The sequence below is a fragment of the Nyctibius grandis genome, chromosome 4, assembly GCF_013368605.1.
Source record: "Nyctibius grandis isolate bNycGra1 chromosome 4, bNycGra1.pri, whole genome shotgun sequence".
In the NCBI taxonomy this organism is placed as follows: domain Eukaryota; kingdom Metazoa; phylum Chordata; class Aves; order Nyctibiiformes; family Nyctibiidae; genus Nyctibius; species Nyctibius grandis.
The window spans coordinates 10,121,446-10,265,624 of NC_090661.1; the positions used below are offsets into that span (position 1 = coordinate 10,121,446).

The 144,179-nt window shown below is 38.7% G+C and overlaps 3 protein-coding genes across 10 annotated transcripts; 2 read left to right on the forward strand and 1 right to left on the reverse strand.

Moving 5' to 3' along the window:
• Nucleotides 1-2,679: 2,679 nt before the first annotated feature.
• Nucleotides 2,680-3,845, forward strand: PTH (parathyroid hormone). Its single transcript, XM_068400086.1, has 2 exons — nucleotides 2,680-2,765; nucleotides 3,572-3,845. Exons 1-2 carry the CDS (start codon nucleotides 2,680-2,682, stop codon nucleotides 3,843-3,845), a joined length of 360 nt encoding a protein of 119 aa, XP_068256187.1.
• A 5,475-nt stretch (nucleotides 3,846-9,320) lies between these two features.
• BTBD10 (BTB domain containing 10) lies at nucleotides 9,321-39,498 on the forward strand. Of its 2 annotated transcripts, none has more exons than XM_068398717.1 (8): nucleotides 9,321-9,410; nucleotides 29,724-29,917; nucleotides 30,584-30,869; nucleotides 33,144-33,246; nucleotides 33,994-34,114; nucleotides 35,235-35,432; nucleotides 36,819-36,929; nucleotides 38,381-39,498. In XM_068398717.1, the coding sequence occupies exons 2-8, from the start codon at nucleotides 29,764-29,766 to the stop codon at nucleotides 38,689-38,691; spliced, it is 1,284 nt and encodes a 427-aa protein (XP_068254818.1). In that variant the 5' UTR covers nucleotides 9,321-9,410; nucleotides 29,724-29,763; the 3' UTR covers nucleotides 38,692-39,498. The 2 variants fall into 2 exon arrangements, with proteins under 2 accessions (XP_068254818.1, XP_068254817.1); XM_068398716.1 differs by lacking the exon at nucleotides 9,321-9,410 and adding an exon at nucleotides 16,805-16,925.
• Nucleotides 39,499-39,805: 307 nt separating this feature from the next.
• On the reverse strand, nucleotides 39,806-94,449 carry BMAL1 (basic helix-loop-helix ARNT like 1). Of its 7 annotated transcripts, none has more exons than XM_068397675.1 (19): nucleotides 94,423-94,449; nucleotides 66,583-66,706; nucleotides 65,700-65,847; nucleotides 62,606-62,626; nucleotides 61,561-61,599; nucleotides 61,174-61,215; nucleotides 60,079-60,236; nucleotides 58,562-58,641; nucleotides 57,455-57,547; nucleotides 56,409-56,526; nucleotides 54,062-54,211; nucleotides 52,432-52,678; nucleotides 47,975-48,081; nucleotides 47,478-47,628; nucleotides 46,789-46,877; nucleotides 44,750-44,858; nucleotides 42,899-42,992; nucleotides 41,129-41,231; nucleotides 39,807-40,518 (listed from the first exon to the last, which is right to left on the reverse strand). In XM_068397675.1, the coding sequence occupies exons 3-19, from the start codon at nucleotides 65,837-65,839 to the stop codon at nucleotides 40,358-40,360; spliced, it is 1,902 nt and encodes a 633-aa protein (XP_068253776.1). In that variant the 5' UTR covers nucleotides 65,840-65,847; nucleotides 66,583-66,706; nucleotides 94,423-94,449; the 3' UTR covers nucleotides 39,807-40,357. The 7 variants fall into 7 exon arrangements, with proteins under 7 accessions (XP_068253777.1, XP_068253778.1, XP_068253776.1 ...); XM_068397673.1 differs by lacking the exon at nucleotides 94,423-94,449 and adding an exon at nucleotides 94,255-94,396; XM_068397674.1 differs by lacking the exon at nucleotides 94,423-94,449 and adding an exon at nucleotides 94,247-94,396.
• Nucleotides 94,450-144,179: the final 49,730 nt, after the last annotated feature.

Here is a 144,179-nt window from a genome sequence, read left to right on the forward strand (position 1 = left end):
CATATGAATGCCAGGCCTTCGTAAAAATACTGCCTTGAGGCTTTGCGTTAAAGGTTTTCCATATGATTGTTACGGTAGAATCTAAAAACTGGAGCCTTTCATTATAAACTGTGTAGAGATTTTTCAAATCCTTTCCTGGCATGCCATGTCTATTGTACATTTTTAGCCACTAAAGCCTTCAGGTTAGTATCTCTACTGGCCACATCAGATATAAATCTCCTCACAAAACATATCATCCCCATAAACCTCTGTATGCTTTCTTGTCGTGTAGGTGGAAGGATACTGACAACTGACAATATAATGGTGGAAGCCATCACTATCCTGCTTTCTTGAACTTGTTTAAGTGGATTACTTCTTCACTTCTCAGTTTCCTATTTACCGAGGGAACCATGAGAACTCTTTAGAGCTTTTTGGAGTTACTGGTTCTTCCCTTCCTTTCCCCATGAGAATACCATCTATGTAAATCAATATTATAAAATATCTTTTCTTTCTCTTTGTGAAATACAACAGGTATATATTGTAACCAAAAAAGCATTCATGGTAAAAGCACTAATAGCTTCCAAATGTTGTGTTAAAATGCGCAGATGTAAACTTTTTTTCCCCCAGAAGAAACATGCTGAAACTCAGAAGAAGCATCTAATGTAGGAAAAATATCTTGCAGCCAAAAAATAATCTTTCTTCATACATATGGGAAAGTATCGCTGATTTACACATTTCACTTCTTAGAAAGTAGGCAAAGAGTTCTATATTTCTTTTCCAAAATTTATAAAGTACTAATTTATATCGCAGCCTCTTCAAATGCCTCTACTTTATCTAGCGCATTAGAGAGATTCAGGGATATTCATAGATATAGGTATAACAGAACAGTGAGGGTCTAACACTGTATTTTAACAACTTTTCAGTACTACCAGCTTCTCATTAAAAACATGATCCTCTATCATCTTGGGGCTTCTGCTCCTCTCCAGTATATTCTTTCACAAAGAAACCTAGTATCTGACCTGAAGTGACTATTCTTGTTTCCCACAGGTGTTACAGATGTTAGCTTTTCAATATTTTGTTTTCATCTTGCATTTGTAGATCACTAACTTCACTGCCTAATTTAAGTTTTACCTGCCTGCATTTAACAACACAAAGTTTTCTTTGCAAATCCTTCCAACAGCTTCAGAGATCACATTCTCTTGGGCACAAATCTATGAGTAATAGGGAACCTGAATTTAAAAGTCAAACTTCTTCACAGCTACCCAGGATACTTCCTTTTTTGCTGAGACCTTTCTTTTCCCTGTAAATGCCAAATTAACAAAAGCATCTGAGGGTGGGTACGTGAGGGTCAGGAGGGTGTGTGTTGAGAGTGACATCAACTGAGACAATAAAAGGGCTTCTAAGTTACTTAGAAGCTCTATTTTAAAGTTACATTTAAGGGGTCCACTAAACCAATTCAGTAGTCTTTAAATACACTTGACATCAAGAGAGAGTCATCTGCCGACATACCCAAACCAGAAATCTGTTTAAGATACTATCTGGTAAGTATACTCTATTTTATTTCCAAGTTCTCTAGAAGACTTATTTAGAAAATTTTGTCATTGATTCTTTATTCATTTTTACATTAGCTTCTTTTCAGACTATCTTAAAAATAAAGTGAATATTAGTAAGATCAAACTGTTTTGTTATCTGAACCAAATTTGTGAAATGAAAAAATGTGAGACAGTGAGTTAGAAATATCTTGAAGTGAATCCAACTCCTGAATTTATAACATTGGGTTAGATAGACAGCTAGGACCACATTCATACTATCATGTAAGATAGCATGTAATAAATGCTTTTCTGACCTAGAGTAAAGCTGCAGAAAATATTGCAAAAATGGCATTGTGGAGTTTTATATTTCTTAAGTTTCAGTTACTCTGTATCAAATTTCTTGAGCTATAAGAAAAAGATGCCTCTTCTGGTTGCCAATACTGAAAATCCAAACTGGAAACTGATACTTGGACTGTGTCATTTCTGCTTGTTGTAGCATCATCAGTAATAAATATTTTTCGAATATATCCCAAGTGGCAGTTTTGCTGATGGTGTGCAAAGCAGAGTGGAATTCATACTGGCAATGCAGGATTATCACTGAAAAAAATGAGGGGCTCAATCCTGATTTCCCTTATGTAATTAAACAGGGAATGATGTAACTCAGTAAAGTTATGCCTCTATGCAAAATGGTCAAGAAAAGTGTCAGCCTCTGCATTCTAAAGAATATGCCAAAGAAATAGATAAAAGAACAAAACTTTTCACTTGCATAGCTATAAACAAGTGTTTCAACATCCTTGGAGCATATAAAGTATAAATGATTTTTAATATTAATAGTAATTATAATAGTATTAGTGGAAAAACATGGTGCTTTTCACCCATTTATCCAAGAGATGGGTACCTATATGACGATGCAGGGCAACTAAGGCTGACCAAAGTTCTTAGACTTGCCTAGGAACTAACAGTAAGTTGCTCACAAAATCAGTATTAGAACTAAATTCTTCATTTGCATTCCTTGCTCTAACCCACTTCTCAAAAAAAAAAATAAAAAATTCAAAATCACTTCTCTGATGTCTTCAACTTTTTTTCTAGACTAAATTTCCTTGGAATTAATAGAAATTACTTGAAATACAGATTTATACATGTACTCATTTGTATCTTTGTAGGCAAAATGACTTCTATAAAAAATCTGGCCAGGACTGCAATCATTTTATATGCCATATGCTTTTTTACAAACTCTGATGGAAGACCAATGATGTAAGTACATTATTATACACTTCCAAAGTTTGGAGGATGACTTTAGCTGTTCTTGAGAACACAGTCAGTTTGTCTGTATCTAAGTTTACACATATGCCAGTCTTTCTGTCCCTGCTTTTGAACCCTTTGGCCAAGCTGGCCAAATTCTGTCCTCTAGATACAGCTGTAGAGGTCTCAGATACTCCAAGTTCTTACACATCTTTTGAAAATAGGCAGCTGAGTAGAGGGAGAAAAATCATGTAAGTGTTCTCTTAGAAATATCATTGGGTAAGCTGCATCTCTTATTAGACGCTTGGGGAGGGTCTACACAGGAGAGCATCTTTTTTACTGTACAAGAATCTAGCTGGAACTCGCACTTAGACACTAACATCAGTCAGCACTGAGGCACAGATCCACAGGAAATCATGCTTCCTTAGCTCTAGTGTTCACAGAAAACTACCATAGATTTATTAATCACTAAATGCCATAGATTTATGAATCAGTCACCTATTATTGTATAAGCCCTAAGCTCATCTACAACAGCTAGAATAAATGATAAATATATAGTCAAACAATATCAGCACAAAACTGGACTACTTCCCATTTTTGATGCCTTCTCACTAATATATCCACTGCCAACAACAAATCACCACCCATCCTCCTCCTCTTCTCCAGATGTCATTCTATCCCTTACAAATTAGAAAGGTAGGTTCTACGACTCTGCATTGCGGTACCTCACAAAAGTTCCCAAACCTGGGTTTTTGAGTGAAGATCTGGAATTCAAGAAGGGCCACTGTGAGTCTCTTTCTTTCTTTTCTTTCATGCAGGAAAAGATCAGTGAGTGAGATGCAATTAATGCATAATCTTGGAGAGCATCGACACACCGTGGAGAGACAGGACTGGCTTCAGATGAAACTGCAGGATGTGCACAGTGCCCTCGAGGATGCTAGGACCCAGAGGCCTCGAAACAAGGATGATATTGTCCTGGGTGAGATACGAAGTCTGAGGCTGCTCCCTGAGCATTTGCAGGCAGCAATGCAAAAGAAATCCATTGATCTGGACAAAGCTTACATGGATGTACTCTTTAAAACAAAGCCATAATGAAAAAAGCCAGAGCATTATGTCTGTACAAGTAAGCACGTGTCTGTATAGCATTGACCAAGTAGGGCATTTTATTATTATTTATTCAAACTGCAATAAGGATTAAAGGCTCCATTCAAGTTTGTAGCCCCATTGAGTTAGACATTTCACAACCAAATAATAAAACGTATTTACAGTCCACCCATGACCATTGCTGCTAATTTCTGGCTATCTTTATCTGGCTAATATATCTTATAAATTTCCAGCATAAAAAGAAAAAGAAACCCAAAACAGTAAGAAAGTTGAAAAATCATTTAAGACCAGTTCTACTACTCTTACATAGGCAGCATTTGTATGTAATCACTAGGCCTACTTGTACTGTTAACCAACAATGAATAAATGCAGTAGAATCTGTCTCCAGAATAGGGCACCATTTTGCCTAGGGTTAAATTTTATTTAACTTTGTACTAATGAGAATATGTAAACTTATATCCACATTTATTTTCAGAAAGTGGCCTAAAATCAGATGAACAATTAATTACATAGCAAAAGCTGCATGATAATAATTTAGGATTAAAGAGTGCAAACATAAAAAATTAAAGTAGGAAGGCAAAGCTTAAGATTAAAGTACAATGGGATAAAATCAAAACAAATTCTGCATGAAATAGAATGAAATTTTGCAAAATACTGAAATGAAGGGAAGGTTTGATTACCTTCCCCTCCTCCAAAATATGATAACCTGTAATTAACTGCAGAAACAGTGGGAGCAGAGATGGTAGCACGTATCTAAGCATGGCCCTAGCCATAGAACTGGGAAATGATTCTATACCAGACAATTACAATTGAAACAAAAATCTTGCAATATATATTTTTTGTTCCTCATTTTCTCTGTAAACTATCTATCTCTGAATTTCTGTATGTTGTGTTAGGCCTCATGTGTAAGTGTTTTTTGTTTGTGAGACCAGTGGCTCTCATAATAAAATTACTCATTTTCATATGCAATTTCTTGTAAAATTGGGATCTCAGTTTGCCAAATCCCCAAAATGAGAACCATTAACATGCAGCAATCAACCTGGGAGAGGAACCATTAGCTGTAATACATTCAAACTCTAAGCAAGACTCAAAAAGAATCAGACATAGATATGGATGGGAAAAATCAATTATTATAACAATAATTTTAAAAAGCAGCAAAGACAAAATTATTTTGAATGGTATATGCACATATGTGCTTAGGACCCTTAATCATTTCTGACTAATAAGAATGTTTTCTCAGTAGGAATAGTGGTGGTTGCCTCCAAATTTGCCATTGCCAGAGCTCCAACCTAGATGAATTGCTGCTCTAAGCCGAAGTGTCTGTATGTATGTCCCCACATCGCTTCTTATTTGTGTGTTTGATGTCTAGCACGCCTTGGGGAACCTATGAAAAAATCACAATTCATTACAAATATAAATGCAATCTGCTGAAGGCTAGAAAGGTACTTGTAACTAGTGAACTGTAGTTCGTAGTCTTGGCTATACTTTTAGTAATGTAAAGGCCCTGATGCTGCAAGCAGATGGTACGCCTGTGCACATCGGTGTGCCCCACACACAGGCAAGGGTTCGATGCCACTTGTCTGTTTGTAGAATCGAGGCCTTAAAGTGCACTTTCTATTTATTCTTTTATCAGACATCTGTGCTAACGTAAAGAAATAAAATTGCATTTTTGTACCTATGTCTCACTTACGTATTACCAAATAAAGTGGACCAAAAGCTCTTGGATGTTATTTTAAAGCATAATAACTGACCGACCTGTAACTATTCTGACATAGTTTAGCATTTGGGGCAAGATTATTAAACCATTTTATTTTATTACAGCAATATAAATACAAAAATAATGATGAAAGCAATTTTTTTTCCTTTTGTCTTGCCTGCACACAAAATCACATTGATGGTTAAAGAAGAGGTGTTTACCTAGCACAAACCTATTTATGTCCCCTTACAATAATGACACACTTGCAGAAACTATATAATCTTCAAGTGCCAGATTCATAAACTGTTTCATTTTGATCTAAACAAAGAATTCTATTATCTAAACAACTTGTTACTCCCAATCTTCAGCTATCCAGTAGACGAAAGATGGTTACACATATATTTAAACTTTCTGTACACTTCAAAAAATACTTGTTGCTTACAAAGGGCTTCAGGGTCAGAAACAGACGATACACCACTGAATATCATTTAGCTAGAAATATGGCCACAGACAACTATTCTCAGCACTGTCTCATTTCTGGCTAAAATCATGTTTGCTTTGCCCACATACAGCATGACCCTTAAGAAGGACTAAAGACAGCACAGTGGCAGATGAATTAGTGCTAGGTAACGCCCATCAGAAAAAAGATGTAATTTGAATGAAATTACTAATGGTAATTATCTGGAAAACAGATTTGTTATGGCTTTTCAGCATAAACCTCTGATCAGTGTAGCAGCAGTCAAAACAGCAAAATGTTCAGAGTGGGGCAGAGGAAGTTATCAAAAATATTTTAATACCATGATATATTGCAAAGGTTCATCTTCACCTGGACTAACGTACAGTTTTGGTCATCTCTCTTTCACAGATTAAGGGGACTAGAAAGAGGATGGTAAGAAATAACAGGGCCACTGAAACCCATATATATGATAATACATACAGCAGTCAGAAAATAAATAAATAAAAAAAGCATGATAAAGATATGATGAATGAACAGTATGGAGAGATAAAGGGTGGTACCTACCTATCTTTCTCAGAGAACAAGGAAAGAGAATTAAGCTTGCACATGGCTGAATATGGAGCTTTTAGCTAGTATGGGCCAAAATGTCATCTCTAGCCAATGTCACTGGAGGAGGCAGTGGCATGACTCTTGGGTATGCTCGAGTTCTTTTCCCATGCATGCACTGAAACATGCCTTAAGTCTATGCCAGGTTGTGTACTTGAGTGTAAACAACGTAAGTACTAAGTGAGCCTGCACTTCACAACAGACTCAGACATGCATGTGGCAGACAGAGGACACTTCCTATATCCCCTGTTTTAGTGAGATAAAGTTAGAAAAGTATTAGGTCCACATCCCTTCACATCCACAGGATCAGCCATCCAAAGATGGAGTGTCTCTAGGCCTCTCTCCTTGCTGAAGAATGTGGTTTCTATGGACATGCTTCCTTTCAAGGCAGAAAACCTTGCTTTATGATCTGACGAGGGCTTTTTGCTAAGACCTATGTCCTCGAAGACCTATTCTGTGCAGATGGATATCTATTATACACACCTGTTTTTTAAAAAAATCTTAGTGAAAAGAAATATATTCATGTCTGTCACTCATGACTCATTGAAACAAGCATTAATATCAATATCCATTGTCAGGGGAAGTAAAACAGCAGGATGTGAAAAAAAAACAAACCCATGAAAAATTAACAAAGCCAGAATCACAAGAACTCTAATAAAAACTAGATACATTCTAAGATCTGTAGGTAAAACCTACTGCTGGTGATTTAACTGTCAGTGATTCGGCTTTCTTAGCTGCTTCTATGCTGTAAATACTGCTGTTTAATATTGCTCAGCTCACTGTTAAACAGCACGTAGCATCTGACTCCTCGCCTAGTTAGCACATTCTAACAGCTTTTGTGCAGGCTGCTTGGCCATCATTGTTCTGCCGGTGGATTTCTAGAACTGTGTGGTTTATCTCTGTGGCTATTGTTAAAAGGACGGAAAAGAGAGCTCATTTAACAGATTCACGTTTTGCTGTATATTGTAGTAAAGCTGCTGTCTTTTATGGGGCATTTTGGTATAGCAAAGACACAAATCCTTGCTCTCTTGCCCCCTCTTTCCCTCCTCTCCCCAATGTGCATAAAGGTGTACAACTTGTCTATCTAATATTCCCTGCCTGAAGCAGTCAGATCTGCTGATGTGTCAGGCAAGCCCAGAGGTGTACACTCACTGAATCTGTAGATTAATACTTAGGTGTCCCTGAAAGAGAAGGATGCTCTGTAAGATATATAAGAAGCACGCAAGAGGCATTGGCTGTACTGTTCCAGTCTCTGGAATCTGACAGCAAATTCGTCAACTTTCATCACCAGAGGTTAAATCAGAACCCCTGCTCAAGCTGAATATACTCATCAGTAGGATATAGATTCATGGTCCCTCTTACCTGCATGTTTTCCGTGGGAGGTCTGGTCCAACAGTGGCTTAGAAAAGCATTTTATGAGACTCTGAGAAGACCCCATACATGGTGGTTGATCCTCGCAGTGAGGCTGTCCCAAAATATCCACTGTGCAACCAGACTGGCTTCCCACAGTGCACAAAGGAGAACAGATAAACATGCAGAAGTTTGGGCAGAGATTTGCTGCTTCCCTTCCTCCTTCCAAACTCTCCACTAATTCAAATTTGCTTCAATATACTTTAGCCTCTAGACAATGTTCTGCAGTCCTTTCACATGATATGGAAGTCAGGCTCTGCCTGTATTTAATAATGATGCTATAGAGAATATCTTAGAAAAGAGACAAATATTGTCTTTAGATCTTTATACAGTTGGGGCTTGGTACTGGTTGATTGTCCCTCCAGGAGGAGTGCAAAGGGCTTAGTGTCACATCAACAACTGTGACACTTCAGTACACTGAAGTTGCCTACGATGTAGAACATGATAGTTCTGCTGGGGTATTATGGAATTAAAGCCACATCCACTAATTATATTCCTAAATACACTGCAGATTACACAGACTCTATATAACCTATAGGGTTGTAGAAACCTAAAAATTATAGATGTAATTTAAGTCAGGAACCAGTTTTAGGATGAAGGCTGAGGTAGCCGAGATGTCAGCTCGTCTAGCTAGACTGCATTATATCCTTCTTTGGCTTTTTCTTCCGTGCCAGGCAGGGACAGACGGATGCCGGTGCCAGAGCACCACGGGGCTGGACTAGAGGCCTGGGTGCTGGGTACGTGCTGCCATGTAACACCGGTAGCGGTTGTTCCTCAGAACACCTGCGTGTAAACGCTGGCAGAGCTCCAGCGGAAAGGCGGCTGCCCAGCTACCATCCCCTCACTGGAGCCCCACAGGGGAAGGTTTGGCTCCTCTGCCTCGTCGTTCCCCGTTACCTTTCGGCGGCGGCCGGCAAGCAGCAGCTCTTCCCGCCGGCGGGCGGCGCCCGCTCTCCAGCACCGCCTCTCAGGCCCTCACACCGGCAGCCTCCACCCTCGGCGGAGGCTCCGCCTGTTTGGCCGCACACCCTGCGGCGGCTCCCGGAGGGATCACGATCTGCCCCCCGCCCGCTGCCTGCGGCGCGGCGCGGCCCCCCGGAGCGGCAGCGGCCCTCAGGCAGCCCCGGGCCCGGCCCGCCGCCGGCCGGCGACCCCGTAGCAGCCATCGCCTCACGGCGCCGGCCCGCCCCTAGCAACGGCGTCGCCTCGCACCCCGCCTCGCCCCGCCCCCTGCTCCGCAAGTCCCGTCAGATCTCGGCCCCGCCGCCTCCTCCTCCTCTGCGCGCAGGGCGGCTCTCGCGAGAGGCGGCGGCGGCGGCTGCCGGGCCTGAGTGCAGCGGCCGGGAGCGGCGGGAGACGGTGGCTCGAACGCGGGGCCGCGCGGGTGAGTGGCGGGAGGAGGCGGCGCGGAGGGGCGACGGAGGGCCCGGCCCGGCCCGGGCTGGACTGCGCGGTTCGCCGCTCCGCGGAGGCTGTGGGCGGGAGCCGCCGGGCCGCTCCCCGGCAGCCAGGGCCGTTGTCGCTGCGGCCGAGCCGGCGGAGAGTGCGGGCGGCGACGTGCCCCTCCGGCTCGGCTCTCGGCCGCGGCTCCTGGGCTGTCCCCCCTCAGGGCTTGCGGAAGGCCGGCCCGTCCGTGGCTCTGCCGTGCTGCCGGCCCGGGCGAGCGGTGGCGGCCCCTGCCCCTGCGAGGGACCGGGGCGGAGCGGTGCCGTAGTCGCCCACGGGCGTTTCAGGGTGCTTTAGCCCGGCCTCCTGAGGCGTCTGTCCGCGGGCCTTGCTTCGGGTCTCCCTGTCGCCTGAGGCAGATCGTGTGCTGAAGCTTTTACACTGTAAAAGCATCGCAGAAAGAGAACCTTCGTCGGGTCACTGTGCCTTGACAACTCTGTTACGTGTGGTGTCATGAGTAGGCTCAACACTACTTAAATTACTGGTTTTAATCATATAATTTTTACCAAAACGGTATTGTTGTTTAGGACTGCCTGACAGCTATCATATGATTCCTGAGCATACGTATTTTACGTGATCCCTGAGCATTGATTTACATACTCAAATGATTTCATAATGAGTTCAATATCTTTATAAAACTTTTTCCCACATAACCTTATTTTATTTGCAGAAAAATATCGATTCCTTGAATGATGAATCTGTCATAGTACAATTATGTGTTGCAGTTGCCTATCATTTTTTTTTCTTTACATTTACTTTTGTTTCTAGCTGTTGCTTCTGTGTATTTTTCCTTTTTATCTCAGATCTGATCAAACGTGTCACTTTTTAGAACTCTTTTCTTTCAGAATTTGGATCCAGCTCCATCATAGACCTTTTCCACGTTTGTTTCTGTCACTTGTCTGGCTTCTTTGTCCAAAGCAGAGGTTGGACATTGAATCTTTTTGTTCTTTACTTTTGGCTGCCTCGTAGAATTCAAGTACATGCTTAAAACCTGCTTCTCAGTAGCCTTTTGCCTGTCATCTCTGTTCTACTTATTTTTGTTTGCCTTTTTTCTTCATGAATCATTTTCAGTGATTCATTTAAACACTACTTATCTCTGTTGTTGCTTCAGCTTTGGTGATCCTTTCCCTGGAAGGCCCTCTCTTTCATCTGAAATTTGCTATTGAATTAGGTGATCCAGAAATACAATTCAAATTATCAACTTCACACTATTTACAGTTCACTTGTTTTCTTTTATCTGAACTAAAAATCTGTCTCTACATCATCTTGTGTAGATTACCTTGAATTCCTATAGCTTGAACACAAGTACAGTCAAGAGGAACTGGCTGATTTATTTTTTTCTCTTTTTTTAACCATTTCTCTGTAGTTAAGGAAAACTGTTCCATTGTATTTCTTTTGCAGGTCTCTCTGTGGATTTGTCTTTGACTAGGTCTCTTTCTTGCAAAACAGCACAGAGGATTTTTTTTTGTCTATTAAGACACACAAATCTCCTGCCAAAAGCCTTTGCATATTACCTCTCAATTTGTACCATTTCTGTCTCAAAAACTCGTTATGGTCTATTACATCCTGCCTGTGGTCATCATTGCCATCTACTGATGATGCTGTTTGAGACTGTTCTGAGTTTTTTCAGCACATTTGTAGTTGTGCTTTTGCCCAGTGTGTTAATGCCAGGGAAACTGGGGGTTAAGAAAAATGACAAGTTAAAGCAGCTCTTGTATCGCACATTAAATTGCTTCTTGAAGCCCAGTTTTCCTTTTAAGTGCCATTATGTTTGAAGATGGTACACAGCTGATGTGTGGATGACACTGCGTATTAAATTAGTCACAAATGTCATCACCGTTGTTTTTTCTGTCACTTTGTTATAAACTGTATGCTTCCGTAGATTGTATGCTTGAGGCTGGAGCTGTTTTATGCTGTATGCATACACAAGAATCAAAATCTCGTTATATGCTAATTTCTTTCAGCGCAGCTTTCCTAGCAGTGTTGCTTAAATCTTGGCCAGGTGCTGTCGCTTATCAATACAAGTGTATCTCTTTATGTATAAAATCAAAAGCTAATTTAGAATTCATTTTAAATGTGAAAAATTATTTGGGCTTTTCTTGCTCACTGTGATGCATTGTTACTGCTGGGTACAACCATGGGTATAGACCCTGCTTGCTTCTTCAAGAAATCTACCTGATACTCTGTTTCATGCTATTCATCCTGTCACTACTGCTGAGCGTTATGAAGTCCAGTGTCTGTCTGCTTTCTGTTTTATGTTGGTGGGCCACAGGGGATGGGGCTAGTAGTAGCAGCAAGGAGTGATATCCTGCAGTGATAACCATGATTCTGCTGTTGTGTGGGAGAAGTTGCTCAATCCACTGAGCTTTTTACAGGTAGACGTAGGCTGGTTTTACGCAATGAATCCTGATACAGAGGGCAAGTTGAGAATCATCTGCCTCTTGCTTTTTAGGCTTCCCATATCAGATAGGTGTTTTATCGTCATGTTCCTTTTAGGAATTATAAAGTTTGCAAGATGGTCACTGGATATCTGTTGCTCATGGTGCTACAGAAATAAGAATATCATCAGCTTCCCGTGACTGCTCAATTTTTATTTTTTTTTTTTTTTTACTGCTTACTCATTAAGAGAAGCTTTAATCCTGACCTGCTATGATAATGTTGAGACTGTATTGCAAAGGGTGTTTCTTAGCTATGCTTTAATCAGCGTCAGTTTGATAACATTTCAGTGATGATCATTTATGAAGCTGCTTTATGTGGCTGAATTAAGGCTGATGTTTGCAACAAACTCACTTGGCAGGTGTGGATTTCCATGATATATGGTGTTTGCGTTATGAGCATGTATACTTTGAACTGTATTTCTTAATTAGAATGTCATGTCACAGTGCTTGCATTCCCAGTAAATCTTACTTGTAAATTAGTTTTTGGTGGTGTTCCTTTTGTGCTTTGATGACTAGAGGCAGCAAACAGCAGACTGCCGTCCCTTACAGGAAGTCTAAATAATCTGAATCTTGGAGTTTCTCCGTCACAACTAATGCCAGGTTTTGTCCTAGCTGGCAACTTGTCTAATGGATTTTTCTGATTATCCTGGTTCACCTTTACAGTGTATTTCACTGATGGAGCAGGTTAGAGCAGATGAGCTTCTGAAACCTGTCCTACTTTAGGAAATGCTTCTGACCAAGGCTTAAAGCTGAGTAGCTGCTTGAAGTATTGTGTTAGTTATCTGAATGGTGTCTTCTGTACTGACAGCTGGAGCAGTTCTTTGTTCCACCTGATGACCTGATGTCCAGAAGATGACATCTGGGGCCTCTGCCTCAAAACTTCAGGCTATTTTAATAATCTTTTTTAGTGAAACTCCAGAGCTTTGCAGCCTTACAAGTATTCTCAATAAATACAGCGTGGCTGGATGGCTTGATATGTATTGATATTGGCTGAGATTAGCTTTACTTCTTTCCTGAAAGATTTCCAAAGAACATTCCCCCCCTGCCCCGCCCCCCAGTTCTTGCAGTACCTTGAAGAGTGCAAGTCCTGTATCTCACGAAAGTGTATGACCACTTCTGTCCAGCATCTGATGTTGTCTAAGTCCTGCTTCATCTGCTGTACATCTTTTATGCATTGTGTTTTGTCATAGCACAGAACTGAATATGCTTTAAGTATTATTTAACATAATCTGTTCTACAGCTGTCACAAGTTAGTGTATGATACATCCTTTCACAAGCTCTTCCAATAGTGGTGTAAACACATTAATAACTGTATTTTGCAATGCCTGGGGTGGCTCTGCCATGTGGACTATTAGCTTCCCAAACCCACTGGGTGTCTGTTTTTTCAATTCCCTTGTATTTCAGTAGCCTATAACTTTCATAAATTAGGATGATTCTGGCTTCAAGTTGATGTTAGCAAATCTGAAGTGTTGTAGCTGTCTGTGTTCAAAGCTTTGAAAGTTAAAGTCTGCTTCCTGATTTCCTCTTTTACACGATTATTCCCTGTGCTAATTCTCTGAAGCATTACTTTCTGCAGAGGGCTAAGAAATCATTCTTTACACCTGGAGGATTGCTTGTTGGGTAATTAGAATCGCAGTCGGTTTGGCCAATATGACAGTGTTTTCTGATCTACAAAGGATATTTGGATTTAGTGGTTTTTTTTTTTCTTCTTTATTTCATGTGCTTCCAGTGCCTTTTTGCTTTTACCAACATTTCAGATGCAGTTCCTTGATTTCATGGGAGTCATTGAATAGTATTTGGGGCCATGTACTCTTGCAGTTTTTTCGTTTTATACGCAAGGCCAGAGTTCCACAAAAATGCTTTCTTTACTGCCCACAGTGTGAATCATGCAAAAAAAAAAAAAAATCACTTGAATCATACTTGAAGCATATTGCAGAAAACAGTGGATTTGCAGAAGTGTTTAAAAATTAATCAGGAGGACTAGTTAGTTACTTTACTGAGTTTATACAGCATTTGCTAATTGAAAAACTTCTGTTTTCAGTAGAGAAAAGCATCAAAAATGTTGCTAATTTATTGCCTTACAGGTTGGTTAAAACCCAAAATAAAATTGATAAATACATTTGTTTATAATTTGCACAAAAGTGCTATCAACAATGGTCAAGAAGAAAAAAAATTGGCTGCATCACAGCAAATTGTTTCTTAGAGAAGTGTTATTTGTTAAGATCCTACTGAGTGGAGGATGGAGGGAAGACTGTTTCTTGTTCGCAAGTTCATAGAGTGACACACTTGGAACTGTATTAGAAGCTTCACAAGATGTGGCTTTGGACACTTGCAGATTGTTTACCTTCTTTTCATAACTGTGCTCTAGTTCTGAGTTGTGTGCCAGTCTGGTACTTCATCAGTGACACTGCTGGGGTTCCTCACATGCTTTAAGCTGGGAAAAGGGAATACTGTTGTTCATGAGGAGCAGTCCCGTTTGGTTGTTTCTGTCCTTCTGTGTCATCTATTGTTTGTAATGGTTTAAGCATGTAGCTGCGTAGCAAAGCAGATTGAGGAACTGATCCTACTTAAAACAATCTTTTTCCTTGAAGTGTATGTGAACCTATACCCTCCTGTTGAATCTGTCACTTTCATTAAAGGAAAGATGGGGAGAAGGCAGAAAGTGTGAGGTAATTTAAGGAAGTGACTTTAAATTTGCCTTTCAGCTGCAGTTCTCATAAAAGCAGCAACTTCTACACGTCTTTCCAGTGCAAAAGCTAAATTCAAATACTGACGTCTTACTTCAATGAAATGAATAAGAACTAGCTGCTGGATGACAACCTGTTTCTCATTAAGACACCTGTTGGTCCATACCTGAGAGGGTGAGGTGTTTATAAGTCTGTTAAATGGTTTTAAAGGGAAGAGAGAATTCATGGGAACAAACAAAAGCTTGAAAAGAAGCGTGTGGTGCTAAATAAGCCCGTCGCTGTGGTGCTTCAGCAAATATGGGGGTCAAAGCAGGACCCTGTGGTAGTGAGTAGCTGGGAGTGTTTGCAAGGTGGGAGCTGTGGTGTTCCGCTGGGAGATGGCTGGTCTTTGCTTTTTGTGCTGAACTATGTTGTTACCGCACCTGTTAAGACTCACTGTGTGTTTTGCTTGACTGACTCAATCTAATGAAGACAATTTGTTTCAATTCAGGATAAAAGGTGTCTTTATTTTTGCATTGCTTGTGTATGGAAAATGGTACATTGTGTTGCATCTGAGTTCGGAATGACTGCTGCTGAAGTAACTTGCGACTGGATTTGTAAACGAGCCTTCCTTCCCCTTATCTCCTTAATAATACTACTTCTGTTCTGAAATAGGTTGTAGGCTTCTCCTTGTTAAGCATCTAAACACACCTGATAAATGTGTGTAAATCCTATAACCTTCTATGTTTGTGTAGTATTGTCACACATTGACCATGCTTTGCTAACTGAATTTCCAGGTTATACATGATGAAATGCTTATTTGGGCTTTTTGTGTTTTTTTGCATGAGAAAGTTGAGTCTTTCCTGTAATTTTAAATAAAATGTTTTTTCCTTTCCTGACTCTATATGGACACCTGACCATACGAGTCTTCCAATCAAAGTGTGTTTAACTATAGAAACGGTAACAGGAAAAAAACCCAACCCTGTGGTGGAGATTGTATACTTGGTATAAAATCTGTTTTCTTTGTTAGAACTGAACATGAAGAAAAAACTCATATGCAACTAACATTTTTAAGAAGCTTGTTCTCTACCATTCCCTTGTAATAAAAATTTTTTGGATCTAAATTTAGCTAAGAGAATCTAAATTTGTCAGAAGAGCTTTTCTATATTCCATGACTAGAGGAACATTTATTTGAGAAGTTACCTTGTTTTAAAGAAGTCTCAATTCCTTTGGGACTTGCTTCCAAAAAGGATAGGTTTCATTTAATGTAATAGAAATATAATAAAGGGGGGGATGTGAGGAAATACATGTTTCTAAAATATTTAGCTTAAAATTTAGAGAAACATAGTAAGCTTGTCTTTCCATTACTTAGTAGGCTTATCTATCTGTAATTCGTTTTTTTTCCAGATGCTGTACAATCATCAAGTGTTCACTTGTGGCCACTTTTTTGTTTTTGTAACCAGGTCATTCTGAACTGTACAACTGTCTTGACACAAGTGTCACTTATAGGTATGACCTGAACACCAGTCATTTAAGATTAGCTATCTTTATGGACAGTCACAAGGTTATTTTATTTATGAGTGAATTTTAGTGGGAGTTGAACATAATATTGGATCCCAGTCAAGGAAGGATGGGCTTATAATGTCTATTTTTCTGTTTCTGTGACTTTTCTGCAAAAGTAAGTGAAGCTGGACTACACTGAGTATTTCTAAGGATTGCTGTTGATTCCGTTTTGGAGTAAGGACTCAGATATAACTGTTTGTTAATCTTAATTCTGTTTTCTTCTTGGGCAGCCATTGAAATTGTAAAACTGTTGGTCTCTCTTCTACAGTTGGGATCTTTCTTTGAATTAACTTTATACATTTGAAAGAAAATGATTATGTATTTGCCTTGTGTTTTATAACCAGTGACTTTTCTCTTTGGACACAGTGAAATTAATTGTGGCAAGATTGAAGTTGTCTGCCAACATGTTGGAACTATATTTTTTTTAACAAAATAATATTTTAGTGCAGGTATCAGCAAAATGTATAGAAGATTATTGTCATGCAATTTAGAAATTGTGCCTCAGTATATCCTGCTTTCTGTAATCTTTATTTAAAAAACCAAAACGTAACAACACTAAATTCTGCATGTCTAATTTTTTTTTCTGTGTGGCATTATTTAAAGGTAAACACTGCTCTCTTAATGTAGGTTGTGAGTGCTGCATGTGTGCTTTTCAGAGCAGTAGTGTGAGGAAGCTGGCAGTGGAATGGCAGGACGGCCTCATCCTTATGACAGTAACTCCAGTGATCCAGAGAATTGGGATCGGAAATTGCATAATAGACCTCGTAAACTTTGTAAACATTCAAGGTAGGTGCTATGTACCATCTATTGCATCTCAAAAACGACACCAAAAGTCCATTCTAAAGGCTACTGTATCTGGTTGTGGCAAGTCCTGTCATAAATTTTGTAGCTATTTTTAAAAGGAATGCTTCTTAATTCTTTTAAAAGATATTTTCTAACCTAACTGATTTGTCAGCTTCCTTAATCTGTGCTTAGATTTGTTTTGCCATGGGTGGGATTTTAGTCTTTTTTAAAAACTAAATACCTTGTGTGCATATCAAGACACCAGTTGAGTAGCTAAACAGATGAATTTTTTGGGGTGCTTACTAGGAGTTACTTCCTGTTCATCACTTTTTAGTTGTTGGTACTCTGTTAAGTAGCATACTTAAAAGAAGTGCAGCTTGTTCACGTGATAACTAATAGTTGCTTGCATGCAAGTATCACGCTCTATAGCACTTTCTTTGTAATGCTGCGTGTCACATCTTGCTTTCACCTGCATGTTTTACTGTAAGAGTGTTTCTTAAATGCTTCTTGATTTGAAGACATGAAGTTAATTAGTGTTTTTCCAGCATATAGTGTTAAAAAATGAACTAAGCAAAGCAGTTAATCACCTTGCAAATGTATGTGAAGAAGCATGTTACTGGAAATATATATAAGCATCCAAATAAGTGTGTATCTTCCAAATACTTTTCCCTTTTAGAAGTGCTAAATATAACTAAAACATCTCTGTGAGCTAGGGAAAATTCTTCGTGATTTAAGCTTTCTCATTTGCAAGATGATGGGAAAAGAATTAAGGAGCACACTCAGTAACAGCAACTTAATTCACATTTTTATTGCATAGATTTAGATAAACTGGACTCAGGTATTGCCTAAAGTATTCTATGGACAATTAATATTGTGGGTTATTTTACTGTCATTAGATCTTGGATAACTGTGAGACATCCAAGAAGGCAGGAAAACAGAATGCACCAATAATTAAAAGGCTTATAGGGAGACCCATGTAATTATAGGCCTGACTGTGATGTGAATAATGGGACGGTTAACACAGAACCAAAGAGAGTGGCTGATGCTACTGGTCAGTATAGGCTTATGGAATATAGCTTTATACAGCTGATTATCTTATTAAGATGATGGTGTCTGGTAGGTTGTTGATCTGTGCTTCTTATTTAGGATCAAAATGTGGTGCAGTATCAGCAAATGAACAAGATAGATATAATAGGGCATTGTATGCGAGTTGAGGACTGTTTGCTGTCAGGTCTCAGAGTGTGATTGTAAATGGGTGATTCATTGCTGAGTACAGTTCATGTAGTTCATCTCTGATCCCATGCTGCCTCCCATGACTGGTGATCTGGAATAAAACCTAAAACTGGTATTGATGCAGATGACCCATGATGGGGAGTGCTAAATAATGACAAGGACTCATTAATAGCTTGTGATCTGAGTTGTTTGATAAACTGGGTACAAATAACCATGCATTCTTCCTGTAACTAAACACAAAGTTAAACATTTAGGAACAAAGAATGTAGGCCATTTTTGTAGACATCAACTTGTGATCATTGGTAGTGTTGGCACTGTAAAGAACATTGTCTCAATGAGTATTAATTGAATGTTAAGTCTTCAGTAGCATCATATGGTCAAAAGGGGTAATGCAGCTGTTGGATATGGAGTTATTGGAAGTCTGATATCAGCAGTTCAGGGAAGATTTTCATTGGAGGGGACTCTGAAGACATAGAAGTTACTAAATATCTTTCAGGACAGGGAAAACTCAAAGGTAAAGTAATGACATTTCCATCAGTCTCTAAAGAGCCTTGCAGAAACAGCATTATGATGATGAGCTTTAGTCAGTAGGCAAATTTGTAATAAAGTGTAGTAGCTAGAAGCTGAAGCTGGGTAAATCCAGTCCAGAGAAACAGTGCACATGTTTTACCACGGGTGGTCTGTTGTGGATTATCTGTTTTGGGGAAATGCTTAAATAAAAAGCTGTGCAGCTTTCTGAAAAGGTTATTTGATACAGATAGGAGTTAACTTAAGGAAGTCTATGGCCTATGCCTTTCAGGAAGGCTGCTGTTGATCACTTTGTATGATCTGAATTCAAGGTTCACACATCAGAAGGTATGAAATCTGTGCCTCTAAAATAATTGCAGCTAAGCTGGACATATTTCTGGCAAAACACAATTTGTGTTTCCAATTAAATGCTGAACACCCTGTGTTTTATGGAAGCTTTAATGTGAATGGTAGGGATATAGTATTTAGGCTAACATCTGATTCCCCCCCCCCCCCCCCACCCCCTCCCAATAATGTAGACCCATTTTGGAAATCTTTGAGAATGAGAATCCAACTAATAGTTTGAAATTGTAATAGAATAAGGAATAAGTTAAGGAGAAATATTTTGTTACCTTGTTCCTTTGAGATACTTGATTACTTTGGAGAATTCAATTATTGGAAAACAGTGTACTTTATTCAAAAGCCTAAACAAAATAATTGGATTTTGGGTAGCTGAATATAGACATATTGCTATCATTTCTGACTTAATTGACACTTCTTTTACAGACAAGTGAAAGTCTGTGTGAAAAATGCAGCGTGAGGGGAGAAACACTTTTGGACTGCTTTGTTAAAAGGTTTGAGTACTGCAGTCTTATTTGTCTTGCACTTTCAAAATATGCCTTGTTATCATAAGGGAAAAAAAAATACTTCAGGTTTGAAAAGTGTAATGGTGAAATAAGAACTTGATAATAAATCTAAACAAGAGGGAAATATTTAAGATAGATGCTTTGTTTGTCACTTCTTGGTGCTTTGGAGTGTTTAATCCTCCAGCCTTAACATTCTTAAAATAGCTTAGATAATTTTCTAGACTCATGGAAAACATAATCTAGGACTGTGAGCTGCCCTTCTGTGTGCAAGGCTTATGCGGCAGCAAGGATAACCACAGGACTCGTCTCCCTTCACTGCTCTGTCTGTTTGAGGCAAAGGACGTGTGGCAAAACTGTCTAAGGGGGTGTATGTACGAAACAGTTACCCAGGTTAGCATTATCTTTTTCTTTCTACTTTGGTGAGTGTCCAATTTTTGAAACCTCTGGCAAGTTGTACTGTTGTTTTCTCTCCTCCTTTTTCTTCCTTGTTCTGAGGTGGGCAATGTAACAGAAAACTCGGAAGGGAGAGATTCAGAAAATAAGGACCAAAAATATAATGCAAATGAACTGGTATAAATCTAAAGAGCCTGACAAGAAGAAATTATATGGTGTTAAAGCTGACCGTAACTAATGATACATCTTGTTTCTCCAAGCTATTACAAAAATCTTTGAGATGCTTTTTATTGAAGTACCAGAGTAAGATGGAAGAAAACTTTCAGGAGCCATATGTTGACTAAATGGTGGCTAAGGTTCAAGTAAATGGTCTCTGGTTCATATTTTCATTATTAGGTATTGCTGTTCTGTATTTTCTATTTAATTTTTCATTGGTTATTAGCTTCCCACATGTAATTTCTCTATAGTGCTGTAGTTTTTGTTGTTGTTGGGAGACTTTAATTCTAATTCTGTTGTACTAAGTGCTTTCTCTGGAGTTGTGGTGAAAAAACTGTGGCTTAAATTTGCCTCTTCCTTAAGATTTGTTCTGGATTTAATTTTCTAAATCTGCTTCTGTTTTGATAGTTCCTTGTTTGTTCATTCTATTTAGATAGTATTAGATTCAAAGTCCTGGCTGCCCTACTGCATTAATGAACAAAACGTGCTGTGCTGTGACTCTGTTGCCATCGCTCTTGAACCTCTTGAATCTTGGAAAATCTTCAATTTCTTTGAAAAATTTTCCATAGATGACAAGTTATTGTGCAGATGCTGAATGCTGAGAATTTTTTTCCCTAATATTATTTTTGCATGCTGGGAGGATGCATTCATGGGTTGTGAATGGAAGTGCCACTTGCCTCAGCATTTTGTAAATAAATGAAGCATCCCCAGAAGGGTCCTTTTCTCATTTCTGGAATGATATCAGAATGTATAATCTGTTTTCCATTGCAAGATGGGTTTTATTTCTCTTCATGTAAATTGGATTTCTTCAGTTGAACATTTTATAGCATGGGGCAGGCCTGCACAATGTACGACATGAAAATAATTAGTCCTGCTTTTGCCATGGGCTCAGGTCACAGTCTATGAATGACCGTGCATCATCTGCTTTAAGTTAACTGCAAACATGCTTGCTCTTAATTGTAATGTGGTATTGGCAGATCAAGATCTCTTCATCTAGATTTTATTGGCACCAGGATGTAAATCCCTCAGAAGAAATTCAGATGGGCTGTGAAGACATGTTCTTGGAATCTAGAAAAATGGGTTGCACTCACTGATGGCTTTCAAAAACATCAGTGTAGCAATCTTTTGTAAGGTATCTAAGGTGTAGTGAGTGGCCTTAAACAGTTAGGGTTTTCGGGGTTTTTTTCTTCCTTTTTGACATCCTTCACTTCTGAAATGGCAGCTTGTGGACACTGCTGAGAAGGAAAAGTTGGTGACTTTCTGTGCAAAAGCACACACTAAATCCTTTTGAACTTACCCAGCAGACAAATGACCTTTTCCAAATATCATCAGATATTATTTGTGGTGAACTTTGGCATCATGCAGAACTTGATCAGACCCTGACTTAATTAATTAAGACATAAAGCACTTTAGAGGTTCAGCGATTATGCTCAGAACTATTATGCCCTAGAATTTTTACAGACAAGTCTTCTGCATTGCTGTCTTCTTTCTGCTCTGAGAGTAAAAACTATAATGGCTAGATACAGGTTCAGTAAGTGTTTGGACCAGTTCTTTTGGATTTGAAATTCTGAAGGTGATTTTTAATAGATGCAGGTACTTTCCAGTTCCAAGGAAAATATGCTTCTGAGTTTCTTAAACTTTGATTTTTACCTAACATCCCATTTTGAAAATGGAGTAGGAATTGGCATATAAATAAGGAATTGGTACATAAAAGACCAGTTTTCTTTTATGGAGGTTGTGTATTTGGGTAGCTTGACAGAAGTCATAAGGTATGAATATATACCTACCTACAGGTTAATTCCTTGCTGCTTGAAAAATCCCTTTGGCAACTTCTGAGATTTTTTTTGTTGTTTCCTTCCTGAAATGGAACTGAATTACTAAGAAATACACTCCTTATGGTTGAGAGAGCCCACTGAAGACCAAAATTATGTGAATATTTAAGAATTTTGGAGACGAAAGTGTTCGCAGAGTGGCTGTGTTGAGCTGAGGGAAGATCCTGTAGCTCTCCCCAAATCAAGCAGAGAATTCTTTCTGAGGGCTTCCTTACTGGAGGTGGACCCCTAAGTGAAGTGTGACTCCTGGATTGTGCTTCTACAAGATTTTGATGGATGCACGTCCTGGCCTGAGGTGTAGTTTCATGGGAATCAGGAGCTAATCCATCCGTGGCATGTTCTTTCTACCTGAAATAAGAATAAATGAGAACAAAACATGTTAATTCTACTACGGAGAAAACACCCTGTCTAGGGAAACGGTGCTGAAAGAACCGGGGTGCACTTGCAGTTTTTCTTACTGCTGGGGGACTGTTCTATTGCAGGCAAAAAAATGCCTGAGGAAGAAGGTTTTTCCAGCATGATTTCTGTATAGCTTATTATAGCCGTGTCTTCCATGACTTATTTTGAAGGGAAGAAAAGGCTTACAAGACTGTGATCGTTATTCTACCCCTGGGGCATGGGAAGGGTGGTTGTGTGAACCCCTCACGAGACCCTAAAAAGAGGAGAAAATTCACTGGCTCAGGTAATTGAAATTGTGTGAGCAGAAATTTTCCTTCTGTGTCTAAAGATCTGACTCTTCAGTCTTGAATGCTGATGCTCTCCTGCCTTTCTAATCACAAGTCTCGTTTTTCTTACTGACATCATCTTTATAACAGCAGTGTTTTGCAGAACAATCCCCCTTATTCCTTCAGCTTTCATCATATTTTAAATTCCACTCTACCACTTATGACATCTTGATTTTTATTTATTGTAAGACTTGCTTTTAAACTATTCCTCCAGTGTATTGTGGCTCCTTAAAACAGCCTACAGACTTTCTAAAAAGAATCATTTAAAAAAAGCTGTAGCATAATGCTTGCTTATCCTCCCCCAAAGAAAAAACCTTTAGAAAATTTTATCCTGACATGTGCATTAATTTGCTTTGTTGCTTTCTGTGCTCGGTGGGCTTGACTTGTCAAGCATTTGATGACCTCTTGATCTGAAGATGCGCTACATCAGGACTTGTTGAACTGATTTCTAATCAGTAAACATACTGATTAGTATAATTATATACTAATATTTAGATTGTCACAAAGTGGAGTACATTTTTTCTGGCTTAGACTTGCTGGAAAAGGGATGTTAGTAGTTAAAAAGTGGAAGCTGTGCTGCCTTGTTCTCAAAAGGCTATTGCTGTACCTGCTTATGAACTCAGTGAAAGGTGAATTAATTTTAAATATTAATCCAGGCAGACTTTACAGGAACAAATTAACCATCCCCTGAAACTTGCTTGGATTTGTCTGTCTTGAGTGATCACGAACACAAATGAGAGACATGACAAGAGAAAGTTAGCAATAACCTTTTCAGATGTGGTGTTTGTGTGCTGAAACCCGACAAGCTGGCAAGACTAGAAATAGCTTCGCAGATGGTACTTGGCACGGTACCGAGCAGCTCTCCTCTCGCACGCTCCCCACCCTGCCTGTCAATCGCGGTACCCAATGGCTGCTTAGAGATGGGGAAACGGCAAGTATGAATTCAGCTCACAGGAGGCTGCGAGGTCAGACGTCAGTATTGCACTACGCATGGCTGAGTCAGTGACTGTGAGAAATTGAATTGAATTAATATCTAGAGGGGTTTGCGTCTTTGAACACTTAATGGACTGTATAGCTACAATCTCTTATCCTTGAGGGGAAGATGATGGAGGAAAAAGTAAGGCTCGCTGATTGTGCGGTGAACTCCTGAAGAAATGATGGAAATATCAAATATGCTGAACTTAACAAGTAATGCCAAAGGATGCTGATCTGGCTTTCAAAGCTGCCTTCTTGGAAGGAACAGAACTCCTTTGTGCTCTGATTTCAAAATTATTTCCATGCTTTTGTGTTTCCTCCCTGATAGATACAAGAGGAAGGTGCGTATCTGTTAACAGGAATAATCTGTGGGCATTGTTCAGGAGAAGAATGAGAAAAAGGAAAAGTACTGTCTTTTGTGTGCACTGGTCAATTGAAATGTCTGCTGACAAAGAACAGACTTCAGGGGGAGGAAGAGGGGCATAAGCATTGTCATTGTGTAACTCCTAGTAATATGAGCAGAGCAGATTTCTTTTCTTCTAAAGCCTTATAGCATTGTATCTGTAACTTGGTGTATAGATAAAGCTCTATATCCCTATTCTACAAGTGTTGATTATGTGAATCATCCTAGGAAGGGATTGGGTCTAAGTTTATATTTTAAGAAGACTTAGTTAATGTAAGTTTTAGAAGATTAAGGGACGGAAAAAGGTAAAAATCTTTGTTAGTATTCCACTGCTGTGTCCTTTTCATTTAGATAAGGTTTTAGGGGTAATAAGTATATTGGTTTAGCACCATAATTCTGTGTAGACAAGAGCTGGTTTTATAAAACAAGTCTGTTTATTGGCAGTATTCAGTAGGATGCACGTGAAGTTTTTGTATTGGAATACAGGCTAATTGTTTTGGCAGTAGAATTAATTCAGTTTAATGACTTCTTTTAATCATTAGTAATATATTCAGAGCAATATGTTCTTGTGTATAAAGACAAACTGAAACTTTCCTTCCACAGATGACTCCAAAGAATCATTAAATTGAAGAGCATTTACTTTTTTTTTAAAAACAGCTCTTCCTTTACTGCAAAAATAGGAAGCATACCACTATGACAATTGTGCCATTTTGATGGTATTATTTTTCCTCCTTTACATCATGTTAAATAGGTTTGCTTCAATAAAGCCTTGAGCTTGTTTGGTTTCTTTGTGAGGCAGCTTCTTTTAAAGAAAATGCCTCTTCCCTTTACAAAGGCAGAGCTTCCTTGGTCCTTGACTGAGGGGGAACGTCAATTCTGTCACTGACTTTAAGTTCTTGAATGGATGCAGTGCTAGTGTCCCAGTGTTCCTTTGGAGCCAGGAAAAACTGTATATTGAATTTGTGAAGATTGTCTAAATATACCAATATTCATAGGAGTTTTGATTGGGTTTTTTTTCCCTCCTGTAGGGAAGTAATTGTTAAAGCACGACTGTCTTATCTTTCCTTTATAAACTTTTGGGTACTAGGTAGTCTACATATATGGGACTTTTTCCACCTTTAGTGAATGAGGAATTGAGGCTGTGGGTTTAAAATGTTGGGGTGGGTTTTTTTCGTCTCTTACAGTTTTAAATTACATGTGATATGTTGTTAAGCACACAGGAGAAACTCTTGCTTATAGGCTGGTGTTGCGCCTCACTCGTCGCCCATGACTTCCGCAGCACAGTGCACAACTAATGGTCATCGGCTGGGAAATTAATTGAAAGTTGACGCTGCAAATACTTCTTTTCAGAGTGAGGTAGAGATCTGAAACTATAATGACTTTCTTGGAGGCTTGAAGTAATGCACTGTGCAGAGCACCATTGACTGTTGTAGGCTGAAATTACAGATTAATATAGTTTGGCAGCCAGGTGCCGCATGAGACCAACGGCTTCCCGGAACTTTTAATTATCAGTGGTTCACTGCTGTTTGAGAAGTACTGGTGTTTTATCTGGTCTGCATAATGCTTCTGTGAGCCACAATACTTCCTAACGGTTTGCGTGTTCTTGCAAATAGGGCAGCTCTGCTTTTGTCAGTCACGTTTCCATCGGTGTAGGTAGGTAGCTGCGTCGACACAACTGTGGAGCTCCCTAGTGAATGCGGTTTGGCTCGCCTGCATCGCTGGGGACAGGCTTGTAGTTAAAGTTCCGCACGTTCCTGGTATAGAGTGAAGGGGTTTTGCATTTCCCTGCACAAACAACCTCCTGTCCCCAATGGCCTCGTTAAGGGGAAAAAACGATATTGTTAACAAGTCTTTCTATCAAAAAAATCAAGAGTATTTTGTAGTTCTAATGTCTTCATTTTTTTGAACACTTGCAACTTCTTCTAAAGCCTCTTTGCAGGAAAACACAAGCCACGGGTCGTCTTTGTTATGTACTGGCCACGAATGTAGCTCCTTTTTCAGACTAACTGATAGAGGAGCTCAGTGACACAGTTTTCCTAGTCAAATATTGCAGGGTAAAGCCAGTGACTGTTTCTTCTGACATACTAGATTCCACTTCTTTATTTTCTCTTTGTCCAGATTTAAGCTCATTTTAGTTGTCTTGTTTATTGTACAGGAAAGTTGTATTTCAGTGGTAGTATTTATTTGAGTACACACGCTGTCGAACAAATGGAACTTCAGATTTTGTCAGGTATATATCCAACAGATCAAAGAAATACTTTTTTTGTGTGTGTGTGTGTACTGTGACTTAACAGTGATGAGGTTTAAGATTGACATTTTAGATGGTTGTCATTAAGGTGAGTGAAGATTCATGATTTAGATGGTGCTGTCTCAAGCCAAACTGCTTGAATTCTCAGAAATCTTGCAATTTTGGCTTGCATCTTCTGGCTAATAGACCATGTGCCATTCTCACAGTTAGCATTAATATGTACATTAAAGGGAGGAAAGTACAGCATAGAAGCAAGCAAATGAATGATGTGACTAGCTGCAACTTAAACAGCTCTTTGAAATTATTTACTAATCTTATCAGTTTCAGAAACAATTGATTTAATATTTAAGGATCTTCTCCAGCTGGCGGCCTCTGCCTCTTTCGTCGTGCGGTGTGCTGAGTCGATGGCTCACGTGTCCACACTGGCAGCGGGAGGCACATTAACCTGCGCACGCTGCCCCTCTCCTCCCAGGCTTGCTGGCTGTACGTGCCACGGCAGAAGTAGTCCCAGTTCCGATACTGGGAAGGTATAGCTGAAACAGTCGTGCCCGGTGTGTTTAGCCCTTTTATTCAGACATGACTAAGGAGGAAGTATGATGCCAGCTGAGTCAGTATTACTTCCTGTAGCACCTGTTTTTCTCAACCTCTTTAAGGAGATTATTAACTAGGGTTTGCCCTACTTCAGTGTGAACTCTGAATCACTGCTTAGAGGGTAATGTAGCTTTAGATGGTTTCTGGATTAAGAACCGCATTTTAATTGGCTTCTCTGTTAAAGGGTAATTCGTGTCTGCTCTGCCAAAATGCGTGATAAGCCTGCATATCCTTACAGTGGTTCAGTTTCATTTTTCATGTTTCCCATATTTAAAGCAACTAGAGAGCTTTAGCTATTGAGAAATAGTGAGTCATACATTTTGATACTATAAAATGTGGCACCTGCAAAACTCTGGTTTCTCACAGCATGGTTAGAAATATTATCAGGGCTAGGATCAAAGTGCTCCTTTAACAAAGGCCTGATCACATGGCGGTTTATTAGGATTTGCTGAGATATTTTGTCACAGGACTGCTATGCATGTGTTTGAGTACTCCACACACACACATGCACATATCCCCACCCATCCCCTTTGTTGGATAGTTGGTTATACCATGATGCGCAAATGCAAACGTGCAGATGAGATACAGAGGTTCTTTCTTTTTTTTTAAAAAAAAAAAAGAAAGTTTGACCATTTCTTGAGAAGTTTAGCTGTAGTAGTAATGAATGTCATCATGTTAAACAGGGGCCAGACTTTGGTTTCAAGTTAGATTTTAATTATAGGCTGTAATCCACACTTCTGATAATTTGTTGGCATATTTTCTACCTGTTAAAATGGTTGTGTTTTGTATGCATATATATGGAAGAAAAGGTGCAAAGGCTTTCCTAAATTGTTGATGTTCTTGAAAGGGAGGTTTGTAGATCTCACTTTTGCGCAATTCACTTTCATAATCAGAATTTACATTCCTCTAACAGAGAAGTTAAACAAGTAGGGAGACACATTAGCCATGCTGAAATGCTGTATATCTTAATATATTCAGCATTGTATTGGAAGTCCTGAGGAAAATTCTGTTTCCTTTTAATGAAAGTGGTTGAATCATCTTTCTTCTTGGGCTGTGAATTTGAGCATTTCCAGCCATAAGCAAGGCTTGCAGTTCTTTTACCTTATTCAATAAACCTTTGGCTGACTTCACATCCTAAAGATGCATGTCTTAGTGCAGCATATTTTAAGCTTGGCAGGAAAACAGTATTGCAGTAGATTCTCTCTGCACCAAACTTCTGCTTTATCGAATATGAGATCCCTCCCTCATTCAAATGGGGTGGGGAGAAGCTTGTGTTCCTTAGCTGAGAGGTATACTTCTTATTCTTTGCATTGTGCTAATACTAATTTTGTGCCAATGTAAACTGCTTAAGATCTATCAGAGCCTTTTTGTTCTGATTTAAGCTCCTCTTATCGGTCACTGAAACCTGAAGCTGAAACATGTCATGCTACATGTTCACGTTTCTGAATAGTCTTGATTTTTTTTTTGTCATTACCTCTGAGCAACTTATAAAGAGGACATTCTGCACAACTTATTTGTACAGTTCATGCTTTTAAAATTTGTTGTGCTTTTCTTAGCTGGGTCATTATTCTTACCTCTTTGTGTTCTTGAGTCCTACAGCATTCCTAGTAGTCATATTTCAGGTCTCTTGGTAAAAGTTGTGGGATTTGCAGGCTGTGAGCAAGTGGGGCATTGAGGCTCCTGCGGGAAATTATGTCCCTTCTTTGTCAGACCTTGTGCAGACGTCTGTCTTGGTTATCCAGTACCTGAGGCTTTTGGAAAGTTCTTCAGTTAAACCCATAAATGAGTGTTGTCATGCTCACACTTGAAAGGCAAATAGCAAAGGAACTGTTTAGGAAGGACACAGGTATGTCTGCTGTCCTGATATAAAAATTTCTGTTTTAAAGAGTACAAATAAAAGGCGTAAGTATTTTTGATAAAATTCAACAATAGCTGTTTCAAGTTGATATTTAATTTTCAGTTAGTTTCTGAGAGTACTGGATCTTGAAACTGACTGGTTTTGTTGGTAGGTTTAATAATTAATTGCAAAATGTAATCAGTATCTTAATTTAAGGAATGTATCATAACTTAATCACAGCCTAAAAATATCTTAAACTGTTACATTAAAACTTGCTAGTTTAGAACAAATGTCCTACTTGTCACTGACAGTGCTGTAGGTCTTGGCTTTAATAATATAGTTCATAAGTTTTGCTGTCTGGGTTGTAGTGACTTACTATTGTTCCTTCTAGGAGTAACTGAAAATTTAAAAAAGAATGCGCAGACAAAAACCGCTTGGCTGCTGTGTCTCGATGTCCATCAACTAGTTTAAGGCTGATCATCTTTGTGAAGGGCAAATTGCAAAAAAAAAGTGAAGTCAGTACTAAAAGCCTGTGCTCGGAGAAGTTTTACAAAACCGGTTCAATGATTGGAAAAAATGATGCCTAATTTTTAATTTCATGGTTTGATTGGAACATTTAATTTAACAGTAAGAATCAAAATAAAACGCTCAGTTGTATTTGACTTGAACAGGACTTACCTGTTCTGGAAGGGATTTCTGTGAATACAGGTTCACAGGCAGGCTCAATTGATCAGGCAGTGTCTCTACATCACACAGCAATAAACAGGTAATTCTTGCTGTCCACTTGATGTTCCAAATCACTGTTCGTGTTTGTAAGTGTAAATCATGTTTATACTTACAAACAACAAAGAAAATGGAGGTGGATAATACTAATCTTCAAAACATGTACTTGGAGTGTGAATGCCTTTAAAATTTCAATGTATAATGTTTCTGGAATTTTGAAATGCTGAACGTTTCTCTTATTTCTGTTTTCAGCACCTCATCTCGTATCGCTAAAGGAATAGACTGCACAAAAATGAGCCTCCATGGTGCAAGTGGTGGACATGAGAGATCAAGGGACAGACGCAGATCAAGTGACAGATCTCGTGACTCATCCCATGAAAGAGCAGAATCTCAGCTCACTCCATGCATCAGGAATGTTACTTCACCAACAAGACAGTATCATTCTGGTGTGTTCAGATCTATAGCATTCCAGGATTAAAATTCTTAAATTTAATTAGTGTTTTGTTAAAAGAACAGAATAAAAAGCATTATTTGTTGATGCCACAACATACAGATTTCTTCCATGTGCCCTGGGCTGGAAGTACCCTTTTTTGATAGGTCATAACTTTTTCTTCAGTCTGCAGTGTGTATTCCTACATGATGCTCTTATTTAGTTCAAATCACAAGAACAATATAATTTTTCTAAGATAATTGACTGAACACTTCCCCTTTACTTGGTAGGGTTTACGTATTTAGAAATACAGGAAACACTTTTTTTTTGTGAGAACTTGATTTGTTTCTTTGAACTACAGCACTAAACACCAACTGTGATGCATAGCTTCTATACTATGTTGAGTTGCTTTTTCAGTACTGCAACGCTAATTTTTTCTTGTAAAGGTTTTGGGGAGGTGAGGTGTCTTTAATGTCTTAAGTGGTAGAAACTTCAGGATCTCCTATGTGGACAGTTATTTTTGAAGGTTTCTTTATCTAGAATAGATGTAATTGAAATAACTTGTACTTAGCTTATCAAGTTGCCATGTTTTGTGCCTGGAAAGACATAAACTACATAGAGCTCATGTAAATCTATAATTCCATTTCCTGTTTTTTCTCATTCCACCTCGTCCACATTTAAGATCGCGAAAAGGATCACAGTTCATCTCGACCAAGCAGCCCTCGTCCTCAGAAGACTTCCCCTAACGGTTCTGTTGTTAGCATGGGGAACAGCAGCAGGAACAGTAGCCAGTCAAGTTCAGATGGGAGCTGCAAGGCTGGTGGGGAAATGGTATTTGTGTATGAAAATGGAAAAGAGGGAGCTCGGAATGTAAGAACTTCTGAACGAGTAACACTGATAGTGGATAACACCAGATTTGTTGTAGATCCTTCTATCTTTACCGCACAGCCTAATACAATGTTGGGCAGGTTTGTATCTTTTTTTTTTTTTTTTGCCTTAATCTCTAACTGTAGAAGAGAGACATAAATGCTTTGTAGATATTAAAACTGTTTAAATAGCTGTTGAACTCATATTGCTACAGCTGATCTGCTATCAGTTTGCAAAGGTCTTTAAGTAAAAATCAGAAGTAAGTTCTCTGTGTTTGGCAGAGATGCCAATAGATGTCTATTACCTAGAGACAAAAGAGTTCGTAAGTAAATTAACATTTCATGATGTACTCATTTCCTTCTGTCTTGCTGAGCATTGCTTCTGTATACAGCCTGTCTCATTCCATCTCTTGTTTTTAAAGCTAGTTGCTTCATAAAACAAAGTAGTGAGTATAGATAGTCTCTTCCAAAATAGCAAGGAGGAAAACCTTGAAGGAATTTATTTTGCTTAATGGGCCTACCCTGACAACACTCAAGCCCAGCACATTTATCTTCTGAAATCCTTTTTGGACAGGGAAATGTCGAATAGTCCATGTAACAGATCAGAGCCTCTCAGCAGAGAGACCTAACACTCCAAATGGTCAGTAGTTGAATGAAAGTCCACAATATGCGTGTAATATTTTCTGTAGAAACTATAATGAGTAACATATTTAACATGTTTACTTGGTGGGAAAAGATTCTGTACTTTACTTTCTCATATACTGGCTGGATTTGCATTGCCCAAATGTAGAGAGCACTGCTTACCAACTTGTGGCGAGAAAGAAATGAAGGTTTATGTCTGTCACTTTGGATTTGGCTTTTTCATTAAAATGCGGCTGTTTCTCAGCCTGTAAGGGTGTAATCATATTTAAAATACGTATATATAAAGCTATTTGCCAAGGTACAGATAATAAATATGATTAAACAATTTCTGCTTTGTTTAAATCACCACTGTGTGGGATAAATAGTACCTTGGTTCCCTATTTTGTGAGAAGTCAGGGAAGAGTTACAGAGAAAGCAAAAAATGCTTCTCTGTGTGAACTGTAAAGGGAAATAAATAGAAGTAATAATTAATAGAATTAAATCATTAATACAAGGCATTTGTATATGTATAATACATGCATACATGTAAATATCTAGACTAACAAACTGGGAGAGTATCGGTGTGAAGTTATGTGGTGAAACATTTCCCTTTTCCATGCCCAGCCTCAGAGTAAGTGGTGCTGGCTAATGCACTGGATTTTTTTTATGTATGTCACTGAGTTATTCTCCCTTTGGGATTAGTTCAAGGAACGAGCTTATTTTATCTTCTGCTAATTCAAAAGTAGGTTAATAAAGATAGGGAAATACTGCTCTAAAATGCAAGTTATTTATAAATCCACTTTCCCCCAATGTCAGTTCACAGGACTTTAAACAGGAGCAGCTTAGCTAGTATGTTCTGGGTGGTAAAAGTAACTGTAATAAGAATGTATTATTTGCCTTAAGCCTATATCCTGTTAGACTGCCTTTTTCCTAAATATTATTTCTTGTGTTGAGTGGTCAGAAAACACGTGTCAAATCATTAAGTGAAAAAAGTTACTTTGTTCTCCATTGTAAACGCACACAGTACACCCGCTCTGTTTCTTTGGGTTGTGCGTATGAAAGCAAAGCTTTGCCATCGGGGTATACTTGTAAATAAAGAGCAGACAGCAATACTTTTTGTAAGCATAGGGTGTAATTCTGTATCAGAAGTGTGTTTTAAAAAGTCAGATACTGTTTGGGACTTGTAGTTTTCTCCTTAGTCTAATTTTCCTTGCATCCTAGCGGGGAGAAATATGCTGTACATGCTACCCTTAAGTACAGGTTCTATCAGAATGTTATTTTATCTCATGAATTAACGAAATATTTTAAATGAAATTGAGGTGAGTTGCATGTACTTGAACACTAAGTTCTGTTTCTTAAACTACTTCAAATGTCTTTAAATAATGAGAATTCAACAAGAAAACCTGTTCTTCTGCTACATTACCCCACAAATGCTGAAGAAGACTTGTTTTGGGTTCCCCCCACCTTTGACACTGGCAGGAAATGGCCTGGTCTAACTTTTGTTGTGATCAAAGGATATTGGCAAGTTAAGATTGAAGAATAAAACTAGACTTTCCTGAGTTACACTACTGCGCTTTCTATTTCCTAGTAGTCTTGCTAAACATAAACCAAACTGAACAGTGTACATACATACGAGATAGAATGGACTGTTTTTTCACGGCCGTTTCAGTACAATTTTTGATATTTTACTTCTCAGATTTACAAAAAAAAATCATAGTAAGGAATCGTAACCAAATTACTCTTATTCTTGAGCAGGATGTTTGGATCAGGCAGAGAACATAACTTTACACGTCCTAATGACAAAGGAGAGTATGAAGTTGCTGAAGGAATTGGTTCCACTGTGTTTCGTGCTATTCTGGTGAGTTTTCAGGGGCAAGTACTGTTAGGACAAGCACAATGAGTATTAAGAGGCATAACGTTGATTTAGCCTTACTTGCATGTCTGGACTTTGTGGATGGAATGAATACTGTTCTTCTGTATTGTTCTCTAGAGGGGAAAAAATGCTCAATAGGAAAACTCGCCTAGGTTTTCTAGAGATGTGTGTGTGACAGCCAGGGAGAAAGAAAGCATGCATGAAATGAACGAGAAAAAAACTGCCTGCCAGAAATTTGTTCACCTTCTCCTATGCATCTAGTTCACCTAGTTCAGATATATTCAGCCCTTCTTGGGCTGAAATTAGATGAAACAGAGAAGCTAACTTACTGCAGGTAACAGGAGAAAAGCAAATTTCAGTATGAGAAGAAAATGGCTCCTTATGTATTTCATATCTACACAAAGAAGTAGAGCTGCCATACTGCTTTGTCAGCAGAATACGAATAGCAAAAGCTGAGTGAAGTATAAATAAAAGACAGTATACACACACCAAAACGATCAGTATTGATAGTTGTCCCTTAAATAACAATTTTAATCAGAGCCCAGCGTTCTGAAAGCAGCTCAGAAAATTGATACATTTGGGGACAATAAAATTCACAAAGTTTAACATATGTTGCTCTTCTACATTTTAGGGGGTTTGCTTGTGGAGGAAGCATCATAAATTAAATGATGAAATGTTTCTGTCAGTGAATGTTGAAGTGCATTGTGTTTTTTGTTTGCTGCACTGCTGTAGGATTACTACAAGACTGGAGTGATACGCTGTCCTGATGGGATATCTATTCCTGAACTGAGAGAAGCGTGTGACTATCTTTGTATCTCCTTTGAGTATAGTACTATTAAATGCAGAGATCTCAGTAAGTACACAATTTATTAAAATAATTTGAATTATACAGACTAACTTAAGCAAATGTATTGGGGGGGGGTTAATTCCAAATTGTATCCTTTATTGAGGTAAGGAACATGGCTGACATTACATGAGCAAAATCCATCCTTTTTTATGTCTTATGTAATAAAACCCCAAAGACAATGGATATATGCCTTTTGAAAAATAATGTGTCTGATTTTTCAATATCTGATATTCAGATATTTTTCTGCTGTGGTCAGCTCTGTGGAATACTTAAAACTCTCTTGATGCATTTGCAGTACAGATACCATAACATTGTCATGTCTTTTTTTCAGAGGACGGGGAGGATAATTTATTTAACTCCTTGCTTAAGAGAATTAAGCCGTGTTGCTAGCAAAAGTAGCGCAACTTTGCTGGTGGTGTAGGGTGCATCATGGTTCCCAGTGTGTAGTGTCTCTTCAGCTCGTTCCTTCCCTGAGCACAGCCGAAGTTTTGGCAAATGTTTAAATGACCTGGCCTGTGTCTTTGGTTCCTATGACCTCGTGGTGTTTGTGCAGCACAGAGCTCAGCACAGGACTAATCTGCAGCATTCCAGCTGTGAGATCTGCGCAGGGCACCGGTGCCTTCACCAGCAGTGCCACGACCTCGCGGCGCGTCGCCTGCTGAGTCACGCTCTCGGTGCACTTTGTCCTTAGCAGAAGGATTTAGCAGCTCATGCTGTGAGGGTTTTGAGAGGCTTTGTTTTTAAGCTACTGCTTATGAAAAGTGGGTTGCATGCTCTACTCTTTCAGCAGCTGGCTTAAATAATGTTCTTTTAGGAAGCCCGAGAGGAATCTTAGACACAATTACCAAATGTTTAGCAGTAGTAAAACATGAAGGAGGTCTCCTCAAAGTCACTTCTCTGTCTGCCCAACATTATGTTAATGTCTGCAGGACAGTCCTATTAGTTTGAACTTCTGGTGTGGCTTTTGGTAAACATTTGAAAAAGTTCTGATCTTATACAAACTGATAGACTAAGTGTCTTTACAGCTGTCTGCAGTAAATACTACAAAATAAACAGAACTGCTGTGTTTCTTATCGCTGCCTTTTTTTTACCAAGCTTTCAAATATGTCTGTGCTATAAATTTCAGGTGCTCTCATGCATGAATTGTCAAATGATGGTGCTCGCAAACAATTCGAGTTTTATCTAGAAGAAATGATTCTCCCATTAATGGTAGCCAGCGCCCAAAGTGGTGAGAGGGAGTGCCACATTGTCGTGCTGACAGATGATGATGTTGTTGACTGGGATGAAGAGTATCCTCCACAAATGGGAGAGGAGTATTCACAAAGTAAATTTATTTTCATTGTTTCCATCAAGCCATGCTATGGTAGAGGTAGCAGTGAATGCGCTGATTTAACTTGTTTGTGCATAAGCATTGTTACAAAGTCTTTACAACATCCCTAATGCCTCACAAAAAAACCCCTTCGTTTTGGTAGTTCTGCTTAATATTTTGCTTCACAGAAGTGTATGTTGGATGTTATGTTGAAATCTAATTAAAAAGATAAGCTAATTTTTATTATTAAGGTATTGTCAGTCAATGAGGGGGAAGGAAGTACTTTTTCAGAAAGAGCTTGATGAGAAAAAGGGCTAGGAGTCATGTTTGCTGTGGGATAACAACTAGAGGGTTTTTTTGGGAAATAAAAAAGTGTCTGTTAGTGTTTTGGAAGTATAACATTTTGGTGTATAGATGAGTTAAAGCATCTGTGAATGGAGTGCCTTTCCCTGCATCAGTGCTGTCCTTGCAGCTGAAAATGTTCCTTCAGTGTGAAAACATGAAATTCAGGTTTTTGTGGGGGTATGTAGAAGCTTGGGATACTCTTTATACTCCAGTAGTATAAAATCTTGTTAGAAGTCTCTTCAAAGTATTACAGTTCTGTTTGTTGGGTGTTTTTTTTTTAAATAAAAAAAAACCAAAACACTGACAAAAAAAAAAACCCTTACATTTTTGGAGGATGCAGACCTGCAGCTCTTCCTAAAGAACAGAGGCTCGACGTGAATATAGATCAAATGTGGCTGTTCTAATGTAGTAACACAATTGGCTCAGGTTTCTAGGGCCTTTATGTCTTAAAGATGTCAATTAAAAATACCCCCTACCCTAAGTAATTAGTTAGGCACACACTTGCCTTTTACATTTGTACTTTTCATGAACAGTAGATGTGAATCGCTGCAACTGTACAGGATTGATGGCTCCAGTCCCTTCTTTTAAGGTGCCATAATCTAAATTTCAAAGGTGTCCATCTTGTTCTGCTTCAAAAGTCTGGGTTTTCTGAAACTGAGTGGCAGATCTCTCATATAATGGCAAGCGGAACAGAAAGATTTTTTTAATGTCTGCAGGAATTCCATCAAAAAGGGGAAAAAAATTGAGATGTCTTTTGTAGCGGTGGGGTTGTAAGTATATAATGTGGTTTGCTCTGTGAATTGTCCTATTGCATTCCCAAATCCAACAAAAAATACCCCAACCCCTAAGTGTATAAAACGGACTAAACTGATAGGGAAAAAGACATGTGCAACCAACCCATTTCATAGTGCCTTCAGCCATTTTTCTCAAGAGTTCTTGGATCTCTCCCCCTATTCTGAAATAGAAATACTAGAGTAAAGCCAAACAGTGAAAAAGAGAAATCTCTAGAAGTTTAATCTTTGAATACAGTTTTTCCTCATTAAAATGTATTTTTAGTTATTTACAGCACGAAGTTGTATAGATTCTTCAAATACATTGAAAATCGAGATGTGGCTAAATCAGTTCTGAAGGAAAGAGGGCTCAAGAAGATCCGACTGGGCATTGAAGGTAAGAGAAGCATGGCTTGCACACTAACTCTTTGTGGAAGGTCTGCTGCACTTCTCTGCTGTGTAAAATAAGGGTGGTATTGTCTTTTGTATTGAGGTTAGATGATAAAATGACCAGAGGGGGAGTGGTACCCAATAAACAACTGGTCCTGCTAGAAAACCTGATTACAGGCTCATGACTGGTCTACAAGACGTATCTAGCTGCTAGACTGTTTGCAGAGTAACTTAGGTGGTTTCTACTGACTTACGACTTGCTTCTTGTGCCATTTGCCTTTTTGTTTTCAAGCAAAATCTTCTCTCAACTTTATTTGAAGTAATGATGTGTTTTTACAGCTTTGTGTATGCCGTTCTTGGTCTGGTGTCCTTTTCAGGGCTTGTAATGAAAAATTGCATGTTAAGTGGCAGATAAATATTTTCTTTCAGGAAATACAAAACTATCAAATGGATCATTGAAGTGCAAAGAAATACTAATTTGAAATTACATCTTGTAAGTTAGGGGGCTGATCTATAAAATCTCAGCTCTGGCTTTGCAAAAAGACAACTACATTAAGTAGTCTTAATTGTGAATGTAACAACTGGGTTTGTTTGCATTTCATTTTCCTTCTGATTGTTGACCCAAATATTTAAAAACCCAGCCTTTATAACTTGCAGGATTTCTATCATTCACTCACCAGGTTGTCATAGTTACGTTTGTAATTTGCCAACCAAAAGCAAATGCTTTTAACTGCTTCTGCTCTCTACAAGAAGTAATTGCAGCTGAAGAAGGTGTGAGCCTTCAGATGGACACGCCATTCATTCAATCTAAGCACTGGTTTTGTGTGTAATGCTGGCTAATACCAGATTATTTCTGTTGGCATTTTGTGTTTTAGTCAAAGAACAACTGTTTGACTAGACTTTAATGCTAGTGCCCCATAATAATATGTATCATCTTTCTAGTAATGAAAATAATTGCTTAGGCAGAGGAGAGAGACGACTCAAACATAGCATAACCAGAATTGATAATTGGTCTGAAATGATGTGTCGTCATCATTTGGGGGAGCTGGGAAGAACGTGCTAGGATTCCACTTGGGAACTTAAACCACACATTTCTCTACTTCAGAGATCTCATTTCCTGCTTTCTAAGTCACAGTGGTTTAGAAATGGCTGCTTTTGGCTCAAGGAAAGAGCAACTAGCTTTGCCTCTGCAGTTCAGAAGATGTCTGGTGGCAATATATTCATTATTGATAGCACTGTAGCCTCCTTCCTTACAATCTGGTTGGTAGCTAAACTGCTGACTCTGTGTTCTCCCTGCATAGATAACATTAACAACACGATGGCATCTGTTCCCATTCGGGATGTTGATGGTGACAACTGCTAATCTTCACTATGCTTCACATGCTGCCTTTTTGTAAAAGATGGCCCTGAACTAAACAGTACAGGAAACGTTAACTTCTGCTGTACTCCATTTCTTAGGTTACCCTACGTACAAAGAGAAAGTGAAAAAGCGACCGGGTGGAAGGCCAGAGGTGATTTACAACTATGTCCAAAGACCATTTATTCGGATGTCATGGGAGAAGGAGGAAGGAAAGAGTCGGCACGTTGACTTTCAGTGCGTGAAAAGCAAATCTATTACAAATTTAGCAGCAGCAGCAGCAGATATACCCCAGGACCAGCTTGTGGTAATGCACCCTACCCCCCAAGTAGACGAGCTGGATATTCTGCCTATTCATCCTCCACCTAACAACAGTGAGATGGATACTGAGGGGCAAAACCCACCACTCTGATCTGGACTCTTAATAAAACAAAAGCATGCTACTTTAAAGCAACTCTGTACTCAGCTCATACTACACTGCAATGCCAGTTTTTTCCATTTTGTAACAGTGTTTAGGATATTGCAGTATGGACCTTTGAAAAGACCGCAGGGAGTATCTGATTGTTTTTGAAAGAATACAGATCAAACATCCTGGGGTTACAGTTACATACCTGTATGTGTTTACCAGTAGGTTTGTGACATTGGTGGTTTGTATGCTGGACTGTCCTCACTCTTAGGCCCATCAAAACAAATGGGATGCTGGTGGCTTGTGTACATCAGTATTGTTACACAGGGGTTAGACTGCAGAATTGGAATTGATAGTAGCACTTTATAAATGGTTGAGAAATGGAATTTGAAGCCATTTTTTATAAATGTATTGCACAATACTAACAAAGTGCTTCTATCAAAAGTATTAACTGTAAATAGTTTTGCCCTGAATAGATTGACCCTTTTAAAGTTACTGTATACGGTCGAGCACAAAACTACTTACTACTGGGTTTTTGGATTGAGGACATGATTCAATTACCCATGTAACATCTTGTTAAACTCGAAGTTCTTTAGTGAATTTTTTCACTTGTTTGCAGCGTGAGCCATGTTCAAAAATTGTGAACAATGGATAGGGGCTTTATCTTAAATTTTGCCTTACCTTAATCTGTTCACAAATATTTATTTAATACATTTTTCATAAGTGTCATGAAATAGGAAAATGCAAATGATTCATTCTTCATTAATGATTGTAAACAAGTTTTTCATGCAAATAAAGTTTCCATTATTTTAATGGGTTTGAATTATTTGTGCATGAGATTAAGTATAGAGATGAATTTTGAAAGTAGTTGCGTTTCTTTCCTCAGGGAAGGATGGCTAATAAGTGAAAAACAAGTATTTCTTTAAGAGAAATCTGGTACTGTCAGACTCTCTTAACCTACCTTACTGCTGTTTGTTTCTTAGAATAAACTTGAATCTAGGAGTAAGCAATAATACCTTCTCCAGGAATTTATTGTAGGGGCAAGATCTTGTAAGTGTGCATAAGGCATTCTTTAGCCTTGGGGTAAAAGGGAAGAAAAAGAAAGGATAAAAGGCAACTGCTTCTAGCATGCACCTTCAGCAGGGTTTTATCAAATTTATTTATCAAAGTAAATGCTCCATCTTAGAACAAGGGAAACATTTATTTTAAAAATATTTAACTGTCTAATACATTACACTTTAACAATATTTATAGTAAAGGATTCTTACAAGAAAGAATAAACAGCTTTATGGTACAATTAGTATAAGAAATATCCACATGGGGACTGTTTTGCAGTGTAAAAACACACCATACATCTGAAATGGTCATTTGCATATAAAAGCTACCACTGATGCCAGTGAGTTGCACAGTGATTTAAAAAAAATTTCAAACAACAGAATCCAAAATATACAAGTATTGCAAGCTATACACAGCTAACCAAATCAACACAGAACACTGTAGCAGGTTATTCCACTTTGTCTGAAGTTACACACATGGTAGGATGAGTTGTGTTCTGATACAGCTTTTATGAAATTTGTACATAAAAGCTTCTCAGTCCAACAAGTTTCACAGACTGTAGAACTCCACCAGTAAATGCACTTTGATATTTGGATGTTGAAGCCAGGTGCATCATTTACAAGGGCCATGGCAAATCACTGAAGTCTACAGGGCCACCAAGACCTGCATCTGCTTCAAGAAGGCTCATTATTACTGCCATTGCTGCTTCATCATTGCTGGGGCTGCTGGATCCTTGATCGTTGTCAATCATATCAATGCCTATATGAGAGTTCTCCCCTGTAAGCATGAACGCAGTGAGTTGTCAGAAGTTCAGTTTTATTTTGTTCACTTCACTGTACTTGCTATGGGCACTTGTCATATGACTCAAGGTAGAATATCTGCACAGGCTGAACTACTTTGGGAGTATTAAGCTGTGTGATATCCAGGTTGCCACAGTTTCAGGGATACAACTGATATCTGGGTGTCGGAGGACAAAGGTTAGGTCACTCCTCAGAAGTGACCAGTGTGCCTAACAGGGATGACCTTATGTGCTAGACTTCAAAAACAAGTCCAGGTCAACATCTACGAGTCAGCCTAGCCTTTCTTCTTGTCTTCAGTTGTTTAAAGCATTCACAAAAAACAGGTGAGGAGTTCAGCTAATTGACACTGATTCAGCAAGAGAAGAGTGGCTTCCAAGTACTATCTAAAAAAAATTGCAATATAAAGCTAGCAAAACAGACCGCCAGGCTATTCTTCAGGCCAACAAAGTGGTGGGTTATGGGCTTTAGGCCTCAGCTACAGCCTGCAGATGGTTAAAGCAACTTATTGCTAAAAACAACCATCTTTTTATTGTTGTCTATATGTGTTTAGGTGGTATTGAGGCATGATAGTGTGTGACTTCACTTACCAAGAATAGAGGAGTTGTCAGAATATGGATAACCAGAGTTATCCTGGATTTGCCCAGACAGTAACCCAGCTGAAGAAATGTCTGGAGTGCCACCATTCAAGATCTTGAAAGAAAAAATAGAAGACATAAAACAGCATGAAATGTTGCATTAAGTCTTAAATTGTCCTATATTGGGATTTTTAACATCATAGGGAAGATGGGCTTCCTGAAAATACCCAACACCTAAAGGCTAGCTAATCAGACTAGTTGTAAACTAGAAGCTACTTCCTCTGTATTATGCCCATCAAGCAGATGTCAGGTGGACAGTACATCACCACCTGAAAGGAAGAGATCAGGTCTGTATTACATGCTACACTTCTGAAAGTAACTTCTGAAAAGCTACTAGAAAAAGTCCTGAGGGGATTTCTGTGGGTCATCTTTGTAATATTTCATCTGCAAGTGACAGTAATTACAGCTAACTACAGAATGCTTTTGAATTTACCAATACAGCACATGTAAAGTACTGCCAAATAAGATCCTTACTTTTAGGAGTATAATCCTCCCAGGTAGAGACAGACTGTGTGCGCTGAACATTGCTCCTGGATCACAAGTCTAACCATTTTTTGGTACGGAGCAGCACAGCAGTACCATGTACACCAGGACTCACCGGAAGCGGAAGAACCTTCTCCAGGATTCTTAAATCACAAGGGAACAGCTGAACTTGAACCATAGTTTTGAACTGCTCACATGTGTACACTGGAAGGTAAGTACTTGTGTGTTCCCTTCTGAGGGCAGCATCAGCTGGAACATGTGTTGTTTCTAGCAAATGTAATCTTCTAACTAAGGAGAAACGCTGAGGGGGTACCCTATTAGAAATACCCCATGCTCCATGTGTATTTTCCTTTATTCTGTTACAGTAGCCCCTACTATGTGTAGGTGTTGAATTACTGTAGGGTAGAAGGAGCAAGAATAACTATTCCTAGAATTATAACTCAGTTTGTTCCAACTTCAAGTTTTACTTCAAGAACACAGAGAGCTAGGAACAGACAAATATTTACTGTCAGCTGTATGCTCCAGTACAAGCAATTCTTATGTATAGTCATCATAATTTCTGGGCAAAAAAAGTTAAGTAAGTCTGAGGCAGTGTTAGAATGCACAGAGTAAGGATTTGGGTAAGTGCTCTTCTTGCCTTGACTATAACTGCCATAAGCAACAATTTACTAGATGACTTAAATGCAGCCAGTACAAGTGTTCTGGTGGTTAAGTGTTGGTAATGGTATGTGAGCGCTACTCAAGCAGTCTTAGAACAAGGCACAGTATGTGGCATTGATTTAAAAATAAACTGGCAGTGCACAGTAAAGCATCTAATTGTCGTATTTTGTGCTACAGCAGTACAGGAAAACTGCTGTGATTCATTTGAGCAGTCAGTGCTCAGACGATAGCACTTCCAGTGTTCACCAGTGCGTGGTGTTAAAGAGTTTTTGGAGGATCAAGAGGTAATGAGGAGAGCTGTTTCTTGCAGCTCTGTTAAAAAAAAAAAAACAACAAAAAAGTGAAAATCTAAAGAGCAGGTGGATTTCAAAAGCTGCCAGTGTTTAAGAACTGCTGGTCTCTGCACTTTAGGGACTACTGTAAAGAGATTTTGGCCACCAGAATACTTTGACTTGCTGTCAGACTTTTTCAGCCAAGCAGCCAGGAGGAGTTCAACTTCACGTATAATTTTATAAGGGTGATGATCTCATGTTGCTTGCCACTTACTGCTACAAGGCTATTGGTAAAGCTTGTTCTTACCTTCTTGCCTCCTGGAGAGGATGTGTCGGGTGGTGGTGTGCTAGTAATGTTCAGTGGACTTGAACCACAGCTGGAAGGTGATGATCCCCTTATCCTAAAATATGGATAAACAGGGAATGAATTTACCAGCAACTTCAAGCCTCAGGTGCCAGAGACTTGGGAGTTTCTTCATGCTCACTTCATTATCAGGTGGCATGAAGTGTTAAAAGCATGAACTTCATTTTTGTAATTTCCTCACTTTTCGGAGTTACTCAAATCAGCAGTTTTTATTTGCAGCTAGATAAACTGTTGTGTGTAAATTGTCCAGCTTGCTCAGTCTGCAAGCTTTACCTCCTCCTCCTCTTTATTTGCTCCTGTACAGCCTTCAGAGAGGGGCAGAAGGAAAAGGTCCTGGGTACTGAGTAAAGACTTATTTTTTTGTATTTTACTTCAATTTAGACCAGCGAAGAATTCGAGCTGCCTCAATCACAGTAACCTAGACTCCTTAATGGAGCTACTGCTATAGAAGTACACTGGACATTTGATATAGTTAATATTGGTTTTTTTAAACTGTCTGAAGCAGCACTTTTCACTTCAATTTTCCATAGCTTGATCAAATATCATTTTTTTATTAATGAATAATGTATTAACTGTAGACCCAACAAATCTATAGACTAAAGGGAGGAGGGGTAGTTATAGAGAAAAGCAATGGAAATGGGAATCTTATCCTTGGCAGAGCTCCCCTGGGAAAGCTGAACAGAAGGCAGCTTTGGAAAATAGTAACAGCTGCTGAAAAAGGACTGGAACTAACCCAGGGTCTTGAAATGAAATGAAAACATGGGCGGTAAGCTACACCACTGCACTCAGCGAGGCTAATGAGGTGTGTTACAGCTACTAAAAGGGATGGTTAAGTTTCAAAGTATGGTTCAGCCTTAGTGTGGCTTTTTTCTTTCTGCTTTTTCCTATTCTTATAGACAGGAAAGCAGCCTTATGTGACAGGTCTGCTGTTCCCTTAAACAATGATGTAAGTAGTCTCTGGCCAGGAGCAGAAACAAAACTGTGGGAAACAGACTGAATGTTTCCCTGAATTGCAGCTCAGTGTGGTTAAATTACTGCCACTAAACATCTTCTGGATGAGACTACGTTCATAGGAAAGGGAACAATGCCCAAGAGAAAATTCATGAAGAACCGGAATTGTTAGCCAGTAGAAATTAAGTGATATCCACTGAAAGTGGCTGCTCACACAGGTGAGAGATGATATGGCTGTTCTAAGAAACGGCGACGTACTACCACAGCCCCTTACTGACAGGTGCTACGGGACTTCTTGTTTAAACCAGAGACCTACACCTTGACTGGCCCTGGGAAGGCAGCGCTAGCTTAATCATCGTGTCCTTGCTCAAAACGTTGCGGGAGAACTGCACAAGCTGAACTTACATATTTAACAGCTCTAAAAGCATCTGAGCAAAGTGGATTGTATGAAAACAAACATTGCTTTTTTGGCACGTAGTCAATGGCTTTGGCATTTGGAGGTTGTGCCACTTACACCCTGAAGTCATTGGAAAGAGAATGGCCTGGAAAGGAATTTGTTCCTAGTTAGCTGTTCTTTTTAACTACTGTTCTGGTACGCAGATAATTATCACCATTACAAAAGAAGTTCTAGTATTAGTCTTTTACAGTAGAAAGCTGGAAGGAGGTAACTTTTTCATTCTTTCACTCTGGGCTTTGCCTCAGGTATTCTGAATAGGAATCTGTAGCTGCCTACTTGTAAAATACAATTGTATCATTCTGTATTCAGCTTGAAGAAAGACTTTCTTAATTTCCTCTTAAAGAACAATACTGATTTTCCTCTAACTTCACACCATTTTCTCTCACCTGTGAATCTCCATGATTTCTTCAGCAATCATCCTCCCTATTTTACCTGCCCCAGCTCTTGTTCCACCTGGAATTCCAGGCACAGTAGGATGGGTCCTTTTTGGGCCACCTGAAATGAGTAGATATCTTCAGGTCAGATAAAAGCTTGCAAACCTTTTCCCAAAAGCGTTTGTGTTTAGGCATGTTTTGAAAAGCTGCAGGACCTTCTAAACTGTATTTATTTACAATTCCACCAACTGGTGAGTACCTTCAAATGCTTGGAGAGCTCTGACTTGCACTGAGCTGTGGAGTGTCTCTTAGACATCCCTCTGTGCCAGCAGGTACACAACATATCCTGACTCTTACCAGAATCTGGCTGTTTCAGGCACCTGGTAGTACCTCTCTGTCCAGAGTTGGTACAGAATAGCTTGTCAGACCTGCTTTATTCTGTGCCTGAACAGGCTCATCTGCAAACATGTTTGTTCTTTGCTTTGTGTGAAGAACTTGCCAGTGCATATTCCTTTCAATATGGGATAAGCCCAAGCTACCTGATGAACAAAAATAAACCCCCTGTAGGTAACTGCAAGTATCTCAAAATGGAGACAGAAGTGAGGTCTGAACAGTTAGGAGCTCACTGTTACTTTAATGTGATTTGACACTTGCACAACACTTGAGAGGTAATCAGGAAGCAGCCCGATATACTCCAAGGCATAGTGAAGAAAAGATCACGTACTGAAAGGGCAAGAAAGCCCTTAGCATTCCTTATCCATAATGGATAATTGCTTTCTTTTAGAAATTCATATTTAATAATAGCAACCCTCAGTATGTATGGCTCAGACGCATCACAAGGTGAGAAGGTTCTCCTAAAAGATCATCAAATCCTTAGCAGAGCCAGAACTACTTGAAAATAAACTTCACTCAATTAACTTTCTTTTCTGAGGACAAGAACTGTCAGCATGACAATATTATACATCTGGTTTCTTTTCAAAGGCTGTATTGTGGCAAGAATAAGCTTATCCTATTGTACAACACTTTGTAGGGTTTTTTTTTCCATCCTCAGAAGGCCCAGACACCACATTACTGCCATTACTCTACCTTCAGTCACTAACCATCACGCCTACATGGCAGCTTCTCTTCCTACCACTGTCAGCTGTTCCATGCTTTGCCACCCTTCCTCCTCCATAGTTTCACTTACTGAACCTCATTTTTCAGAACAGAGATAACTGGAAAGCCCAGCTCTGCTGAAGTCTTGCACTGTTCTGCTAAGTGTATTCTGTACCACTTACAAAGTAATTCCAGACATGTCCAATATCCTTGCTCTACAGCTATAAAGGCAGAGCTGTTAAAAGTAGTATCTAGTAAATAAGGTCTCTAAAACCAATGGTCCTCAACTCTTTGGAAAGAATCTCAGTATTATCACCATCTTTCTTTCCCTGTCTTTCATCCATGGGCTGTCACTGCATCCTTCTATTCTACCTCACTCCCACCCTGCTCCAGTAACACTTCATTATTAAATCAAGCTCTGCTCCGCATTATGCTGCACACCAACCATTACAAAGGATGCTTCAGTGATCTGCACCATTCATAACAAGCCCATGGTGATTACCAGAGGTCAGTCTTCATGCCTGGACAAAGTGTCAAATTTTTGGGCACAAGGGCAGGTGTGGGGCCATCAGCCAAATGGCTAAACTGTATTTATAATCCATTCACCCTCTGAGTAGTCCTCTGCATTGACCACAGAATGTGAATTCACTCTGGGACAACGTACAAACAGCACCATTAATGGAGGCAAATATTTTTCCTCCAGATCACCCCTCCAACCCTGTTTATACTTGTTTCTTTCAACTGGCTCATTCACTTCTCTTTAACCAGCTTATATCCAAAGTTGATATTTAAGTTCAACAGGGCAAGAACTGCATTAGCACTTTTTTGCCCCAAAACTTATTTTTCTTTAGGATATTAACAAATTCTCAATGCAAGAGTGCAGCAAATTTGTGCACGCAGGATTAGCTGCTAACAAGGCACGACTGCCAATAACTTCCTCACAGTAGAGTAGTTACCTTCTCCAGCCTGAAGCACACTGTCCATGCTGTGTGGAGAAGCTGCAAGCTGTGGAAAGGCTGCGTCTCCACTATCAAGTACGTTGGTGCTGTGGATTTCAAGAATTAGAGGAATCAGCGATAGAAAACCCTGTGAAAGTCACTCTGCCAGTGGCTCAGAATGAAATACTGCAGGGTTTAAGTGGTTTGTGAGTCACTGTCACCTCTGTGAAAGCAGCACTCTGACTGACACCAAGGCGAGAGAAACCACAGAAATAAGCCACCATGTTACAACTCAGTGTGCAACACACAACCCAAACAGCTTCTCTCATAAGAGAATCCGCTACAGCAGTTATTTTACTGTGAAGTCGTTGCACCTGTACAGAACCCTCAAGGAAAAGGGAAAGGGGAGGGGAAGTTCCTACAAAAGCAAAGAAACGCATCTCCCATCAGTCCCTACAAAGACTGGAACACCAGGGTTTCCCAAAGAAAGAAAACATTTACATTTCTGCAGGCTTTAATAGACACTTACTAAACTACTGGAATTATTAAACTAATTCCCCTCTCCCCAGGTATGCAGTTCTGGGTGTTATGTGGAGAAGACGCCTATTCTCATATAGAAAGTGTGCACGTATTTAGGTCAAATCTCATCGGCGAACAGGGCAAAGCAACCGGCCTTTACATGCATCTGCTAATGGAAAAATACTTACGAAACGACTGTATTTGTTGAGACAATGTACTCTACTTCTTTGGTCCAAGGGTTCATGAAACTGAACCAGCGACTCCGCAATGTAATAAAAGAGCCATCTTTTATTTTAAACTTGTAGCAGTTAGTTGTAATTTTTTCTCTTGTCTGCAAAACTAAAGACAGACAGAAAGCAAGTAAACTTGTGTCAAACAGGCACCAGGACTACATAAGCAGAGCCCTTATCAGGGAAAACTCAGTCAATTCCTCCCTTCACCCTTGATGAAAAATGGTATTTCTGCAGTCATCCCCCCTCACCCAACCTGAGCCTCGAACAACCACTAAAAATCCATGGAAGTCTAAGATAATTATATTGTTTGCAAATGCTTTAGTAGAGAATTGTGCTGCATGTGCCAAACAGAAAGACATCCAAATTTCTTCAAGTTTGTTTGGTTTCTTAATACACAATTGTTCCCAATATTTTTTTACAAAATTTCTTTACTGAATTATTAATAATCGTACCTTGTCTATGACATTCTGCAAGATGTCCTATATCATCTTGATGAAAATATTCATAACACGAAGTACCTAGAAGTTCCTGGGGTAAGTATGCCAGAATGGCTGTTGCCCTTGAGGAAGGGAGGTAGAGGGGGGGAAAAAAAAAAAAAAAAAAAGAGAGAGAAAAAAATATTCGTTTCAAGTTGAAGTGTTAGTGACAGATCACTAAAACTCACACGGAAGGTGGGTGAGGCTCAAGTAATGCGGAAAGGTATTTTCAGCTCAGAAGGTAAAAAAAAAAAAAAAAATCATTAAGAATACTATTTTTAATTCTCAAGTACTTAAAAAGGTACATGACACGACCAGCCCACAGGTATTATATTTGACCTATCATTACTGGAGGGGATGTAAGACTTTCTAAATAGCTTTGGACGTATATTGTAATTTTGAGAATTTAAACCTGAATAAAGCTGCCTTGTAGTAGCCACAAGATAATACGAAGCTTTCTGCATAAAATGCCATTGAAAAGTAGACATTAAAAGTTCGAAGAACGGCCGTGTCCCTTTGTGTACCCATGGTGCTGCTGCTGCTACATGGACGCCAAATTGTAGCATAACAAGTGTTTCAGGAGCATTTTCTCTTCTCAAGTCACAAGCCTTAAGAGTGGTACAAAAAACACCCCACCAAATCCTGCATCCACACTCATAAAAAAGGAAGGTTAACAAATACAAGTTTCCTGAATAAGCACTGAGAGACCTACTATGTGTCTCTCTTTTAAATCGAACAGGAGCATGAAGCAAATAAACCAACTTTTTGTTTCACCAGAACCAGCCACAAAGTCAACTAATTTTCTTCCCCATCAGAACACTTTAGAACTAAATACACCTGTGATCCACAACGTGGGAAAGACATGGATTTGTGATCTGACTCTCAGGTAGTGTTCAAGGAGCTGTTGGCAAGGATGGAGGACATCCCAAGAAACTAGGACTTTGCGCATCAGCTTGGTAACCCAAGCTTTAAACTAAGTTCAAGAGGAAAAAGGCAAAGCAACACTGCAGGTAAGTGAAATAAGCTATACAACAGCCTAACACAAGGTGAAAGGGTCGTTCTTGACAAGGAAGAAGCTATAGTGGGCCAGTATGCTGAACACCCTAAAGATCTGTATGTTCAGACAACAAGAATTACTTCTTGAGTTGTTAATGATTTAGAAGCTGTAACAACTTCATTAGGATAACTCATCTAACTCAAAACACCAACATGAAAAGTAACAGACTGGGGGGGAAGCGGGCGGCAGAAGAGAATTGCTGTCACCTTCTCCATGAGGGGTGCGTACACTTGCCTCCAGCCCCCGTAAGATAGCATAAGACACACTTTTGAGGCTACCTGGGGAGGGACAATACATTACTGCTACCACAGTGCACAGAACACAGCCACCACCTGAGGAACTCATTCTAAGACTTCCTGGTGACGAAAGAAACAGTTGAGAAAGGAACAAAACGCAACCAGCCATCCAAGAAGAGACCCTGAAATGCACACCATTTGATTTAGAACACAGAGACCACTGTCAGAACTAAATCTGGAGGAGCCCTAGGGAAACTGCTCAAGAACATTAGAATAGAAAGTAACACGGCTGAATGACTCCAGGGTAAGAGTTTGAGATCCTCATTAGAAGAACGGAGAGCAAACAAAACTACTGAACTACAGTGAACTTTGATTTTGTATCTTTCTTAGAAGAGTATTTACTGAATGAAAAATGATAGTTCCTTGAAGAAATCAGTATGAGAGTCACAATTCCAAACCATTCCAATTCAAATTAAATAGGAAGGGTAGTAAGGAACAAACCTAGGTAGATCAATCATCACCTCTTCTGCAATCTCAAAAAAGCCCAATTGAAGTATTATAAAATGTAGAAATTAGTACATATTAATAACTATGAATAAGAACAGCAGAAAAAGCATTGAAGCACAAAACCCATAGTATTTAAATGCAGGGCATTTTTGCATTTTCCCCAGACATTCAGCACCCATCAGGTGGCTTACACCTGAGGTCCTCATTGACAGAGAGCTCTAAGACCTCAGCCTTGGAGAAGGAAACATTAGAAGTATTCACATGAGAGAAACTTTCAAACTGGCTTTTGTCTGGTGAACCTTATCCCAGGACACTTACACTGCTGAGAGCTCCAAGACTGCTTTGGTGATTTATCTCTGAGAGCCTGTGGAGAACCACTTTTAAAAAGGAAGAGCTAGGAACCAAGTCAACCTTATTCCAGTATTTTTCCAAGAACTACAGTAAACAAGCCTTTTAACAGCACTGCAATGGTGGGAAACCTGACATAGATGGGTAACAACCAATATGGGCATCAGTAAGCAACTTGTCAAACCTTTTGCATTTACTTTCGTAGCAGGATAAACAGGGTTTTTGGAAAGGAGAAGATGCACCAAATTACAGCAGATGTCAAAAGACTTAGAATATGGTCAGGTATTGAATTCACTATTAAGGAAGGGAATTGTTCTTGTCCACCTCGAATTTCACCTTTTATTTACTTTTTTCCTTAGCTTGGCTTCTCTGACTTAACAAGGCAGCTTTGAATTCTGAAGCTGTATATATAATAAACTTAATTTTACTCTCAAATTCACCATCCAGAGTCATTAAAGTACTGAAGTAGTAAGAGGTGGGGATGATTTTCCTTGAAATTCTGTTCAGTGTAGCCTGCCATTTTGACAGTGAACTGTCAAGTAGTTCTCTGGCTGTGGTAGCCCAGCTAGTTAGTACCTAATCCAGAGCAGTTCTTCTCCAGGGACCATGCAATCCATAAGGACAAGAAGTTAGGGGCACAGAGAGTTTAAGAAGTGTTTCTTTCCTGGATTCCCTTGGACAAATGACAAAGGAACAGTGCAAGTCTATATGAACAAAAAACCCCAACATAGAACTGAATTAATAGTTTTCAACTTTTACAGGTGTCTAAATATTCTCTAGTGGAAGCATGGATCACAGGATGCCAAGTTCAAGCCTACAGATGAGGCTTTCTTCCAAAAAAATTCCCTTTCAAAGAACCCTTTGAAGTAGTATACGCATTCCAAGGACTGTAAACAACACCTGGAAAACAATTAAATAAGATCATATGCATTTAAATCCAATGGGTCAACATTTTCCGAGTCTTATTATTTTAGAAATACTTCAAAACTATCCATCAGGGGAATATGTCCGATAAAACTCATTCATAAACAACCATACTTTGGCATGACAGAATGGCACACTTTCTGAGCAACAGAAAGGCTACGGATGCTCTCGTAGCTCCCAGAGTGATCACCAGCTCTAAGCACTGCTGCTGAAGAGCTGGTATTTCAAAAAGCTTTCTATTAAATTAAAAACAAAAAAAACCCCAAACAACCCCCCAAAAAAGAACCCAAACCCAAACGACCCCCCCAAAAAAACCCAAAACCCGACCACCCCAACCAAATAGATAACACACACACACACACAAAAAAACAGAATCTCCTGACTGCACTTCCTCGCAAGACTACCAGCTCTAGTTCCTCTCAAAGTCCACTAAAAAAATCAGTGACGCACCAGACACACCCCTGAAACACATTCCAGCAGGCAGATTCTGGCAGAGTTTGGAGCCTGGGCTTTTTATGTTGTAAGCAACTGAGCCAAAGCCACAGACAACCTGCAACAGCCTCACCTGGGCACTCTCAATCCGTCTTGGCAGGGAAGGGAACCAAACTAGCCCTCTCCAACCAACCCCGCGTAACCCCTCCATTAACACCCTTCAACCACCTTTTTTCCCTTGACGATGCCAGTTATTTTAAAGGAAGACCCAGGTCACGTCTCTCTGCTAGTTAAGAAAATGCAAGCAATTTCTTTTGGAAAAGGTAAGAATTAGCCTTCTAGATAATAAAATTGATGTTTGAAAGAAGGTACCACACTGGTACAAGTTCTCAAACCTTTTCCAAGAAGTAAAGCTTATGAAAATCTTGCTTTCTTATAAATACAAAAGATCACATACAGAAGTATTAATTCAGCAGAATGTGTCCAAGTATATAGTTAAAGAAATGTATATGCTATCAAAGCCTAATGCAGCCTGTGCAACAACTTAACTATGTGGTGTTTTGCAAAAGTTTCCAGACAACAAAGGTAGTAATTACAAAGTCCAGTTTCAAAACAGGACAGCATATTCTTCTGAGGATTACATGTATACATTCCCTTAACAAATGGACAAAAACAATCTGTGGATTATTCTGTTTAGTAAGCCTTTTTTTTGAGATTTTTTTAAAAATTACTCAGCAATACTGAATAAATACACAGTAATAGCTTTGATCTGGGTCTTAAAAACTAAAATAACTTGCAGTCAGGATTTAGTAAAAAGTTGAAAAGAACAGTCATCTCTTTCAATTCTATTTACACTGCTTTAAGTAAAGCTGTCAGTAAAGCAGCGTCAGACAGTGACTTATTGTGGAAATTATTACAAGCATTCTTACCTCTGATCTACAAAAACAAATTTCCCATCTATCGCATGTCGAGAAACATATTCTGTAGGTTTCACCCTGATCTCACCATTGACCGGCTGTGGTACTACATGAGGATGCAGCCGTCCAATTGCAACAAGACAGCTTAAATTACAACCCTCGTTATCTGGTTCATTATCTTCATCTAGTCCCATTTTTGTTGGCGGCCAGCTTTTCAAATATCCTGTACTATGAATAGTGCAAAAGCTTTTGCGGTCTGCTGTAAAAAGAAAAAAACACAAACAACAAAAACCAGAAAAGCAGTTAGGTCACGGATATTGCTTTGGCGAACTTCACCTCAGTTCTGCTAATAATGCATCTCCTCTCTTATCCAGGAAATCTGGGATCCTGTTCACTAAGGGATTTTTCACTCCTGCTTTAATGCAGCTATAATCTGAGATAATTTAATAAACAATTTATCTCTGCAAAACCATTGATTATACTGAAACACCACATAGTTCAGACCAAGGTTGCTTTTGATAATCTTTAAGTAGAAATTGCATCACATTTTATTATTTCAGCAAAGGATACAAATAATCTAAAGGACTGTTTGAAAAAATTAGTATATTAACAAATAAATAAGAAGCCTTTTTCAACTTAACATGAGGCTCCTACAAAGAACAGAACAATTTGTTTGGCAGAATATACACTGTGTGGGGTGTACAGGGGATAGCTGTACATAGGGGTGAGGATGAAGATTCACAATGACAAGTACTACAGTCGGTATCTGAAAGGAGAACTCATATTTCTCAGCACTGAGCAGGCCTCAAAACCGCAAGGAAGAAGATTTTCATAGAGAGGCAGAGTAAAAGGCGTACGCCTAACTGCACAAGCTGGTTTCCTCAGGGATGAGCGCTACAGCATGATCCAAGGTTGAAGCTGTGGCTGAACCTGGCAGGAAGTACTTGGGGCAGCAGTCACATCCAGAGAGAAAACACTGAAATTGCCTTCTGTTCTCTAGTTGACACTTTCCACTGTAACTAATACCAAATGTATTATCCAAAGTACTCAAAGAAGAAACTTTCAAATTTGGATTAAATATATATTCAAACATGTCTAGAATAATATCCTGTAGAAGAAAAAAATATTACTAACTTTGATAATGTTACAACCAAATACTTCTGGTGTAGAAATGCTATATTTCCAGTACTCGGAATGTACCAAAACAACAAATGAACTCAGAATAAACTCATTTTTTGAGTTGGATATCCATTCAAATATCAAACATGGAGCAGAGAAACAGAACGGGTAACAGCTCCCCTTTGTTGGGGACATTGGCTAGAAGGTTAAGACTGAATGTAAAATGATCAACGTCTGAAGAAGATGCAATAACCACCCCAGAACTGTCAGCACAGACTGCCTGCAAAAATTTCAAGGCGTCAGAGAGGAGAATTTGGCTTATATGCTAATACAGTGTGTAAGAGCTACTGGGGGCGCAGTGCGGGGAAGAAGTATGAATAAGTGACCTAGACCTAGTTCAACATCTTAATAAGAACATTGACAGTGTTCAATAAATGAAAAAAATTTAACCACTGCAAATGAGCAATTGTATAAAAAAAGCCTGACAGCCCTTACATTTGGTAATAAAATGCCTAATTGTTACCTTTCTTCTTTGAACAGGTTGAAGGAAAATCCTTATCTTCTACTTTCACTGAAGGTCTATTGCACTTCATCCTACAAAAGAAGGACCGTCTTGCTCCAGAACATAGTCGCGATGGCCCAGGTGTTATATCAGTTTTAACTGGGAGTCCAGCTGTAGCAAACAGAGGAAGTGAGGAAGCCCTCTTTGTCAGGTGAAAAGTTAACCACACAAATGATTACATCATATGACCCAACTGTACGATGTTCCAGTTTTGCTGGGACTTGCACAGAAGTCCTTTCATAGCCTTCTTCAGAAGCAGAAGTCCTATTTTGGAGATTTTCATATAAGTGAATACATACAGGACTCAACTGACCACATCAACATCAGAATTTCTGATTATACTTTCTAGCATGAAAACATTGACGCAAGCTTGAGAACACAGGGTTCTAAATGCAAAGATTAGCAAAAGATTGTATGAATCCACACAAATTTTGCAATAAACATTGTGATTTCTTTGAACACTAATCAACTGATTTAAAATAGAGATTATTTACCCATAAGCAGAGCAGTACTTCATACATAGCCACTCAATAGGCCCATAACCCTTCAGACTGGAAGACTTTTCTATCACAACACCCACCCAGAGATCACATGTGCACGTTTAGAGCAGAAGAGGCCCAGTGTCATTCCAGGTCCATCTCAGCTGGTGTGTTTCTAGACATTAGATTTTTTCATTGTTCTGATGGAAGGAGGAAAAAAAGGTAGCAGTGACCTACACAGGGACTGCAAATCCCCAAGATCTCGTTATGTTTAAGAGCTCTCTCTAGCCCCACAGAAATACGTGCATATGAGCCTGCCCTAACAGTAAGTCCTGACCTTTATCATATTCTTGCAGGAGAGTCTTAGATTCTTTTCTGTGGAAACTATCCAGAGAAATACAGTACCAAAAGACACATCAACTCTGTAAGCCAGCAGCAGAGTGCCGGTACAAACAGAGCTCCAGGAAGATGCATGGCATGCATCAGGAGCACAGGTATCAGTGATGCCAGTGATGCAGCTGGAGCTCCAGGGAAGAGTGCTCTAAGAGCTGATGAGAGATTTCAATTACGTAGCAACTTTTCAACAGCTTGCTATCCACTTCCACTATTTCCACATGGGGATATGTATAAACAAACAGCTATAAAGGTGTACAAAAACTTCTACGGCCCTGTAGGCTTTTAACTTAAGGAGGAAAACAACGATGCCAATGTTTTAGTGTAAAGTGTGACTTCCTTAAAATAAGAATTGAGTGAGGTCACCTCAAGGAGGTCAGGCTGTCCTGCATGACATGCACTCTAAACTGCTGTTCAGTGGTGACAGTACGAGCTGTGCTTGAGTCACTCATGCCAACGTAAAAATAAATACATACATACGTACTAGTACTCTTAAGAATATGAGTTCTTGAAATTCTACCAATCAGTCCACCATAGCAGATGGGAAGACTGTAATTCATAGTATTTATTTTTGCCCTAACTTTGTCAGAGGCATACAAAAAAGGAGCTAGCACTGGATACACATGCGTGACAACCAGACAAAACCAGGAGCCAGAAAAACCTCAGCTGATCCAGCTGGAGCCTCTAGGCTCACTGCCCTGCAATGACATCTCTCAGCTTCAGTTTCAAAGTTGAGCTGGTGGCTTCTTTGAGATGAGATCTTAAGAGATTTCTGCTCCTGACAAGTATGAGACTTAACGACCTGGAAATCTGCAGCTGTAAGATACCATCTTCTACTTAAGCAAAGCAGACTCCTGTTATGAGAGTGAATTAAACACCCACTCACCTCAAAAGCAGCAAAGATACAGAACTACTTTAAAATACCAGAGTTTGGAATAGAGCTAAGAGACAGAGTAGGAGATGATTCCAAGGACCAAGTTAAAAACCTTATAAAAGAAAGGTTAGGTCACTGATGGAAGTGGCAATAAGTAAGTACGAAATAAATAAAAAGAATCCTCTACCTTGACTGACAGCTACGGATTACCAAAATAATACTCAGTGTATTCTGACCATTGACAATGACAGATTAGAACAAACGCTTCATATGTTTCAATGAGAAAAAATAAACCCTTGATGCCTGGAAAAGAGAGGATACCTCACAGGTGAAGCCAGTTAAACCAATGTGTCTGTATTGCAGTGCATGCCAAACCTACTAGCTTCTACATTCAGGTGTCTGTTTCATATTCCTTCCCTCTCCCCCATCTTTAAGCTAAAACTTCCTTGACACGACACACAATCCAAACAGCACCTCCCACACACACTTTTGACATTAGGCAAATATTCAGAAGCACTGAATATGGCTACAGCACTGTTTTTCAAAAGGTGGTTATACTTACTTTTTGCATCTATAAGCCTTTCTCGTGGCGCAGTGTCAGAAGAAGAGAGCTGCTCCTTCACTTTGGCAATGTCTTTAGGATGAAGGTAATCAAATAAACTTTGACCAATCAAATCATTCTGTAGAAATTGAATATTCAGTCAAAAATTAAAATAATTGTTCAGTATCTTTTCCCAATTTTAGCATCCATTACAAACAATACTTTTACATTTAGGTCTAACCAAGGAACATCAAACATCTAAGATCCAGGATTTAATGAAATTTTCTTGGTATATTTATGACTACATTACACAGTAATTTCTTTCATTATTTTTAGTAAGAGTTTTGCAGAAATAGCATGCTCAATCCACGACCAACAAATATTCTAGTTTCTCTTCAGTCTCACTTCATATGCTACACATTTGAAGGAAAAAAATCATAATTGCAGATGTTCTCTTTCAACATTTACATGATGAGTAGGTATATAGTATACACCTAACTAAAGGCTGGCTGGGGAAAACTTTTGAAGTTAATACAGGTTTTAAATTTGGTAAGAAGGGCAGATGACAGAAAGAATGAAGAATATTATTTACACAATATATGGTGCAAATTAAGCCCCACGTTAAACATATATTAAAAACCTGGCTTTGGAATAATTGCTTCCCAGTTTCCATCAGTAAGTGTGCTAGCAAAACCAGAACAGACAGAAAGAAAATTAAGTTGAAAAATTCACGTGGAGCTATTGGAAGAACCTCAGACTGATCTTTCAGTATTTGCTTACACTGCCAATTAGATAACGCTTTTGCAAGCCTGAGGGTAAATCCCTGATCAGAATGCATCAATCGGTGAAGTAAATTCAGTTCCTTTTTACCTCCTTAGTTTGAATGGAAACCAGAAACAATCTCCTCTAATGACATGGCAGAGAAAAGCTCTTTCTTTGCAACAAATCTCAGCTTTCAAGACAAGACTATCACATAAATACCCCTCCATATAAATGCATAATCATAAAAAAAAAAAAGGCTTTCAAATCTTTTAAGGCCTAACATTACTTAAAATGGAAAAGAATACCTGACTGTAGTTGAGGATCTTGAAGACAGATTCTGAAACAAACAGTATCTTCCCTCTGTCACAGCCCACAACAAAAAGAAATCCATCTGCTGCCTAATTAGGAAAAAAAAAAGTTAATTACTGAATTATACATCCTCATTGCATCATTATAACCTTTAAAAACAGTTTGTATACAGTAGAATTTCTACACGAGGAGAGCTGTCTTAGCATTTAGAGATAACTGAGTCAACAGGCAAGATACGAAATTACAATAAAGTTTTTTTTGCATCTGCAAACATTTTTGGCATCACTCTGGCCATCATGCCCAGAATGTAAAAACACTTTTATGGGAAGAAAGAATCCATGTCTTGTCCAATAATGTTATGATTATGTTTAATAATGCCTTCAAATTAAAATATTATTTTAACTGTATTTATTCCGTAGTTCCTCTTTTAGAAACGAAACATAACCTGGATATTTATTTATGTGCCTGTAGGCAAGTAATTCCCATTTCAATAGTACTCTTTTTCAGTCACATACAAGCATGCAGGATTAGGCCCTAATTTTATAGCTTTAGAGTCACAATGCTGCAGAAATTAAATTCTGCATATGCTGTATCTGGACACTGCAGTGCTTGACAAATTACACAAGTTACCAGAAGGGCTTAACTATTGACAAATTATATATACCCTCCACGCTATAGAAGAAACATACAGCAAGCAGCCAAACACAGTAAATCATGGTACACCAGTGACCTCAAAAAAAGGTGTCTGTTATATCACTGTATGCTGAAAATCATGTCAAGGTAGCCCATGGCAGAAAGTTTGCAAGAAAATAATTTACGTAATTTTGGATCATTCCATGAAAGAAATGATGATTCCGATGGTTACCATCAAAGTATCAGAGTTTTCTCAGATCCCCCTCTTAAATCTTTCTGCTTAAATTAAGAGACATTAGTCATCATTAAAACCCACTGACTTTATGCAGCAGTCTTGCAGATTTCTTCAGTATCCTCCATAATCAGAACATTCTTAAGCTGAGATACAATGCAGAAAAATACCAGTGTTTTGCTTTGGGAGAGTTATGATCACAGCCATTAATATCGCTTAATTAAAAGCTGAAACATACCCTGAGAATAAGATGTTTTAATTCATCATCTGATAGAAAAGTAGGCTTATAGTTTGCTTCTGTATATGGGTTTGTAGCACCTAAAGAAAACAAACAAACAATCCTCATATAATAAACTTAACAATACACACTTAAATGAGCAATTTTCCTTTGACTCCTTCTTATACTGTTATTCATCACAGGTGTTCTTTAAAATAAAAAGTTGCCTTTTGGTTTTGTTTTACTATGAACATGAGCTCTGTTGGTATTAACTTAAAAGGATGAAGCTTTTTTGCTAAAACACAAATATTGCATTACGTAGTAATGTAAATTAAATTCCTTGACATATTTTTTAACCCAAATGTTGTCCTTGATTTATGGTCTAATCTCAGAATTAGAAATGAAAAATAAAGAGATTAAAGAATAAAAACCTTCGAACTATTTCTTCTCTTTCTAACTTAGTAAAACATGACAAGGTCATGTAAACAGATTGTCACTTAGGAACTTACAAATCAGTTCTCTCATTCCATAGCAAAGACAAAAAACCAGCATTACAATGACATCATCTCACAATGCCAAAAGCCCAAAATTAGCAACAAATGAGGCAGCTGTTTATTAGACAGTAATTCTTCTCATTCTGTTCCCTTCATAAAGACAAAAGAGAGTCAAATTAGTAACCACTGACGTGCTATGAAGTACTAACCTAATAAAATGACAGTGGCAGAAAAAGTTAAACCTTTCAAGAATGCCAGGATAAATGATTGCGAGACACCAGGTCACCTAGAAACTAGAACAGTGACTCTTTCTTTAAATTAGCTGCATCACTGTCTTTTCTCAGGGGCGTATCTCTTGAAGGCTTAAAGCTTTCGCCATCATCACCAATTGTATCCAAGCACTGATTCACTCTTACATGAAGCTTTAGGCAAAGACAGAAATTTGCAACTACCCCAACTCTTCCAAACCCGTGTGCTTCCCTTCAGTTGCTTGTAACAGAAACTGGTTAAAAAGAGTAAAATTGAATTTTCTAAGTACTCTCCATTCCTTCACGCAGAGCTACAGGTATGAACACAAAACCTCAGAAGTCCTGTAGGAATATTACTTACTCCTAAAATCTAACTTCTCCATCCAATAAGTTTTGCACGTTGCCTGATTAAGAGCACTGCTCAGTGCTACACAAGACTCAACTGTGCGCCGCCACTTAAGCCCTTTGTTCCCTCCTCCCCAGCTGCCTCGCTTTTGTTGAATCTAGCAACGGTGATCAATCAGGTCAGACGATGGAAAATTATTCTTTTCTCATCCACAGATTTCCCAGTTGGATCAGGATATGGGACCATGAACCAGTAAGCTATAAATGAACACACAGCATCAAATGCTAAGAAAAAGGGGAGAAGTCCTCCCAAAATACATTAACTTACTGCGTTTTGGCAAGAGGGCAAAAAAGGGAGAGAAAAAGTATGGCTTTGGGGAAACCCCATTTTGCCATCCTCCTCCTGTCCTGTCCTGTCCTGTCGCCCCCCCTCCACCCCCAATCAACTTACCACGTAGTGTTTTCATATGCTGGACAGCCATTCTCAATACAGTGAGTTTATCCAGCTTTCGAGACATAGCGTTGCACGTTGGTACCAAAGATGCCAGTTCATCTATAAAACTGTTCATTTTATCTCTCCTCCTTTTTTCAATTTGACTATGAGCCTCCCTAAACAAGTGGTGAGGAAAACCAGAAAAGCATGAGAAAATAAATCATATTAAAAAATCCCCAAATCCAGCATAACAAAAACAACCTCCTCCTGATAATCAAGTTACCATCTTACCCTTGTGAAAAGGAAATCCACATACAGAATTCTTCAGACATGTTATGTTCATTATTTGGGTGAGTAACAGTTATAAGCTATAGGCAAGGCTGCAGCACATGGCTCTATTTATCAGAAAACACATAGAATGCTGCCCATACAGAACACTGAATCCTCAGTTCTGAAACAATCCACCAAACAGTACAAAATTACCCAGAGATTTCTACTGCTGGACACCACTTTTGTTAGCACATACACTGACACATAACTGGAATCATAAGGGTCACAGATAAGCAAATTCCAGTGTACATAAATATTGAATAAAGCATTCAATTAAGAATTTGTAATCAATGAATGTACTATGTATTTAAAACTACCTTTTGCTGTGGGAATATAAATCTTCTACTCATCCTATAGCTTTTCACTTGAAGTATTTGAGATACCTCTGAACTAAACTCTTCCTAATCAGTAAGTGTTGATAAACACTAAATAATTTAATTTTTGTTTTATATTTTCCCATACTAAAGAATCACTGTTAACACTTTTACAACCCACTATTGAGTTTGAAAGAAACGAGATTAAGAATGTAACATTATCAGAAACACAGTCTTCAATTTCAACATTAATGAAGTGACTAAAACCAAGTTACCTACCAAATTAGTATTTTCACAAAACTACATGCAGTTTATACATGAAAAATGTTAACAGTGCAAAGGTATGGAAAAATAAGAGAAGGTCAAAGCTAGAAAAAATGATTTTCAGGATAAGAAACACATGCAAGTATTTCATATATGGCAAAATGCAAGAGCTAATTCTTTTCAATATACTTGTTTAGAGTATTACCTTGCATTTTTTATTCTGCCTTGTTGGTCTGTATACTCCAATCTGTTGAGAAATGATATCACAAAGTTACAGTGTTGAAAACACTGAAACCAATTCTTTTAATGCATCTCACATACCTACTCTGATCCTCACTAAAATCAGTTTTTAAAAATTTGAATATTTATTTAACCTTTCTTCAGAAAAGATCATTATTTATAATACTGCAGCTCAAAGTGTTGGGTTTTTTTTATCTGTCTGTTTTAATTTGTTCAACAATCTTAAGCCTTCATCCCAGCAAAGAAACAATTTGGGACACCTGCCCACAGTGACACTGAAAACAGATATCTACACACAGGATCCTAAGTCAGTACTGTGGAACTAATATTTTAGTGACTGTATCAATAGTACCTTCCATGTTGATCATCTTTATCTGTATCCATACCTTCCCTGCAGAAACAGAATGAGGTAATATATCACATATTAAGCAGGATTAGCAAAGCTGTTATCAAACTATCATTGAATTAGAGTAAAGTATTCCTGTCATTTTTAAATCCTAAATACAAAAATAAGAATATAAAAATGAGAACCTGGAAGGACTCAAGAAGTTGTGTGGTTTTTGTAATATTAAAACATTTTCTTAAATTAGTTGTGTCTCCTTCAGAGCTAACAAAATGGCATAGTTTGATGTGTTTGACAGTAAAACATGCTGCGGTTCAAAGATATCGTCTGTTATAAAAATGTTTTTCAGTTAACTAGAGAGAAAAAAAGGACATATCAAAGCTGATATTTTTCATGCCTTCATCAGAAATAGGGCTACTAACTTGCATTTACTATAGTTAAAAGTTTAACCAGAGTGTGCAGTTATCAAAGCATAAAATTCACAAATCGCCCTGAATTACTTTGTGCAGATGCCCGTGTGTTCTACACTTTAGTTTGGCTTACGGTAGTTGATTTTGGGGTAGAAGGTGGTAATAATCTAGACTCATGAACCATTGGAAATGGCCAAATGCACGGACAGGATGAGAGACTGTATGAAACTAACCAGGCACATTTTAATTTAGTACAAATTTCAGTGTAGATACACAGCTTACTTTTGTCTCAACGTGAAAAAAATGTAAGGAAGAAGGCATGAAGAACAAAGCATCCCCCTTACTACGTTTCAATATTGTAACCATATGTACAGAGATAAGAAGGAAAGGAAAGCGTAAGTTTTCATAGCCGTATCTGGTAAGTTGAATGCCTAAGACTACAGCACTGTTAGACAACAGAATTAGGAAGAGAATGTTTTGATACATATAAATCTGTACAATTGTGCTTAAATGGACATTCTTAGGCCTGGCTTATTCTGGTCTATTTTTTACCTGCAAATTTTAGGTAAAGGGGAGAGAAAGGCAAGGAAAAACACCAATCGTCTTTATCAAGTGAAACCGATTATGAAAATATTTATACTTACTCAAAAGGAAAGCCATCAAGTCTGAAAAGAAAGAAAAATAAAGTACACCATATATAGGAAATAAGAATAACGTCTTACATTCTCTGTTGTAATTCTCAAGCTAATTTATGTTCTATTTGAAGTGAAAAGCACAATGAAAAGACAATACCAGTGAATGTATTACAAGGAGACAAACTTGTTCAAATTAATCTACTTTCTGAAAGAATAATTCTGCTTTTTAGGACAAGATAGCATAGTTCATTATACTTAATGTGAAAAATTAGTAAAACAAGTAAGCAAAATTATGTTATGGAAATCATTGAGATATTGTTTCATCTTCAGAAATGAAAGATCTGTGCTTTATGTGTGTTGCCCTTGTGGTTAGATAAATGGGATTTCAGAGGACTCTAAGGCCAGAAATAAAATTTAAAAAAAAGTCTGTTCCAAGTTTCTCAGTTTTTGATTCTGCCCAGCAGGACAGATGAACATTCTCTTTTAGTCAGTACTAAAGTCCTAATTCTGAACTTTATACAGACTTTAGCATATCAAAAGGAAATGAAACAGAATTTCTACATGCAAGCTGACTGCTGGCATCACTTCAAGACTGTAAAGGGATCTGAAATACCAGAGCTTTAACATGTTATGAGGTTACATTTTATAAGACCCTTATGAAAAATCTTCTCATATTATCCATTAACATACTAGTCATTCCTGTTCAACACTGGACATTAGCCTTCTTAAAAACTGGTAGCATGGTAGCCTTTCATATATTATACATTGCACTTTTAAACCAATTATCTTTGTGATTAGTTTTTGAAAGAAGTTTGAATAATGCTAAAGGTTTTCTTCATCTTCCAATTTGCACGTTTGAGTTACTGTCTTAGTCAATGGCTCAAAGCACTTCTGATGCTCACAAAGAACCAGCGTGCAGGTCTAGAACAGGACTTAGAAACAGAAACAAGGCATCAGTTTTCCACTTGTGATGCCACGTTTAGCTACAGGATGCTTGTTGTGACAAAATTCATTTTAGCCTTAGATTTTGCTTTCTGGGTTTTTCTAAAAGAGGTACAAGGTAAGTTATAAATGCTTCAGGATAGTTTGTTTTCTTATCATATATTATTTCAACCGAAAACACTACTCCCAAGAAAATAAATTAAGTGTTTATAGACCTGTGCATGAAGTCTTTGATTCCAGCATTTGACTAAAACAGATCATAGTGGAGAACAGACAACCCTTGCTGAAGTGATAGCAATAGGGTGGACAGAAATTTTCCTGACGGAGTGGCAGGAGAAAGAAGTGAAAAGAAGCTGGTGTGGAGAGCTGAAAGCGCTGCTGATCAATATGCTTGCTTGAACTGAAGAGGTGAACAAAGAACCACACTAAAACAGTCAAGTTCTGCCTTCCTTATTCCCTGACTTCATTGGTCAATGAAGTATAAAACTGGACACTCAGACAATTTATGTAAAATATAAATTGTTAACAGGCAGCAAAAGCTGAACAGTAGCATTTCTGAACAACATTTACTGATACATACATACAGAAGGAGGGATCAAGGAAGTCTACCTTAAGTTCTATTTTAAAATAGGAATATTTACTAGCCGCCATTTCCTTTGCAACACAACATGAACTGTGGTATGACGACAGCTGCTGTAAACTTATTTTACTTAGGATTCAATGAAACAGTGTTTTCACATATTTAATAAAATGCACACACAACCTAAAGGGCAGAATTATAACTTACAAGAGCAAGCTGTCTTTTGGAAAAGAGGACTTGAGCAATGCTTCCTACCCAGAAGAATAAAGATGAAGAAATCCTTTCTAGAGAAGAGGAAGTTGGTAAGATTGAGGCTGTTCACTGAATTTTGTGGTAGTCAATTCAAGTAGAGGGAGTCATTTACTTTTCAGGAAGACTAAATGCATATTAAGGAAGGTACATACGCCATATGTTTGTGGTCTTTAAACAGGACTTAATGTTTTGTGCATACGTTCTACTAAAAAGAAGTCCTATGCACAGGGAACCTCATTCTTAATTGCCATGCTCAGCATGGATTAAAAATTCTACCCCTCCCTGTAAAGAGAACTGCCAACAACCCAAAGGCCCACAATGATAAAATTTGTGCTAAGTTACATAAAAATGGACTATGTAGCTGTATTAATAATGGATGGGACCCATTCACGAGTCACCCTGCAGCTAGAATTTTTAAAGTTACAATACCTATGAGGTTTGCCAGTGACTTAGAGTAAGTAGGTTGGTCTTGGTGTATCTAGTGCAGAAGACATTACACATTTGAAAATCTGACAAAAACTTCACCATGACCTTCACTATTCTAAAGCAGAGTTGGTGTGATTTCTTTCCATTTCAAACACTTGCCCCAAGAGAGAAGCCACGGCTTGGACAGTTATTCTGAGCACTGTTATTAGCAAGCTTCCCTTAAAGAGAAGCAGCTTTCTTGAAACAAAACCACATTCTATCACTGATTCAGAAGAAAACAAGTTTTTATTTTGTCAGAAATAAAAGCCTACAGTTGAGGACCAACACAAGATTAAATCATTTGATTAAATGAAAGGCAGATCTACTGCCACAAACCAGAGACTACTCAGATTCATATTCAACTGTGAGACCAAAACAGCTTCATCAGGCAAAGGTTGGCAGCACACTGATAGGAAGTGAGTAAAAAGGCAAAAAATAGGTGAAGAAAAGGAACTATTCTCAGTTTTGCTTCTGCTTTTTAATGAATTTATTATCTTCCCTCCCGCTAGTCATTCTATTTCCTATGTAAATGGTCAATATAATCAACCTTCACACTGTACATTTCATTGGTATTAATTTTTTTTCCCTCCTCATAAGCCAAAGGTTCAGGAAAGTTTCCTTCCTCAGCCTTACTCCGTTTCACAGCCCTCAATCCTAGCTGCACTGAGATGGAGGCTTTATTTTTATTATTAAATAATGAACTTTTAGTGCATAGTAGGTTTTTTTCTTTATTAAAACCTTTACAACAGGTTGTCAATAAAAGGTTATTTAAAAATTGCTATAAATATTTCTATCGTTTCCCACACTGTATTGTTGTGTTCAACCTCTTTTTAATAGTGTTAAAACAAGAGAAATCCAACTTACTGATAATCAGTAGAGCTTCCCTTTCTTTTCCTATTACAATCCAGTCCTGAAGTGCTAAGGGAACTGGAGATCAAGTCAGCAGGGTCTGGTGACATAAAGTCACTAATTGTAGAAGATATGTCCATCCTTTGGTCTGCCATTGGACTGTCTAACATTGAGAAAAAAACAAAAACAAAAACAAAAAACCCACTGTATTAATAGAAGCAGAAACTTACATATTTTTAACAAAAAAAAAAAAAACACAAATCTCAAACTTAACATTCTTAAAAACTGCAAATCACCATGCTATTATTTCCTTTTGCTGTAAACCAGATTATAGGCAATTTATCCTTTTCCAGCTACTGGTGTATTGAACATTGCATACAATGTTCAACCATGACAATTCTCAAAACACATTACTTAGCACAATTGTTTTTAAAGACTTGCCAGCAATCTTTAACTAAATCAGGTTTATTCTTATGTTAACTGCCCAGCTAACTGTTTCTACCTAACATAAATAAAGGGTAAGTTTTGCCTGTCTTTCGCTGACTGGGAACACTAGTTTTAGTGTGTCTCTCCATTTGAAGATCATATTATCCAAGTTCAGAAGATTTGAGAGTTCTAATCCACTGAATTTCATGGAACAGAATTCACAAGATTTCCACAGAAAGCCAGGTTAAATAAACACCTCCACCACAGCACATCCCACAAATAAAAACCTGATAACCCAATGATGGTCTAAGACAAATAGTTAAAGGGTAAAAACAAATCTAATTAGCTTTTTCATCCAAAACATACATATTTTAATCCTTTAAACTGCAAATAATTATATTGTTGGAAGAAACCCTGTTAAAAGCTTATTTATTACTAAATGGCATCAACTACGAAACAGAACAGTTTTTACCTGAAAGCTTGTCTTGGAAGCCTAGATCAACCTGGGGAACGATGATGATGATCAGCTTGAAGCAGTTGATCACCTTAAAACTCTTCCATGCCTCATATTCTGTTAGTCAAGTACTTTCAAAAACCTGAATGGGAAGAAAACCAGCAAGATTAAAAAGCACTTTCAAAGCAAGTTTGTTCAGAACAATTGTTTTAGACACAGTTTACAACAGCAAACAGATGTTTTCTACTCAAGGATCGAATTTTATTTTCCTCAAAGTGTAGAAGCTTTATCCATCATCAAAATAGTCAGATGTTGGGATGTGCATCTGCACTGGACCAAGCTTTGGAACAGAAGGAATCTCTTCAGCATCACTTCCTTTTGGGCCCCACTTATCATTCTTTGGTCTTTCCATAAAACCCCGCCGCTCGCAAACAAAGATCAGATCTGAACACTCTTGTCAGAATGAGTCAAACTGCTGTTATGGTGCAAAAGACAGACTTATCCCTTTACTCTTGGCTGCCTCACTTTTAAGGTGGCCATAGCAGTAAGACAATTTGGGCTTGGCTTACTATTTTATATTCCCTTGTAACAGCAGTTGGCATTTTCAAAGGAAAGGGGGTTAAACATTGTTCTATTCTGCAGGCTTCATGTTTTAAATAAAATCCATACCCCATACTATAACTCAAGACCTTAACTGTGTCTCCCAACTACACTGTAAACTTAGTGGCTGGTCTGCAGGTGGATGTCCTTTCCTTCCAGATTTCTGTCACAAAACAAGTTTTTCAGCAAAACTTACCATGCAAGACTTAAACTGTTCTAAGTCCACCTACTGCAAAAAACTTTGCAAGTCTTTTGGATACACTGTTTCCTGGTTAATGCATCTGTGAACACCATGACTGCCTTTCCAGCCTGTGATGGCAGAACTTCCCAGTTAACCATATCAGCAAGCTCCCACAACACTCTCAGAAGTTTGCAAGTCAACCAACCAGTATTCTGTCAACATGACCACATTATAACCAATTCTACTGAATCACATATATAGACATCTTAAGAGTTATAAGCCAACAGAAACCTCACAAAATCCAAAGTCAATGGTCTTAAATGTAAGGTCAGGCAAGTCATTGCCTTAGTATCATCAACTTTTGAGCAGAGGATCATTGCTGTTCTAGAAGCAGAGCTTCCAAACTGCTGCTGAGGGCTCATCATCCATCCTACCACATAACTTTCTGTGGTCCTTTCTCAAAAATGAAAAAGGAGTCAGGTATTTCCAAATGGGTGGACATATTGGTACAGTCAAGTTAAGAGGCCAACTGATACCAAAAGATCACTGACAAAAGCTAAATCACTACAAATTTAAGTCAAATTATAAATTGCCATTGAATCCATAAGCACTGTTTATTTTACAAGGCTTTCATTCACACTAACAAACACAGTTACTTGTAGATCAGGCCTTACTTTCTTCCTGTACCAGCCTTTTCCTCGTTGACTGCTTTGTCTCTCTCACTCAAAGTAGTCCAACATCTATAAACTCCATTATGTTACTGTGGTTTATGAGATTACTGCAGCTTAATTTACAAGCCACCAGTTACACCACGGTCACTGACCATTCCTCTGTGCTTGGTTCAGATCCAAAAACACTATCTTCAACCTCAGCTGATGTGCAGCAGATAGTTATAGCTAAACTTAGTGTGGCCTGTGGCTAAGCCCTATGAATCACAGAATCACAGAATGTTAGGGATTGGAAGGGACCTCGAAAGATCATCTAGTCCAATCCCCCTGCCGGGGCAGGATTGCCTACACCATATCACACAGGAACGCGTCCAGGCGGGTTTTGAATGTCTCCAGAGAAGGAGACTCCACAACCTCTCTGGGCGGCCTGTTCCAGTGTTCGGTCACCCTCACCGTAAAGAAGTTTTTCCTCATATTTATGTGGAACCTCCTGTGTTCCAGCTTGCACCCATTGCCCCTTGTCCTGTCAAGGGATGTCACTGAGAAGAGCCTGGCTCCATCCTCATGACACTTGCCCTTTACATATTTATAAACATTAATGAGGTCACCCCTCAGTCTCCTCTTCTCTAAGCTAAAGAGACCCAGCTCCCTCAGCCTCTCCTCATAAGGGAGATGTTCCACCCCCTTCATCATCTTCGTGGCTCTGCGCTGGACTCTCTCTAGCAGTTCCCTGTCCTTCTTGAACTGACGGGCCCAGAACTGGACACAATACTCCAGATGCGGCCTCACCAGGGCAGAGTAGAGGGGGAGGAGAACCTCTCTCGACCTGCTAACCACACCCCTTCTAATACACCCCAGGATGCCATTGGCCTTCTTGGCCACAAGGGCACACTGCTGGCTCATGGTCATCCTGCTGTCCACTAGGACCCCCAGGTCCCTTTCCCCTACGCTGCTCTCCAACAGCTCTGTCCCCAACTTGTACTGATACATGGGGTTGTTCTTGCCCAGATGCAGGACTCTACACTTGCCCTTGTTATATTTCATTAAATTTCTCCCCACCCAACTCTCCAGCCTGTCTAGGTCCCTCTGAATGGCTGCGCAGCCTTCCGGTGCGTCAGCCACTCCTCCCAGTTCGGTGTCATCAGCGAACTTGCTGACAGTGCACTCTATTCCCTCATCCAAGTCATTAATGAATATATTGAATAGAACTGGTCCCAGTACCGACCCTTGCGGGACTCCGCTAGACACAGACCTCCAACTGGACTCAGTCCCATTGGCCACCACTCTCTGGCTTCTTTCCTTCAGCCAGTTCACAATCCACCTCACTACCTGATCATCCAGACCACACTTCCTCAGTTTAGCTGCGAGGATGCTGTGGGAGACCGTGTCAAACGCTTTACTGAAATCGAGATAGACCACATCCACAGCTTTACCATCATCTATCCACCAGGTTACGTCCTCATAAAAGGCTATCAAGTTGGTTAAGCATGACTTCCCCTTGGTGAAGCCATGCTGAGTGCCCCCAAAGACCCCCCTATCCTTGATGTGCCTAGAGACAGCACCAAGGACAAGTTGTTCCATCACCTTTCCGGGGATGGAGGTGAGGCTGACCGGTCTATAGTTACCCGGGTCCTCCATCTTGCCCTTTTTGAAGACTGGAGTGACATTCGCTTTCCTCCAGTCCTCAGGCACCTCTCCCGTTGCCCACGACTTAGCAAAGATGATGGAGAGTGGCCTAGCAATGACTTCCACCAGCTCCCTCAGCACCCGCGGGTGCATCCCATCAGGGCCCATGGATTTATGGACGTCCAGATTGCTTAATTGGTCCCTGACCCAGCCCTCATCTACCAAGACAGATTCCTCCTCTATCCTGACTTCTTCTGGGGCCTCAGGGGTCCGGGGCTCCTCAGGACAGCCTCCAGCAGAATCCTGTGATAAAAGTACTGTGACGTCAAACTACCTACAATACCTCTTTTTTACGCTGTTCAATTATTGTGCATCCATGATTCAGTATTGGAACCTAACATAACACCCAAGCACTGTATAATGCACATACTAGAAACAAGCAGTTTCTAAAATTTCTGGCACAACTACCCACAACTAACTTTGAAAAGTTCCTGAACACCTCTATACGTGAGCGTACTTGTTGAACTCGCATTTTACTGCTCAATATAATTTCATGGACCACTTATGATGACCTCAGACAGAAGGTTGGGATGAGCTGGAATTAAAAACGAAAAAAGGGGAAAAAAAGGGTTTGTAAGTTTAACACAGTTCTTTCGCTTTAAGGATGCCTGCAACAGTCAGCATTTTAGCTTAATAATCAGAACACTGCACAAGTCACTGGTGTGCTTTAATGCAAAAAAAAAAAAAAAAATTGCTTTGTTGTTCATCTCAGAACAAAATTTTCAAAGCACTTTTATAGAAAAAAAATCTTGAAATCAAGTATCCATTCAACTGTGCTGCTATTTTAAATTATAATCAAGTGTCTGTATTTGATAATTTCAAAGCAGCTATTTTAAGTATCTTGACCATTTAAGCAGAACAGAACTACATAAAAAAACAGAATTCTCAATTTATTTTGAAGTCAGCCGTTCCTCTACCATGTCCCAAATGCTCATCCCCATTCTAACAACCACAATCCTAAATTTTAGCATTACAGGAGTTAAGAATCATGCATGTCTCTTGAAATGAGGTTTAAAGTTAAGAAAATGTCAACCCAATGATCACAGCAAAAATCAGCATGCCCCACTATAATAAACAGTGCACAGTTCAGATAAATATTTTGTTGCAAGGCTTTCTTTAAATTCTGAAAAATTGAATATTTTACTATCTTTTCAGCCTCCAGCTGCTAGTTGTTCAATGGCTCAAAAAAAATCCTCGATGAGAAGGAACACAAAAGTTACCCATATAGATAAGCAAAGTTCAACTCTTCCATTTATGACACCCAGCCTATTGCCAAAGTACTCCAAGGACCTACTTGAAAAAATGCCATGTAGTCCACTTCCCGATTAAATTCTCCTGTACATGAGAATCAAATGATATTTTGTCACTGTATCGCATGACAGTGTCTCTCCACAGCCTGTTTGGGACAACTTCCTTCAGGATTCCCCTCCCTTGCATTCAACCCTTCTCCAACCCCCTGTAACAAGGCTAATGAGACAGTAAAAACAAATCTTACTGTTCATCCCTTGAAAAAAAAGTTAGATGACACGTGACTAGCTTAATCACACAGCAAAGCTGATCACGAGTACATAAACACCTCTGAGCAAATCAAGGTCAGAGCTAAAGTAGGTCAACTACATCTGCCAAGCACCCATCCGGGAGTCAAGTCCTCTTTACACAAGCACCACCAGTTTCAGTTACCCCTAGGCAAGAGCCAACTATCTCCAACATAGATACGTATTTATTCTAAAAGAAACGCACTTCATAACTTTATGAATCAGAAGTGACTCATCTCTTAAAAGCACTATTTCACAATGACAGACAAGAACTGTGGTTTCCTTAAGAAGTAATTGAAAAGATACTCATTGTCCCTATGCGTAATGATGAGCCAAAAACAGCTACAAAAAGGAAACCATCTGCTTCCCTTCACAGCAGTATTCCATCTCCAAAGTTCACTGTCACAGTATGAACTAGTAAGAAACAGAAGAACAGGATTACTTATCTTCACTATCTGTATTTCTTCCAGAGGTGTCGCAGATGTACGTATGCTCCAGATGCGCACGCACTCGGTAATGGTGGGAGATTTCTGCTCAGCAGCAAAAGAACTGCACCCATCCCTATGATGATTTCAAGACGCACACCGGCACACGCGGGCATAGCTGCTGCACATAACAAGCAGTTCCTACAACAGAATCTTTATTATGAAATACTCTGTATGAATCAAAGACAGATCTTTGAAGTAAAGCAGCGGTATTTTCCTTCTCCGTCAGTACTTAACGGCTGTCAGAACACTTCATATTTGCCCGATATATTGATACTGTTTCGTTTCAATGGCACATTTGTGTTCCTTGAACTCCCTAATAACATTTGCAAGAACACTCTGTACTCCCAGAAGATAAAAAGCCTTGTGGCTTCCTCTCACATGCAGATGCATCTCACCGCACCCTCTGGAGCAAAGAAGTGATTCTACCCTCGTTTGCTTGTTGAGGTCATCCTTCTACCACTCACTCACCAGCATGTTCACCAACCCCCAGCAGCCTACAATCCACATCTGAGTTTTGGAACTCTTCCTGACCCAAGCTCTTGGTGACATGGGTAGCTCATATGTCAACCCTGTCCTTAACTACACACAGAGCAGCAGCGATCCAACGGCCTCCTGCACCTCTCGCGTTAGCAGATGCTGCTACCCAGCCCCTCAACACGGCCCGCACAAGGATCCCCTGCTCTGCAGGAGGCAGAGGCACAGCCTTCAGCTGCTCAAGCTACTTACTGTTCCAACAGCTGCTCCCCATCTTTCCCTAAGGAAAAAGCAGCAGGCTGGGGGGAAGCAGCCCATGATTTTAAACCAGCCACAAAGCTACAAGATGAGTCATTTTGACATCGGGGGGGAAAAAAAAAAGTCACCACTAAACAGAAGAAAAACTCCACCTGCACAAAGAACATCTTTCAGCTCCAGGAAGTTAATGAAAAGGCAGTTTCTCAATAGATCAATATACTGTCCACATGCACTCCCCTACCGAAAACAAGTCTGTTCATCACTGGTGTCTCTGAGAAAAGACAGAACGAGTCATACCATGGTATCACCCCACAGGAGTTTTCCAGACTGTCACAGTGGTAATGAAGCCACAGGACAATATTCTGAATTTTGTCTTGTTCATAGAGCACTTACGACTTCCAGTTCAAGGGGGACATCAGATCCCATCTCTCCTTGCTTAAAAGAGGAAGTACTTAAAACTTTTACTTCCAGCTATTTTAACAAAGGACTTCTCTGTTGCTCCAAAACCAAGAATAAGTGGTAACTAAACTAATTTTCTCCTGCACTGGGGGGCTCAGAACTAGACCCAGGAACACAGAAGTGTCTCACCAGCGCTCAGTAAATGGGAAGGATCACTTCCCTCAGCCTGCTGGCAACACTACTCCTAAAACAATCCAGGAGGCTGTTGGCCTTTTTCGCTGCAAGGGCACCATTGCTGGCTCATGGACCTCCAAGCTGTGTTCCAGATGGTCAGTCCCTAGTCCGTACTGGGGCATGGGGTTTTTCCTCTCCAGATGCAGGACTTGGCATTTCCTTTTGTTGAACTTCATAAGGTTCTTGTCAACCCTTTTCTCTGGCTTGCCGAGATCCCTCTGATTGGTAGCACGCCCATGTGGTCTATCAGACAGATAATAAAAAAAACAGGGAGGAGTGACTATCCGTAAGTATGAAACTTCAGACAGCATGGAAAGAAAGGAAAGAAGGCTGGTTCTCGAAAGAGACCTGAACAGATTTAACCCAAAAAAAATCTAGCTCATCTTCTCTCAGTGAAGCAGATAAACGTTTGCTTCAAGGCTGGTGCAGTCCCATGGGAAGGCCTTACAGATGGAGATATGGACAATGTTCACAGCAAAAAATGAAAACTGGAACAAAACCAAAGCCAATCCATGCCAATTCCAGGAATCAAACCTCTTTAGACTAAAAGGGGTCTGTGCTATGGATGAAGTATTACCCTCCCTAGTAGGGGACTGGTACATACCTCTAGTGATATAGGCAAAAGTCTAGCATACAATTCTACAGAACAGCCACCGGGTCTGGAGATTGTATCATCATCAGTAGCAGCATCCTGACTAACTGGTGGACCCTCAGACACAGGAGATTTCATTTCCTCTCATGTCTCAAGACCATTTGCCTCTTTCCCTAGTCAATGAATCCCAGCTAAAACAGCGTTTCAACAAAGCTTGCTAGTTTGCAACCGTTATTGACAGCTTGACGTAGTATAAGCTTCTCATCAGCCAAGATCAGATTCTTTGACCCTTTATCCTTTGAAGTAACCTTATGTTGGTCCATTCAGATATTTAATTCTGGGCAGCCATCAAAAGGAAACATCACAAAGGAACTAATCAAGCCCTTACGAAAAGGTGGTGATGAACTCTCTCGGAAATCAGTACTAAGATGCTGCTGTTACCAAAAGAACTTGGCCTGCTTCAATAATCAATCCTCCAATACATGTTCTCCTTAGGTTTCCAGAAACTGCTTCCACAGGGAAAACAAAATGGACATGCCTTTCTTGGAAGACCAGGTTTCAAGGGATTTCTGCAGCACACCTACCAAACACAGCTGTTACCTACACATGAAGAAAACTATAGCCTCTCTACAGACTTCTGGAAGCACGGGTCCTCATGTCACTAGATATTGAGTATAATTATATCAGTGCTGAAGTAATTCCTAAGCTCAGCCACAGTGGCCAGAATGAGAGTCACCAGTTCAGATGTCTCTACTTAGAGCAAGAACCAGTGAATTCTGCCTCAGAGCTGCACAAACATTTTACTGACGTTTTACAGACACACCAAGATCACCACAGGTATTTTAGGAACATATCTTCAGATTTCATCTTAAATGTCAAGACGACAGATATTTTAAGGAGGCTTTTACAAAAAAGTATAGCTGTCATACAAAAATCTGTAAGATAAAGCCAATATCTCCTACAAAGAGTAAGAAAAATTACACTAAGAATTACACCCAGGTATAATTATCAAAGCAAGATCCACTCTCAATTAGCACACTCCTTCATGCCTTTGGATGCCTTATTTCAACAGGTCTTGCTCATCAAAAACATCCAAGTTTAATTTCACTGGAAATGGATACAACCAAAATGGAATAAAAATCAGTTATTCTGAGAACAGCTGCCTGTAGGAAAAGGATGGAGCTCAGTAAGTGTTTTATTTACCAAAAAAAAAAAAAAAATCAAAACAACTAAACCAATTTACTTTAAGACAACGCTACATACGTTTTGTTCAGCACAGCAACCCAGAATTTCTGTAGTGTAAGTTATAGAACAAAATAATTATATTTTACATTTAAAAATAGGGTCCACCAACGTTAAATGCTGGTAAAGTACGTTCACAAAATTTATGTTAAGCTGTAGTATTTAATATTAATTTATTCCAATCTTTCAGAAGACTTTGTGCATGTGTGGGAAGGAACAAAGTATCATATTTTCAACATGGGGGGAGGACGACTTAAAATGAATAGACAACTGAAACTTTAAGTCCTTTGGGCCAGATATCTAATTCTACTCATTTGACACCAAAATTCATTATTGTGTTAGTAATGATAGATCCATACGCAGTTAAAGTTAAAAAAAAATCTACTCCCTCAATTACTGAAATATAAACTTAGTCGAAGTTCTCAAACTGAGTTTCCAATCCAGGTCCAGGCTCCCATGTGTGAAGGATGTACTGTTTCACAACCTTGTTCTTCAACCCTAAGCCATCCAAGGGATTTGGGGGGGGGGGTGAGGGGGGGTGTCTGTGTGTGCTGAAAAACACAGGAAAATCCATCCTACCTTGTGGGTAAATCAATTATCCAGCATTAATATGCTGTAAGTAAAAACCTAATCACAGTTATTGTTGACTTCTTTAGTAGCTTATGTACTTCCAGTGTGCTTTGATCAGAAACTTAAAAAACAATACCCAACACAACAAAACCCAGCACAAACCATCTCAATTGAGGAGGCAGTGGTTCTGTGAAGTCTCCCAAGTTGTACACATTGCTTCTGATCTGTCAACAAAATAAGACATCTTATCTTGTGCTACACTGCAGGGTCAACTTCAAAGCAAAAATTTTTAGAAAATTAGAAATGTCTCCTTAAGAGGACTGTACACACCCTGGACTGACACTTCCAAGAGCACGAGAAGCATACAAGATGACAAGAAAGTAAACTATTTAACTCACTCCTCATATTTACACAAACAGTGGGAATTTACAAATCAGTGCATCTTTAACTCACAGCTGGGATGCCTACATTTTGCACTTGCATCCCAAAAGATGCAGCTTTCTGTTTCAAGATTTCATCTGACTCCTAAATTTGAGCACTGGTTTATTGCAGACAGATGCTTTAGATACAACTTTTAAGGATATCTTTACCCTTCAATTACGCAAACTGGACAAGATAAGTTTCATGCAGTTAAATATACATCTTCTAATGTATTGCTTACAAATAAATGGCCCAAAGCCTAACTGTTCATTGCAAGCATTATTATGACCATGATATGCTCTGGGCAGGTTTAAGTTTCCTTACTGTGGCTAAGTGAACCTCCTCTATCCTCACAGTTTGGCAAATATTCTTCCTGTTGCTCATAACCTCCAAAGTTGTCTTTTAATGGCAGGAAGGAAAAATCCTCTCACAAGAAGTTCTAAGAAATGTGTCTTCTAAAAGGTATCCATATGAAATACCAGTCCAGTAAAACACTTTCTCATTTACTTCAAAGCTGGAAGCTGTACGTCAGACCCCACTCTAATACCTACCCAATCTGATCGGTGGCTTGGCACACCATGGAACCCGTTCTAGGATTTCTTCCTCAAGCTTAGAACTACCGCTTGTGCTTTAATATAACTTGCAACAGGATGTCTTGATATAAAGATTTCAAGTGAGAACAAGCTTTAACTCAAACCACTCTCCTCACTGGCAAAGCACTATTTTAGTACTCCTTCAGTTACTCCAGCTTCCAGTCACCAAATCTTCCTGTGCTTTTGTCAGCTTTTCATTTTCTTCTCCCCTCCTCATACTGGAGAATTGTAGGCATCAAAACTAGACAATACATGGCATGACTAATACTAACTAAGTAGTATCTCCTCACTTGACTTTTAAATTTAATGCATTCAGGGATGTTAGCCATTTTTCAGGTTAACAGGTTGAACCACTACATACTTCTTTTGGTCTCTGACTTTCCTTTTTGGTCTCTCACCTTTATTAAGGTGACAAACCTAGCTTCCTGCATTTCCCTTTGGGTTGAATCACCTGGTCCAAATACTGTTAGACATACCGCACACAGTTGATTCTGTTTGCCATTCACATTATTACTACCACTACAAACCCAAATGCATGTGGCATGTGTGAAACCGTTCATTCAGAGCTCTATCGCCAAACAAACAACTGAAGAGTTTATATCTTCAAGGAACAAAGCACAGAAACAAAAGGGCAAAAATATCACAAAAAGGAGTGTAGATACAGGGGTTATATTTACACCTTATACTTCCATTTCCACCTTTTGCACACTCCCTCTGGTCCTTCTAAATTCCATCTGTGGCTGGAAGAAGCCGTCTCTGCTCTCAGCACTCTGCCAGCCTGACAAAGAAAAGCTGACAGGGTGTCAGCTCCCCTTCGATCCTAAAGTAAGCCTTGGGAAAAGGAAGATATTCCCAGCCTGCCTGGAACCAAGCTGGGGTATTCCCCACTCGGCTGCCTCTCATCTGTACCCTTTAGCACACATAGCCCTGACAGGTTCATTTTTCCCCACTGGTTTCTTAAAAGATCTTTTTGACTTCACTTTACACAAAATCAGCTGTCAAACACATATGCATCACATCCATATGAACATCAATAGTTCTTCCTTCAGCCTATCTCGGTACTATATTAGAGGCTCGACTTCATTTTTGTTCTCCCACTATACCACTGTTTTTTTGATAGGAAAACATCACAGCTTTTTGTGAAGTATATGAGTAGGTAGTCTGCTAAAAAAAAAGCTGCAGAAGAACATACAATGATGGCGTAGCTACTGGATGTGTTAAGTTAACAAAGTTTATGTGTGGAAATGGAGAAATTTACAACGTAGAATTATTTACAAACTTCCAGTTTTAAGAAAATAACCCCTCCAAACACACACTCGGGGAAATAGCCTCAGCTACCTGCCTCTGCACCTGGAGTCCCTTTGATATATGTGGAGCAACAACAAACACTAACAGAAATAAGCTCAGCTGTTTGGTTTCCTGAAGTCACACTATTTGCCAGTTAAATCCAGATCAAACTAGTGAAAACTGAGACACTGCAACAATTTAGCACCTGCATGTTTTCCGTAAAACACGCAAAGACACAAACATCAAAACAAAGACACACATGCCATTTTCAGTCTTGTTCGATGCTTCAGAAATAATAACCTCCCCCATTCCCAAAATCCTGTTTTTTAAGTGAGCGCTCTGCTGCTAACACCGAGAAAGGGCAGCGTCTCAGAGTTATGACAGCTCATACTGTGGCATTATCCAACACTCTGCCCTTCGGAGAGATTCGCATAAAGCAGTTGGGAACCGCAGCAATAGTGAACGCTGAGAAGTAGGGCAAGTTCCCAACACGCCCTCGGGCCAGCACTAATATTCGTACGGTGCATTACGAGCAGAATCGCTGTAGTTGAGACCTGCCTGTTCAGCTGCCCAACCAACAGCCCTGCTTAGTACTGGCATGGGACAAGGCGAGCAGGACTGCAGGACAGCTGCTTCCAGGCTCGCATCATCCTTTCACCAGTTTCGAGTGACTGTGAAACCAAAATGACAATTAAAAGAAGTCCTTTAACGGGACATTAAAAGTAAATTTAGATGTGTCACCATACCATATACTGAACGCATAAGTGACATACGTACTCTTGGCTGCTTCTGCCACAGCACTAGCTACTTTTTATGGTTCCTTCTCTCGGATAAACTGAAATTTCTGTGCAATGTGACCATTCCAAGGTGAGCCCCAAATACCCTACAATATGCACTTCACTAAAGCCAGCATCTAGGAAATTTTGCTTTTGAGGCTTTGTAAATTACAGCATTCCAAGTAAGACTTGGTGGGGCAAATCAAGTGATAATTTAGGGAGAAACCATGCAGAGTATTTCCTGTCTTTTATATTCCTGTCCAGAGTGTTAAGTACCTCAGTAACAGCTATATGGCTTGGAAAAAGTCGTGTTTGTCGAGCTCAGGATAAGCACGAGATACTGTTGAAAACCTCAGAGCAAAGCTCCACAGAACAGCTGATAAAAGGTCTCAGTGCCATGGAAGGGGTGGCCTCACTCCCTTTTTTCTTGTCTTCCTTGTCACCCTTTGCCCAGATTTCCCTCCCAGTACTCCAGCACAGCCTTTACACAGTCCCCAGAACATGTCCGTACAGTGTCAAACCAATCTGCTCATCAGGCTGCACAACAATAACTTGACGGAAAGCACAGTCTTCTGGGGACCAGCAAGCTCAACTGTCTAACTGCAAGGTCAGATGATACCCAGAGCCAGCGCAAAGCAAGGGGGCAAGACATGCCAGAAGAGGGGAAGGGGCAGAACTGCTCCTTTCGAGAGCAGTGAGCAGTTAAAATATCCCCGTTATATCCCTTAACTGCACTTTCAGCTTATTCACAGCACTCCAGCAGGATTTGTTTTCAACATGCAAATCCCTGCATGGTTTGAGCAAGGCAAGGTGTGCTGAAACCTTTCTACGGATCCACACCTGCACTGTGACATTTTCTCTGCTCTGGAGTTAGTTCTTTTGCCAATGACAAGTTATGAATAAACAGGCACAGCAGAGGAGCACTTCTATCCACTCTGTAGTCATTGCTTCAGTGGGAGCGTACGCTTTATTTTCTGGAGAAAGGCCTACAGCAACAGGAAAGTCCTTTACAGAAATTGCTGATGAAACATATTTCTTTTTTTTTTGTGCATCTGTACATTAATGCTGATGCTGAACCACCGTATCTCCAAACCTGTGACATTCAGCTGCCAGGGATACATCTGGATGCAAGCCTCAGACTTGCATTTTTCCAGACAGGTTTTAAACCTATGATTTCTAATTTAAATCAACAGTCAAGTTGGAATGCGTACTTTTACATTGCAACTGAAACTGAAAGCATTTTAAAATTGCTGTTGTATTGAGAACAAAGACTCGCATTACCAAATCAACGCAGCCCTTAACGAAGGCAGAGTAATGATCAGGGAACAGCAGCAATTCACTTAATAGGGTCCTTATGCTATGCAGACATCTTGTCTGTTATTAAAAAAAAAAAAAAAGAAAGAAAGGAAGAAAGAAAGAAAGAAAATATAGCAAGTGGAGAACAGTGTGTCATACACACACACACAAAAAAAAAAGATAAAAAAATCCTGCCAACACCAAATATGGGCAAAAGAGAAATAAAACTTGCTCAGAAAAACACCCAGAATAAAACACAGCCACACATACCAAAAAAGGACTCTTGGTAAAATGGAACACTGCATTTTTTATTTTCTTTTAATGATTGCTTTTGCAACAACCCTCTCCCCCTCCAAATGAAGAGGGGATACAATACAGAGCAAAGGGACATCTGACTAACAGTTGCAAGCAGAAGTTTTTCCAACCCATTGTTTTATTCCAAAAGAGAACATTCCACAACCTACGCATGCTGATCCCAAAGGACCTAGGAAGGATCACTGGACAGTTCACATTCCTCCACAAAAAGTTTAAGTAGGTTTAGATGATCTTATTTCCGCAAGTAGCAGGCTTGTGCCAAATATTAATAATGCGGTCCCTTAGTTACCACTTACAAATGCTCATAATTATTTACAGCTCCTGAACAGTACGGAGGATGACTTGGGTATCATCCAACAAATCCACAGCAATTAAATTTATCAGAAAATGGAAAAACTTTCCAGTTTCACTCAGTGGAATAAGACAGGCAATGAGTTCTGTACAAGGAACAATGGAGTAAGCTAGTGCTCTTCAGCTTAGAAAATTGACAGGACCAAGGTCTACAAAATCATCCAGTGTCACAGGGACATCAAACAAAGCTTGGCTGAAGGGCTGAAAACAATACAGCTCTTCACACATGAGGTGGTAGGCTGTGGAAACTCTCTGCCAAACAACAAGAAGGCTAGAAGTTCATGTGGATTCCAAAGAGAGGTAGGACCAGTTAATGGAAGGGAATTCTGCTGAGGGTTACCACCACATCGGGCTCAAAGTCCCTGAACCGAAAATAACTGTGGGCCAGTATGAGAGGACACATGCTTGCCCTAATCTTACTCTTCACCAGTCGGCCACTCACAGCCACTGCTAGAGAAAGGACACTACAGGAACTCGGTCTTCCTTATGGCATGCAATGGTCACTCTTACCTTCTTTCAGTATTAGCAAAAGAACATTATCTCAATTTCTAAGTATTCAGAGACATCTTCTACTTAGAAGAATGACATACATGCAATACACATAGTGAAAGTGTAAAGTACACAACATCCTCCAAAAACCTTTCTAGGTTACCTCTGGTTTAAGTCAAACAACCTGCAGTTATCACCGTAACACCACTTAACACCAGGTGGAAGATTTAAATTCAGTCAGTACACATTACACCGAGTTTAGCAAAGCAAACGTAAAAGCTGAGCTTATCAGAAAAAAAATAGTCTAATATAGGGAACAAGATTTATATGTTAGGTATCTGCTTTCGTAAGTGGAACTTCAAACACAGTTTAAACAACTAAATTCCTATGCAGCGCCTAGAAACAATAGCACTGAGCAGGGACCCATGTAAAAGTCAGTAGGCACAGACCACCCAAAACAAACACTCAGGATGGCTGTCCCATACTTCACCTTGCTAAGCACTTCGGTCAATACAGTTCTCCACTTACCTGAAGACTTGCCTACAGTATGAAATTAAATTTCAAGTCATCAAGCAGAGCTCGCAATTCTCTTTTGAAGAGGCCGAAGGAGCCAGCAAAGCAGGAAAACTGTTACTGATAACACATGGGGAAAATTCCAACTGGACAAACATGCTTAGAATAGAATAGAAAAGATTCACATATTTCAGGGGATCATACACTAATCACTAGACACAAATATTTCTGGCTTTTTCCAGCGTCTTATTTTTCTGCAATGTTCGCTTCAGAATATTATCTAGAGTCTCATGCACTATTTTGCCCTGACTTTACTATAGAAATACATACACTTGTTGTATGTGTTTTTGCCTCAGTCACTCATCTGGTGCTCAACTGAAATGTTTTTTCAGGATATCTGCTAAAGCCCCTTCAGCTGTCTTCAAGTGTTCTATCTCCTCTTCCATACGTGTTGAATTTATTCTTTGTCCCTAGAGGCATAAGCTTATATTTATATTCAATAAATTCTGAAGGAACTGACTAAACACAGAATATTTACCTTGAGTAACTTAACCAACAAATATAAATGTCCTTTCATTACCTTCATGTTAATCACTACATCTTTGCTTCCTGATGATAGACATCAGCCCCTCAGGTTTCTCTCCCCCTTTTGCCTCCATCAAGTATCAGTGCTTGAAATGCTGTTCTTCTACACATCATTGGTATTAAAACTTGATATTCTTATTTCAAAAAGAAGTTGTATTTTGCCCCCCTTAATTAGCAAGATTACAGATCAAAGGTGAGGTTTGCTCTGCTTTTTAGTACTGCTAAACTCTTAGATATTACATTTTATCTATGCCTTACAAAATAACAACATGAGAATCCCCAGTGTTATTTTTTTAACCTTTTAACTTTTAAGTTGTTTTGAAGAAAGGTTGCAAGAGCCTTTATAGATGGTCCCCTCCTCTCTGCTTTTTCTGGCCCTCCCTCTCCTTCGCAGTCTGATTAAAGCTGTGTGTCCCTCAGATTCCTTCTACTCAAGCACATTGCAGCGTGGAGAAAAGTACGTTAAGTTTTATCTTAATACTGATATCGGATTCATTCAGATTTGCTCCCTTGTATGATCCTGTATTCTGATCTCCTCTGCAATAGGAGGCAACCTCCTCTACTGTTTTATACAACAAACTGATATGCTCTAATTCAGGCCAAAGTTTATTTTGGAAAGATATCCTGGATGAACTGCTATGTTGCAAGAACCTATTACCCTCCTCCTACCTTTTCTGTTTCAAAGCTTAGCTCCTCTTGTTCAAAACTTCCAGCTTTTCTAGTCTGAATTGGAGTAAGTCACGTATCAGCTGCTAAACCTCATTTCATTTTCTCCTACCAGGTAACCAAAGGACAAATTCAGTGAATTGCTTTTTCCTCCTTTAACTAATTTTAGCCGCATTTGTTTGATCTCCCACTACAAGGCTGTGTTTGCAAAACACAGTTCATCCCTTCAACTCTTTTCAGTTTTCTACAAACACTTTGTGAAGTACGGGAAAGTATTAAAATTATGATATAATTAACATCATCCATAAATCACACTACTTTTGTATCCAGCTTGACATCCTTGTTTACTAAGCAAAAAAATCATTTGTCCACTTCTCTGTAAGGCTGCACTGGGAACTGCCGATCAGCAACATCCTCCCACCCTCAGCCACTTCAAACCTTCAGCTTGTAAGTGTGATATATAGATATATGACTGCTTAGCAGCTAGTTAGAAATGGCATATATATTTCTTAAGCAGGATCTTATCAAGCCACATGGGCTGTTGGAGTGATAACTGAACAGACCAACCTGCACCGCTTGGCTCTCTCACCAGTAAGAGTCTCTTCTGCCATCATATAACTGATTCAGATCCTGATTAGTGTAACACCAAGGACAAAGCCAACTGGAAATTGCCAGAAACAATGCTACTGACTAATCCTGCCTTAGATCAGAAACAGTAACGGTATGAATCAGTTAGCTAGTTTATTTAATGTGGAGCTACATGGATTTTTACAGTGCAACATAGATCTCTTTGGGAGATTCATGTGACAGAATTCTTACTTTTTTTTTATTAGATGAGAAGTTGCAAATCTAAACATTTAACCCTTTGTAACTGAAGTGTGACTGCAAGAGTTGTTAACCTCCTAGCTTCATCTTTCAGCTGTGTACTCCCACAGAGCACTAGCACTTATCTAAACCCACAGTGAACTGTTCAGAGATCCAAAATAGATTAAAAGTAATCCTGCCAAAGAATAATTCTTAAAAAAAGCTACAAGTCTGAGTAGATCACAGCAAGGTGACTCAGGGAGTCAAACAAGTACCAGCATTGCACAAAGGAGGGAGAGAGATGATGAGCTCAACAGTAACAGTACATACGATTTACCTAGTAACACACACCTGAACATGAGAACACACAGGTTCACTTCTGTAGGGATATTATAGCAAGAATAAGCCTACAAAGCCTCCAGTGTAATAGAATTATTCAAGAAACAGTCTGAAAAGTGGGGTTGGGTTTTTTTTTGTGAGCTGCTGCTTTGAATAAATGGACTCCTTTTATAGGAGGCTCTTTTATCAACACCTGAGTTAAAACAAATCACTCTCCAATACATTGGAGCACAGTCAAGGAACAACCTGTATGAATGCTATTCAACATCCAGGTAAGTTAGGTTTAAGCAACATTGTTCTGTATTAGAATGGTACATAAAAACATCAAAATATAATTGTACTGACATGACTGATGTTTACAGACTGAGAAGTAGGAATGTGAAAACTCTGAAAATAAGCAGAACACCCCCCCAGAGGAAGGCAGCAGAAGCTAACTGCCCACCTCTTCTCAGAGTGGAAGACAGTGATTAGCTCACATGTGGAAACGATTCTGAGGAGTACACTTTTGGAAGGCTGCGTGGAAAATACAGAACTACACCATAAAGAATGATTGAAGAGAAACTCACATGCTGCTGCCAAACAGACTCAGCCAAATGATATCATAGGGAGGAGTTAAAAGGGATATGTGGTGTTGTATTTGAAGGTGGAAAACTATGGTACTTCACTACAACATGCAATTAGGTTTGCTAGAAAGGGAAATTAAAGTTAACTGTGTTTATCCCTAACGTTTCTTCTTTAAGTAGAAACCTGCTAGTCCATCAAAAGTTCTTCCAGGTGTCGGAAGGCCAGGAAAGTGCCTTTTTCTGCTTCCTGAAAGTCTCCGAAATCCACTTGCCAGCCCCTTTGACAGGCAAACCTGAGAACTTGTACCAATATTATTCTCTGACCTGGTTGCCAATACGATATCGTTCCAAAACGGCGATTGTCATTGCCACAAAACACAAAAAAGCAAACAAAGCGTTCACAGAACCGAGACAAAAGGATAACAAAAAGCAACTTCAAAGGGGAAAAAATTGTTGGGGTTTTTTTTTTTGGTAAATAAAGTCAGGGACCAGTTAAGAGACCAGCTGCCAGGTTTTCCAAACTCCCCAAACAAAATTCAGCAGAAAAATGGAAAAATAGGTTTCACTGACAAATAACAGAAACCAGGACTTCCCCAGGTTTGTCAGGGGACACCATCATTCCAGTATGTTTAAGGCTACAGGGAAATGGCAAGCCATAGAAATACCCTAAAACTAGACGACAAGTCAGATGACTGACAAAATATTTGTTTTAAAAAATAAGAAGTATGCATCTGAAAGCCATGCCAAATGAAGTAGATTACACAAGTTTTACAGCACACCGCGAATGAATCCACGGAGGCTTAACTACTTGCCTGAGCAAATCCTGTTCTAAAAGGCACATGAGTTTTGCCTAAAAAGCGCTCGGAACTCTGTTAGACTAACTTAAGCATTTAAAGGAACCTCAGAAGTCTTGTCAGGCTGGATAACGATCAGCTCACCTAGAGACAGAAGAGCATTGATATGCTACAATGCTAGCTAGGTCTCTAATGAGATACCAACGGGCACATTTTTCCTCGCTTTTTTGTTGCATGGAGAATTTTTTTTTGTCCTGCTTCTGAGATGTGCAACTATTTGGTCCTTACTAGTGTCCATATGCTCTAGGGAAAAAAAGAAGTAATTTTAAGTAGAAGGCACGGATTCTCCTGTTATCTGGGGACTTAAACCTTTTCTTACTTGTCATTTATATTCCAAATTAAGTTCAAAAGTTTTAGCAAATCTTTTTAAAATGTGTACATCACAGCCATACAGAAAACAGATTTTCATGTCACTAAACACAAGGACAATTCTCCTGAACAGCTATTTGATAAGAACATGAAGAACAAACTAAGGTGCCAATATTTCTCTAAAGGGAAGCCTGAGTAGGTTTTAGAGAGTTCTCCTTCCAGAAAACAGAATATGTGGACAAACTGACAACAAGATGAGATCTATGCCAAGTTAGAGAATCATTTTTAAACAGCGATTCAAGATTATTTTTTTTTCTAAACAGACAGCTCCGCTCCCTGAAAGGGAGCAGAGGTGTGTGAAGTCCAAACCATGTATTGTCTTAGTGGAAAATAATTTTTTCTTCTAGTGTCCTTCCTACATTCCATTTCCTCCAGATTTCCTGGCAAGCCTACCTGGAGACATCGCTGACTCTCTGCCATGTGTAGATAAATTATCAGTTTGACAACAACTTGGACACATGAGTGTTCAGCTCCAGTAAAGTCAAATGATTGTGGTGAATGAGCTCCTGAGAGATTTGTGTATCTGAAACACTTCTGTATTTGTTCATCTGGAAGCCCAGAAGCACATAGGCCAGTAAGGGGAAAGGGAAAAAGAGTCAGAGGACTAGCTGAGTTACTCTTTCTTGCTATGAAAAAGAATTTTTAAAATGGCACAAAAAATAGTTTAAAGCTCCACTGTGTAGTTCCAGAGATGAAAGTAAAAAGTTGTTTATTTTTCTAACTTCTGGGTATCAGTATCAAAACCAGATTTTGTTTCAAATTTTTATATAGATTTATGAAAGAAATGACCCAACACAGCTTCATCCAAAAATATTCTGCTATAAATCCTCTTCTTCCACATCAAGGTTGCAATGTAATAAATTTAAAACATTTATTGCCCCTCCCACCTCTCCTTCAGGACTACTCATTTCCATGAACTGTGCTGTTTCCTAACCTACAAAAGCACAAATGTTTATGAAGCCACAAGGTGTATGGTATCAGCGAACAATCTCTGAGAGAAAAAAAATTATCCTTGAGCCACAGCAGATTCCCCAGCTCAGTACCTTTGCCCAACACATATGCCACCACAGAGCAGAGGGACAGGACACATGGATGGAAATGGTTAGCCAGGAAGGAGCTGGAGTGTTGATGGAAGCTACTTTGTCCATAGCAATCCAGTTCAAATGATCATCGAAACTACTGTTACAATCTGCTCTGAGCTGGTACATTGATAATCTTTACCAGCAATGGGAATGTAGAAACATCAGCCGACTGCTGTAATGTTCTCCTCTATTCCTTTTTTCCCCTCATCGTCTTATTCTTGATGATGACAACAGCGTTACAGTAAGATGAATAAAGAGCTACTCCAGCTAAGAAAATAAAGCAGGCATTTGCTATGGAAGAGTCTCATGCTCAAGTCAGATAAATTAGGACAGGAATTACTTCATTCAACAAAAAGCCAAATACAGTAATTGAGAACTCTTTACTGCCAGCTGGGATACCTTAAACAGACTAAACTAGATTTTTAAATGCTACAATAGGGAAACACCCATCTTTCTTCAGATTGTTCCCAGGCCAGAGAAGCTGACCAAGTTGCATATGTCTCAGATGTGTGTGTGTGTGGGAAATACTATATAAAAGCCCTAGAATTTCTAACAGAGGTGAAATAGTGAATTCCAGCATAAACCCAAACTAGCATAAACTCATTGCTCTTATTTCTTTCTTCCTATTAAAAACAGTAATATCCAATTGCTGGCCTTTTATTTCTAAAACACAAATAACTTCTAGAACTTCTAGAATTTGGACACAAACTGCATGGCAAGCATTTGACAACATTTTAAATAGATTATTCTTTAACAACTGGAGAGCACTTCCAGCAACTCTTATGTTTTTGTGTGACAAGTCCCTCTAAGAAATCACTGAACTGACGTGACAGGTTTCTAAAATAAACTGTAATATCCAGTGGCTAGTTTGGTCATTGCAGCAAAAGAATCTTTTCAAATAAGAGAAAGAGGTTAAATTCCAAAAAAACAGGGAGAAACTACACTATTTGTAATAAAAAACTTCCAAGCTAATGCATAACTTCTCCTCACATGAGATTTTTCACCAAAAATGGCACTGTGAAAATGAAGGGCTGTAGCAGACATAATTGAAAATTTTCCTAATTTCACATAAGATCACTAGAAATTAAATACTACGTAAAAACTGTTAATTGAAATAAAAGTTCTGTAAATGTAAATTTTTTACAGCATCTAACATCATAAAACTTCTCTTAGATTTTAAAAATCTAAGGTGATGAAGACTTTTCAAAACTCACAAAGCCATAGTAAACTGGGTATAGATTAAAATTACAGTATAATGTTACTCTAGGACAGCAAGTTTGCATAATGTTCTGAGGCTTCATCAGACCATTAAGGAAAAAAAAATTAAAAATCTAGATACCAGAGTCTTCCAAGGTCAAACTTAAGTAAGTTTCCAGATTTATAAATTTGGGCCATATCCTGAGTATAACACAAAAATATTCTTAAGTTGACAGCACTGTGTTAACACTGACTTTTTTTCTTTGACTCAGTTTAATCTATAACAAACCAATTTGTAAACAGAAATTCAAAGATTACATGAAATGATTTGGCAACAAAACATATTGGGAAAGGGAACAGTGGAATAAATAAGCGTCTTGTTTCTCAGTCAACAATTCTAGAAGTGCAAACTGGGAAACCCAACACGGTCAAGACAAGGTCAGAAAACACATTCTAACATAAACCTCAAAGACTAACATCTGATTTTTTTGCAATGTATTCCAGACTCCAGAATCTATCCCTGAAAAACAACTAGGCCATTCAAGTCTATGGACAAAAGAAATACTATTTCAAAAGGTTATACTAAAACTAATATATGCCAGTAGCCAAACTGCACCATAAAACCCAAACCTCTGGGGGACTTAATATACAATTATCAGAGGTCCTTGAGTGAAGGGTAGAAATAAAAGCAGAACTCAAACCAAAGCCATTTTGCTGTCACTCTCAACACAACTACAATGCATACGTGCAATGTAAAGGATAAAAGTTTTACTACTTTTTACTATATAGTTTTGCTTCAAATTGGAACAGAAGTCCTAAATCTCATAATGTTCCAAGAAAAATCCATAGATAACAAAGTGAAATCCATTCATAACAATTCAGGAAAAAAAAAAAAACAAAACAGTTCAAGAAAACTATAAAACTAACAGTTTTAAAGACAGAAAAAACATTCTTCAAAAAAAGGTTAAAATAAAAGTATATTAGTTTTATTTTCTCCTGTTTTTTTTTCTAGGAAGGAACTTTTCATTCTCACTTCACTCCATTAATATTCTGCAGTACAGCATTATTAGCTGTTACTACCAAAGTCTTTCTGATCTTGTCCTTTTTTTGTTAGACAAACTAGAACAGGCAAAGCCACTTTAAGGAAGTTTCCAAGATAAAAAGAACTTCAGATGAAAGATAATACTCATTTCTGAGTTCCCTGATAGTCTTATTTCTTTCTCCCTCCAACACCTACATCAATCCCAAATGGGTAAGACTAACTTTAGAGTTTTCTCAGTAGTCTTGTATCAAGACCACAGCCCATCTTTAAAATACACGGATTCCATTAACTTATTTTTAGCCGACACAGAAAGAGTTAAGGCAAACGGCTGCAACTGAATAAGCATATATGATTTACTATTAAATGCCTTCCTATTAAAGTGATTTGAGAGACACGATGCCAATATACACTGTTTAGGAATTGCCAAACATATCCTTCCCAGCGTTACAGCAACTGCACGTTGGAGGATGTACTTCCATCACAGCCATGCCAAGTAAGGACAGTTAAGGATTTAGCAATGTTTGCTGCTTCCTTTACACGAGGTGCCAGTAAATTGCCTTGTACCTGTGGAAAATAGAGCCTACTAACATTTGCAAGGAAAACACTATCACAATAAACATGAAAGCTACAACCATCTTCCTCAACTGCTGATATTCGTATGAATGGGTTTCTTTAAAGTTAGTAGAGAGCGGCAACATCCTGGACCACAAGAAATGTGGCTTGTTATTTCACTATTCTAAAATCCTGCCAACGATAGTTCTTGCTCTATAAGTAGCCTACTGGCACCATTCCTACAGAAGACCAACCTACTGAACTACAGCGTGGCTTCAGCTCAGGGTCACAAGCTGTTCTGACACCAGCAGCTGACCTAGAACTGTGTCTGACATCAGAGACATTGAATAACAGCTTCTCAAATGGCAGGAGACTGAAAAGGTTACAAATTCTGTATGCCTTGGCGAAGAAATATCTTTTTGCAGCTGCAAGCGAGAAAAGATGACCTGAACAGAGAGGAGAAAGATGAATCCTTGCAGGCAAGGAAGGGGCAGGGAACGCCGACAGTCCTGCGCTGTACACATGCAGAAGACATTATCAGCCAGTTCTTGAATTGAATTAAACTATACAACCACACAGGAATTTTAGCAACAGCTAAAATAAATTTGAAATAATATCAAATGCAACAGAACCTATCAATCTTCTTTGGGACAAAGACTGAAATGTCAGACTATTTTTTTAGTTAATGAATATTCCAGACTACCAAAGCCTGAAGATACTGTTTTGATCTGCGTTCTTCTGCAGAATGGATTAAAAAAGAAATTACATTTCTCAACATCTGGTAAAAGATCAGGTTTCCAAGGAGATGAAGTCTGGGCCTTGGATAAGTAGCCTTACTGCATTTTTCCAACAAATTGAGGTAAAAAAAGCAGGTGCAACACACAGTTCATGTCAGCAAGCCATCCACCTCAATGTAAAGTTCAATTAAATACACACCACAGGTTATCTGACAATATTCAAAGTGATTAAATCCAGATAAAAACGATTTGATAGTCACAACTGGGATCTCTTCCTCCCACAAAAAAAAAAAAAAAAAGATCGCAAACAAAACTTCAACAGGCTTTCTAAATAACTCAATAGACTAACTCTTAAAAAGAAAAGCATTCTCATTTTGTAAGTGCATCATTCTGTGTTCTATTTCAGTGTCTTAAGTTTCACCTAAATAACACCCCAGGAGTACGCAAAAGTCACCAGTTTTCATCTGGTCTAACTAAACCTGGAACATATTTACTACTGCAATGCAAGACTACCACATACATATATATATATATATATAAATGCGCATATATATATATACACACACACAGACAACAGGCAGAGTATACCTCTGCTTTACTTTTTTAGTCCATTATTAGTCCACGATCTAAAACCTACAGCAACTCTTAAAAAGACTGAAAGACCCAGACTGAAAGCTCTTTCACTGCTTTTGAAAATGCCACAAAACACTTTATTTGCATCTTCAAGCACCTCTAAAACACAGACCCTAATTTCTCTGCGCTGATCAAGCAGAGCTTTCAACAACTAAGTGCAAAAGTTGGTGCTGAGTTCCACTCAGTACCATCTCAGCTACTACATGTATCAAAACCAACTATTTTTAGTCTGACGTTTTCTAAGGATGATGACAGCCAAAAATGAAAGTTTCAAACCATGTTTAATGTATTAAAGTAAATAGAGAAACCTTAAGTATTCTTTGCATTCTGTAAACTTACTGAGAATAAGGAAGCTACACAAGCCTAAAAATATGTATTTATTTTGGGCTTCTCTTTGCAATCGCTTGCATATTATATGCCTTTACACATCTTTTCTTGAAGGCAACTAACTTTAGAGAACTTTAAATCTTCTAATACTTTGGGACATAGCTAGCTGCTTTTTACTACTTTTCTGCTCTTTCAAAAGCAGAACTATGGACAAAACTGATGACAAAGGTCGAAAACAAAAAGCATACAAGTCACAGAACTAAAAAAAAAGAAAAAAAAAGGCAACTAAAGGATGCACCAAATTCACTCTGTTTTACTTAACAATAATGCATTCCTTCAGGTTTTCCTTTACCTCCTGTCAAAGTGTAACCACACAGACAATTGGCTTTGTGCTGAAAACAGCTTAAAATATTGAATTTGAGCATGAAAACAGCACTTCTGTATTCATCTAAAATAATTAACCTACATGTCTCTTGGTATATCCATCGTGCTCGATACCAATTCACTGTGAAAAAGTCTTACTCATCTGCAGCACACAGGCTGCAGCTATCACATTAGGTCTCAGCTTTGTCATCATAGTCTTGCACAGTGTTAAGGAACTGTGTAACTTTAAGCTCTGCCAGGTAAATCCAATGAATATTCACTTGTTCCTGTTCCTGTTTTCCCAAAAGAGTCTTCGAGAGCAGGTATATGAAGGAAAAAAAACCCACTCTAATAAACTCCCCCTACAAATATCACCTTCTTAATACATCCTTAGCAATGGTCCCCAAACACAGCAGGTCTCTTGGTAGCAGGTGGTGACAGTGACTTGGTAGCAGGCCCTAATTTCAGCTCTGGCTTTGTGGAATCCCAACTACAGCTAAAATAGTTTACCCACACCCTCGTGTCCCCCCAAAGGGCCTTGTAGGGAAGAACAAATCAAAACAGCTATCCTTAGGTTCTCGGTGGTACTTCTTTCTGGTCTCCCAATGTACTTCTTTTACAGACCTTGAGTCTACACAGCACCATACGCCACAACTGTCACGCATACAGACCGTGGAAACACGCAGTGTGGAATAGAATACAGGATAAAACAGCATATTAATCTATAACCACAATATTTTATTGGGTTATTTTACACACTCTATTTCTACAAGTAAGCATAAAAAAACATGAATGGTCATGAGAAATACAAACCCACAAAACTCAGAAGTAGTAAAGACTTTCCCCTTAACAGGCAACTGTGGTTTAGAATATTCAGATGAGAGGTCTATGGTTTCTGACACTTCTATTAGCTATTTACATTTGCATATTCCTAGAGCATACAAAACATACATACTTTTGAGGGCAGAGCTTAACCTTAGCCTTCTGCAAGACCATGTACAGAGACAGTTCACCAATATTAATAGTTGATTAAAACAAACAACCTTTTTTTTTTCCCCTACAAACTTAGCTGCTGCCTGTGTATTATCAGTCGCTCCCATTTAAAAAGTCTTTTTGATAAAAGAAAAGGTATACTAAACAGGCAGGACAGGTACTTTAATACTAACCTATAAAAAAAAAAAAAGAAAACGTAGTTTTATTTGGAATGTTCAAGGACCAGCATTTTGAAAAAAATTCTACTTAAAGACTGAATGAATTTTGCAAAGAGATTAGACTCAAAATTGTTTAAAAAGATGATCTCTTTCTGCAGTTTACCCTTTCTACCTTGGATACTAAGAAAATACTTTAAAATTGCTGTAAGCATATTTGCTTCAAAAGCACAAAAACACACCCACTTGTTTCCTCACCGTTATTTTCAAGTACTAAAATCTTTCCAAAGCTGTTATAATTGAGGCACTGGAGTAAGACAAACCTCAGCAATTAAAAATGCAAACTGATTCCCCTGCCTCCCCAAGCGCAAAATCCGGATCTTGGGAAGCCACCTTAACATTCCCAGTATTCTGCATTCACTGCCAAAGAAAAACCTTCATTCTCCTGTTGACAGCTGTCAGAAACAGCCCGAGAAGTAAAAGCACCAGGGAGGGCTGCCTCAGGACCCTGGGGTTCACCATGAAGCACTCAGGAGGCAACTGAGCTGCCCTGTGAGGAAGAGAAGAACCTCACAGTTGTGGGACTGGTGAGTTGGCTCTGGTTGCCTACAGGTAGGACTGGTCTCCGTGCAACAGAGTCACAACTCAGGGACATTTCCAGCTACTCATCACTTCGGGGTTTAATACACACACTCCTCGGGCCTCACCTAAAGCAGACTTTATCACAAGGCACCTGATTTGCTGAAAAAGATCCAAAGGATCAGGGACGGGACAGAGGTCGAAGGGACCCATTCCTGGTGCAGGGGAAGGGGCACCAACATCTCTGCTCCGTAACTTACCTCAGCCTCCATACCCCTGAGGAGGAACCCGGGAACCCTAACTCAAACCCGGGAGGAGGAACAAGCCTGGCATCGCCTCCACCGAGCTCCTGGACCACCGGGTTTGCCCCCTTCCTCCCCCTCCGCCGAGCCGAGGATGCACCGACAGCAGGACCCCCGGCTCCAGCTCTGCCCCCGGGGTCCGGACGAGCGGCCGCGCGGGCAGCGGGCCCGGGGCCGGCTGCAAACGTCCGCCCCGTCACCTCCGGGTCCTGTCACACCGCCGAGACGGTCCGTACCGGGGCCGCTCCGCTCGTGGCCCCTCGCCCCGGTGCCAGCTCCAGGTGACACAGCCCGGCACTGCCGCCGCGGGGTCCCATCGCCGCCCCCCCGCTCCCGTTCCGGCCCCCTCCCACCGGGGAAACCGCAGCCCCCCACCCCTCCCGGGGCAGGTAGCTCCCCACGGCCTGCCGGAGGAGGCAGCTCCGGCGAGGCGGCGGCCCGGGGCGGCCACTCACCGGCCTCCCCCCACCCTCCAGGGGGTCGCTATCTCCCGAGGCGGGGACGCGGAGCGCCCTCCCTCAGCAGCCCACCGCCCGTCAGCGCCCCCCGCCCCGCTCGCCCACTGCCCGTTACCGGCTCACCGCGAGCTCCGCGCGCCCCCTCGCCGCGCCGCGCCCCGGGTGGGAGGGGGAGAGGGGGTCGCCGTCCCTCGGCACGGCGCTGCACGCCCGGAGCGGCGCCCGCCGCAGGCAGCCCCCGTCCCTGACCTACTTTCCGCCTGGCTTGCCACCCAACGGCGCACCACTAACCTACTTTCCAGCCAATGGCACCCTCCTCCGGCCCCGCACTGGACGCGCCCGCCCGCCAACAGGCGAGCGGCTCCCCGGCGGCTTTGCCCAATGGTCGGCCAGCAGACCGGCAACGCCCGCCCTCCTGAACGGCAGCTAATCCCCGGGCGCCCCTGGAGTGGGAACCAATCAGAAAGGCGGCTGGGAGTTTTGATCCCGCCTCCCGGCCGAGGGCGGGGCTGACGGGCGGAGGAAGGGGCGCGTGCGCCATGGCGGGACAGGGGGGTTCTTCGTCGCTGCGCGAGACCCGGATGTGGCGGGCTTGGGTGGGCGGGTTCCCTAGGCGGGGCGGCGGGCGCAGCGCCGTCAGCCGCTCGCTCTCGCTGCCTTCCCTGCCTCCGTGCTGCTGGGGCTCGCCCGTGCTTCTGCGTCACTCGTGTGACATCGGCCTGAGCCGTGACGTCAGCTCTTGAGGCGTTAAGGTCAGCGCAGCAGCCGTGGCGTCACTGCTGTAGGCGGCAAAGCGGCCGCCTGTGCCTAGGCCTCGCCTCGCCTCCTCTCCCTCAGTGCAAAGACATGGCGGCACTGCCCGGCCCGGCTTGGGGCCGCAGACCCGTGGGCCGCCCTGCTCGCCTCAGGGTGCCGGGGGCTGCTCTGGGCCTGCTGGGGCCCTGCTGCCTGGCCTGGCCCTGTTGGCATGGGCTCTCTGCTCTCGTTCTTCCCTGCTACGGGGTCACCATCATCACCTGGTGATGGTGCACGTCTTTTAGCCCACCACCGCCTCAGCTGCACCCACAGGCTGCAGTGTAGCCCCCCATGTTGGCAGCCTGCCTTGGCAAATCCCGGCTTTGTGTCTGCCTCACATGTCCTGTGTGTGCAGTCCTGTACACAATTTGATGTTGCATCGCACGCCGTATTCTGTGAGTCCTCACACAACAGCCTCACGGCACCCTTCAGAATGTCTCAAAAGCACGTATGTGATGCTGCCATTGGCTTCACTACCATAAATGCTCCATCATCTCCCAATGTGATCGTGTAATGTTGATGCTGTAAGAAGCAGTAATTTTATTCAGCATGTGAGAAAGGCCAGTGATGGAACATAGTAAAGCCATCTACTGCACCATGTTATAGTCTAAATTTAGATAATCCATGTAACAGTGCTGGCACATAAAGGGGAAGTGTTGCAAGAACATAATCACAGTGTAGCTGCTTTCCAATGCAAACATTTTCTAAACGTGATTGTATTATTGCTACATCAGATTATCATTGCCACATTATAATTGTCTTAACATTTCCTGTCCTGTGATGCCACATCACAAATGTTTGGTTTACATTTACTAGTCTAACATCACTGGAGAAGCTTGGGTTGCAGCATTATCACATCACAGTGTGGTTGTGGTTATTCCAATCCACTATTGCAGAACATGAAGTCATCCTATGACAGCATTTAGGTTTGGTTTCCACCTAATTGATTTGGGACTATACACAGCCAACAAGTGGCCCCTGCTGGATGCAAACTTCGTGTTCACATCAGGATATTCCTGCTCAAGGAAAAACCCTCCAGCAGGACAAGTTGAATGAAATACCATACATTAGCAAGATGCAAGTGTATACCGTGAAGAAAAGGGAGAAAATGCATCTTTTTTTTTCAGCAACTGTTTTCACGGTGCTGCTTTGATTTGTTTTAGTGCACAGAAGTTATGGAGGTGGAGAAGTGTCCTTGACTACTTCATTCTCACAAGTCTTTGTAGTTTTCATCATTGTTTCTAACCACCTGTAGAAATAATCTTCCTTATGGACTCCATCACATACTGCCTGTTTTAATGAGCCCAGTGACTGTTGTAGGGAATGATGCCAAGAGTAATGATCTTTAGCCATTTCTGTAGAAGAGCAGCTTAGGAGGCCATATGTCATATTTCCCAGTATATGATTGTTTTGAATTGTTTTTTATACTGTAGTTTCTATTCATGAGATACTAAAGAAAATAACAGCATCTGGTTAATCAGATTGTGATTTTCAGCATTCGATGATATATATCAATCCTATTCTGTGACTTTCTTTAAAATAGATTTTCTCTTTGAGTTCAGTGCAGGGAATTTCTCTCTGTAGGTCAATAAGGCATTTTATAGGTCACTGTTATACCTTAAAAATTTAAAGGTGCAAAGTTTATCACTGAAGAGCTAAGAAATGACAGTTTGAAGTTTAACAAGACCTGAGTTCAGCTACTGTTGCTGGGAAAGAGTTTGCATCACCCTTCTACCACGCATTTCTAAACACAAAGAGCAAATAGAAGAGGCAAGGCTTGAGTAAAGGTAGAATGCTTTCTCCTTGAAGGGTAGTACTTGAAGGAGCACTTGAAACTGAGATCACGCCACAAACTGTGGAACTTACTAGAAAGACCGGCTCAGTTGTGTGCTCTGCTCAGGGCACTGTGCACAGGTGTGTCTGATACAATAGCGAAAGCATTTCCTCATCCAACCGACTTTGACCTGATTAATTTTCAGATTTTATGCTTTTTTTAAAGAAGGTAGTAAGTTAGGTCTTAAGCAGAAATGTAGCTGCCTCCTTAACTATGTTAATATGTTAATAGTTACACCATGTTTAAACACCAGAATTTAGACTCATTTCTGGCTTAAAATTATTATTTAAAAACAGGAAGAGAGTGTGCTATGTGGTGATAGTACTGAAAATTGTGTTTTATTAATAGAATTTTGGAACATCTAGCCTATGTTCCAACCGATTAATTTTCTTTACTATATTCACATTTGAATGCTACAGTAACCGCTTTCCTGGTTTTCAGGTTTTGACTTTGTGTCAAGAGAGTAGCAGGTATGATCTTCATTAAATGCAGCCTACCTAAAGTATAATAAGGCTATGTGTCAGTGTTTCACTTTAAAATCTGCAATTTTTTTAATGCAGATACCTAGTTACATGCGCAAAAAGGAATCCAGTTTCTCGAACGATAACCCAAAACCTGATTTTTGTTTAGTTGGTTGTTTTTTGGGGGGCGTTGCCTTCAAGCAGTCCCTGACATATCTCTGGAACAAAAACAGATGTTCAGAAGCAACCTGCCAGGTTAGTACTTTGATGTTTTAGTTATGTTTTCTCTGAAACATGAATCATGACCCCAATTAGAGATATAGAGGGATACGAATCTCTGAGTCTTTGTAGAGTGAGTTTTTGTAAAATAGTTTGGAGATAGTATTTTACGTGTTTATTTTTTAATGTTTTCCAAAATATGTCCAAGATGTGCTATATATCTGAGCACCTAACTGTGGATCCAGCTGCTTTACAGGATTTTAAACAGCTGCTTTTTGTTTATAGGTTTTCAGACATGCAATATTAACTTCCCTGTCTTACCCTTTTAGCCACTCTCTTCCTCCATTTGACTCTTGACATACAAGCTATGATCTTACCTGCAGCAGGAGAAGTTACAGCTCATAGACAATTACCAAGACTTAATAACCTGAATACCTGGATTTCTTGTTCTGTCTATACTTTAAAAAACCCAGAGACATACTGAGCCGTATTTCTCACCGTTACGCAAAGCTGGTGCTATGCTTCAACCCAGTTACAAGGACAGAAGAAACTGGAAACTATGGCTTGATATTGTTGATACTGTTTGCAGACTGATGCAAAACCCCCACAGTGGTGGTCTATTTACTATAGTCTGTCACAGCTCTTGTGTGGCTGGCTCACATGGCTTCAAAACAAAAATTTTGTCTTGGTGAGCTATTGCTTACTCATTCTTTTCAGGGTTCTTCAAATTCTTGAGATATTATGACACCTAAGCTAGGGAAATATTAGGTCTTTTGCTTTTGTTTGTCTAAACGCTTGTTACTTTAAAGAGTGTGTACTTACTCCTACCACAAGATTTCCAAATTTGAGCATTAAAAATCATAAATATAAATCAATAAATGTTTACTTTTTCATGTGCCTGTTTCCTTCTGAGCTTCTTAAAATCCATTCTTCATCCTCACAACCTTTGTCAGAATTTCAAGGGATAGAAGCTTGCTTCAGAAAAAAAGATAAGATTCTTATCCAGTCAATTGATTTCAGCCTTGTGGTCTCTAAGAACACCAATTAATATTCTGAGACTCAACAGGAACTCACAAGAGTTGGCAATCCAATATCTGGCAGCATAACAAGAACAGGAAGAAGAATCTGATGAGGAAAATGAGGCTAAAGCCAGGGAGTTAAGAAATTCTAAGTACTTCCCTGCGATATTTTTTCCATCTTTACGGAAGGCTCAGGAGGAAGAAGTGATATCTTTATCTGGATTCAAACTTAATGGAGGTTGAAGCACTTTCAGAGTTTTTACTTCATTAAAAATGTATGAAATTTAATTAGGTTTTCAGAGACTGGAAGTCTGAACTTGAAGGAGAGATGGTAAATTTTAAATATGTTAATACAATTCTAGTGAATAAAATATTTTAAATGAAAATCTTGAAGGTTACAGTCTTTTCAAATAACAGTTTTCCATTAGAGGCTTGTCTTCCTACTTTTTTTTGCATTTTTCTAAAATTTTATCAAAATATTTAGTAAAGTTTTATTTACCACTTTTGTTGATTAAAAAAAATCTGTATCCGTTCTTGGAGTAATTTTGAGTCAACACCATGTTACTTTTGTTTTTTTACACATCATGTATAAACCTAGAGTTAGCTGGTGTGAGATTCTTGCCTCCCTACCAAAAAAAATAATAAAAAAATCTAGAAGCCATTTGGTTAAGAGAGAATTAGACCAATGGCACTCTTGAAATTGCTGGCTGCATTTCTTCAAGATTTGTTGAGGACACTAAGACCTAGGATGGAGTTTTACTGCCTCTTCTTGGGAGGGGATGTTACAATTTTGTATGGTCCATTGGCAACTGCATCTTTGACTAAGACTAATCTGTTTCTTACTAGCGAGGAAAGCTATAAATTTTGTAGTTCTTTCTTTTTTCTTATCTGTGTTGCATCCTTATAAGAGTGGTGGCAGCTTCACTTGAACAGTGGTATCAGAAAGATAATCTTTGTCTTAGAACACTGAAAAAAATCTGTTAGGCGTTAGTTGCTGCATTTCAGGAGAGTAACCACACTCCTATAGTAGGGTAAAGCTTAATTTGTTATTGGTATAAAGCTTCATTCAAGAATAGAAACATCTATCAAATCTGTAAGCTAAATTTCATGGAATAGCCAGAGCAAGGCAGTTCATATGCAGCTTTGACTTGAAATGAGGGTCAGAATCAGTGAGGAAAAAAAAACAAGACGACTTTCCTTTTGGTAATGAAATGAACAGAGAAAGCTTTGCAACCAGACTTGATTTGGTTGTTTTAAGGGGTAAATAAGAAGCAGAATCAGTTGACCAGAAAGGGATAGCTGGGATTGTAAATGTCATTCAAATATTTGAAGAGTAATTTTTTTGACTAATTAATAGCCACAGACTGTTATTAATTAAATAAGTATAATATCCCCCTTTTTACAGATTGGAAAAACAGGCCTGGAGATTAAATGAGTTGACCGAGGTTACACCCACATACTAAGTCAGAAGCAAAGCCACAATTAGAACTGGAGTACCTCACTGGCAGCCTTCTGAAGAGTTTGGTAAGCCACGCAGCACTTCTGGTTATTTTTTCATATCAGTTACACAAAACATTTTAGCTGTTTTCCAAATACAAGGAAAACATGATGCTTAGGACTCCTATTCTGAAAAGAAGCTATGAAATATTTAAAAACTAGGGGCTTGATTCTATTTTCAGTTAGTGCTGGTAGCTCTAATAAAAGTAGATTGTTTAACAATCCATGGTTTTATTAGAGGATGGTGTCATTTGAATCTATTCATTTAGGATTTACAGATTGACAGGATCTAATATGACAGTGGGACAGTGATTTTTTTTTTTGGCATTTCATCTTGGAAATGTACTAGACCTTACTCTGAAGTTTTTGCTTAATTCTTATATGGTCAAAATTTGGCATTGATTTCATACTGACTCCATTAGGCATTTGGAGTAAGGCCTGCAAGGTTAAGCACATGATGTAGGGTGTACTTCCCTCAACATTACATGTTTTTATGCTCCTGACAGTGTTTTAAGGTAACTTACTTTCAACGTTGTGATTAGCTGTAGACAGGAGCCATCTTTTAAAGGGAAAAAGCAGTGCATCTTTTATGTTCACAGTGAGCTATGATTTCTCCATTGCCTACAGACAATTAGTTAAGTAGTCTGTTAATATTGCTTTGATACATATTAATATTAGAGAAGCAACGTTTTTGTTGCCAGAGAAAATGCATGCTATTTTAAAAACAGAGCAAAAGCAGACTATTTCTGAGGCTTATGCGTATATCAACCAGTAGGTGTGTCTGGAGTGTTGTAAATGGGAAAGGTGGGAGGACTCTGTCTTGTTATTAGTGCATGTAGAAAGACAGGAAGTACTTAGGGAAGGTTTCCCTCTTGTTCTGAGTTCCAGGAAAGTTATTCAGCCAAACACATGAATCACAAAGCAGACTAGAAGAGAGTTTCTATGTGGCATGAAAATAACAACTGCATTTTAAAGCCTGAAAAGTCAAACAATTTGGTGCTTTTGTTCTGCTGCAGATTTTTCACGGAAAATAGCAACCCCAGGAATATCTGACAATGAAAAGTCTTGGTGCGTGAAATGTGAAGTTTATATAAGAGAGACCATCTTACTCATCAGCTGCTCTATTTTAAGCCCTGCTCAGCATGGGGACTTTCATTTTGTGATCTATTTGGACAGCAGCTGGTACATTAGAGTTTTACGTTAGCTGACATCTTTACAATCTAAAGGATACTTAACATAATCCTGTAAAATCTATTCTCATAGTTGTGCTCAGTCACTCATACTCCATCTTAGTGTGTTGTCTTTTCCCATGTACATTTTCTCTCCATTTGATGTTAAAAAAAAAGGTCAGTGTATCAACAGCGTTAAAGTTAGTCCACAGTAATGTTTTGCTGTGATGTGATCAAAATAGATATATACAGCATATGCCATAGAATGGATGTGCCATTTCAGTGACTGAAAAAGGCAACAAAAATGAATCCATAGTAACGTATGTTGGGGATAAATTCCAGTGACTAGCGCAAATAACAGAAAAGACGGTATGTGTTAATTAATTATATACAAAGACAAGCTACATACATGATTTAGATTCACTTGGAAATATTTATATTGCGTAAGTATGAAATGGATGCCAAGTTGCAATCTAATTCCAAAATCTAGCGATTATCAAGTAGTTTGCCCATTGCCGTGAAGTCCTAGGACTTCATCTATCTGTTCATGCAAAGAGGAAAGTCTTTTCCATCTGTGTGGATTTTAAATCCCAGTCAGTTCTGAACAAATGACAAAATAGTCATGACAGAAGATAAAGACACCTCTTCCTGAAGATGCTTGGGAAAAAGATCGATGGGAAGAAAGGATAAAATATTGGCACTGTTGAGGTATGGCAGGCGTTGGACCCTTGTACACAATATGAAGTGGAGCTACTTGTCCAGCCAGCTTGCAATGCTTTTCCCTGTCTTCCCCCATCTTCATAGACCATCCCTGGGCCTCACCAGCCCTTGAGCCCTGATGTAGTCACCTGACTTGCATGCTCAGGAGCTATGCACTAGAGTATGTGAAGATTGGGAACTGAAGCTGGGAGGTACTAGAAGGTCACACTGATGAGTGCAGGTGCTGTAAGGGTAATTTGACTCTTTTCCCAGCAGCAAAACTTGGCTAGGAAAGGTAGAAAGCTACTTTGCTTTGCACATTTTATTTCACGCATGAATGAACTGGCATCCATCGTGTTTTGTATCTTTAGCTGACTTTGGTTGTTGAAATCTTAAGCACCAATGTTATCCTAAATGGATTCTCACCAGGACTGTTGCTAAAATCTCTTGAGTTTTAGTGGGAGGGATTTAATGAAGGAAAACAAGGGGACTTTAATCTCCATTTCTTCACCATAGTGGTAGCCAGGAGATTCTGCATCATAAGGCTCATAGCGCGTTCACACAGTCGTTTAGCTCCACTTTCATGCTTCCCAAACAACTGCAGCCCCAGAATGATCTGGACTGACTGATCTTGAAGGGGGAGCCCAGAGTTCCAGCCTGCTTTTTACTGTGTGTAGTATTTGCTTCTGAGTCTGCAGGTCACATGAAATGACATTTGCCGTGAGTCTTGACCTTATTGCGTTGCTGTAAATTTGTACTTGAAGTAAAGCTACCACATCTGATACAGGTCCCACCCTCTCCACACCCACTTCAGTGACTTCAGAAATATGATTATTAATTGTGCATGTTACTGGGAGTGGCATAAATCTTAACTATTATCGTATATTGCACTTCTTTGATATCCATCTGATGTTTATATTTCCATATGTGGCCACAAACCTGAAAATTAGGGCCTTTATAGAATGATTTCTACTAATATAAATTATTTTTCTATTCTTTGCAAGAAATTATTTTTTCTTATAACTTCTGAAAAAAACACTAGTTCTCAGACAGCATGAAGAGCGAAAAGATATTCTTCAACACTGTGGGAACAGAAAGAGCATGAAAGTGACCTGTTATGCTATTCATCTTAGACATAGCATAGACCTATCCACTCATCCATGAACATGTGTTTGGAGACAAGCAAAGAAGGGAATAGGAGGACTAGTCTGGATAATATTCATACTGTTCTTAAGTCAGTCCTGCTGAAGTTTCTTGAAAGTGTAGTAATGCAGCTTGAACATGGAGTTGGTCGGAGTGAGTGGAGGGCGCACGACTAAAATGTGCATCGTGCCAGATAAGTAAGGGGCCGAGAGGCTGCCTCACGGGCCCAGGTCAGTGCAGGTGGTACGGTCTAAGCAGAGGGTTATGGCTTGCTCCAAGTGCTACAGATTTCTTGAGGATATGTTAATTAAGAAATTTTAATAAACAAACAAAAACGCACCCTTTTTTTAATCAAAAAATGCCAGTGGTCAGTTGCACTTCTTGTCCAGTATTACTTAAATGATTTTCACATAAAGCTAATGAAATTTAAGATACTCTGTGTATTCATTTACTGTGTTTATTTCCCCTGCCATTTCTTTGCTTGCTTGGATGTGTGGGAAACTGTCTCTATTTAAAAGGTTTGTATCATCTTCAAGTGTCCAATGGATCAACATATGGACCAGAGATTGAGAAGCAACGCATGAGATTACAGGGAAGTCGTAACAAGTTAATGACAGACAAACTTGCAACACCCAACTAAATAAAATCCTATTCCGTGGTTCGTCACGTGCTCCTCCTGCAGGCTGTCTGGGTCAGAGAGCTGAACCAAGCTTGAGCCTGCCTTTGTGTCAAAGTTGATATGATACCTAGAACTCTTTTCCTTCTATGAAAAGAAATTCTATGCGAAAAGTCTTCTCTGACTTTTTAGGAGAGTAATCATCCTTTTAGGTATGTGGTTTTCTACTGTTACTTTAGACTTGATCTTTTAATTAATTCAAACTCCAAGTTGGAAGTAGCAGCTTGGGGTAGACAATTATTTTGAATTTCCTTGGGTTTGCTCCCATAATCTTTATGTTGTGTCATACTTAATTATGTTGATGGCATAAAGTAGTGTACAGTTTTTCCTACATAATTCTTTTAATTTTGTCTTGGAAAATGCTAAGCCTGTCATAAATAAGAGCTATATAATCCTTGTATGATTTTACTTAAATGTAATATAACCATACTTAAATATAAAATAACCACTAAAAGTACAATTTCATCAGGCTCCTTTTACTCCAGATTCTAATGACTGTTCTCTAATGTATTGGTTATTGTTTAATATCAGCTATTGGTTACATGACTACAAAATCTATGAAAAAGAAATTAGAAGATATACTGCATGTATAAATGCCAAGCCTGAAAGGATTAGTAAAGGTGGATAAATATATTAATTACAGCATACACTTTGCTGAAATCATGAATTGAATGTCTGCTTTTTAGAAACCTGATCTACATCTCCTTAAGTCAATTGAAAGACTCCCCTAAGTGATCTTTGGATAAGATCTTTGGATAAGATCTTTGGTGAAAGAAGGAAATGTTCTTGTGTGTTTCTTTCAGGTTTTTGTGTATTGTATTGGGAACTTGATGCAAAGCTGTTGTTCAAGCCAAAGACAGTATCTGTAAATATGCAGACCAAGTTATTAGTGAGAAATGCAGTACACAGAAGGAGCTGAAAGATTGCCAGTTCTCCTAGCCTGTCAATGCACAATTAGGCTCCTTTTGTATTTCTGTAGTATATACCCATTTAATAAACAAGTATTTGCTACCCACGCTAAAAGTTTTAGGGGCATCTCATGCCTAGGACACAGAAGAAGAGATCCACAGACTCACAAAGTTACTTCAGACCAAATCCTTTCTTTTTAAAGTGAATTATTTACTTAAGCATTTCTGGATCTCTCTCTCTGACCCTTTGTTTATTTGTAGTTAAATGGAGGTAATATTACTTTACTTTGGGTATTGTTGAAAGCACCCTTTTTAGTATTTTTAGAGTCTCTCAATATTCTCCACTGAAATACAAGATATAAATGCAGAACATTGTCATGCTCTTTTTGCCAGTGTTCTGTTGTGGTACACTAATTCTTTTTTCATGTTGTCTTTTTGTTTGTGATATTAGGTACTAGCTTGAGATTCAGAGCATAAAAGGCTAAAATGCCACAAATAATAATTTAAGATAATCAGTAATTATATTAGCCAATATGAAGATTTTGCCACTAATGAAAAAAACAGACTTCTATTACTTGGCCTCTGTTCAAACATTTCTACCTATTGCATTTGGTATTTCTTATGAATATTGAATTAGTGAGTTCCCAGATACAACTCAAAAAAAAAATTCATCACACAAAAAATTGAGATATGAAGTGTAGCCAAGATTCTCTTGGAGCACTAGAAATGCATTCTGCTTTAAGTTACATCTCATGCAAACCTATGGAATCCATTTGGACTTTGTAATAAACCGTATTTCTTTTGTAATATTTCTGATATATTACTGATATTGCAGTAATTAGTATAATGCAGTAGTAACTCTCATTAGGAGTGAGTTCTAGTATGCCAGATACTGTACCAGCAAAATAGATAGAGAGGTAATATTTTTGAAAGTGTTTAAGCAGCATAGGAACCTGTTCCAATTAAAAAAAAAGTAGGTACTTGGAAACTGCTATTTTATTGAAAGCCCATAATGCATAGTATTTTAGCTGGATAATTCATTTCAAGAATGGAACAATAGGATTTCTTCAAATTTTATCCTAGTTAAAATGTTACAGTTTATAGAAATTGGACATTTCAATAGACATAATAATGAAATGTAAACTAATTAATGTAATTAATGTACCCTTAGCTGAGCATATCTGCAAAGGTATGCAAAGTAGCTCTGAAACTGGAGATTCAAATCAGATGACAGACATTGCAAGAAAACATTGTCCAGACAGTATCTTCATTTTTCATGGCATTAACCTGATCATAAATTTAAAATTTTTTGAAGACTTGAAAAACAATTGTGGTAAATGGGCAAAACAGATGGTAGCATGCTGAAACAGCAGATCATGCGTCTGAGGAACAGTGAATGTGTATTTCATTTGGCTAACGTAGGCCCAGAAGATCTCTTTATTTTTGGCATACAATTAGTCCCAATCATGTGTTGAGTCATAACTTGGTGTTTGGGATTCCCAGCATCTTGTCTAAGGCATTTTATTAGTTTTTTTTGCAAGTAGAGCTACCAGTAGGATTTTATTTAAATGATAACTCTTCACAACCCTGGTCAGCACAGTTGTGCTGACAGAAGTCTGCAATATGTTTATGACCTAAGGGTCTGTGCTTTGCTTCCATAGAAAATGAACAGACAAATAGACAAAGAAGACAAGAAAATGATGTTTATCATAAAAGTCTGCAGAATTAATCTATTATTCTTTTCTTGTCCCTGGGAAAGTAAAGCTGACGTATCTTACATGCTATATAGAACCCTATGGACCTACAGAAAAGAAAGGGCAAACCAGGTTTGCCTTAAGGATGTTAAGCCTTGTGGATCCATATTTCTTCATTGCATGATTTTAAAAAAAGCTCATTTCAGGAAGCTCGTTCTAGGAAGCGGAGTATTGTCATTGGATCATCAGGGCATATAAATTACTGTGCCTCAGAAATACTGCTGGCTTGCAGGTGAGCTTGGCCTTGGTGAAGCCAGGAGGGGAACTGTAAGAGAGTTCTGATTCTGTAGTTATCACTGGGCTAAGGAAAAGAAGAAGGGCAAAGAGGGACGCCTGGTCAGTTTGTCTAATGATGCTAATGCTGTAAGAGTGAGAGAGTGTCTGTTTGATCATGCTGACGCATTTTTGGCTCTATTGAGTCATCGCACACCTGTGTAATGTAAGTAATGTGCACATATGGGTTGGTTTTTTTTTGCTTTGTATATTTGTCATTTTATTTTCCAAGTAGATGTAATTTGTTGAGATGTATTACTCAAAAGATTTTTCTTCTGTTGTTCATCATAGTTTGCTTATTACAGCAAGGAATAGATGTTTTCCTTTTTTCCAAAGGTGTCTCTTTTTGAGGATGACTATGTTTAAGAATTGTTATTGTGATTGGTTAAACCATGTTTTGTGGGTTTGGACTGTCACAGAGAAGGCAGTTAAATATGCACATGCCTTTTTATTATAAGGCAGATAGTTTGGTCAATAAATCATCAGCTGAGTGATTGCTTGTCCTGAGTATTTCTGTGTCTGCTAAATTTGAGGCTTTCTTCAGATGATGAGGAAGCATTCTTGATGATGCTTGGTACAGGCTAACTCAGATGTCACTGGCCATTCGTTGCATATCTCCATAACTACAATCTTAGTCTAAGAAAACCCTTCTTCTTCAACGGGGCCTTTTTCAGTCTTTTCATGCATATTGTTACTGTTCCTATTCACACAGTAACCATTTTTACCTCATTTGGTTTCTGCTTTTAAAGTAGTTCAGATGCACTCAGTGCTTTAAAAACAAACCTTTAAAGGCATTTCCCTTTATTTTCAGTCAGAATTCATAGTAAATGCTATATGCTTTTAAGCATTCAAAAGGCTTTGTGGACTTTACTTTCTATGTTGTTAATGCAGTTGGTACAGACACAGCTGGCTTTCATGTGTAGCAGATTCGTCATATATCTATTTTCTGTCTCTCAGCACCTCTGTTAGTTTGATGTTGGGCTCTGACTAGCTCTTTATATTTCCATGGTTACAAATAGGCACAAGGGTTCTGTTAACCCCCAAGGGCAGAGTGGTTATGTCTTTTTTTTTTGCTATAGGAAGCATAAAAGTAACAAATTAGAATATATGTGGAAAGATTGTTTTTAACATTACAATAAAAACTTTTAAAGTTAGTTTTCATTCACTCAAGAAGTGTTTGAGTCTTTTGCCACATTATGACTATGTCACGGTTTTTGTAAAGATGAGTTTCTATTCAAAAACCTGGAGGATCTTTTTTTCTTTCCCTTTTCTGTTTTGATTGAAATTTGCAATAGATTTTGAAGGCAGTGGATTTAGAGCAAACAATGCAGGTTCAGACCTACCCTATAATTAAATAATCACCAACGAGCATTAATTATTAATATGTGTACTATTGTTTGATTTTAAAAGATAGAAAAAATGGAGGTAAGCAGCATGCTAACTTGCTCAAGAACGCAGATGTAGACACATCAAAACCATACTGAGAATTTCAGGTCTCAAAATGCTGTATTTCTTTCTAACAAAAGACTGACAGGAAGCCCTTTCTGACTTTCAGATCTCATCTCTGGTCAAAGCCTAGATTCTTCCCAATAAATTAAGTGCAGAGAGTGGCACCTTCTATGAGTGGATAAGAGATGTTATAGACCCTTAACAGGAGAAAGCAGCTGGAAGGAGCAGCCTTCTGAGAGGCTTTCCTTTAGATAAGATTAAAGCAGTAGCAGGTTTGAGGATTTTTATAAAGAATAGACTTACATAGCTGTGATTTGTTAGTCTCTTGCAATTAAGAGTTCTGAATCAAGGAGAGGTTTCTGGATCTTCCCTGAGCAGCACAGGTAGTGAGTTGCTGGGGGCAGAGGGGTGAGAGGGAGTGATAAAAGAAAACTGGAGAAAAGTCTTTAATAGGAAGAGAAGTTCTTGTGTACTAAAAGGGGTTTGTACCATTGACTGGAATTGCAGAAAGTGACCCTGCTAAGTAGGGGAACAAAGCACTGCCAGGAAAGAGATTGAGACTCTCTGTCATCACCTATGTAGAGTTATTGCATCAATGCATACAGCAGAAGCACTAGAATCTTCCTAATTGAAGAGGAGAAAACCCCATTTTCCTTTCTTTTTGGAGGTTTTCTTTTGAGCTGGAGATATTAAAATTGCTGAATCACTGAATCAATAAAGGCATAAGCTGCTTCTGTGGTAAAATAACTAGGAACACTGTAAAATAACTAGTTGTTTAAATAGGACAGCCATAAGAGGAAGAACTATATTAATGGGGGAAATGGACCAGAAAGCACATATGCTATCTATTAATTTAAAAGATAAATGATAGTAATGACACAACATTCTTTATCCTCAAAGTGTATTATGAATGTTAATGAATGTTCAGAATCACAGTGCAGTGCATGGACACACTGGTTATATTCAGATATAGTGTATGAGAGATGATAAATGTGTTATTGTACGATGTATCTAAACACTTCTGAGCAGAAACATAGTCCAAGTACACATACAAACAGTTACTGAAACATGGTACAATAAAACTCCAGCATGATAATTGTGCTGGCTACTCCCCACTGGTCAAGAGTGTAACTGTTATATGCTTCAGATGTTAGATTGTCAGATAATGTGTGCATGTCTTTGATGTTTTACATCATTTCTTACATGTGTGGAACAATAATAATTATGTATAGCAAATGTCAAGGCCATGCTTTCACTCTGACAGTCAGTTCTGGTGTGAGCCCAGGGAGTGGGATTTGTGGTTCTGAACCTGACTGACAAGCTTGTGGCAGGATACCGCAAGTGCCTCCAAGCGAAAGCGAGATGATCTAGAAAGGGAGCGTAACAGTGGCAAAGAGCAGAGTTTGCTGGCGCGACTTTTTAACAGCCTGTTTCAGATCCGCCTGTGATTTTAACAGCTAGTTCTGCTGAATTGGATGCCAAGAAATGGTATGTCTTGGATCTCTGTATTTTCTCTCTGCCAGGTTCAAAGTTCTTACAACTGTGGATGCATTAGCTTGCTCCCAAGAAATGTTTGGGTGTTTTTGAACTAACGGTTACCTTTCTTAAAGGTGGTGGCTATTGCTCCCTTCATCATAGAGTTTTCTCCTAGTAGTGTGCTTACAGAGAGATGAAAACGTTTCCCCAGTCTTCTGTGACTGTATTTTTATTGAAATCTGAGCAATCTGGTTTAAACTTCTTGTGAGTACATCTGTAAGAACAGGAGTGCAGGATACTCAGAATGTTCCACTCAGTAATCGCCTAGATAAAACGGCTAGAAAATGAAGTAGTTGGTAGGTGTGTAATTAGTTAGCATGGAATCATTCTGGAATCCTGTAAATCGGCATGATAAATTATAATAGAGTATGGTCAAACCAATTCTTCTGTCTCCAGAGTGGGAAAATTGTCTCTCTTTGGAATTTAAATGGAACTTGGAAATGAATTAATTCTAAACTTACTATGCAGGAAATCAGAATACGCTAATGTTTGATTAAAATATTCTAATATTATCTAATATTTCATTACATCAGTGTGAAGTCTTCTAAAATTATTAGTATTGTTCAGTCCTACAGCTGACTGCAGTAGAACTTGTGAGTAGCTTGTGAATCTATATGTACAAACATAAATTTTCTCCCCTCAGAGTAGTAGCTTTGCTCTTTGCCTGGAAAAAGGTACCGGCCTCTACATATAGCAAAAAGCATTTTCTAAAAACATCATTCTCCAGGAAATGAAAGAGGCAATACTCCTCCTAATTTCCATCATAGCCTATGCTAGCGAAAGTCCTGACAAAGGTAGGATGAAGACTGTTTACTTTAAAAGAAAAGAAAGACATTGTTCTTAGGGATGGAAAGTTAGAGCTGATCCTTTTGTGAGTGCTTCAGGTGATAGTGAGACTTGGAGTTTCTGACTCTGCTCACAGTTTGGGGTAAATCCCTCTTCTGCGTAATTCCTGACCATACTGTAAACATGACTATATGAAGAGCTGTTTAGTTGTTTATAAGCCTTTTACTAGAATATTTACATTTAAAAATGGAAGAATTTCATTCTGTGGTGCCCACAAGAACATTTGTTTGTTCTGACCCACTTTGATACATGCTCTCACTTGTCCAGCAATTCTCAGTGTTCGGAAAGCAAACTTTTTGGGATTTAACTGTTTATTTTATCTTGAAATCTTATTAAGGTTCTAAACTCAGCTGCAACCCTCTGACTGCCATGAAAGGCCAAGACCCAAAGATGACCCCTTTTCAGGGTTGTTTTCAGAGGAGCAAGAACAGAAAACAAGGAAATCTTTTTTTGTTATAAAAAAATGTAAAAAGTAAGAGTTCTCTTGTTATTCTGCAATATTTTTACAAGTTTCCATTATCGTTTTTCACTCTGCACAAACACCTTAAAAACACTTAAAGCAGATGACTTTCCATGTTGCTCATATACCTTAGCAGTGTTTATCCTAGAGTTTCACTGTGGCTTTCTTGTTTGCTGGAGCAGCTTCTGAGCTTGCTAGGATCCAATTGTGCAAAGCAATCTGCAATACTTCCTTGTTCACGCAGTCTAATTCTGGTGGTAAAGGTGAAAAGGCTATCATTCATGGAAGCCAGGAGGATTTTAACAAATTTTATTAATGTTTCTGAATCATGAGGGACATTTTTATATTTATATGTTTGCATTTTTTTGGGGGTAACAAACCTAAAGTTTATGAATTACAAACAAGAATAATCTTAAGGAAGAGACATGGGAAGGCAGTATCATAGCGCTGGGATGAAAGAAAATATCAGATTAAGTAAAACTTCAGTTTTAACTTACCTAAGCAGGAGTTAGTTAGTTAGTACTCAGACATCTAAGCATGGAGTTGTCTCTCAAAACTCTGTCTCATTAGCTAAGTCTTTATTGAGATTACACAGAGAAACTTAGATCAGATTAAGAGAAAAAAACATTTAGCAAGTATAAAATAAAGCATTATTGAAGATTTCTGCAAATAAAGCAATAGCAAAACCAGAACTGCAGTTTACTTTTGTTGCATAAATACACGATTGTGTTTCTCTTGTGTTTAGAAAGATCCCTTTCTATCCATAAACACTTAATGAGTGATAGGTCAGAATCCAGAGAAGTGATTGTAGGACAGTTCAGTGCCCTGTAACCTCCAGCAAATTAGCCTGTGGTCAGTGTGATTATTTTGTTGCTTGCTGTGCTCAAAGTTACTTGTTCTGTGTATTCGTAGTGTCTCTTGCATATGTTGAATAGACCAGGAGAGGGCAGGACTGCATCAGTGTAGGCACTTGCAGGTGACTTAAAGGCATCTGTATTGTGCCATTAAATGAAAATAAGTGGAGAAGTGATCTATGAAAAAGATTTGGTAATAATTGTAGTTTAATGTTCACCTAAAATCAATTACTCAGATATTCAGAAACTACTTATATGTGTTTTCTACATAGGTCTTTCATTGCTGCTCTGCTATCAACAAACATTTCTGAAGGAAATGCTTTCTTAGTTTTAATAGTGCTGTTAGGGGAACTCAAGCATTTAACTCGATTATTCAGTGTACACTTGAAACAGAGGTGTCATTTTCACTATTGAAGGTTACTGTGAATCTAGTTTATTTTTGCCCCCCCTTTTTTTTTTTGCTTCTAACTGTAGTGTGGTTTCTCTTATGGTTTCTGAAGCAATTAGTTTGGTAGCTGCTTTTTTGCCTTTTCAGGTGTAGAATAAAAGGTGCCTATTTTTAATATATAGGAAAATATTAGCCACATTAGCTATAAAACAGATTAAAATCATTATTTCTCTTGAAAACTTTAATGGAATGGAATGCAACAGTTATTTTTATTTTCTGTAGAGAACCTGATTAAAAGGCCATTCACTAAGAATGATTTAAATCAATCAATGTACTTTGGGTAAACTGGGCTGTTGATACAGTGTTTTTTTCAGAACAAATGCTGAGCCTCTTCCCAAACAGTTTGCAGCTTGAGTAAAGAGAAGGGACAACAGTCACAGAGCAGGTCTTGAGGCAGAGGGGAATGAGTGGGTGAAGGACAACTGGGAAGACAGTAAGATTCACTGTTTGCTTTGATACATTTTTTTCTTTATTATTGTAGGCTCTTTCTAGCAATAGGGTCTACTGCTTTTCTTCCTGGGAAGTAGATTGAAACATATAATCAAAGAATGCTAATATTTATGCTCCAATAAAAATTATTCATGCTAATGGTAAGTAGCTTCTGCTGAAGTAAACCTTATTTTACAAGAAAGCTGCAAGTATTGATTTTGAGCCTTTGTGTGGCTTTATTTTTAAAAAGTTGCAGGAGTGTGCTTAAGCAAGTTCTTGAGATCTACAGAGTAACATAGTTGGCTTAATATATTAACAAAATAAAATGGCTAAAGTGGTGTCATCATCTTCATAGTTTGGAGATAGAGCAGGCAAAAGGATTCTGGAGATATTTAAATCACTCACAGTAAAAGCAAAACAGTTTTTTGGAGGCAAATAATAACAACATTATGGTATGTTATGGAAGTGCTATTTTAGGAATAATAAATAGTCAATATTGACCTCTGTCTAAACTAGAGAGAATGATTTGTTTTTTGTTTAAAATTGTGGATCAGGAATGCAATCTTTGATATGAAACATGCTTTGTGGATCATATGGAGGCTGTCTAAACCTAACAGCTGTCTGTTCAGCAAGCTGGAAGATAGTTTGGTCTACCAGAATCTCTGTTCCAAGAGTGTTGTCAGTTCAGATCCTTGCGTCTGGGCTTATTGAACCAGTATTATGTCATCTGTATGAGCAATTTTGACTGCATTGCTGTTTTACTAGATACCATCTGCTAATTTGGAATGATATGACTGCCATAATTCTTTAAAGGTACTTTTCTTCACGAGCGAAAAAAACATTTCTAGGATTGTGACTTATATCCTTCTAACAGCAAATGGCTTTTTATGGGTTGTGTGATCTCTGTTCTTGAAATTCATAAGACATACTCATATAGTTGTGTAGTATTTTGATACCAACCCCATTACAGTACATCTATATTTGTGAGATACTGTCCTGGTTTCACGGGATAAAATTTCTAGAGTCAAGTTTCTGTTAGATTTTTGTTTCAGTTTCTGGCCAGCCATGGTGATCAAGGCCATTAGCAGCTAAACCCAGGGTGGCTGACCCAGGCTGGCCCACAGGTGTATTCTATAACATTAACATCAAGTTCACTACAAAAGGGAAAGCTTTCTGACAAAGAGCTTGGCTCTTTTTGCTTGCCTTTTTTTCTAGCCTCTATTTTTCTCATTGCCAATGATTGGTATTCCTGGAACAACCTGCTGCAACTCTGTAGCTAAGTATACTTTTGTGTGTTTTGTGTTATTGTTGATATTGGTTTCTTGATTTTTATTAAATCTGTTCAATTTTAACCTGTGAGTCTACCTTCTTTTCCCAATTTTCTTCCTTGGTTGGGGAGGGGATATTGGGTAAGAGAAAAACTGTTATCGTTTAACTCCAGGTGTGGGTTAAATGAAGACAGATACAAAACCAGTGCCTATCTGACGTGAAACAATTAGGCTTCTTAATATATTGCAGGCACAGAATGCACATTTTCCTGTAGAACCATGCCTCAGGATCCAACTGGTCATTTTCAGTGTTATTATGTGGGAGGACAAATCTTGAAAATCTGAACTGAGTGTAAACTGATGCATTTGCAAGTCAAACATTTTGAAAGGGCGTTCTCCTTTGGTTCTCAGCGTGTGAACTTGGCAACCCAAACCTGACCACCCCTATGCCCACATTCATTTTCACTTCAAATCACTTTAGCAAAAGTATCCAGCTAAAGTTTAAAAATGCTTCTAATATTAACTCTGTTCTTTGGCGAGTTCACCTGTCAAAACTTCCTGTTTAGCATCTTCAACAGGGAGTTGTATTCTGAAGGCCAAAATAGCACTGTACTAAGATCTGAATATGGGCATCCAAATAAATACAGCATCTTGAGCTAATTTTTAGTTGTTTGGAATGCAAATAAACACACGCTTTGCTAGTCAAAGTAGACTTGCTGGATGATTCAGATGAACAGATGAAGCCAAGGCTGTAATTCTCTGAAAACATTATTTTGAGAATTGAATCTGATGATAAATTTTTTTAAAGCCTTTTCTACAGACCTAGGACAGCATTTGCTATTTTTTTGTGTATTCATTGCAAGGATCTTAACAGGTTTAGACACAAAGTGCATTATTAAACTTTTTGAAGTAAAAAATTTGCTAAAATTAAGATTATCAAACCCCAAAAGTGAACACTTGTGTTTCAGTTGGATTCACTGGATGCTCTTAATACTAGAGTAATATGGTTCCTGTTTTTGTGATGTGTGTTTGCATGAAAGAAAGTAAAACATACCGTAACTCAATTAAAATCATGGCTTATTTTGCAAGTCATCTATATACAGAAACAGTACATAGATTTACAAAAATGGTGGCTTCATATCAGGTATTACATATAGAAAAATTGAGTAATGATTTCTGCTCAGACTTATCTGCTTTCAGAATCTGTAACTCCTTGCATATGAGGTGCCACAAACTTCTTAAGTGACTGTATAGTTATTACTCGATCTTATCTCATGATCGATGTGGTCAATATTATCAGAACAATAGTAAGAAGGTGAGCAGGGTTGAGCAAAACTAGTAAACCTGGAGGAATTGGTGGCTTCCTAGGAGCTTTGGCTTCTTCAGAGAAACAAGATTATTTCTGCTCTTACTGGACCTCATGTAGCGTCAGAATGATGAGGTCCAATTCTTACCTTGTTTCTGAGTCTCAAAAATTCAGTTGCAGTGGCAAGTTCTCATTATTTCAGACTAGATGGTCATGATTAGTATCCTGCTTCAGCAGAAGCAGGTTTTCTTTCCTTTGTGAGAAAATCACAAGTTATGAGTTTCTCTTTGCTTTTTAGTTTGCTTCCTCCAGTCTGACTAATTTTAGTAGCATAATAAGTAAGTAAAGATATCCCTATGTAAATATTTTTTTTTGGTTCATGACTTCTAATTCAAAATGTTCTTCTAATATAAATTGTTAATGAATGAATAATGTTTGAAGTCATGAATAATTATGCATGATTTATTCAACTTACTTTCACCTGTAATCTGGCATATTTTATATTGCCTGTTTGGAATTTTAAAACCTTATGAACTGCCTCAAGCATTTCCTCTCATGTTCTCCTTCTCTGTCAGATAAATTGCTGTATAAACTAATGAACTTTAGAGAAATTAGCTTGCTGAGACCCTGTTTCTTTCAAAATTCCCAAGATTTCTACTACAATGAATTACACCATTCATTAGTCTGTCCACCAGGGTAAAAACTTCATTACTAGCCACTATCAATGCCCTCGCCAATTTTCAGTCACTTCTCCAAATTAACTTACCCTGGAAATGTTTCTTGAATGAGTGGCAATTGCAGGGTCTACTCTCAAATACAGTGATTTTGTTGTATACCACATCAAACCTAGTACAAGTTATACTTAGAGTGGATTTTTTTTCTTGAATTTCTGTCAGTGACTTCTCAAGAGTTTTTTATAAAGACCTGAACAATAGACAGTAGCTGGGTTAGTCCTTTGTCATATGAAAATGTCAATTATTTTCTTCTTTTGGAAGATAAGTGTTTCTATAATAGGACTCTATTCTTGCATCTGAAAACAAATACAAGAGATGTCCTACTGCTAGAGATCAATATGATTTCATCTCCCTGTTTTAGAACTTCTAGCATGTTTAAGAAATATCAGAATTCTATCTGCATATTTCTGCTATTTCTAAAAACAATAGTTTGTTCCCTTGGGGTTATAGAATATATTTGTTTTATTCTGTATCTAAATAAAGAATGTATATCTACTGTATCTAGAAAAGTTTCCTCTAAGAGCTTTTGTTTTGGCTAGCTAGCTTTTACTTGAGTGACTTTCTAAAGCTGTGGAATCTATGTAATTTCATACTTTGCTGCTTCAAGTCTTACGTTTTTGATGTGAAGTGGGAAATTATTTTAATCTTAATTTTGTGGACACTACTTAGCCTTGCCTTTTAGAAGGCAAGATATCCTGTTCAGCTTCTGACTCGTAAAGAGTTGCAAGGATAAAAACATTCTAAGAGTTTAAATGAACTAGAAAACTCTTAGGTGCTTCAGAATATCACCTTCTGTCATCCTTTGTTCATGATTATCTGTATTTCTGCCTACTGAAATATAATCTCTCACACTTTCTACTCAGCCACACCTTCTCTCCATTTGAGATCACGTATTCTGCTTCCCAAGTTGGTCCATTTTTGAGTGGTGAGTTGCTTAGAGGTTTACTGTTTTCTGGCAGCTCTGGTTTCATATATATTCGGGAACAAATATAAAGCTTTTGCAGGGAAAGGATACTGTGATGTTTGTTATGAAAAGAAAAGGCAACAGGTGATAGTAGTAGGCAAGTCTTCTGAGAGGTACAGAGGCACCCGTTTGCCAACCTAATGCACTCTCCAGAGCGGTGGGCTGCTTACCAGTGGCTTGTATCGGGGATGTCACCAAGAGACTACTAAGCCTTGTGCAGTCTACTGACTATTATCTGCTGCTGTTGTTTCATGTGGGCACCAGTGATATAGCCAGGAGCAGTCTGAGGAATATCAAGAAAGATTACAGAGCCCTGGTAGTTTTTTCATCAATCCTTCTGGTCAAAAGGAAGGAGTTTGAAAGGGCCAGTTGAATTGGGCAAATCAACAAATAGTTACAGGACTGGTGCCACAGCCAGGGGTTTGGCTACTTAGACTATGGGACTTGTTTTATGAAACCTGGACTTCTGGGGGCTGATGGGGTCCATCTGTCAGAGAAGGGGAAGTGCATCTTTGGTTATAGGCTTGCCAAGTGTTGAAGAGGGCTTTAAACTAATGTTGCCAGGGGAGGGGAACCTCAGTCCATCCCACTCCAACCTTCTATAGGTACGTCGGTGATAAAAGGAAGACTAGGGAAAACGTGGGCCCTCTCCAGAAGGAAACGGGAGACCTGGTTAACCAGGATATGGAGAAGACTGAGGTACTCAATGACTTTTTTTGCCTCAGTCTTCACTGGCAAGTGCTCAAGCCACACCACCTAAGTCACAGAAGGCAAAGGAAGGGACTGGGAGAATGAAGAACCTCCCACTGTAGGAGAAGATCAGGTTCGAGACCATCTAAAGAACCTGAAGGTGCACAAGTCCGTGGGACTTAATGAAGTGCATCTGCGGGTCCTGAGGGAACTGGCAGATTAAGTTGCTAAGCCACTATCCATCATTTTTGAGAAGTCATGGTAGTCCAGTGAAGTTCCCACTGACTGGAAAGGGGGAAACATAACCCCCATTTTTAAAGAGGGAAAAAAGGAAGACCCAGGGAACTACAGGCCCATCAGTCTCACCTCTGTGCCTGGCAAGATCATGGAGCTGATCCTCCTGGAAACTATGCTAAGGTACATAGAAAATAAGGAGGTGATTGGTGACAGCCAGCATGGTTTCACTAAGGGCAAATCGTGCCTGACAAATTTGGTGGCCTTCTACAACAGGGTTACAGTGTTGGTGGATAAGGGAAGAGCGACAGACATAATCTACCTGGATTTGTGCAAAGCATTTGACACTTTGCTGCACAACAGTCTTTAAATTGGAGAGACATGGACTTGACGGATGGACCACTCTGTGGATAAGGAATTGGCTGGATGGTCTCACTGGTCTCACCTGGTCTAGTGGAAGGTGTCCCTGCCCATGGCAGGGGGGTTGGAGCTAGATGATCTTTAAGGTTCCTTCCAACCCAAACCATTCTGTGGTTCTATGAAACACAAGGAAAGGATCATGTCCAACTGGCAATGCTTTACCAGGTGAAAAAAGCGCAAAGAGATGTTTGGAGTTTCCAGGTTAATTTGCATTAAGGAGGTGAAGTCCATGATGGAGAATTCTCTTGGTCTGCAGAGGTATAGGAAGGAAGGCAGTTCACTCTGTTGCCTTCCTCATTTAGCCTTTGCTTCAGCTTTCTCCATTCTTGCTGACTCCCCCTCTTTCATTGTTTGCATGTGCACTCTCCTCTATTTGTAGTATTTGTCCATTTCTGGGCAAGTCCATCAGCTTCCACTGTGCTAGAGCTTATGGATAGGATGAGATGTCAACCTAAAATGGACCAATTCTGTTAAGATACGCTTTCTATTATTTGTTGGAAAACAAGGTGAAACTTACGTTGGTCAATTCTACTTTCACAGTCTTTCTTCTGCTGTTACTTCAGCACGTTGGGGATACTGCATGAAGCCAGAAAACAAAATGAATAATGACAAAATGAACCTTGCACGAGATAAATGAAACTTATACAGAGAATGTTGTCTTATGTGAGATATTCCTGCTTTAGGAAAAAGGATCGGCAGCTTGACTAACCCTGTTGTTTATTCACTGAAGAAGTAACTTATGACTTTGCAATCTGGTTAATGTGCTCAATTTAGAACAGTATCTAAATACTTGTAAATGAACTGTTCGTTTCAATTTTTAAAAACCACGAACTGTTGTTCTTTTTGTAAGCAACAGACAGATGCTAAATCTTTTTGGTTTTAATCTAGTTGTTTCTGTGATTAATATTTATGCTAGCTGTTTACTAGCAGTATGTCTCACTTTGGCCTCTGTCCACCTGAATACTGGCTACTTACTTTTGTTTTCAAACACTGCGTAGCAATGCTGAAATCTAGCTGTAATTGGCACTATGGCATTGTGTATTAATTTCTCCAGTGCTGAATAATTTTTTTCCCCTCTTCATTTCTGTTTGGTCTTCTAATTTTTGTACTGTTATGTTACAGTGATTAACTCTTTCTGTTTCTTTTTGATGCAAACTACCCCTTGGCTTGTGTGTGTGTATGTACACACTGCCTTTACTGGGAAAAAATGATAGTACTTAGAAACTTGTCCAGCTTCACTGTCTTGATGATGGAGTCTGTTTTCAGACTGATAAACTGAAATAAAATGTGATCTTCAGAGACAGGAACTTAGAATTTAATTTCACATCTAAGTTGTATGAAATAGTATTGTAGAATTGTATGAAATTGTACAGAAATTTTCTATCCTTCAAATCTAACTTACCTCATTAAAGGTGGAGATTTCTGCTCCTAAGTCACTCAATTTGTTCTGAAAATCCCACCTACCAGTATTTGAAGAATTAATGATTTCATATAACTGCTGTCAAGTTGTTCTTCTCTGTGTTTTAAGACAAGTTCATTGAGGCAATTCTTAATCTTTGATAGTACAGGCATTCAAACTAAGAGTAAAATGATAGAATTGGACTGTGTTATCATCTGATTGGGGCTTGCCGTTGATTGTAAGGGTATTAACCTTAAAAATAGTTACATAATATTTTTTAGTTATTTAGATGATTCCCTGTGAATCATATGGTTCATATTTACTGTAATATTTAAGCATACTATTGAAGGCTATGAAGAAAAGAAAAACTGGAACTCAATCATATAGTATATACACTATATAATATATAAACCATTTATCCTACAAATAGAAAATAGCTTTTCTGAATTTAATGTTTTTATATAAGATAAATAATTCCATTAATTTTTTATGATTAAATTTTTATCTGGGTAGTCTAGCACTTTTATTCCAATTGACATCTACTTTTAAAAAAGCCAAATGCAATCATTGTTTTTAAGATGGCTTGTGTGTCGTATGGATGCTGGATTCCAAACTGCTGAAGATGTTTCCTTGTCTCCAGTTTTACTCATTCAAATATGGTTTGAAAATTAATAACCTTGCTTTTGCTTTTTGATAATTTTTATTTTTAGAAGTTGATGAATTAAGTATTATTTATATTGTAATTTTTATATTTGATCTTGAAAGATTGTAGTCTGTGATAATCGGAATAATGTGAATTTTTTTAACTCTTTGGAAATGGTCAAGTCCTTCTAGTCTGATGATTGGAGGGAAATCTTCGATTGCTTTAAATAGTTTCTGAATGTAAGCATTTTATTTGAAACTTTGTTATGCTGAAGGGTCTGTGTTTGCATGTACAATTTTTTAATATTTGATTTTTTTCTCAAGAAATGTGAATAGCAGCTTCTTCGCTGGGTTTGTGAAATCAGGAGTTTTGTAGTTGGCCTTTACAACTGACTTTGCTGCCAGATGCATTCTTTTAAAGGCAGAAAATTTGCTAAGTCTAAAACTTGGTAGTATCATTACTATGAAATATAGTGCTTTAGTGTCAGAAAAAGAGAATTAGTCATATCTTGAATATTGGCACACACATTCCTGATTTATTTATTGAAAAATACTTATTTGAAAGTATTTTGAAAGTATTTTAAAACATTTCACTAGAAAAGTATTATTCCAGGTATTTTTTACAGCAAGTTAAAAATATGAATCATAATAAAATAATTTAGGGTTTGCCATAATAATTATTTATATATCTTATGCTTGAAATCTGTTCATATCTTTTATTCCTCAGTTTACTATCTTCGGTATTTCCCATTTTTTTTCCCCTTTTTGTATGAACATATTTATCGGCTACTAATATGGTTACTAAATTTTACTGTATCACACGGGTACAGCTAGCATCCCAATTAGATGTCTTATTTAGCAAGCAGAACACCTGTGCAGTATCTCCAGTTTTACAGTAATTTACACGTGTGATTAGTAAGTACACAATGTCCTTGAAATTTTTGCAATATGTTTTGCCACATTCTCAGGTTATATGTGCACACAAGCCTGAAATTAAGAAGCACTGCTTGACTTGGGCTTTGGTTCCAAACATACTTGTTGCAATCAAGGGGCTCCTTTTCCCATTTCTGTAAGCTAAGAAAAGTCACTGGGTTTTCCAGGTACCAAGCATGGCTCAGTGCCACAACATCGTTATGCAAACTTAGGGCTTAGAGCAGTCTTGATAAATGGTATGTTATATACGTGTAAATAGTTAACGGTTCTATTTCCTCTTTTTGTTTTTTTAAAGTAACTCCCTTGTGAGCGTCCCAGAAATGGCAGGTGTCCAGTGGGTTCCTGATACCTTCAAGCAACACTTTATCTTCAATCAATTATATCCTTAATTTAATGGCTTCTGACAATAAACTATTTTGGAACTGCTTTCTCAATGGGAAGAAATACATGCTGTTTTAAAAAGTGTTAGGCTATCATCAGCTGTGCCAGGAAATTCTCTGCCAAACAACTAATTATGTCCACAGATAGAGCCTGACAAAAAATTTGCTTCAAGCCGCAAGTCAGAGGCTTAACCATGGTTTGTGTCAAGTTACTTTACAGCTTGTGATTTCGGTCAGTTGGGTGGGAATGTGGCTGTGAAGCAATGTTCTTTGTTTGAGACACAGGCCCCCGCTTTAGCCAGCTTATAGACCCATACGTAAAATGGCTTCTTTGCTTTCACTTAACAGGATGCTGTTCACCTTTCTGCTCTGCTGAGCACCATTTCATGACTTCACAGCCCCGGAATTAAAGCCAACACACAAAGCAGCTTTACCAGTAATTGTCTGCAGATTAAATTAAATGCCTGTTCTCATACAGTGTATCTGAATTGTATCAGACCCACTTCTCAGTTTACAGGCTTGTTCCTGTCAGTAAGAGGCAGCTACTGAAAAATGTTGCAGTCCTTGGGAGCCTGTCTCTCAGTGGTGGGATGAAAGTACCGCGGATTTTGTGTGTTCAACATGATGCTAATTCTATTGTGTTTCATAATGAAAAAAAAAGCTTAGTCCGCTCGTATAACACCAATGTATTTTACTGACGGTAGCTACTGCCAGTAGCTCTGTTTTATGCTGTGACTTCTAAATTCCCCACTGTCACAGTGTTTGGCAGTTTGAAATTTTGGTTTTATTTTTGTTCAAAATTTTGATGAATGAGTAAAATTCAGATTTTTTTAAAAATTAGATAAATTGGCATGAAATAATCTTGACTAGTTTAAGTTGTGCCATTTTCCTTTCACTTCTGTGCATTACATTTTCATATGTGGACGGTATAAAGCATTTAGTTTCAGAAGGAAAACCTTTAAACATAACAAAATGAAAGAGCCAGTCACTTTCTGCTGAAGTGGATTTATGTATGTATTTTTTCTATTTTTATTTTCTCATGATTGTTTACTGTATAACTGAATTGTGCAACTGTTCCAGAAATTCTTGACTCAGAATGTACTGCAGCCTGCTTTTTACTTAAAAAAAATTATCTCACCACTGACTGTCCAGCTGGTGTAGCTGATGAATAAGAGTTTGGGGCTTGTCATCTTTTTACAAATTTCACAACATCTGATATCTCATTACAGTATGCTTCATGGTTGCCAAACTTATCCCACCAATCTTTCAAAGACCAGCACATTATCACATTACTCAATATAATCTTTGCATAGTTTCTGTAATGATGTTATCTGTGAAAGTCGTCTCAAAACTTGAGTTTGGGGCCATATTCGGTAAAGATGCCAAGAGAATATGGACTTACCTTCACATTGCTTAATACAGGGGAGTCTGGTGAAAAGTTGATTTTAATTCATTCAGCCCCAGTCAGATTTTACGAATACCCCTGAACTGTGATGGTTTTATTTATGAAAAATGCCAGAGATCACTCCTTGCAGAAGAATAGTGTAGTCTTTCATGACCAGACAGCCTTTGGAGTGAGTTGTTTTTTAACATTAAGGTTTCAGTTCCTCCGGGTTTTAACATGTTCTTGTGAAACAGTTTATCGATGGGACAACACTGAGTCATTTTAAGAGTGGATCAAGAATTAAGGTACTTTTTTTGAATTGCACACTGCTTTCTAGTCAGAAAAGGAGATAGGATAGACTTTTGAAAATTAAATGCAGGTTAATTGTTTTCTACTAATATTTTAATTTATTTTAATAAAAAGATTAAGCTTTTTTAGTTGCATAGAATGTGAAACGACTTGCTGAAGGAAAAAAACTTACAATTTTTTTCTCTTAAAATTGATTGAAAAGATTTCATGCATATCATGCCAGGAATCTCATGTGCTAGCATTAGAAAGAAGACATAGTAAATGAAGTGTTTTATTTACTGCTGTACAGTCATCCTCAGACCACTTTTCTTGCCTTTGTTTTAACTGAGACTTCTGGAAATGACAGGTGAGTAGGTGGGAACACAAGATCCTGTTTGAGGGCTACTGCACTTTTGGCAGAAGGACTTTCTTTAATGCCAGAATCTTGGCAAGTTTTTACAAAATGGTTCTAAAGTGAGAGACTAGTGATGTGTCCTTTCCTGAACAAAATGCCAAGATCTATCAGATGAGTATCAACACACTTTGAAGTCATGGCTTTGTCAGAAGTTGAAGAGGAAGATTGCAATATAGCACTGGAAGTCTCCATCAGCGTAATGGTGAATGTATTTTTGTCAGCAACACAAGAAGGACTTCAAGAAAGAAAAGGAAAATATGAAGACTAAATTTCTACTAGGACTGTGACATCCAAGTACTTTCTTAGGAAACACCTGTGGATGTATGTCTTGTGTCTGCAGAACCAGCTGCATAGCCTCCTTCTAGCACACCATTTGTATTCTCAGCCTGACTTTGCCAAAGGTATCTAGTTAGGAAGCTGAAAGCACCAGCAAAATGAGAACCCAGTCTAAAATGTTGTTGCCTTTAATGCCATGCTATCAGGGCAGTATGTACATGATCATATGTGTTATTCCACGTTAGACTTCGTTGCGTTTTAATTTTTTTTTTTTTGTTATTGCTAACATGGTAGATGTACTTCTTCCTACCCAATCTCAGTCTGATTCAGCCTTTGTTCTCCATTCGCATGACCAGAACTCTCACTCAGGCCCTTATCATTTCATGTCTTGACAACTCCAGCCATCTTCATTCTAGTCTTAACAAGTACTGGCTTGCAACATGGTATCTTTTTAAATATTTTTCTTCTTGTTATTTTGATGTTCCATTGTTCCCTCTCTTGTACTGTGGGATTATTTGCTTTAACTTTTTAGACCACACCTTACCATCTCCTGTACACTTGAACGTTGCAGGACACTTACAACCAGGCATTGCAGTGCTTAATGGAACAATGCCAAAGCTCTTTTGTGGATTCTGGCTGAGAATGAGAATTAGGGTCATATTTGCAAGGATCTAGAGGTATCTAATGATGAAGATAGTCAACTAATAGTATTGTCAAAGAAGTATAAGCAGCTTATATTGGTTTTACATAATTTGCTAATTTCACAATTTTCTAGGTCCCTCTCCCCAGTTTCTGTCTGCCTGTGAAATCCCACAATTTTGTAAGAGGAAAAATATTTGGGTGATGAGCAAGTGGAAGGGAAACTTACCTACAGTTATCTACTTAGGTATCACAGTGGCTTTGAACTACTTCATTACATGTTCATTAGTTCATGTTACAGTTGATACCAAGTTAATCCTATTAGTATTTAGTATGTTACACGGCTTTGGAAGTGATAATATGGGGGGCTTCTGGAAGGAAGTAGTTTGTAGCCTTAGATTGCTATGAAAGATTTGTTATTATCTTCATTCCAAGTTGCGAGAAGGAAACCATGGGTGAAGACTCTTAAGGATCATGAAGGAGATTACATTATTACAGAAAACAACAGTATTTTTGTTAGAAGCAAATGTACTATAAGCTACCACAAAATTGTAAAGTATTGAACTACTGTAAGTAAATTTCCCAAATAGGGCAATGGAAACTTCATAAGCACTTATTTCTCTTTCTAATCAATGATAGCATGATCCAAGAAACTATTTCCCAGATGCACTAAATCTTAGATTTCACTTCTGATTTAATTTTGAAGAGTGAATTGTATTTAACTTCTCTTAAGCAATTTAATTGAGATTTCTGTTTGGCCTGGACAAGATAATAATGGAAACTAAGTTTAGAATATCATGGTTAATCACTACTGTGGCAGAGGGGAAGAAAAAATAGAATTTTTAAGTCAGCAAATTTGAATGTGTTTAATTTGCAAATGTGTAACAGTACTATATGTCAGTGATTTCTGACAACTTTTAGTTGTGGAAAGGCTTATAGGAAGGTCATCTGAAATTTAAATATGCAGATAAGCATTGGACCATGAATTAGTAGAGCTGGATGAAAAGTAGAAAGTAAGGAAAACATGGCAATAAAAAATAGTGGGATAAAGGCTGTCTATAAACATTCCTGTGTCTGTAGTCATTAACAAATGCAGTTTGTGAATAGTCTGCAAAGTTTTTATTGTATTCTGAGACTATGCAAAACTGCATTAGAAAGTGTTTAGGTATAAATTCAGCATATTTAAAGAAACATTCCTTAAAGAATATTTGGGATTGAAAACTACATTTGTAGACAATGTGATAAATGCAAGAGGGATGTCTGGTGAAATGGACCTTTATTAAGCTTGATCACTGCAAAGTAAGTATCCAATTAAGGCATTGAAAAGATAAAGAAAGACCATCTGTGAGGGAATTTGCCACAGATCTAATGGTAAGCTAATTTTTCAGATAAAGTGGATAGTATACTTTGCAGGGGATGAAGTAGAGAAGTTAGAAATCATTTTAGATTGAATTTTTGCCAGGAATATGAACAAATTGGATAAAAGCAGTGGAAACAATGCTTGTAGGTCAGTTGAACACAAGGTTATAAACACATTCTTTCTTTCTAGACGGTGACATTGCATTTCACCCTGTTTCTGAAAATGCTTGAAGTAATGTTGTGGGAAATGTATTTCCTACCCTGAGAGATCACACCTGATTTCTAAAAGCCAGCAGTGACCATATGCACTACACTCCATTTTGTCCCAGAGATTATATTAGTGTGCATGGGATAATGAGTTTCATGTGATGGAGCAGAGGTAGCTTTTGTATTGCTTAACTGAAGGCTGTTTTCCACTAAGAAACTGATTCTTGGTTGATGTTATATTAACGGAGGAAGATAAAGTCTGTTTTGTTATTTTTTTTACAGGTAAGTTTTCAGGTTCTTGTAAACGAATTCCTTAACCAAGAAAAAAAGATTGTCTGTGTATAACTTCATAGAGAACTAATTAGGAAGCAAGGTTGAGTGGTGATTAGAGTGCTTCACGTGGCCTCGTCAAGGTTAGTATAACAGTATATTGTCATGACCTGCTTTGTTGCTCTGGCTACACAAATGATGTTGCTGAGAAAAACTGAGACATTTGCTTAGAGCTTAGCCTAGATTAGATGAAGGTAATAGTATGGTATTGTAGGTGCTTTCTCAGCTGCTGAACTTTGCCTGTGCAGATTGGTAAGTTATGTAAATGAGAGTTTGATTTGTAGATGAAAAACTTCTAAAATTGTCTTATTAGTAAAGGTAGGAGATTTTCTCATTACAACACCTATCAAAGAACCGTTGATCTTCTGCAATGCAGACCTGATTTATTCAATAGCCAGCTATCTAATACACAGCAAGTATGCTTCAAAGTCAATGCATCATGTAAATACTGTTTAAACACCTAAACAGTGGAGAATAGTCTACACAGAAATCTTTGATTCTGTGTATTTTGCATGAGCAGCTGTGTTCAGCATGATCAGGACCAGTAACTCTCCTGAAATGTTATTTAGATCTTGTCTGTCTAGAGGTGATCAGGAAAATTAAAGGTATTAGGACTATGTGTGTGATTGAACAATTTTAAATCCCACCTCTTACTTGCCTTATATATCCCCTTCTCTTCAGTAAGCTTTACTAAAGATCTTTAACTGCTTAGCTTACATTAATATTGTGTATTTCTGCAGAGAAGATCTTGCTGTGTAGTTATATATTCTCTACTTAGTATAAAAGGACTTAAAAAGAAAAAGCAGAAGGGCCACGCCATGGAATATAGGAAGACAAAATATATTCTACAAGGAACTTAAGTATGATAATAAACATTGAGATGTATGTTTAATCTCTGTATATAAAATCAGCACCCTTCTAATCACATCATTCTACTTTTACATAATGTTAAGCCTACATATATCACATTTTTGTACTTCTGTAGTGGTAATATTATTTCAAGGGTGGCTCTGAATATGTCCCAGTCTTTGTAATTGGCTTCTTTATTTTATCTAAGTTTTTTAGGTATAGTTAAATATGTTTCCTATGACAGTCAAAACTACAGGTGCCACCTGCCATAGCAGGACTCATAACTAATCCAGTATTTGCTGGTCAAGTGAAAAAATTTAGCATTACTGTAAAGTAAGCTGCTTAAGTACTTTGTTGCATCCATCTGCTCTTTTTTTTTTTCTTTTCCAAATACAGGCACCTCCAGACCACAGCTACTTTTGATCCTGTTGGCTACTGTTCGTGTTTAACAGAGAGAGGGGTATGTTGCATGAATAACACTTGAAGTTTGATTTCATTGGCCAAAGTGTATCATCTCTTTATTTTAGTATGGTTTGGTTTGTTTTGAGTTTCCCTTATCTTCTTGATACCATGGGAGTAACTTTAGGACAACCTATTGTAGGGTGTCTCCACTCGAGTTAGTGAAATCAAGAGGCAGTGCAGGAGACTCATTCACTCAGATAAAGCTTGCAGAACTAGTCTCCGAAGCATTTCCTCCCACCAGATGTTTTGCTTGAAGCTGGTTTTAGGTATAAAGCCTCAATTCTGACCTTTGTGAGGAAATAATGAATGGTAGGTAGACAGTTAAAGGCCAAATGCCAACCATATTTGTTACCTTTTGCAATACTGCTTAAGTAAACTAAGTTTGCAAGAGCCCTAAACCAGCACTTAATCCAGAGATGGCTGTATACAGAAATTGCGCCATCTTTCACAGCAATTTTGGTTTGTGGTTGGCCGATGTATGGTTGGCCACAGTAGTCAAACTGAATCCGGAAGTGTTATTGTGGATTAGGTTAATGTCACTAAGGTCAGAGGCTGGACCTGAAGTACGTATATGCATTTATCTCTGTTCTTTGTCTTTTACATTTTTTCTGTATAAAAGTCTGCCCTAATATATTCACCTGTTTTCTACCTTTTTCCAGTCCTCAGTGATGATAAGAACTATGCAGGCCTTAATACACACTGTGTGATACATGCAGTATTTGTTCTATTCTTAACATGCCTGATTTATTTTATATCAACCTATTGGACTCTATCTACCGAACCACTTATGAGATTCCATAATATAAAAACAGTGGACACTTTGTTGTAATTTAATTAGTGTCAATACTGGATCTATGTAAAACTAAAACCGCAAAAGAAATGTATTTTGTGCTGTGCATACATAGTTTTGATTGATAGCCCAATGAATCCTTTTCTTTGGGAACAATTGTCTTAGACGCAACAAATGAGATATATTTTTCAGTTTGGACGCAAGTTCTTAGTCATTGAAGGGAAAATGGAGGGGATTTGCTGATAACTGGTCCTAACAAAAGAGAACTCAAAATATAGGACCTACATTTCTGCACTAATAGAAACTGGTAATAGATCTGGTCTGTCTTATTATAGAAGCCTCTCAGATCTTTTGTGTTGATCTCGAAGATGCCTTGCTCAAAATTTGATGTCGGTAAGCCTACTGGCATTTTACAAGCAAAGATGATCCCTACCAATTTCAGATAATGCGCTTAAATCTATAGTCCCAAAGAAAGACTTGTTTTTTAATAGTAGTAATCCTTTAATTGACTGGGTGTGGAAACACCACAGGGCCTCTTCTGGGTTCCCTGGTGAGAGGCTTTCTGTGTATAATCTGTTGCAGATTTTTTTAAAAAAAAACCAAACCTGTTATAAAGCTCAGTAAGTTTTTAATCTTTTCTTTGAATATTTGTAAAGCTATTATGTTCAATATATTTAATGATACAAATGCACTTTATGCAATGGATATTAAGATGAGGAAGAACTTCTTTACCGTAAGGGTTACAGAGCACTGGGGCAAGCTCCCCAGAGAGGTTGTGGAGTCTCCTTCTCTGGAGACTTTCAAGACCCGTCTGGATGCGTTCCTGTGTAACCTGCCCTAGATTGGTCCTGCTCTGGCAGGGGGGTTGGACTCAATGATCTCCAGAGGTCCTTTCCAACCCCTAACATTCTATGATTCTATGTAGAGGAAGTATTGGATGAAATAAAAGAGTTAAACAGAAGCTAGCAGAAAGTTTTCTCCATTGGGACAAACAGTGCTTTAGAATGGTATATAAAGAAAATATAAATTATTTTGGAAAGAGGAATAGAAGATAAGAGTATAGGCTTCTTCATTTTTATTCACATTTGTCACTTAAGAAGTTGTTTAGAGAAAGTGTAAAGCTGCAGTGGTTTTGTGTCTTTTTAGACCCTGGTAGCTTGTCCTTTCATTGGGCTCCGAACTACTTTCAGGTGCCCTGCAAACAAGTGTGACATATTTGTAATATTAAAATATTTACTAATAATATTGTTTGCTATGCTGTCTTTCTGAGCACCTTAGAGTTAACGTACTCTAGGAATAACCAGCAGTATTTTTTGACACACAGAAGGTTTAACCAACAGAATAATAAAACTATCCTGGCTATCAAGAGCTGGAAACACTGCATAAGATTTCCTAAGCTAATATAATATCTCCCAAGTGTGTGATCATATTACAATACATGAAAGTGCATTGAATTGTACCTTATTTAGAATAAAGTACACAAAATACCTTCCATAGAACTTTTTTGCAATGGTAAGATATCTACAGGTAGTGAAAGTACTCTTTCTTCATAGTCCTGGAGTTTTAAGGCTCATTTTACTGGACAATTGTTTATTCAACTGGAACTTCCATAGCAAGTTTGTAGTAGGACTGGCTAAAGCTAATTTTAAAACTGAAAAGAAGTACTTTAAACACAGAAAAGACTATTGGTAAAACAGGGCAAACATTTAATAAGAAAAGCTACCATCAAAATTTTAGTTTTAGTTACTTTTTGTAACTAAATTTCTGTATTTGTAACCAACTCCTGCATTGTAGAAAAATTAAGTACAAATACTGGTAACTCTTTCTTTCTGTTGATCTTTTAAAATATATATTAAATAAATAAAATACAGTAATTTCTCTCAATGTAAATAAAGAGAAAGTATATATATTCAAAAGCATCAAACTTTTGATGCTCCTTACCTCTTCCCTCCTTATTCCTTTTCACTCACTTAGATCTTTATTTTCCTAAGCCTCTCAATTCTGCATATTAATTTATTTTTTCATTTGTCCCATTATGAAGACTACTTTTCCTTTCCAAAGCAAGGAATTATGAAGAATGGCTTAAAGTCCAACCTACTGTAGATGGCTGGCTGAATCATTAAATCCCTAAAATACCTTTTAAGAACTAAAATCTTTAACACTAGTTAATTTTAAACTTCTTTGCAGTTTTTTTGTTGTGATATTTTATTATCTTTTTGTCAAATACTATATATAATTTTCCTCTAACATTCTTTTTCTGGAATTAGAGTAATTCACTGTTTAGCATTCCCTATCTGTTCAAGATACTTCTGCCAAGATGAGATATTTTAAGACATAAGAGAATATAATTTCATGTTCAGTTTTATATACTATACCATTGCAAGCAGACGAGATTTTTATACTGTATTAAATATGTGAGAGATGCACCTATTTTAGAAGCTATTGATTCTACAGGAATATACTGGATTTATAAGTCTGATTTGGGGAAAAGCTACGATCATGTCAAAGAACCAGCAGGAAAATCCTTATGTGAATGTTATGTGCATCTTAATTCAATTTCAAACAACATTATATCCTAGCTGTCACTGAAGTTGGTGTTAGCAAAGACTAACAGCTTGCCATGGTGGAAGAAAACATAAAATACAATTTATTGCAGTGTGCCAATATTCAGTGCTATAGTAAGCATCTAAAAGACATTGAAGGCTGTTCAGGACAGCATTCTGCTTGCAAAATAACTGAAAAATTTGGCATGCAGTAATTTGAATCCTGCTTGGGTCTATATTAATGACTTCCTAATTCCTTTAAAAATTATTAAAGATAACACTAAACAAATTTTTATGAAACTAAATGCCTAATAACAGTTTTATTAAAACTAGCACTGAAAGTGGAGGTTCCCTGATGACATTCAGTGACATAACTGACAATGATTAGGAATTTCATGCTATATTCTTTCCTTTTACACTTTTGAGAAGTTTTGATTTAGAATTTAAGCAGAAGACCAGGAACAGGGTTTTTTTTCTGCTCAGTGAACATAGAATCTGTGGACTTCCTTGTTCTGCTTCCTCATTGGTGGAATGGGAATAATGCCATGCTGGAAATTTTTTGAGAGTTGAAGTTTTTGAGACGCTTTGAAGATTAAGTACAAAGTATTATTATTCATTGGTTTTGACAGCTAATCCATGAGCAAAAAGAGGAGTAAGACATGCCTGAGAGAGAAAATGCTTCTTTCAGGGGCATACATGGTACAAACTACTCTTTATGTACAGAGATGGGGCATTATTCTTGATTGTGTTACAGAGTAGAGTGCAGGACTTAAGTTACAAACACAGTAGTTTGGTGTTTGGGGCCCACAGTAAATGAAATCCAGGGTAGTGATTGTATTTTGGTTTTCTCTTTTTTTAGTGTCTACCACAGAAGAAAAACAAAGCATAGTGGATCTTGAATTTTTCTCTCTTCTGTTTCTGTCCTCCAGACTGTTGTTTGTCTCATAGAGATTTATCTGAACTGGATATAAAACTCTTAAGATGTTGGGCATAGCCCTTCCAAGTCGTTATATCCCTCAAGTTATACTCTGAGAGTGGTTATTCAATTGCACACTGTCAGGGTACTGACAGACTCTGATTGCCCTAACCAGCCAGTAACCATCTATCTCTGTAATTTTCTTCTGCAACCTCTTTTCAGTAACCCAAGTATTTAGATGCCTGTGTTTGAAGTCAGCTCTGGTGCGGCATAGCTATGTAACCTTTCGTCAGACTGCTGTAAAACAGTCAAGTTGTGCGAAAGAGCTGTGAGAAGTGGACGCAGCTAACTGGTGAGAAAGAGCTGTGAGAAGCCTCATCTGGGGCCTCCAATCTTACACCTCTGCCCACTGACTCAGGAGCTGCATTTAAACTCACGGCGTTGGCTTCCTGGCTTGACCTGGCACCTGCATCATTTCTACAGACTTGTCTGACAATCTGGACTCTTGCTCAACTTTTACCATCACTGGACCTGCTTTGCTGTTCTGTTTGAGCAGTGGGGGACTGTGTACCCTGTCGGTGAGGTCACCGCCCTGCCTGCCGTGCTGTCACCCTCAATGCCTGGCTTGCCTTCCCTTACAGAGTAAGGACAACTGGAAATGTGAAATCATCAGGCAGTATTTATTCTGGAGCTGAGAAAATACTAGAAACATTTCTGACTGCTTATATCTTTAAACCACCTTGTTTATTTAGGTAGCATGCTAGTTTGACTATTGTCCTATATGCTGCTTAGGTAGGGTAATAAGACTCAACATATTCTACTTCTTTCTAATTGTGGATGAAGAGACAGTCCTGGTCTTCTGCATTTTTGTAAGCAAACTGACAAATATACAAATAGATGGGCCTGGATGTTTTTGTAATTTAAGTAGAAGCCCATTTGAAATACAGGTAGACACAGAAAAGCATAAAGCCAAAGGTAAGAAGTTACCTAGTAAAAATTACATTTGATTTAGAGAGTAGCCATTCCCCTTCTGTGCTGCCTTAGTGCAATAATCTCAGAGGTGTAAGTGGACAGGAACTACCGCTTTGGATGTTTTTCATTCCTACTGACTGATTTTTGGGGAAATTCCATATAAATCAGCATTTTAATTAAATTGTTAAAGTAAATCTTTATAATATAAGCATAGCTGATTTAATATAGATGTATATCTTATGCATGTATATTCAGATTAATCATAAATTTATTTTCTGAAAGTTGGAATTCTACATGTTGAAACATGAACCTGTTTGCCTGCCAGAAAAGTGAATTTTTGAACTATGCTGCTCTTTGTAGCTGTTAGAGAAGCAAAGTGACAATGTAGACACATGCAAGTTTATGAAGTACATATTGCTTTGAGAAAATGCCTGTATTAATTTCAGATTGTGAAATATTTCTGATTGGTACTGTGGTTCTACCCTTAAGTACTTCGTTCTTCTGGTCATGTTTTATTATTAAACACTGGAACCTGCAATAATTAGCCAGACCAATAGTAAAGGTCATTTTATTTTACTGGATGTTTCATTTTGCTCTGTTTAACCTTAAATGGAGTAATGTGGTAGCACAGATTGACTTCACAAGACACACCAGATGTACCAGAGGGTCTAGTTTAGCTATTACCTTGGCGTTTGTCAGTCTCAGCAAAAGGAAAAGAGGATGCCCATGCTTAACACAAAAAGGCTGTATCTTATTTCACATGTCTGTAAACAAAGCATTATGTGTCCTCTTTCCAGTTTTTTGCCTTTGTTTTGATTTGTCTTGTTAATGACTCCGGTTGTACTTTTGCATTGGGTCAATCAACCCAGATCTCCTTTTTCATTATGCATACAAGTTTCTTTTCACCCCTAGTTTAGTGAAGCATTGCTTCTCTAGAGCCTCAGTAGCTGTCCTTACTCCCATCAGCACTGCACGCTCACTATTTCTTCTCTAAATCCTTTACCACCTCCACACTGTCAGTATCTGATGGTTTTTCTGTTGCTCAGCCTTTTCTGCAGACTAGTCTAATGCTTTCAGTCTTAACTCTACTGTGATTCTGACTAACTGCCCTGCTAGGCCTTCAGTTCTAGGTTTCTTCCCAGCTTTGTGTCCCAGTATAGCTCCTGCTTCACATTAATGTGCTACTTCTCTGCTGACTTGTATGTTCCTTTATTGTGCATTTGCCATGTTTCACTCCCACTTTTGGCTTGACTCACAAGGCTGCACTGATTTTTCTCACACTTTTTCACTTGCTTTTCTGCTTCCATGGCTCACTGATCACTCTCCTCTCCCTTCTCTCTGTCTTAACTTTTTGTCTGTGTCTATGTCCATCTGTCTTCCTATCAGCAGGAACATATTCTTGCTACTAGCTCCTTGTCCATTGCCAACCAATCTCCCTTATTTCTTTCCCCTCTAAATAATTTCTGGCCAATATGCCATATCCAACTCTCCTTTTTCTTTCCTTCTTTTGTTGATCGCGTTGGTTTGTGCCTCATCTTAAATTATTGAGTGGAAAGGTGAGAAATTTGAAACCAATATGAAATATTGGGTAGCACATTGTTCATGGAACATCAATATGACCTGGATTATGTTTCCTTTCAGTCAACAATAAATCATCTGCTCATGTGGATAGGAGCAGTTGTATGCTTTGTATTACTCTAAAGCATGTATTTATATTATGCAGTGTTCAGCTATGGGACTCTTTGTGTTAGACACAGAAAAGCAAGTGAGACCTGGTCTGCAGTCCTATGTCTTGAGAAGGATACATCTGCTCTGATATTTAATAACTTCTGTCATATACTTTATAGTCTGTAAATATTTTCCAAAACATGAATCAATTACCTTTTAAAGAAGATATGAATAGATTACGGAATAGGTGTTGCTATGCATTCTTGACATTCTGAAAAAGCATGTGTAACCAGGAAAACTACTATGTTTTCCTCTAAATGTTAAGGCAACTTTTATAATTCTGGTCATGTTTACACTAAGTTTGAAATACTTCAGAAGAGATAGCAATTAAAGTAGTTCTGTGAACACCTACAAAAACCCCTCAATTTGTGCTCTTGGGTGTAATTATTGTTATGCAGGCCATGCAAGAAAAGCAGCAGATAGCTGATATGTTGTGGCTTACTTGTATGTGTAGACCTTTTGCAGTAATTTTGTGACTCATGGCCTTGTTCTAGGATAAGTTCCCAGTGAACCATTCCTTTTCATTTTGTAAATGTGCAGCAGCCCAGGTTCTATTTTAGAAAAGTGACTTTTTTAAAGGCCCTCTGTCAATGCAGCATGTTGATTTCAGATTACAATTTTCATGTAAAAGTTCTTTAACCACTAGCTCTGCACACTTGTTCTGGTTACTTGGAGTCAAGGTTGTGCAACCTTCAGTAGTAAAGATGCATCAAACAGAATGTAGGTACCAGCCGCAGAAATTGCTTCACGCTGCTTGCAAACTGGGGACACTGATTAAGAGTTATGTTAATGATACATGAGACAAAGGAGCCAGTTAAGTAGATAAGTCTAAATGTACAGAGAGCAGAAGTTTATGGTAGGAATGTACTATTTTTATAGAAATACTTCTGTGACTACATTTCCATTTTAGTCTTACTAGTTTAATTAAGAATGACAAATTTTCCATTTTAAAATATGCCTGACAGAAGATGAGTAGAAGTAGGAAGAACCTTACAAAAGGAGAGGGCAGGAGAAAGGCAGAGCAGGGCTACAGGTATTCACTAGTGGATTATTTTTTGTACACAGAGCATGAGTCAATACCAACAGGGGCCTTAAGTCTCCTGAGTCCCTCCATTCCTGGTAATTCCACTCCTTAAGTGTGTGGGCAGCAGCAAGTAAAAAGACATTTTCCTGTTGAAGAAGAGAAGAGAAAAATCTGCTGGGCTTTACTCAGAGCCACATTAAAAGAAAGAGAGCTTGCTTCCTCGTGACATTACTTGTCGCGGTCTAAGCATGTTATCCTTAGTGTATGCTAAATCATTTGCTTTCCATGCGTCATGGCTCTGGAGCATGGGAAATAATATAAAAACTGGTATTACAGTCTTAATGTATGAGGAAAGTTTCTGACTATTAGCTGAACTGGCGTTGATTTCTCCTTCTAGCAGAGCGTGTCACTCCATGGTCTAAAAACGGGTAGGAAAAAAATAGGGTCACAGTTAGGAAAAAAAATAGGATCCCAGTTTGTTTTTCTCACAGGTTGGTAATAGATGACATAGCTTAGCTGCTGGCATTTTATTAGATCAGTGTATTTTGGCAGAAGCTTTTGTGTCTTTTATAGACTGTGCCATATGGGATACCAGCCACCGTGACTTTGGAAAATACCCTTAAGTCTTACATCTCAACAGACTATTGGCACATCTCATTTATACCTGTCAGTGCACTCAGAAATCAAGTATAATATTTCCCCAAACATTTCTGGACTGTTGAAGAACTATAATGCCCATTTGAAACATCATTGAAGATGTTTCAAATAGACCTACTGCTTACACTGCAGCTGGTTAGAGAAGGATCCCTGTACATCTGCCATCTGTCAAAGAGGATAATGCGTTTTATAACTGGCATTCTTATTAATATTGTAGACTGCAAACCTTGCAGATAGGGCAGGAAACAGGAATAGGACTCATGGTCTGATCCTGACTGGTGTTTTATGAAACCCTGGAAAAATGGCTTAAGCTGTCTGGCCTACTGGCTTCTTACATTGCGTTATCAGAACCATTTTGTACTGTTCTGTCATTTTCTGGTGGGAAAAAAAAAAAGCTACATGTCTTTATTTAAAACATGCTGTGCTGAAAAACTACCTATGAACTAAAATAATTAATGCTCTTGTACAAAAATTCAACTGCATCTTTGAAACTTTAAAATAGTGAGCCTCACTTATGATAAGGGAAGAAGGGGATCTTGATGATATTCCTGCTTATCCTTTAGTTCCTATGATAACTAACAACAAAGTTGACTGTGATGCTCAGCTTGCTTTTACAGTCAGTCAGGATTGCTGAGCTCTATAAGCTAGCAGAGAGCAAAACAAAACTTTAGTCACTGCCTTCTAAGTGGACTCTCCAATAACAGTCCTCCTTCCCTCAAACAGCAACGTTTTCCCACAGAAATTTGCAGAGAGCAGAGAACTGCATTCTACTAGTTAGTATTTAGACTGCAGTTCAAGGCTTTGAGATTTTTCATCTAGCACTGATGATATCTCTTTGTAGCTCATTAAGCTCTGTAACCCAAATGAAAGACGCCAAAGGAGCTGTCTATGAAGCAAATGCACGCTTGCTTCTTGCTGTGGTGTTACAGTGTGCTTAATGCTGTGTGGTTATCTTGATTGATAACATATTTGGCAGCGAGAAGATAATATCTCTGTGGAGATAGCAGAGAGAGGGTTTTTTGGTGTGAACTCATGTCACCTTCTTTTTGTAGCTTATTGTCTGTTGACGAATTTTAAAGAAGCCCTTAAGGATTTGGCACAGAATAAAAGCATTATGCTAGCTTCTCAAGTCAGACTATCCCTTCACCTTACCGCACACCCAAACCTGGTTTGTGTTGCTTGTTTTTCTCTCAGCTGGACTGAAGAAGGAACTTGTATAAAGAAGAGTGAACTGGAAACTGTTAGTGTCATTCTGAGAGTGACTTTTTTCTGACATTCTGATTTAAGATATTTCTGTAAAACTCTCTCCACCCATTACAGGTAACTAAGATTTTCTAATTGGTGCCACAAGCAGCTTAAGTGGTTACCCAGCATTGTAGTACCTCATCCAGACTGATCTTCAGAAGCAGTCCATTTGTTCTGATAGCATTAGACATACCTGTGATGAGTAAGATGCAGGCTGGATGTAGCTACTAGTTTCAGTTTCAGCATGGCTGAAGTTTTCTTGTCAAACTGACAGTGCTCTGCCTCTCTTCCATGTATCATGTTTAATAAGTACATAATCTGTACAAGGGGGTAGTTATTTGAAAATCAGAATTTGATTTATATTATTAACTTATAAGAAAAAAAATTGCATCTATTTTTCACCTGTGTTTTAAGTTCTGGTATAGCAAATGCAGTTTCCCTTCAGTATATAATCTTGCAACGACCTAAAACTTGCTTTATTTTCTTTTCCACAACCAATAATTTTACTGCCACTAATTATGCTCCATTTTTATCAGAAAAGCTAGTGTAAGAGATATTCACTAACCATTTAAGAACCATAGCAGATTTACAGTATCAATTTTGGCAGTGGTATCAATACATTTTCATGGTTTTGTTATACATTAAATCCTTGATAGCTGCCTTTGATAGTTCTGGTATAGAGTATAATGTGATAGAGAGGGGTAGGAACACCTGGAGCAAGGAGGATGAACAAGAAGTGGAATTCCTACTTAGAACAGGGACCTCACATTGTACAGGCTTTAACACTACTATTACCAAAGAACTCTTATCTTTAGTGCAGATAATCCCACAACCAGACAACTCAGGAACACCATTTCTACTGTTCTTTCCAATCTTCCTTCCCAGCTCTGGGCCCTTATGACTCCCTGGCAGAGGTCAGGGAAAGCCCCTCTCTTGCTCTCACAGCTGAGGCTGATAATTGCAGCTGATGCTCAATGCAAAGCAGGTGGGTGTCCAAGGGAAACTTCTCCTCCTTCAGTCCGGGTGGAAATTTGGGCTGGTGTTTTCCTATGCAGTGGCTGACCTCCAGTGTTAGCTGTATTGGAAATAGAGATGTTTATTGGACTTTACAGGGACAACATCAGAGCAGAGCTCTTTAGGTAAGGACAGATTGACTGTGCTCTTGCCCATTTCTTTAGTTAGTAGGTAGAGAATGCAGCTGGAAACAACTGAAAGTGCTAGGATTTTAATTTTTCTAAATGTGAATTGATAAGCAGATACTTTTCGTATCTTATGTACGTATATTCAATTCTTTAGGGTTGTTTAATGTTCTCAGTTCTGTCTGCCCTTGAGAAGACCTGAAGGTATTCAATATCTCTGGGAAGTGCTGAGGCATTTTAGAGCTAGTCCTTAATATCTGTGTTGGTGTATCTCACGTTGCTCTATTCAAATGGCTGCCTTATTGCTATAGACTGAAGTAGCTTAAGTACAAGCACAAACATGTTGCTATGTTAACTGTTAATTAATAGATTGGTCTCTTAGGTCTATCTGTATTAGATAGTCTTTGGAATATCCTTGCGCTATGTTAAAATAAGGAATGGGCCAGAAAATTAAACAGTTTGTGAGAGACCAGTAGCTGATCTGTAGTAGAACTGTGATTATTCAGGTAAATTTTAGAACAACCTGTGGGCTCTAATGAGTTCAAAACAAATTCTAAAAGCTGCTTTGCAGGAAATAGTAGTGCTAAAAAGTTTATATGGGGTAATGAGTCCTGGCTTTGTTTCAGAGGTTTCTGCAGGGTTTTGTTCTTATGTCATTGAAGTATAAATCTCTGGAGATTTTACCTGATTCGATTGTTATGCCCCTTCAGCCTCTTCAGCTTTCCATACGTGTGATAAATTACTGTCAGCATTTTTGGTGTTTCTCTCTGTAGTGGTAGCTAGAGTCTGGGAACCTCTTTGTGTTACAGCTTTTCTTCATAACCAGTAGCCTTACTGCTGGGCTTTGAAAACAGCACTGTCTTCTGCATGGCTGCCCTCACCTTGTACCACATCCACATACACCTCTCTACTCAATTTTTTTTGCATCCTTTGGATTTAAAGACCTATGTATAACTGGGAAGGCCTGAATTGCTGGTTTACTTGATCTTGTTCTCATGTAGTGCAGGAGTTATGCTGGTGGAAAAACTGCAGTGATACACCTGTGATTCAAATGTAGGTTGTGTGATCTGTAACTGGCATCTGGTTTTGTGGAAAGGTTGAAACTCTGAGGGTTGTCTGAGTTTGTCTTCATCTGATTGAAACAATGAATGTGTTTTGATTCATTATTACTCCTTCAGCAATATTATGCCCCCAAACTTCTTTCAAGCAGAGAAAGATTCTGCAGCATGAACAAGTTCTAGGAAAATTTTTCCAGTAATGTTTGGTACAAGACTTGGCCGATGGTAAAGTTTACCAAATTACCAATACTCTACCAATCCTCTCAGAACATGACAATTATCACTTTTAACACCACATAAATGTTGAGTATGTTCACAAGGGTTTATCATACCTCCCTCCTCCTATGCCCTGTTTGAGTAGGGGAGGAGCAAAGAAAATTGCCATTAGCTATTGAGGAGGAGGAAGAATAAAGTGGAATTTCTGCTCTTGATCTTGCAGCAGCTGCTGGTAGTGGGGAGTGAAAAAAAAGGTGGTGGCTCTGGGTCTGGGCTGGCTGCTGTTTCCCAGGAAAGCAAAGATTTGTGTATTCCATGGGACACACAAATACTACGTTTACCCAGTCCTCCCATGTCACTTGAAACCAGAGAATTCTACAGAAGTCTCAGATCCCTGATATTTAAAAAAACAAAACAAGACCCAAGCCCATTTTCCTTGAAACTCCATCCATAATGAATTGTGTTATGTTTTGTTGCATGTAGCTTTGTGGGTGTTTTTTTAAGGGGCAGTAAAGCTATAAAATTTTTCTCCTACTTCACATTTTTCATGTGATACGATTTAACATGAAATTCTGGTTTGCTTTACCCTTTGATAGCCCATCTGAGTGATTTATAAAAACTTTTACAGAGGCATCACCATCTTTGATGCTTTGTTAGGAAGCCAAATCCCTCCAGGTGGCTTAGACAGATGCTAGCACCTTGACTACGCCCTAGTTTGTATACTATTTTAATAGTTACTAATTACCTATTCAATGTCATTACCATGTTTCTGGTTTTGGCACAAAATTACAGAGCAAGTTACAACAGTCACGCAGAAAGATCACTATGTATTCTGCCAACAGTAGAAAATAAGAATTGTTAAGGTGCTTGCAAGGTATGTTGAGAAGTTAGTGTGTGTACTTAGCTCTTAAAGTACACACATGTGTTTATTTTGGACATTCTGCATTTTTATGATTTGTTCCTTGACTGGAATTGAAGAACCTGAACAATGACTTCTTTTTAAGTGCTAGGGAGCAGGTCTACTTTGGAGAAACAGCATTTTTTTTACAGTTTGGGATCACTGAGCGAACAAAATGAAATCTCCTTGGACACTTTTCAGAAATCTGTGACTTTTCAAAAGGTGTAGTGCTGAATGTTATTCCAAGATCAAAGTTATTAAGACAAAAAAAACCCCAGTCACTTACAGAGAATTTTTTCTAACAATATAGTAAATTAAATCTTATTTTACTGTGGAACAAAATAATCCTTAACAAGATACAAAGGAGAATAAGATTTTTTTTTTCTTTTCATTTATCCCTCGTGACCCTGCTGTGTATGTGAGATCTATTTTATAGCAGGGGTTTTAAACCCTGTTAATTCCCTTGTTCATACCGCTTTCTGAAAAGTATTTCCTAGTGAACGTCCTGTAGAGGGAGATGGTCTCAGCAGGGCTAATTATTTGGGGCAGAGCACCATGGTTGGACTTGATGATCTTTAAGGTCCTTTCCAACCAAAAAGATTCTATGATTCTATGTTAAGGCAGATGCTTCTAGTTTAGCACTACCTCATTTGACACTGCCCTGTGGGTATGTGCCAGTGCTGTGCTGCACAGGGTAACCACACATAAAATACCTTTCATTGGAGATTGCGTAGAACTTCTGATCTGATTAATTGTATGTCTACAGCAGGAAGTTTTCCTGGCGTAACTAAGATGATTAGTGGTGTGATTTGTTTTGGGGGCATCGCTATGCTGATAACAGACTTCTAATTTTATAAAATGCAACAGTGGAAACACTAAGAGGGTTTTGGCTGGCTTAGTTAATCAGAAAAAAATTTATAGTGAGAAGTCAACCAAACCCCTCTAGTAAGATCTTATCTGGAGCAGAATATTTAATTTTTACGTTTAAATTGCTGTTTAGTTTTCAGAGTTCACTTCCACATGAAAGATGCAATTAATAATTACCAAAGCTATTGTCTGGACTGTCTTTGAGGCAAAAATCCTTGTGCTTGAATTTATCAACTCATAGACAATTCACATTTTGAAATGTAGTTTGTTATTCCCACAAATGCATTGCTTTTTGATTCCTCATCAGTTCTCTGCCTGTTTTTTGAAGCTGCCTTGTAAGCTGAACCAGTGTAATAATTGTCTTTTGACAAGTGCAAGCTGTGGTGCCCTGGGAGGGAGGGAGGGGAGAACTTTAGCTGGAGGTTGTGGTGCAAAAAGGTGTGGGAGACACCAGGGTGCTCTAAGGTGGCTCCTTCACCTGCAGGGAGATGTGTGGAGCTGTACCTTGCAGAATTAATTGCTGGGATAGCCCAGTCCTCTCAATCATCACATTGCAGAGATTTATTTGAATTATTGTGTCCTTGGTGGTGATCCTGTGTGTATCATTGGTGCTTCTGGAAATGTAGCTCTTTTCTTTTTGCACAGAAAAAGAAAAAATCAAAGCTACCTTATGTTTTTTTCACAATGAATTGTGGGGAAAGTTTGTCTCCTTGTAAGTTCATTGGGGAAATTATGTGGGAGGTCAAGTAGCAACAATGTCTAGCCTTAGGCTTACGGTCCTTTTAAATATGAAAGGAAGAATTTTTTTATTTGTGGGTGAGAAAGGGCAGCAGCCAAATAGGAGCCTAGGGTAACTCTGCAGTGAGAGCATATCCTTAGGGGGTCAACACTGCCAAGAACACGGGATACGCTGTTCTCTGTTGTGCTTATTTCTGGACAGTATCTTCTGATTTATGGACTAGCATTCGCTATAGGGCTAAATCAGAATAGAACGTTAAAGTATTCTGAAATGGGAATACGTGAAATGCAACTTGCAGGTTAAATAACAAAGTGTACTGACTTTGTTAAAAAAAAAAAAAAAACATTTACTCTGTCTTCTTCTTCTTGGCCTCTCTGAGAATAAAGTTGTCTGCATAAAATTTCATTTTAAAGCTTTATATTTTTATAATTATTGTTGAAGCAGTGTCCATTTCTTGGCTAAATTAAGGCCATGCAGACATACTTAGAATGCTCCCTGGCTTTAATGGAAGTAGGAATTGAAGTACTTGGAGTCAGTACGTTTGTTGTTTTACAGTTAAGGAAGCTGGCAAACGATGTTACAAATTTTTGGAAGAATTGCGGTTTTGCAGACAATGAAAGCAGTAGTTAGAGCAACACAATGTCTAGATAGTATTGCTGAGAACATAATTATGATCAATTTTCTGTTGTGTAACTGATAAGTAATATGAAAACCTCAAATAAATTATAATCGTAGGATGATATAACAAACAGCCCTGAAGTCTGACATTTGCAAGATCAAAAAGGCTATGTGAGATCGTGCATACTTCTTGTTCGAAGAAACAGTTCCATGACACAGTAGCTGTAGGCACTGTACCATCCAGGGAAACAAACCTTACAAAGAAACTATCTGGTTTAGAAGTAAGGAACACTTTTCAATACAAGCTCTGAAAATCCAACAGAGATGAGCATTTGTTTAAAATGTTGGCATTTGGAGATTATTAATCTCTATAATTAATAATCTTATTTCTTTTTTAAAAAGAGCGCTTTATTTTTTAAAGTTATATTTACAATCACCAAAAAGCCCTGTAAGTGCCTTGCAATTATTCTACATGCTATGTCTGGGATGTTTTTAATAAGCAAAATCAGCTGGCTTTGCTTTGCAATTGTATTGCAGCAAAGTGGTTTTGGGTTAAAATGTTCCTTTCTAGTATATTCCTTCATACAGGGTTATTTACAGTTTTTCTTGTACAAGATTTGCTTTTTATTTTGATAATTGGAAGTTAGAAGTGCTCTGAGAATTGAAAAAAGATTTTCATTTAAAGATGATATACCTACTGAGTACTTTTGTGTTACTTTATTATAGAAGAGAGGGGAAAAAAAGTTCATATTTGCCTTCTGTCAATATTTGTTTAATCAAGACAATAATAGGTTCTAGGATTTTTATTTTTGAAGTCACATGATAAACTAAGAGAAAAGACTGCTGTCTCTTAAGTTATAATACTTGCAGACACTAAGAAGTGTTTATCCTTGTCTATTCATGGATAAAAATTAATTTCAATTTTACTTGTAAAAGTAAAAAAAAAAAATCAACCTTGAAAAAGGTGGGAGAATTGTCATGTGCATGTAG

Bases quoted from the DNA above. Each gene is read 5' to 3' on its own strand.
- PTH (XM_068400086.1), top strand. From the start codon at position 2,680: ATGACTTCTATAAAAAATCTGGCCAGGACTGCAATCATTTTATATGCC. The intron at 2,766-3,571 runs GTAAGTACATTA...TCTTTCATGCAG, and splicing joins TCTGATGGAAGACCAATGAT to GAAAAGATCAGTGAGTGAGA.
- BTBD10 (XM_068398716.1), top strand. From the start codon at position 16,825: ATGGCAGGACGGCCTCATCCTTATGACAGTAACTCCAGTGATCCAGAG. The intron at 16,926-29,723 runs GTAGGTGCTATG...TTCTGTTTTCAG, and splicing joins AAACTTTGTAAACATTCAAG to CACCTCATCTCGTATCGCTA. The intron at 30,870-33,143 runs GTTTGTATCTTT...ATTCTTGAGCAG, and splicing joins CCTAATACAATGTTGGGCAG to GATGTTTGGATCAGGCAGAG.
- BMAL1 (XM_068397675.1), bottom strand. From the start codon at position 65,839: ATGGCAGACCAAAGGATGGACATATCTTCTACAATTAGTGACTTTATG. The intron at 60,237-61,173 runs GTAATACTCTAA...CCACTTGTTTAG, and splicing joins GGCAGAATAAAAAATGCAAG to GGAGGCTCATAGTCAAATTG. The intron at 41,232-42,898 runs GTAAGAACAAGC...TTTTCTTTCAAG, and splicing joins CCTCTCCAGGAGGCAAGAAG to ATCTTGAATGGTGGCACTCC.